This window comes from Adiantum capillus-veneris, chromosome 3, assembly GCF_014529385.1.
Source record: "Adiantum capillus-veneris isolate H3 chromosome 3, ASM1452938v2, whole genome shotgun sequence".
Taxonomy (NCBI): domain Eukaryota; kingdom Viridiplantae; phylum Streptophyta; class Polypodiopsida; order Polypodiales; family Pteridaceae; genus Adiantum; species Adiantum capillus-veneris.
In genome coordinates, this window is record NC_140933.1 from 112,419,212 (window position 1) to 112,563,390 (window position 144,179).

At 40.8% G+C, this 144,179-nt stretch overlaps 1 pseudogene; it reads right to left on the reverse strand.

The window, feature by feature from the left end:
• Positions 1–17,042: 17,042 nt before the first annotated feature.
• LOC147461497 (agamous-like MADS-box protein AGL19) lies at positions 17,043–100,121 on the reverse strand (annotated as a pseudogene).
• Between the last annotated feature and the right edge of the window lie 44,058 nt (positions 100,122–144,179).

A 144,179-nucleotide genomic window follows, 5' to 3' on the forward strand; every position in this document is an offset into this window, starting at 1 on the left:
ACTTGAAAGGGGTTGATCTTGCCATCTGTTAGCATATAATTTCCTAAATCTTGATGCTAAGACAAGTAGACATTGCCCTTACACTTATAACAAAACATTTGCCAAGAAAATAAAAGAGAAAATTGACAAACTCAACGAATTAGAGTTCATTTACAAATTGAGCAAACGGACTAGGTATCCGTTATTGTGGTGGCACCTAAGAAGAATGGTAAAGTAAGAGTGTGCATCAATCTCAAAAAAGTGAATGTAGCTACTATTCCCCGACAACTATCCTCTACCATCACTGATGATGTTTTGGAAAGAGTAGTAGAAAAACGAGCATATAGCTTTTTGGTTGGAATTCTAGGTTATAATGAGTTGTCAATTAAACAAGAAGATCAACACAAAACAACTTTTGTGATTAAATGCGACATTTTTTTCTTACCGAGTAACGGCTTTTGGGTAGACAAATGCACCTGCCACCTTCCAAAGACTTATGGCTCATGCTTTTAAGAGATTACTTGCGTATCTTTTTACAAATCTATATGGACGATTCATGTGTGCACTGAATGTTATACAAGGACCATATAGAGCATCTAAAGAAAGTCTTTGGAAAATGTCGTACCTATCAGATTTGCCTAGATCTAGAAAAATGTGTTTCATGGTTAAACAGGGCAAGATCTTGGGGCATGTTGTGTCCGCAAACAAAATATACACAGACATGAAAAAGATCAAGGTGATTGTTGATATGCCATGCCCAAAAATAGTGAAAGAGATTCAATCATTCATGAGACATTTGTTCTCTCGAGGGGTTCACCTCTTAGACATGTAAGTTACCACGTGAGTTGAAATGAATGGGTTTTTTAATTGCCAAAAATTCAAAACCTTAATAGGATTATATTAACAAAAGGGATTTTCTTAATGATTTTAGAGAAAATTTCGTAAGTTTTTGAAGAAAAAGGTGTCATTCTATTATCTTAAGCATGTAACTAATGAGCTTTTTTAATACCCTTTGAACGCACGTTATATGAATAGTTTCTTCAAGGTGCACCCCTCAAGTGGATAATATAGAACGTTCATCTATATGTACGCTATTATTTCTAAGCCTCTGTATATTTTGATTGTAGCCTTTGACTGGACAGAAGACTGTCAGAAATCATTTTAAAAGTTGAAATAGGCTTTGGTATCAACATCGATCCTCAAGGCAGCAGATTGGAGTAAAATATTTCATGTTAATATAGATGCATTTGTGTTATCCATTGGGTGTATCCTAGCACACCTGGTGAAGGAACTATAGATTTTTTGATCTGCTATATCAACTTAACAATGCCAAATGAAACTACACAAACACAGAATAAGAAGGATTGGGTATGGTGTATGCTGTGAAGAAATTTCCACATTATCTACTAGCAAACCAATCCATTTTCTTTGTTGATCACAAACATTGTTGTATTTGGTCAACAAACCATACAACACCGGCTGAATAGTGAGATGGTTTATCATCTTCTTGGTTTTGACTTTACAGTTATGGTTAAAAAAGGGACAACTCATCAACGAGTTGATCACCTATTGAGATTAGTATACAGAGAGAGCCCAAACAAAGTTGAGGTTGATTTGCCAAATGCATATCTCTTTTAACCTATAAATGATACCAAGATGGAGTGAAATCATGATTCCACTTTTGTCTATAGGACAATTTTTGAGCCAAGTAGCCTTTTCCAGTTGCTTAGCAGTCAATTATACCTTAGGGTTTTGGATAGTGTATTGTTATTGTGCATTGAATCCTCTAGCATTCCCCTGTATGTAAAAGAAGCGCATATCACATGGACTTCATGCATCGTGGAAAAATAAAAACATAGTAAAATTTATTAAGAATGGGAGGTTTTTTGCCTAGTACAAAACTTGATGCACACATGTGTGTTAAGAATGCAGATCATGTGTAAATAGAAAACAACAAGAGTACACAACATTGTACCACATAAATTTTGCACCACATTGGAGTAAGTATATTGTGGACTATTTAAATCAGGTTTTTGCCCCTGAGAACATGTCTAAAACTATAATGAACGCAATTAAAATTGAAGCACATTCATGTGAATTGATTGGCAACCAGGTGTATAAGCATTGCAAAGATAATTAACTCAGACTTTGTGCATCAGAAAGTCCGTGCATACCAATCTTACAAGAGGTACATGTTGCGCAAGCAAGAGCTCATTTTTCAGCAGATAAAACGGCTAAGTCTATAATGTTTGTCGAAATATGGTGGCCTACACTCTTTATGGATGTTGAAGCATTTGTGAAACAGTATGATGAGTGTCAAAGACCAAAGGTTCCAATCAAAAAGGACAAAATGTCAATGAGAACCATGATAGGAGGATGTGTGTTTACCAAGTGGAGTCTATATTTTGTGGGCCCCATAGTACCGTCGGCTTATGGAAATCATGCGGAATATATTAGTGTAGCCATATACTACTTGACTAAGTGGGTCAAAGCTAAAGCTACACAAAGAAATGACGCACGTACCATGACACAATTCTTGTATGAAAATGTAGTTACAAGGTATAGCTTGCCAATAGAAATTGTTAGTGATCGTGGAACCCATTCTGTTAATGAAGTCATTGAATATTTTCTTGATGAGTTCATAATTATACAAAAAAAATTAGTGATGTATCACCCGCAAGCTAATGGTTAGGCTAAAAGCACCAACAAAATTTTGTGCACATTTGTCATTAAAATTGTGAATGACAATAGTTCGCATTGGGATCAAAAGTTACACTCTGATGTTTGGGCCTATAGAGTTGCATACAAGACGATATTGAGCACCACACCTTATAACATGGTGTTTGGTCTTAATGTCATATTACTTATAGAGTTTTTGATCCCCACATTGTGGATCTCCACAAAAATTGAATGAACCATACATGAATGGTTTGATCATCTAGATGAACTAGAAAAGTTGGATGAAATTTGACTAAAGGTTGTAGTTGCAATTTATGCCCAAAAGCGACGCATGAAGGAGTTTCCTGTGACAAACGTGTGAAATCCAAGGAATTTGCACCAGGTGATCATGTGCTTGTCTATGCTCTTAAGCATAAAAATAAATAAAAAAAAGAGGAATGGGACCCTTCGTGATTCATTCAATATCACCAAGTGGGTCCATTAAGGTTGCTACATTGGACGAACAAGAAATGCCAAATTGGATAAGCGGATGGAGATTGAAGAATTATCACTTATTGTTCACACAAGGGATGCTCAAATGAGTGCATGCAGCTAAAAACAGGAACGAGATGCAAAAAATCAAGATTAAACAGGCACAACAAGAAACAAAAGAGCAAGTAGCAAAGAGGAAACACAAGGTTTTTCAGATTACCAACATGGAGGAATATAATGCTAAAATGCTACCTACTCATGTGTTGATTGGCTTCGGTGCTCAGTTGAATACAATCAACTGGAATCTCTACCAGCAAATGCTAGAATTGATCCTACAACCCTTGCAAAGGTCATTTATAGGATTCAATGGAACTATCAGAATTGCTACCAACTTTGTGGAGCTCAAAGTACACATTAATGGATATGAAGGCCCCAATAACATTTTGTACTACCTCCACATGCCTCGTTTACTTAACTGATAATGAGTACACCATGGCAACATAGAAACAACGCTCATATCCAATGGGCCAACAACCAGGTGCATGTCAAAGCAAGAATTCAAGTCATGTATGTTGATTTTGCATCCATGGCAGAGAATAACAAAGACAAGAATGAAGCAATCGAGGTAGCCAAAAACAAGAAACTTCAACCCCAATGCAACCCACTGTAGCTGTGGGAACCAGGAATAAATTTGAAGTTGTGGCTACAAGACATTCACTTCCTTCAAAGCAAGTCGCAAAGACAAAATCACCTATTTTAGTGAGCACCTCAAAACATGTCGAATCATTACCAAACCGCAAAACAAATCAAATATGGGTACCTAAAGGGCTAGCTGAACAAGTAAAGTGTATGTCAAACACAACAAAGACTATACAAAAGGTCTGGATATCTAAAGGAACCCCACGAGATCCTGGGATTTCATTTGGATTCCAAAAGCTCAACTACAAATGCCAAAGAGTGCAAACAATCTACTCAAGAAATAACGATAAATGCGACTGTTAAATGTTTCAAAAAACAAAGACTAACAATACAAACACTTGGATCAAAGGAGTCCAAAGTCATGACCAAAGAACGGCGATCGCTACTTCAATCACAATCTCAAAACTCAAACCAACATTGACCTTTGATAACTCATTAATGAGCTATTGAACTACACGTTTTACTATATGGTATGTTCTTATTGTCAACAACACAGGTGAACCTCACCATTGATTGCTTAAGACCTGCCTCTTGCACAACATCAAATTTTCCATGCGTTGATCGTGTATGCATACATAGGACCCCTTACACAACCATGCATAAGGCATCACTTTATGGCCATGCACATCACAACCTCAATGACACACTGTTGGCCAGGAGGACTTAGAGTAGGAGGGGGGGAGGCATTCTAAAGCATTCAAAGTGCACAATGTGAAACCAGAAAGAAAAAGGGCATTGTTTTATTACTTCTTGTATTCAAATTGGCATTTGATTTCTCATCTTTTGCCACAATTGTAACTATTGGCAAAAAGTGAAGAGACTCAAGAGCAAGGGACAAATAGTAAAAAATGAGTCCTTACGTGTGTGTAAATATGCAAAAAGTAGGGTTTTTGCTAAAAATTAACAATTATAAGAAGTGGAATATTGTATTGAAAATTATCAAATAAGAACTTTTTGTTGGAAGTTGACTTCTTTTGTTAATCTAGCTAGTTTTTGAATTTCTTAAGTCACACTTTCTATTCTTCTTTAATTTTTTTATTTTTATTGGATATTTAAGCAATTAATTTGCAAGAAAAGTAGAAGAATTACCAAAATGCCAAACACAGGTACATGAATTTTAAAAGAGAGAAGTCAATTGGAGCAACAACAAGAAAGATTTGGTGAAAATCAAAGAAGTTGCAAAAAAATCTTTTAAGTTGCAGACGCTTGATTGGATAAAGAGGACGGATGGGGGTCATACTGTGTCTGAATTCATAAATTTTCAACACGGTGGACATCGGACACATAAGGTAGGATTAATTGTGAGGTGGGAAAAAAAATTGACCCCGAGAGCCTGGGGTATGTATAGGTGAGACCCACTTAATTCCTCATTTTTTTATTGTGAGTTTGTGTGTGTGTGTGTGTGTGTGTGTGTGTGTGTGTGTGTGTGTGAGAGAGAGAGAGAGAGAGAGAGAGAGAGAGAGAGAGAGAGAGAGAGAGAGAGAGAGAGAGAGACTTTGGAGAAATTGTTCTCATGAACCCCACGTCCTAAACGCTTTGAGCCTCGACATTAGACAAGAAAGATATGTTCCCTACCTAGTACACTACTGGTTGACAACAATACATGTTGAATTCGACAAGGGAAAAGAACGCTTAGTAGACCTAGGTCAACCCAAACCCAAAAATGACTACTACGTTAGGTTGGGATAACCAATTTCCAATAAAATATAAGGGGGGGTTGATTTTAGATAGACTAACACTTCCCAAGATTCAAAAGTACAATTTGGTATGCTAGAAAAACCCAACAGCAAAAAATTGTGATTTTGCAGGTTGTTAGATTGAACCCAAACTTTGGTAGAGAAACTTGTATAAAAGAAGTGATTTTCAGGGTTTACTAATGGAAAATCTCATTTAACTTGAGAAACTGCCAAAATCAATTCAAGGCAATAATGGAAGGGTAAAATTGGTTGAGAACTCACCAAGAGCTTCAAGTGATTGTTCACAAGCAATGGGGAATGATGCATTGCACTACACAAAGCCGAGGGATCAGTCAAATGGTTTTTTTGGAGGACATATTGGCCCTGAGGTCCACTTGGCAATGAGTTCCATGATAAGTCATCATAGAAATGTTTGAAATAAGCGTATAAGTCTGTATGAATCACTACTTAGTTGAAAAAGTTAAGTCATGAAAAATGTTCCATGATAAGTCATCATAGAAATGTTTGAAATAAGTGTATAAGTGTGTATCAATCACTACTTAGTTGAAAAGTTAATTTTTTTGTAAGGTAGAGAAAAAATCACATTTTTTTCTCGTTGCCGTGACCCACATGGTGTTGAGAGTTTCACACTTGGCCCCATGTCCAAGTAGGGGTAATATCCATTCTTGAAGGAGATCAACTAAATTGGGAGGACTTTAGATGCTTTGTGACACAAATTTCCCATGCACAAGCCCTAACCCTAAGCCCAACTAGTGGAAGTAACGCACCTTAGCACAACTTGGAGAGGACAATATGGATTTTCCAATCTAGTACTCCAATAGACAACTCAATAGTGTGGAACAAAATTACACGACCACGGAAAGAAAAGGATTGGGAATGATCTATTCCATCAAAATTTTTAGACATTACCTTTTCGTAAACAAACTTTTATTTGTTGTGGATCACCAGACACTATTGTACATAGTGAACAAACCATGCTATACTGGCCAAATAGTTTGATGGTTTATTATATTGCTAAATTTTGATTTCACAATAGTAGTAATCAAGAAAGGGACTACTCATTAGTTGTGGGGAGAGTGGCTTGAGATGATGACCCTTACTGCTGAATTGATTATGTTCCTTGGTCTAGCATCTTGCTCTTTTTGCGTGTCATCCTGCTCTCCTTGGTCATCATGGCCGTGCTCATCTGTGTCACGGAAGCTTTTTTGCTTGAAATCTAGCTTTGCCTATGATGCAGTCACTTGTGGTTTTAGATCTTCATTCTCCTTTCTAAGCATAGCATTTTTTTCTTGAAGCACTTCCTCTCTAGCTAGGGTTGCGGTGGTGGCATCTTAATGCATTTTCTCTTGCACTTTAACTGCCCGCGCTAGCTTCAAGATTCTTGATCTTGTGTATGAGGGTATTGTACTTCTCTCTGTCAACCTTGTCAATCAAGTATTGACCTTGATTTTTATTACAATGAGGCATTGAGCCATGAGCTCTTCCTTCGCACTAACTAGCTCTATCTCCACCGTGGCTAGCTAGTTTTCTATTGTATGTGCTTGGTTGTCAATGTCTGTAAACACTGATTGGAGATCACTAATACCTTCTTGGTGGACAATGCGACTCTTTTGGTGGCTACTATTTATTCATGACTTTAACTAACTTTTGTTTTTGTGGGAGCAACTGATTTTTCAATTCTTGTGCTTCTTGCCGAGCTATTTGAGCCTGTATTACCAATTTTTCTTGTTCGTTCTTGAGCGTATGAAGCTCAACATACACTTTGGTTAGCTCACTTTGTAGTGTTTCAGCAACATTTTGATCTTTCTTGTGTTCTTATACAACCACATTGTACAAATCTACAGCCACCCATTTCAAGGTCTGGTAGTAGGGATCGACCATGCTCCATTGTTGTAGTGGTGCACTCGGTGTTGGCATTGGTTGCCATATTTCTTTAGTTACTACAGATGGATCTTGTGTCTTGGGGCAGCTATTTTGATCTTTGGCTCACCTTGTGTGCCTTGCCCTTGTGAGGTTTTGGGTTGAGATTCTTGAGTGTGTGTAGTTTCAAACCCAAAAACCCCCTATGATTTGTTTTCAAAGTTAGAGTGGGAACTTTCGGTGGAGCTCTCCAACTCTAGCCTCTCCTTTTTTCTCTTTGCATCCTCTATGGACCTTTGAGCTTCTTCATCAGCTAACTTTTCATGCTCCATTTGTGCCCACATTTCTTCTAACTGCTTTGTAGTGATAGGGGTTGACGACGGGTTTTTGGTGCGAACGTTGTGTGGCACCACTTTTGAGCAAAGTCACCTTCATCTACTCATTTATTTTTAAACTCTTGTGCTATCCTTTTCTCTTGGCCTTGCCTCTGAGATTTCTCCTCTTTTCCTTGTTTTGGCATTGGCATGGCCCTTTCTTTCCTTTCCTGTCTTCTTGCTCTTCTTAAGAGGAATCTGACTTCAGTCGGTTCTAACAGTGGTATGAGTTGACCCATACTTTTTTATTTCCTCCTCGCTCTCTTCCTCTTGAATTTAAATCCATTCATTCTGTGTAGGAGCTTCTGGGAGGTCTGGAACTGCTCCAATGGCCTGATATGCGATTCTTGTCAAAACTTCTAGGGTTGGTAGGTAGGTGAGCTTGGAATGTTTCTTTTTCTCTATCAACAAATCAAGTAAGTATTGGGAGTGGTCAATGGTCACTGGCGTGTTTTGCTGGTAAGCCCAGGTGTAAGTAGTTGCTATTGTATAGTTTGGTGTAGTATACCTTCCTGGCCATTTGTCATCGACATGGAGATGATTGCATCAACATGCGGGTGGGTAGCTCCACTTTCCCACATGTCATATCTGCAAAGGTAGCTGCAACTCCCTTTTTTGCAAACACTTTTGTCCCAGCTCCTTCTTTCCCTTCATGATTTCTCCTTTGTCTGATAGTTTTAAGGTTTCTTAAATCAGCTCAGATGTGATCTTAACTTGGACTTTGTCATTATTAAAGGTGGAGATTTTTGCTATCCCCTCCTTTGTGATGGTGGTGTAGAGCTCGTGGGCTCTCTGGAAGTCAAGTCTGCATGGGGGCATTTGAAAATATTTGAGCAAGTCTATCTTTTCCAATTGCTTGCCAAGTTGTAGGCCTCTCAATGGATCATGGGGATATTTTCCATGTCCCTATAGGTTGATTCATAAGTCATTGCTCCTTTGATTTTTAGCCTTTTCTTTTCTATGTAAGTGGATGCCTTTTGAGAGAGTCTTTGAGCAAAGTAAATGGTGGAATCTGCTCGATCTTCTTCTTGCCACTCAATCTCTTCTTGTTGCCTTTAGCTTCTGACTTCATGACTCTTGTGGGCACAAGTCGTAGTTCAAAGATTATTCAGATATTGAAGTGGATGCCTTTTCAGCTGATTATTGTCCCATTTGTTGAAAACTCATAGGATACAAAACCTCAACCATTGAAAACCTTCAATTTTCATGAAAGACAGAGAAAAATTCGCTTTTTTTGCTCAAACCTGTGCCTTGGTAAGAGTTTTAAACTGGTGACTACATGGGCTTGATGTTCACTACTTCTTTTGGCCCCAGATTTGATGTCATGTGATTTGGATAAGAGTTTTAGTCATAGACAAGGTTTCAGTCATTTGCCTCCAGTATTTGGCTCCATGGTTGATATAGATGTGATTTTTTTCATTTTGTCTTCATACGGATGTTCCATATGCTTCTTTAATCATATACCTAATATTGCTTCACCTGTGCACTTGTTGACAATACTTTGTTGGAAGACGTCAGTGTGCTATTAGACTTGGTGGGTTTTCTTCTTACACTGCTCAAAGATTATCCCTTCATATGCATGCTGATTTTGATCATATGGCCATGGGTTAGGTCAATTTTAGTCACTTGAGTGAGTCTTTAGTTTGCATAGAGGGCTCTGCACTATCCCACTAGGTGTGATAACCTTGGAATGAATCACAATCATCTAGGATTTGATATGTACAACTTTTGGTTGCAGCTTGCATCTACTAGGAAAAAAATTCAACTTGTTTTCCACTTCTTGAATTTTTCTTCTGAACCAAGTGAAACTGATGCCCTACCTTATACTTAGTGTTTATAAGCTAGCTGTTGACATTGCACTGTATTTGCCGATTGCATATGCCGATGCATCTACGTGGACATGGAAATGTTCCAATTAGGATATTTCAAAGTAGGAGTAGAAATTAATCTCTCCTTCAACAGTTAAAACTCTTTAATGCATTCTTCCGTCCACTCAAATTTTATGATGAGAACTTAGAGAGGTTTTGCAATGACTGCATACATATAGATAAACCTTCAAACTGTATACATGTAGTTAAAACTTTGGTAGTAGCCACAATGTCCCATAAAGGCTTGTATCTCCCTAACTTTGGTGGGTCTTGGTAGAGAAACAATAACTTGTATCTTCTCCAGATCTGTGGAAATGCCATTTTTAGACACAGTATATCCTAAAATCTTCCGTTGTCTCACCATGAAGACACATTTTTAAGGGTTCAAGCAATTATGATAGGTTTTGTACTTGTCAAAGATCTTCTTCAAGTGCTCAACATGTTTGTTCTTAATTGAGAATGCACACACAAGACATCCATATAGATTTCTAAGAATTGTCTTAGAATGTGTGACTCATCAGTTTTTGGAATGTGGCAGGGTCATTGGCTAAACCAAATGGCATCACCCTATAAGCAAATATTTTCCACTCTATTGCAAAGGCCTCTTTGTGTTGATCCAATGATTTTATTGTGAGATGATTATAGCCCAAAAATCCATCAAGAAAGTTGTAACTTTCCTTGCCCGCCGTAACTCTTTCAATCAGATGGTCTGTGATGGGTAAGAGATTATTGTATCTTATTGTGGTAGTATTTACATACTTGAGATTCATACACACATAATTTACGGTTCTTTTTGGGCACTGCTGTGATTGGAAACACCCATTCTGTGTGCTCAATCTCGTAGATAAACTCTGCTTCCTTAAGCTTGTCTATCTCCTCTTCGATTTTCTTTGCAAATGTTTCATTGTAAGTATAGGGACATTGTTTGTGGGGCTTAGCATCACTCTTAAGGGGTATCATATATTGACATATACTCGGGTCTACTCCCTTAAGATCTTTGTACGACCAAGGAAACATATCTTTATAATGTTTGAGAGTAGCTATTAAAATCTTCGATCTCTTCCTCTTCCGTGAGATCCTTGGCTATCTAAGCCACTTCAGGTTCTTTACCTAGTTCAACTATGTCAATTTTCTTGGCATTCTCAATCCCATCATATGATGTTGTGGGTTCTTTAAGTTCCCTCTTTGGTTGTTGAATCACAATTTGTCTGTCTTGGATGCTGGACTTTTTATAGTGAGAGGGGTGCGTCAAATTTATCAATGTTGGATTCCTCTTCGCTTTCCAAACTTTTTTCAATGTATGTTTTAGCTTTTGATATTTTTGTTTTTGTTCAATTTTGGACATTTTTGTTGATGTTTTTGGTGTATCCTTGGGTTTTCTTTTGTTTTGCTTCTTGGGATTTATCGACAGAGAAAATTGTTTCATTGGTTTTCTTGTAATTTTTTATTGAAGACAACCATCTTCTCCCACAAGCTTAAGATACTACATTTTTCTCATTAATTTTGGCATTGTCTTCTCAAGTTGGTTATGTTGTTTTTGCACTCGTTTTGCTTGATATCTCTTTTGTCTCCTCAATTTTGGTTGAGAAACTCGTAGAAGATTGGGTCATCTCGTTTTAGTGCTTCTTTGTTTTTTATGACACTCGAGAATTCATCTTCAACATCGTTTCTTAAGTGGCCATTCCATGAATTATGTAACATGTCCTCATCATCGTCACTAAGATCTCAAACATAAACCTCATCCACTATTCATTTACAATCAACCATTTCACTAGTTTTTGTCATCTCGGTTTCCTCTTTTAGTTCCAAGATAGCATTTACCATTTGGAAGGGCATTATGTCATAACCATCCTTATTGCAAAATGTTGTGGGGATTATCTCATCTACGCAAATATCTAGAGTTGCCAGTATCTATTTCCATACAAAGGGTTCAAATAACTCCTTTGAAAATGGCTCTTTTATAAAGTACTTATCTTCTACCAAGTTCTCTAAGATATAATCTCCCTTTTTCAGGCTTCTACATTCAAATCCAAAGATGCGCTTGTTTCATCAACCAAGCAAGCAATTGTGTTCTGGATTTCGTAGTTACATCAAAGTCTTGTATTGGGATTTGATTTATGTATCTGTAACTATGGTCCTTTGTGTTGACCCTTGTTGTTACACCCTTGTGTCTCAAGTACAGGTGATCATAACCCCACTCTTGAACCATTTTGAGTGGATTCATGAATGGAAATCCCTGAATAACCTCAAAGTTGTTTCTTTTTCCAAAGTCTACTACAACAAAAGTGTGCTCATACTCAATTCCACAAGAGATACAAAAATTTATTCAAACATTCCGTCTTCTAGTTGCAATTTCATTCGTGTTTTCCTGAGAGCTATTCTTACCCACTTCTCCAAGATTTCCTTTGTAGCAATAGTCACCTACCTTATTCACTAGTACATGCTTTGCTTTTGGTCGCTCTAACTGAGTTGTTTCCAAGTTTTTATCTATAAGTTTATCCTGTGGGGGCGGATTTTCAATCCCACCTTTTTGGATAGGTTCTTGCTCATTTGACCCCATACATGTGGTTTGATCTTCGGAAGTTCTATGAGAGTAATGGTGCATCTTATAGGGCACGACATTAATTCATGCAGGCTTTTTTGTCAGTCATCAGTGGAATTGGATTCCATTGAGATGGCACAACCCTCACCTCATATTTCATCTCGTGTTCCCCTATAAAAGAAGGTAAATTCCTTAAAGTTTTTGGTTTACTCTTCGTGGATACTTCTCTCCCTGCATCTTCATACAATGATTGTCAGTGTGCTTCATATAAAAATGAGAAGTTAGCTCGATCTACCAAAGTCAAGTTTTCCAAAAATCCAAAGAAGAAAAAAAAATTATAAGTTTAATGTGTGGGAGCAACAGAGACATTTACTACACATCAAATGTCTAGACTTCAAATGTTATGTAATCCATCCTCTCTAAATTTTCTATAGCATTCTAGAATACAAGACTTTTACCACCATCAGATCATTGTCGAGTAGAGTGCTCAAATATTGCCATAACCCCAAAATCAAATGTGCATCGCTTTGTGTCAGCCCCCGCTCTATGTTGAAGTGGAGACGTTTACACCAACCTGCCATGTACTAGTATTACAACGTCACCCAGAAGTGAGTTTTAACCAATAAAATCATGTCAAACGAGCATAAGAGTCAGAGATTAGAGATTTAATTGAGGTTTACAACCTTGCAAAAACTCCCACTCCTCATTTGTCACTTGTTCACCTTATTGTCTGGTCTATTCCATAACATCTTGCATCCATCTTATTCTCATGAAAGACAATAGGCTCTCAATATCTTCAGGATCATTGATCAATGGTCTTTTTCCCTTTCAAAGAAATGCCACATAATTCGTCGCTCTTGCTTTGCATCCTCAAGTCATGCAAGCCACTTCTACATTGTTGGATTTTTAAAGCATGTAGAATCGCTTGATCTTTGCCTCCATGTCCATGGTCATTCTCTTTTTAACGCCTGGGATTACCAACATAACTTTAGCCAAGTGCTCATCATCAACTATCTGCTAAAACATGTCATTTGCACGATCAACACCAGAGAGCTACTATATAATGTAAACTAGTGACTTTAAAAAATCAGTCTACCCTCAATCATGTTGTAAGACTGAGGCGAGAAAGACCTGTGAATAACCACCCAACCATCCTATATATAGACCCCTGGCCCTCTGGCTCTAAGATATATATAGACCCCTATATTGCAAGTGTGTCAGGTACTTTGTCAGGGACGTGCCCTCCAAGTCCTACCCTTGGCATCAATGTAAGACAGAGGCGAGACATACCTACGAATAACCACCCAGCCGTCCTATATATAGACCTCTGGCCCTCTCACTCTTAGCTATATATAGACCCCTATACTACAAGTGTGTCTGTCACTTTTTCAGGGACGTGCCCTCCTACCCTTGGGATAACACATGCTTCCCTCTAAACGCACCCTTTGACACACATATCCCTTTTAAATTAAGGAGTCTCTGACTGCTAATATCCACACATTCTGATGAATTGTAATTGAATAAGCCATAGCTCAGTACACAAAACACATAATAATTGCATAAGACGTGTCTTAATGCTTCTCTCTAGAGCGCCCTTTGACTCATAAGGCGGGTTGCCCGATATACAAAATGTATAATAACTGAATAAGGTGTATCTTATTGCTGTCGTCCACACATATTGACAAATTGTAAAGTTTGTTTGAAAACCATAAACATAAACTTAAACCTAAACATAAACTCTAAATTTTAACACAATAATGCAAACCATAAATCTTGCATGCGTACTAACCATAACTATATTTTTAATCATAAAATAAGTTCAATTAATGATAAATCATATACCCAAAATTCACTTATAATTTTGGAGTCAGAGATGCTGCATGCGCACAACCGTACATGAAAAACTCTCTATCTATACAATCTGTAACACTATCTTAACCCCTTATCTACAAATGCTAGAGCAATCTACGGTGTTCTTATAATTGATTTAATCTTCTCCCGTGTGTGTGTGTGTGTGTGTGTGTGTGTGTGGATTTTAAATCTTTCTATGACTAGATGTAGATAATGTCATTTTTGAAAAATTCGCCAAAGTTTCCTTTGTATATTGACAAAAATTTCAAAATTTTATCAAGTAAGTATGCCTTCTACTTAGTAGGATTCCCATAGGGGATTTAAAGCTTCCAAAATAAAAAAGCCTTCCCCCACAACCCACCCATACATATGATAAATGTTAAAAAATAACAAGAGGTTATTCATATTGTATACACATGTAAGCCCTATCCAAAATCCACCTTCCTCACACTCACATGGTATCGTACGGACTTACATAGTGAATCCTTCAAATCATGACTTTTTAAAAATCAAAACTAATCTAGCTATAAATAAATACAAACTAATCATAAATCATATACTAACATAAATTATTCATAAACCATATAGTACTCATAAAGTAACTTAAACTAACCATAAAAAAACACAAACTAACTTAAAATGGAGGATCTTAACTAATCATAAATTAAAATTAATCTAACTATAAACAGATACAAACAAACCATGACCTATAAACTCATCAAAATTATTCATAGACCATATAGTACTCATAAACTAATTTAAACTAACCATAAACAAACTCAAACTAACTTCAAACCTAAACCAACTTCAAATCATAAACTATAACTAAACTAATCATAAAATAATTATAATTTAATTAATTTCAAATAGTTAGCATGATAAACTTAAAAAAAACGAGCATAATTGTATATATAAAAATCTTTATTAAACACTTAGATCTACTAATCTTCTCCTGTGTGTGTGCGTGCGTGCGTGCGCGCGCGCATGCGGGCTACCCCTTTCAATGCATTATACATACTAGCTCATGTCTTGTTATGCTAGAGTCGCAATACGTGATGTACTAGCCACACATTCATGTCCCTAACAAATTGTTGTGGCATAGATCCAAGCACTATAGAGACCAGAAATCCAGTAGTCGTGGGTGTAGTTGAACTTGAGAATCAAGAAAGGGAAACTAGGATGAGACATGCCATCCATTGTCCCTAACAAATTGTTGTGGCATAGATCCAAGCACTATAGAGACCAGAAAGCCAGTAGTTGTATGTGTGGTTGCGCTTGAGAATCAAGAAAGCGAGACTAGGATAAGAGATGAATAATCAGAGAAGTCAAAGGAGAGGGTGAAGAAGTTCTAAAAGAGACCACAAGACGTGAGGAGAGATAAGTTGAGAGGGTGTCAAAAATGAGAGCCAGGATAGTCTAAACTCTGAAAAGAAGATAGCCTTCCCAACAAATGTGGTTGTCAAACCATGGAGACACATGGATGTTGAGTCCCTTGGCTATAGCAAAGGCCTAAGCTGATGCTACGACTCAGCTTTTGGAGAGCCCTGGGTTAACAGTCTAGAGAGAGAGAGAGAGAGAGAGAGAGAGAGAGAGATCTCACCTTCCTCATCGACTTGCAGTCGCAATAGAGGTGGTGACTCGCGACAAGAAAGCAGTTTTGAGATTAGCTTTTAATATAGGATAATAGATTTTAATAACAAAGGCACAACTTTTTAATGGTGCGTAAAAATTCACATGTCTAAGCTTTTGGACTAGAAAAGAAACAACATGCATTAGGCTTACCAAACTGAAAAAGTACGCCTTGATGCAAAGGGGGTGCATGTGGCATTTGCTTCTCCATAAGGTGTGTGTGTTCTATGCATTTGCTTGTAGGTGGGGTGTGAGTGTGTGCCTCCTTAATCTGCGTGTGTTTCTTGCATTTTCTCATTATCCTCTTTTTTGTAGGTGCCTTGGGTGCAAAGAGGTGGTGGGTCGGCGATCTTGGGCCTCGTGTTTGGATTTGTCCTATTTTATGCAAATGCTTTTAGTGTCATAGCCCTATTGATTGCTTCCAAGGATGCCTTGAGCCTCTCTCCCCCAAAGTTTTCATGCAAACAAGCTATGCAATGTGATGCCTCTATTGCTCCTTTGAACAATGGAAATCCAAGCGGACTCTTTGGATGAGTTTTCACAAGTTCCGGTGGCCTATTTCTACTGCAACTCTCTTGAACAATCCTCCCATCACTCCTTTGTCCCTAGCCCTAGTTGTTTCATCCATCTTTTGTAACGTTGTATTATTGGTACTTTTTTCTCTATGGTTTGTTATGTCGTGGGTGTAGAGAAACTTGTTTGTGTGTGTGTGTGTGTGTGTATGTGTGTTACCCCTTTCAATGCATTGTACCAGCTTATGTCCTCTTATGCTAGGGTTGCAATACGTGATGTAATAGCTATCCATTGTCCCTAACAAATTGTTGTGGCATAGATCCAAGCACTATAGAGACCAGAAAGCCAGTATTTGTGGGTGTAGTTGAGCTTGAGAATTGAGAAAGGGAGGCTAGGATGAGAGATGAAGAATGAGAGAAGTCGGAGAGTGTGAAGAAGTTCCAAGAGAGTTCACAAGACATGAGAAGAGATAAGTTGAGAGGGTGTAAAAACCAAGAGCCGGGATAGTCTAAACTCTGAAGAGAAGATGGCCTTCCCAACGGATGTGGTTTGTCAAAGCATGGAGACGCATGGATGCTGAGCCCCTTGGCTATAGCAAAGGCCGAAGCTGACGCTACAAGCTATGCAATGTGATGCCTCTTTTTGCTCCTTTGAACAATTGAAATCCAAGCCGAGACTCTTTGGATGAGTTTTCACAAGTTAGGGTGGCCTATTTTTGCACTAAAGCTCTCTTTTACAATCCTCGATCCAGCCCTAGATGATGTTTGATAAATGTGATGGAAAAGATCTATTTTCTTAAACATGCATATATTTTTGAGAGAGAATTCAAAGTGAAAGCAAAACTGGCGTATGCGAAGAGGCACCATCACTTATACTGCGGCTAGTCGCTGCTCCATTCCTCACACCGTGCAGGTGGTGACTTATTAAGGTCTTCAGTCATTCTTGAGCGCTTGTTGGCCACATGCAGCAGACTCTGAGCAACTGAGTCCCTGCACAAATAACATAAGGAAACTAATTAAGATTGCCATCCTTTCAATTAGAAAGCTGTCTGCATGCTTACTCGTGGAGCATATGCAAAACAGATGTCGTTTTGGGTGTGTCCATTTCTAGAAAAGACATGTCGAACACGTGCATATGTGCATAGGACATGCGCTGCATAGGCAAAACCGATGTCATTTTGGGTGTGTCCATGTCTAGAAAAGACCGCAAATAATTATAATCACGTACTAGCGCATGTCTTGCAAAGCAAACCTTGCAACAAACTGATAGTTCTAATTGAAACAAGTTCTGATCTACAACAAGGATCACTGCATTTGAAGGCAACATACCGCTCTGCAAACAGAGAAGCGGGTCCATCGTATGCATGTTTATCATGCCCCCCCAGCACCAGAATTTTGAGAGACAGATACCTCCGAAGACGCAAATTCCACAATCTTTTCCATCACATTTGAATTTCCAATAACTACCCTCTGTGTCATTGCTATCTATTGCACATGCATATTCAAAAATAAGCACCTCTTCTCCAATTCATGATCACGAGTAAAAAGAGCAGAAACTAAAAAGATATACGACAGACAAAGTAAGTTGGAAACAGCTTTCTTCATACATAAACATCTCATCTGCAGCAAGCGAATGTATGGAACTTACCTAACGTGGATGATTCTTACATAGATGAGGCAAAAGGGCGATCCACTTGTCATCCGTGGCACGAAGAATGGAAATGGAAATCTGTTTTCTTCTAATAGGAATGGCTTGTGGACTACTAGTCTAACCTTATCAAGCCATTGGAGGCTAACTTATTGTTGATAAGTTCATTTTTACTGCTTGGCAAGTTTTCATGCTTTCCAGCCTGTCCATGCTGTAAGCTTAGTGCACTGAAGGTGGTGTGCGGCGAGCCGCTGGCCCTTATATCCAATGGCTGGCGTGACTGTCGAATCTCTTTTATAGCAACCTTTGGACACCCTGTAGCAATGTTTAATCTCTGCAACACATGGCCTTAACACTAATTAGGTATATAGATACGTAATACAATATGGAAAGTACGAAAAGAAACGTTGTACGGTACAAAGCAACAACTTGCACCCATGAAATACGTGAAGTACTAAACAAGATTTATGTTTAACTTGTATGTGTGTGCACCTTTCTGTGTATAATGCACATTTCCTGGCATATTTTCATAGCATGCAAACTTTGAATTTAGAAGTCACGAGTTTCGAACAACACTTGAAGTCAAGCAATTGAAGTAAAAACAACAAGTTCGTTAGAATTGGATGACCAGTGCTGTTAAAATAGAATTTAACGTCTTGATCCATAAACTCACGAAATTTATGCAACCTTGAATCAACACAAAGACCCCCACTCTTTCAAGCATATTCCATAAACTAAAGTGGCAAAACCTCAGTGTTCGGGAAAAATTATTTTTCGTAACATACAAAATTCTTTTCCTTGAGTCATGCCAAGAGGAAATTTTAGAAAATTAGGGGTATTTTTTGATTTTTACGCTATTTTTCTCTATTTTGGGGCGGAATTTCTCCTTTTACCTTTGCCCTCAACCGGCATTTTTTAAATTGGAAACGGCATGGTATTAAGCTGAGACATATTTTTCTCGGACACTGCAAAACCTGCACGCTGCGACATCGAGCACATGGCACCAAAATAAGATTTTGAGATGTCTTGACACTTGTTGATTTGAAGTATTCCTGCTTTGGAAAAGTACTACCATGCTGACTAACCCTGGTATGTGCAGCTTAAAAGCTTCACTCCTAAACTTAAATGCAGGCAACTTGTTGCAATCCGCGGTCACCTGAGAGTCCCAAAATACCTCTTAGAATGGCTGTAATATGAAGCACAAGACTTGAGCAGCACAGATGTCAAATACCTTCTCTTTAATCTCCTGAAGTTGCTCAAGAAATAGCTCCTCCTGCCATAGAAAAACAAAGAAAAACTAGTGCGGATCCCGTCGATTAACTATGTATGACATGAGGAAAATAAATAAAAAGTAGTGCTCGTCGACCAAGACAGCCTGCTTACCTTCTTAGCACGAATGCGTCTTAAGCTGTCATGCATTTGCTGCTCCAAACGGATAAGGTCTCGAGACGACAGCCGTTCCAGATCATCACCAATGAAGATACTGAAAGGGAAGAGGTTTGTCAAAACATGCCATAGATAAGCTTTGCCAATAGCTAGTATTACTTCCAATCTTAGACCTACCTCTGCAAACTTTCGAGCTTCTCCGTGAATTGGGTCACCCTGTCTGCATTGCCATTGCCATTGCCGTGCTATATGTGTATGTACATTGATAATTATCACCAAAGTGAACACCATGAACAGGCAGAAAGAATGTCAAGTACTGATGGTAGAGCAGTCGGTGTTGTTAAAAATTGCATTGCAGGACTCATTTCTCTAGCCTTGCAGCTGCCGACCAGCTGAATCAAATGTATAGGCTACAACTTCAAACGTTTTAACCCCTCTCTCTCTCTCTATTTTTTTTGGAAAGACTCTTTCTTATACTACATTTTTATATTATACATCTCTCTCCCTCTCTCTCTCTCTCTCTCTCTCTCTCTCTCACTCACACACACACACACACACACACACACACACACACAAACCTTAACTTGTCTTCTAAGGAAGAACTCATGGAATTTTCTAGATCATCTAACCATAAATCATATGCACTTACTTCTTGAGACATTCAAGAAGAACTGTCGATCTTACTGAGTAATAAAAAGACCTCACATATACACGACTCAATCTTATGACCATGACCAATGATCCCAAGGTAATCACTTTTCGAAGTGTTTATCATATCAAATAGACTAACTAGAAAAGATTATTTATAATCCAAAAACCGTATGGTGGACACCAAGTTGTCTGACTTAACCAAACAAACAAGTTTCTTCATAGTTGTCAAAGAATACATTGTACATTTTATGCATGCATTACAAGGGTTAGGGGTTTAACACACACCCATAGTGTAAATATAGCATATATCTAGGCGTATAGAAGAGATGCTAAACATTTTACACAAACCCAAAATCAAGACCCATAACAAAGCACCAAGAGGTATTGAGCTAAGAGTACTCTGCATGTAGGACGTGTATGTATATATTTGAAAAGATTGTTGCAATTTGATTGCATTGGTAAGATGAATGTTTGCAACCTTGCATCTTCGGTTGTACTAATACACCGTTCTTTATATGCATCTCGATAAAAGTCTGTGTGAAACCTAGAACGACAATGAGACGGCTAGTACTATATCTAGATGAATCCAATGTGAAATGTTGGACAAAGATGTATGGTTCAATGTGTGAGATAGTAAGTCGCATCTTGTGTATGCGCTATGGTGCATACGTCATGTAAGTGTAGTGTCTAATATGTATGGTGTAGAGCATGCCTACACGGGTCAATGTCTACTATCCTTTGTGTAAGTGTAGTGTCTGATGTAGAGCATGCTTGCATGGATCAATGTCTACTATCCTTTGTTTTGTGTGTCTTTCAACAAGTATAATCAAGGATGATTGTTCTTTCTTGTCGCCCCGAGAAAGGAGGGCCGGGGGGAGGAGGGGGGTTCCACAAAGTGTGGGATGTGAATGTGTACGCATTGTCATTTGATGATGCGGAAATATATACGGATGAATGGAAAGAGTTGACAATTGAACCCCTAGGTTCTATATAGGACAAGATAGGGTGCTAGTTGTCGTTAGAAAGAAAGAAAATGTTTATTATCGTCTTCCAAAATGACGAACTTGACATATGAGAAAAATCAGTGCACATGTGAGCATGTCCCCTATTATCCCCAAAAAGGAAAAGTTGAAATCGTAGGCTGGTGCTAGGACTCCGTGCGGGCAGTTGGTCTATGACCATGACGGATGGCTCTATTGATAGGGGATCATAAACAAGACTATATGCATAGGGTATACATGCATCACATGCAACCTAGTTAGCACCATCTTGGGGGTGTAGTATGACGTCCATCAAAGAGGGCGGTAAAACATCTACCTAGAAAATATACCTTAATTTAATCTGAGTTGGCATGTGCTTTGTGGTCTCTCAATGATACTATCCTTTGATCTTTGTTCATGTCTCGCAAGTAGAGATGGGGCATCCAAAAACTACGTGCCCTCCATATTTCATCAGCCTTGAATGTATCGACTCTATGGAGAGTGACCATTTGCTATTTTAGGGCTAGGTAGAGTGTATCTCTAAAACAATACATTGATATGTGGCTAATGCCCCCTACCTAGTGCTCTATGGGCCTAAAGAGAGATTTCTTTGAGTCACTCAATGTCCAATGTGTTCATTGATCTGTTGACTCTAAAATCTGATGGAGTGAGAACTACTCTCAAAACAATGTGGGGTCTCTCTCCCTAAAGGCGTGCAGGCCATATAGCCGCATACATAATGCTCCTCACTCTCCACCTTCCCCCACCCCTCACCATCCACCTTTGTGGATATCCTCTTGACTCTAGAGATCCCAGCAACTATGTTCAGCTTTGTACCAAGGCGATGTGACATAACCCTTAGCTGGTAAATTGTCACCCTAGAACCGTGTGGTAAGAAGCCCTCCCTGTATCTGTGTCTCTCTATGTTGCATCTTATCTTATGTATATGCTATCCACTTTCGTAAAACATGTATCAAGATTGTCTTTGCGCTACAAGACTTCTGACTTATTATCAACCATAGAAAAGGAAATGGACCGTTTTAATAGCACCCAAGAGGATCATGACTCTTTAGCTAGCTTAGACATTTGAAGCTTGCCATATCAACAAGGAGGCCATAGAAGGAGGAATCTTGGTAGGGTAAAGGGGCCATATTAAGGACCTTTATCGAGTTGTGGAGTACCATTTCTCTATGATGCCTCATTTCAAGCATGGAGGGACGCGTTTGATAGCGATAGTCAAGAGCAACATGCAACATCAATCTCAAAGCTATCAGTACTCCACATGCCGAGATTGGCTCTGTTCTTGAGAGTTTCATGTACAAAAACGAGGGTCCAATTTCACAAGTGACCCAGGTGAGTTAAAGAATGTTGCTGCCAACGCGACTTGAGCCTACATCTGACGGCCATGATGTAGCTTCAGCTAAGCTAACCGCAAAAGCGCTCGCTACTGGATGTCCTAATTCTGGTCCCCATTGGTTTTATTTATTGGGGTCTCCTTGTCCACACGGTGGCCCCCATCCCATGACTGGCCCCTTTACCCTACAATTTTAGGGATCATGATCCTAAGTTCTATCTTTGAAGAAGCCAAGATATTCATTTATCCTTTCACTAATGGTGGTTACAAATCTTACCCTTTCTGACATAAAATAGAAGGTTCTATTGTTAGGACATTGCACATATTGGTTCTATTCTTTATCTGGGATCCTGGAGGACACTGGCACTATTGCGGGAGCGACTCTCACCACCCATAAAGTGCATGTAACAAAACCTAGATCAACATAATGTCAATCGAGGACACAGATGACACGATAGGCACACGGAGGAAATCTCTTTAGCTTGTCAGGCTCAGACCATCCTACACATACAACACTCAGGAAGGCCAACTAAACCACAACCTAGAGTTTAACTTCTCTCAACTACACCACCTATCCAGATACACACAAACGGAAGGAAACCCTTCAAATCATACCAGAATCGTACGAAACTTAAGGAACACCATCCCCTCACTAGGATACACCTATCCCTAAGCCTCTAAACTCCAAACCCTAGCTTTAGACCCATCTGCAAAAAACACGTATAAAGACAGAGCAGAATTCTGAAAGTGAAATCTATGAGTATCTATGTGTAGCTTATGTCGCCACGATTCTAATGACTACTTGCAGGCAGAAAACAGACATCATTTGATATACTTATGGCCACAAGTAGCTCGTAGATGCGCGAGCGCGTATGCTCCGTTCCGCGAGGAATGCTTGGCGTTGTCACGTAGCTCTTGTTGGGGCTACTACAATGGTGTAGTCGGATCTCCAATGTGATGAACGAGCGGGGAGTAGCACCAGAATGAAGCTCACACTCTCTCTTCCTCTCTTACACACAGTCGACGGCAGCGCTAAACTTATGATTATGATAAAAGTTTTTTACAAAAGTGACCTAGGTACCTCATATACTAAGGCTACCTTAGGTTAACCAAAAATAGAGCTCAAGGGGTCAAATGGATTGGTATTTACAATCTGGAAGTTCCATTGCACCCCGACTTCTACAACTAGACTAGCTACTTATTACAAATGATGTTTTTAACCATAATCCGTAGCATTTCATAACTCTGAAAGAATAAGGCTTTGTTGAGTTATGTCGTGTTGTTGACCCGCCGTCAACACTGCCCCCCTCCGCGATCATGTCGTCCCTGACATGACCTGGTTGTCGATGCTGGTGCGGTCTTTGTTGTCGTTTTGCTGATGAAGAAAGTATAGGTTGTAGCCTTTGCATGAGCTCATCCTATTCGCCCAAGATGTACATAGTCTTTACAGGATTTAGGAAAATCATAATTGATGACGAACATCTACCAAGTTTGTGTCGTTCTCAATTTGAGAAACAACTTCTACAATCTGTAGAATTGAGTGATTGGCTTTCAGATCTAGTGAGCCAATGACTACTTAGTAAGGATTCTGTAGAAAGTGTCTGGCTAAACCTTCAACTTCTTTAGGCCAAGTTGCACTTCAATGCAAACTCTGTCTATCAGGCCGAATGTGGTAGATAATTTTTCTGATTTGAGGTTCAAAACCGATGTCTAGCATTCGATTCACCTCATTAAGGACAATCTTTTGAGATCCTCTGATTACTTCTGTGGTTGCTCTTTTGAAGTGACTCCTTTGTTCTTGCATCAAGGTGATTAAAGCCGCATTTGCCATTGTTAGCTTTTGTGTGATGTGAAAATCATTATACTGCTTCTACTTGATACATGACTTAATTAAAGCCCGACAAACCCCAATTAATTCCCCAAGTTAGTAACTTGCTTCAAAAGGGCTTTATCTGACATCATTGGTGATCAATGAGCTATCATTGTCCCTTTGTCACCAAAATTCATATACATGATGTACAAGGTATTTAGATGGCTATCATGGCTTCAACTTTGAAAAAATTGCATCTTTGGCTATCTCTCTTTTTTTTAAAAAAAAAACCCTTACCTTGTACTCTCTATGCATAGCCTCCTAATAGGTTTGGCTTGATTTGGACTTGAATTTTACTTTCTAAGCTCACGTTTTGGATTTCAGTCTCAAAAATGATTGATGGGCATCTTTGGAATCTTCTGGCTACCAAACACATGTAGTCCCTTTTGTTTGTTAGGCTTCATTAAGTCACATACAAGATAGAAGATTTATAGTATAAAGATCTACTTCTTGTATACAGCCTTGTGGTCGCATGAAGTGGTTGATAGGCAACTTTACACTTGAAAGGTGCTTTTGTTTAGTCGCATCTCTAACTTCCTTTGTCCTTGTAGTCCATCCCGGATTTTTATGACCATTCTCAATCATTTTTGACCTCATGTTGTTGTCAAAGTTTGATCAACATTCTTCTAACCTTTGACTTCTAGCCTTGTGGATATGGCTTTTGAGACATGCTTCGTGAAGTGTCGTCATTTTCTTGAACTTCCTTTGCTTTGTACTGCTCGACATTCCTTCATTCTTTTCTTCATCTAGATTATGGATTTTTTTTCCTGTTTTTTTCAAGAAAATCTCCCAAAACGACTAAATAAAACAAAAAATCAACTCAACTCAAAAAGCAAAATCATTCTAATAGATTCAAAACATTATGTACACTGCACAATGTCCTTAGGGCTCATATATGGCTTTTGTCCCCGTACTCCTCTTATAACTCTACTATGAGGGCATATTCTCTGAATTTTGTCAAAAAATCATCACAATCAAACACAAAAAATCAATATAACTCACAAAACATTGCCCTAATATTCATATATTAGGTCCGCATTTAGAATGCCTCCCCCCTCCTATTTGGAGTCCTCCTTGACGACAGGGTATCACCAAGGGTATGTGTTGTGCTTGGGCAATAAAAATTTATGCCTATGCAGGCCTTGTAATGTAGCTCTATATGCATACACAGTCAATGCATGGAAAATATTTATGTTGTGCAAGATGTGGGTATAAGAAATTTGCTTATTAACATTTGATGGCGAGGCTTCCTATTCAAAGCAATGTGATTTTTGTTGAAGCTCCTGTGTCGTTTGCTTGATGGAAGGTTGTAAAGCTTTTTTGAAGGCTTACTTATCTGTTTGATGATTCTTTGGAATCGAGCTAGCCTTATTTTTGGTTGTCGTATTTGGCATTGTTCCTTAGAGTGGGTTTTGGCTTGAAGTGATTGAAGTGCTCTCTTCTAACTATATTGTAACTGTAGGAGGAATTGAAAGAATTCAAGCAACGGTGTAGTACTAGCAATGTTTTTGGTTTCCTTTGGGACCCACTTTTTCATGATTACTAGCTGCTTCGTTGATGCTACTCCTTTGGGAACCCATACTTGTCCCTGCTTCGTTTGTGTTCAAAGAGACTTCTTTGGGATCCACCTTGTCTTTGTGTGAGTCCTTAGCGATCTTTGCTTCAACTCTTGTATTCTTGGTTGAGGACGAGATTCAGACTTTGGGAGTTGAGACTTTAGCTATTTTGAAATCCAAATGAACTCCTGACCTCTTTGTGCTTGAATCAACTTCTTTGAAACCCAAAGCTGCATTGCAGAAGCTTTCAACTTTGGGATTTGCTTAGCCGTTCTTGCAGACTTTGGTTGTTTTCCTTTTGGCGTTGGATCTCGTGATTTTTTGTTAGAGATCTTCGTCTTCTTGATCCATACCTGATTTTGGCCAATCTGGCTCTTTGGTTTTGGGTCAGACTTGTTGTTCTTTGCTCTTGGCCTTCCTTGGTTGTTACTGAAGCTGCTAGTGATCGTGATGACCTAAGTTGTTGGTAGGGGATGTCGTAAGAATCATCACAATCGCTGCTATCCTCAGCAAGGTTGCATTCTAGCACTCTTCCTTTGTGGTTTGACTGTTTATGGAAAGTTATTGTCTCTTTGCCCTTGGATTGTTGTTTCTGGGATGACTTTGGTATCCACTTGATTAGAGCGTTAATAGCTTGTTTACATGGCTGTGTTCTTCTAGGTTGAGTCTTTTCTTTTTGTATAGGAGCCACGTATGAGGGTTCTTATTACAGTTGCGTTTCCACTGCGGATTTTTGAATCCACATCTGATGCGCGTTATTCTTGTAGTGATGACATGGTTCTTGGGTTTTTGATCTGGACAATCATAAAACCTCATATTAGTTAAAGTTTTGTGCTTATCACCTGCTGGGTCATTCGAATTTCCATTGTCGGTATCTTCTTGAAGCTCCAAGTGTTCTATAGAGTCGTAGAACTCGTCTTCTTCTTTGTCTTCGTTTTCATGGATTACACTCACTGCAAAGTAAGGAATGACATCAAAGACATTTTCATCACAAAACTTCGTTGTTGGACTTTCTTGAATAGTGCACACATCTAGAGTAGCCAAGATGTGTTCCCATCCATGTTGAGCTCTAATTCTTCCTCAGGAAAGGGTTCTGGGATATAATCCTCATCTTCCATTTCCCTTTCTAGGATGCCTTCCTCTCGTGTTAAGCTTCCACATTGTGAAGCTCCACATATCCAGAGTACTTTAGGCTTTTCCAACCATGCTGGAAGTTCTGATCCTGTTACAGTAGAGGAATCAAACTCTTCCATAGGTGTTCTTGTCACATCCCTGTAGATATGGTCCTTCAAATTTACCCTTGTTGTGGCTTCCATATGTCTCAGGTAGATATGGTCATTGTCAGGCCAAGGGCTAGGCCAAGGGCTATAGGGCAGGGCGGCCCGACCCCTAGGGGAGTCAAGGACTTAGGCCAAGGGCCGAACTGAAGGTGTGGACAGGGGATCCGTTTAGGGAAAAGGGCCATGGGCTCTCCTATATTAGGTGGGCTGGAAGGAGGATCCGGTATTCAGTCTCCCTATGGTCTTTCACTGGTATCAAATCTCAAGGGGGAGGAACGAGAAGGAGGGTGGAGGGCATGGAAGCAAGGTCTCTTGCATAGAAGCAAGGTCTCTCTCTCTTTTTCTCTCTCTCCATTCATGAAAGCTCCGACAGCTCGCTCTTCCTTTTATGAGAAAGGCAAGGTCGTGGATGCATGGCCGTAGGTGCTCTCTCTCTCTCTCTCTCTCTCTCTCTCTCTCTCTCTCAGTCCCATGGCAGGTTTGGACAGAAAACAGGGGACGTGGGAGTGGTCCCTTGCATGGGGGTGGCGGTTTTAACAGAGAAGATGGCCACGGGGAAAACCTCCCTTGCATGAAAAAGACGACACGGTGGACCTGCACGGCGAGGCACCAAAAAGGAGCGCCATGGCATACTCTATACTTCGCGTTTCCTGGCTGAGGCCATTCGGAGTCGGCAGAAGACGGAGCCATGCCTTTTTCCCTGCATGCGCTGTCTGCAGCAACAGCCGCCATGGCCAAGGGTTTGCAGTTCCTACTTTACAAGATTCAATTTTATGTAGGGAGCCCTATTTTTGGGCACCCTCTCTCGTTAAGGGCTCCGGCCCATGGTGGCCTGACCACGCAAGCAAGTAGTGATGGCGACACCAATGATTGCAGCAAAGCGTACTCATGCTTCAAATTCTCCATCGATCCAGTCAATTACAATACACATTTTAAATCTGCAACATTGTGTACTCTTTACGAAGAAGAAAGTTATGGTTATAGCTTAATCGATCTTATATCCAGACGGCTGTGATCCAACATGGATTCATAGTAAGCTTGCATGGAGGGCCATGCAACATGCAAGATGTTGCATTGTGGCTACGACGACATGTTTTTGCTGTTCGACCTGGACTTCTAGGAGTCGGTAAGCAAGTCAACTTTAATGTTTTCAATTATAACTTCTTTGAATCTCGTAGATCTCTCTGCATTATGCGCACAATAAGCAAAGCATGGAGCAATTTGAGCATGTTCGATAAGTCTTGAACATTTTTTTATGCATGGCATGTGATATCTTAAATGGCTACGAGCATAGTCGTTGGCTAAATAAATTATGCTATCAAGGGTCTATAGTTATAGCTGTCAAATTCCCAGTTTTGGCTTGGAAATTTTTGATCCTCGGCAATGTTTGCTCCTCTGGTTCAGGCAAGGCTTGTGCCATACTGGTACAAGCAAGGCCTGTGGCATTTAAGGGGCCATTATTTGGCAAGGCCAACCACTGATTACACTGTCACGAAGTTGTAAACCAAGTTTGCTAGGACATGTCTCCTTGGCCAGTTGTTTGTCATTGTTGCAATCAGGCAACGACAGGATCTACCCATTCTCAACAAGCGTGATCCGACGAGTTTTCTACGATATTACGAGAGCACGGCTCCATCTACAGGATCTTCAGGAATACAATAAGCAAGCCAAGCAGGTACGAGGAACATCTCTTGCAAGTATTTTTTTGTTTTTCAACACATTGCACAATTCGACATGGTCGATTATCTCTTTTTCTATTCCATTGTCAATTGGCAAAAGTGTCTCTTAGCTAGGTGCACCAAAACTCCATGAGTATTTAGGTGACGCAAGGCTTCCCTTTGGTATTTTGCACGGTGATTTCCACAGTTTGGCAATGCTCTTTGCATACGGACTTGGGAAAACTTGCAGTGTGTTTGTCGGTTATTTCATTACGTACCAAATGGGTGTATAGGATACACAAGGGCGTTTATGCATGCGAACACTCTCTCTTTCAACGCAGATATGGCTATGAGCCGGTTTGGAAGGAGTTTTTTCTTCCATGTTTCATGACAACTGGTGGTAGTCGGACGACCAGGTTTGCCAAGGTTCGGGATTGTTTAACATGATTTTTGGTTGCTGCCAACACACACCAAAATTAAAAGGAAACTAAATCTAGGACTTTTTTCACAGGCAAAGTGCCATTTTTAAGTCATTTTTGTAAAGTCACGATCCCATACATGGTAAGTGGGTCACACTGTGGCTTGTGTTTTCTGTTACCTCTCTCGATGAGAGCGTTGTACAAGCAGATTGTTGCATGCTGATAGGATAAGCTGCAAATCGGGAATAAGATGTGTAAGAGCACATAGATTGGGCACACACTCTAGAAATTTAAGGAAAGGTCCTCAGCCCTGCATGTTCTTCTTCTCTCTCGTTCTCTCTCTCTCTCTCTCTCTCTCTCTCTCTCTCTCTCTTTGATACATGTTTTGCTTGTGAGTCATTTTGAGCCAAGGTACTCTAACTCTCAGCTAGAACTTGGCTAAGATGCCATTCACATTAGTCTTCATTGGTTCGTTGATTGAACACTAATTTCCATAAGGGCTATGAGCCACACACAGGCTGGCTAAGAGCCATTGTGAGATTTTGGGTAAGACCCAAGTGTTGGCATTCTTTGGGTGATTGTCCTCTAGTTTGAACAAACCTATCCAATGGATTACCCATCGACGTTCATGGGCAAGCTAGAGTCTTGCCATAACGGACGTCTTGGGTGTCATTTTGGCACTACATGTTTTTAGTGCGACGCTCATGTTGAGTTTTTGATAATCTTAAACTCACATCCACTGATCTATACCACGGCGTCTAGAGGCAACAAACAGTTGAGACAGCATGGCTATCCATAAGAGCTAGGCATTTCACTTGTATTGATATCCTGCTCTCTCTATAGCACTATGAGTGTCTATGGAAGCACAGTTTTGGGGTAAGACCCAGCGAGTGTTTACTCAATCATCCCATAGGCATTGAGGATAACAATTTGATCTATTCCCGTTATACTTTCAGGGAAATAGTTTCACAATCTACCATGCGGTAGCGGACAAATTCAACTTTTCAAGATGATTCCTCTCATTCGGTACACGATTGACTATGTTGGTTATCGTTACCTGCTAGTTGAGCAGTTTCTACAAAGGGTCTTACCAAGGGGTTTGACTATGTAGATTTTAACCAACGGGTTTGGATTGCGAAGGCAACACCCACGATTTCCAGTGCAATGTTGTTTGGTTTTTTCGTAGGTGGGCGACATGCTCCTCTGCATTTGAATCCGGGTAAGTGAACATTAAGTTCACATCTCCAAGTGCGCATCTATTGATTTGGTGTTATTCCATTTTTTAGTATGCTTTTCTTGGTTTTTTCAAGTCGTATAAATACACTTGAATGTTTTAGAGCCATGGCCAAGGGCATGCCAAAACAAAGTATTTTGGGCTGTAGTGTCCACTATACATTATGTTGTTATGAACCCACTTGTCGGGGTCCATTCGGCACATGTTGTCACATGGGATACAACATGGTCTAGCAACTCAAGGAGTTCGGTTTAGCCAGTGTGGAGCAAGCTAATGAGGGTCCCCCTCACTCCCATCGTAGTGTGTTTGCAATTGCCTCCACGCACAAGTACATCTTGTACTTGAAGGATGTTCTTTTTTCAGACATTCTTACATGAGACGTATTCCACATGTGGAGAATATGAGTCTCTGGGACTGGCACTGGTGCCCCTATTTCAAGTATGTGTCACGACAAAGTCCCTAGGTATTGGTTAAATTTGTTTCCTATACCATTTTCAGCACGACGTATCAGGAACAATTTCGGTGGCCAAAAATTTTCGGATACTTATAATGACTTGTTCATGTACAAGTACTACTAAACAACATTATAGATGGTTGTTTATACATATAGCAAGGCTCTGAGTTGTTAATGATAAAGTTTCATTATTTATCCCTAGAAGTGATAAATGTTTCACCTTCTATTATGGTTCAAACGTTTTAGCAAGGCTTGCAAATGATTGTAGCGAACAGTATTTAGTTTCTTTTTTGAACTATTTATATTCCTCTTTAATGTGTGCTACGAGCATCACATTTTCCATATGTATTGGCAAAGATGACCATGGATATACAGGTTTGGATCTATTTTTTGCTAAATGCATGCACACTAGGTGTTATGGGCCCTGGTGTTTAGCAAAGGCTGATTTGGAGCGGCATGCATATTCATCACATCCATTGCTTATGAAGCATTTTTCACTCTATGTGCAATATCTTATGAGATTCTTTTTGGGTCTACCAATCACCAATAGAGGTCATGGCTCAGTTTGGGTGCTTGTGGATCTTCCAAGATAACCAAGATGGTTATTTAGGAAATTGTTGCTTCTTCAACAAGGTTATACAATATGGTGAACCCTGTTTACCAATCATCTGGGAAGACTTTCTGTAAGTGGTTGGGGGAAAGCACCTCCCTCTTATTGCTGCTATTAATCTTGCGTTGGATGGGCAACTAACACATATTCTTTGCTAAAAAATCTGCTTAGCGCATCCGTTAGCACAACGCATTTTGAATGGGGGATTCTCTCCCTATTCTAGAATTTGCTTAGGTTAGGTTTTCAACTTTGAACACCTATTGTGGTGGGGTTGGATACCATTTCAATAGTTTCATAAGTCAAGGACTTAGTAGGTGTGCTGACAAAGTATGTTGGAATATAACCTACATTAGGGGTGAACATGTAGTTCTGTGTGTTCCAAAATGTTCAGAAGTCTGACATGAGGACTCTCCCTATTCTATCTATTAGTATCTTTTCATGATACTCATGTGAGTTGGAAATCTGGCTCACAACTTCAAGGAAAGTTGCGCCAAGGTTTTCTTGCATTATTCCAGCACATTCAGAAAGTCTAAAAACTATGCCTTTAGACACCTCTTCGATGTGGTTACTCCTTTAAAGTAATCCAGTGAGTTATAAATTGAGTTACTATATAGGTACAACTGGTTGCAAAAGAACAACAATGTTGAAAATCAAGATGTTGCTCTTGGTTTCATTGAACCTCCTCACTGCACCAAGTATCAGTTGGTCCGCGTATGGGATGCCAACAAGGAAAACATCATTGTTCTTATGAAGATACTATCACTTGTGTTTTTGAGGATGAAAATGCTTCTCCAAGGGGAGGTAATGTCAGGCCAAGGGCTATAGGGCAGAGCCCGCCCGACCTCGGGGAGTCAAGGACTTAGGCCAAGGGCCGGCTGAAGGTGTGGACAGGGGATCCGTTTAGGGAAAAGGGCCATGGGCTCTCCTATATTAGGTGGACTGGGAGGAGGATCTGGTATTCAGTCTCCCTATGGTCTTTCAGTCATAACCCCAGTCTTGGACCATTTTTAATTGTCGCATGAATGGTCTTTCTAGAATGATATCATAATTATTCTTCTTGCCAAAGTCAACAATAGAAAATGTTTGCTCAAATTCAATGCCACAAGAAGTAACAACCACTTTTTCTAGAAATCCTATGGGCCTTTCCATGTGTCCGTCTGCAAGTTGCAGTTTCATCCTTGTAGCCCTCACTGCTGGTTTTCCTCATTTTTTCCAGCCCTCGTTTGTTGCAATGGAAACACCCGCTCCACTATCAAGGATTGCCATGGTTTTTACACCATTGAATTCCACAGGAAGAGTGGTGTTCCCATTTTCTCCCTCATAATACTCGCCTACCTTGTTTAGAGGCACTGGTCTAGTATTTAGCTGAGGCATTTCCAGCTCTCTGATCCCTTCCTCGATTTGAGTCATTGGTTTTGTAACACCAAATTTCTCTAGGGATTTTCCCATAGTAGCCCACATGTTTGGTCGTATTCTAAGCAAATCGGCTAACGTTATCGTACAAGTGATTGGGGTAGATAGAATATCTATCAGCCCTTTTGAATCTATGACCTTGTTTGGAGACAGTCTATGTGATGGGACTGCAATAACATTTGACTTGGCCTCGTGCTCTCCCGTATAGGATGGTAGTGTTCTTAGCGAATGGGGTTGATTGTCCATAGACTATACAGATCCTTTGTCTCCCCAATACGATTCCACTTCTAGGTTCATTTGAGATCCAATCTCAATTTCCTATATTGGTGGAAGAGACACTCGTCTTCCATCAATCGTTTGGTTTACTCGTCTACTTAGATCACTCGCTTCATTGGTCTCTCTGACTTGTTTCCACAATTCATTGAGACCATCTATGTCTTTACAACTCTCAGGTACGTCTATGTGAAATCGCTTGGAAGAGTTATCCGTGATATTCAACACTATTCTTGGCTCTAATGTGGAGTCCTTGAACTTTGGCCCGTGCTCATGACTGGAATCTAGCAGCTATTTTTGTTCCTGGATTGGTGGGATTATTGGTGTAGGTAGAATAGGGATCACACCCTTGGGTTTTCCAATTGGTGGTTCTAGTAAAGCTTGGGCTTTTTGAATCATTTTCTTGCACATTTCAAGCATGTCCTTTTCTAGTTCCGTGTATGGATATGTCATCCATCTTTGTTCTTGGGTTTGGTTGTTTTTGAGCGGTGTTTCATAGTCTTTTAGGAGGTTATCTAAATGCTCATTAACCTTCTCGACGAACACTGATCCTCCCGAACTAACACTTCTCAATTTCTCATCTGTGGATGGTTCTTCTAGAAGTTGAGACATCTGCGTGAGAGAAGGTGAAACCCTCTCCTGATGTTGTCTTATCTTCTCTTCAGCTTGGGTAAGCTTCTCAACTAGGGATTTCCGCTCTTGTTCCTTACTTTCATCCTACCCTTTCTAGCTTTCTAGCTGTTTCGTTTGCTCTTGGTTTTTTTACTAGTTGCGTCGGTCTTTGGCTCACCCATCTCTAGACTCGCATCAGTTTTTGTTTTCTATGTCTCTCGGTTCTGAGAAACTTCCTTTTGAGCTTGTGCTCTCGTAACTACTTAAACTGGTATAACATTTTCATTTTCCGAGCTACTGGGTAGCTGAACGATTCCAGAGACATTCATTGCAATCTTGATGACTCGGTTTGGGTTTTTTGGACAGTCGGGGATCAAGTGAATGATGCCACAATCAAGACAATAGAAATTTATTTGAGTGATCTCCGTTTGAGGACATTGTTTGACCACGTGATTGTCACGGCTTTTGTGACAATCTGGTTGAGGAGCTTCTTCTTGCAATTCCTCTAGGCTATAAGCAGGCTTTGACCTAGCTAATCCTTGATTCACAATGAACCGCAATGTCCTTTCGTCCATCTCATACCTTTTTTCTTTAGGTTGAAACGCAAGATGTGGAGGTTGTACCGGCCTCACCACTCCATTTGTTTCTCTCATCTTCTGGCGCTTCAAAGGGAAATACCCGTTTTGATTATTATAACACATTGTAGCTGGTACTAGCTCTTGTTTGTTAGATGCTTCCATAATCTGCGTATATCTCATGTCTATAGGAATTCTAGCACCTGGAAGTGGAGTTTGTTGTCCTAAGACATGCTGTGTCCTTGAAACTCCTACTAGTCCTGGTGCATTTCCCATAGCATATCTAGCTGGATTAGGTGCTACTAGAATAGGTTGTACATGCCTCTCCTTAGCATTTTCCATGCCATAGTAATAGTCTTCTCTTGTATGGTTTGTCCATTTTCTCTCAATCTCGCACCATAGAGGTTCTTGAAGGTTAGATTTAACTAAAGGAGCAAGTCTTTGAGCTAATCCTCCTATAAGCTTCATTTGCTCGCTAGATACCTTTGGATTTATAGTGGGTTGGATTTTTGGTGAATCAATCCTTTGAGATGATGTGTCACTCTCACTCTCAGTATCATGTATTCTCAAGGTTTTGCTCTGATTTGGATAGAAGTAAGTTATAGGGGGTGGTGATGGTACACATGGTCCTTGAGAAGGCATATCTGCCCTCTGTGTGATCATTCCGTCTCTCGTTATCACTCTAGAAGGGAATCCATGTAGCTCCTTTGGAATTCTCATAGGAATTCTAATGTTTGGTGGAGATATATGTGGTCCTTCATTGACCAAATATCCATAAAAGTCATATTCTATGGCTGCATTTAGGTACAACCATGGTGGCAATGTAGCTGGGCTTGTGTCAAGATGTGGATAGATTGGCATTTCAGTACTTCTAACTTGGCTTGTCATACCTTGGTTCATATCTACCAAAGGATTGGTGAATTGTCTTTCCATCATGATGATCTTAGATTTCTTAAATTCAAATCCAATCTCTACTTTGATAGTCCTTAACAAGCACTTTGGCTTAGTGCAAGTTATCCCCTTTTGCCCTTGATCAGGTCTCTTAGAAGTCAAGAATTTGTGACTCTTTTGGTCTCTCAAAAGTACCCTAAAAGTTTGGATTTAGGAAACCTATTGCCCACAAGCTTTCTTCCTAGCTATACCTGACTCAATTTGGAGTTGTCTATCAAAAGTTAGAGCAATTTTGGTGAACTACACTTGAAACAGTACTCAGAAGAGTTTCAAGATCAAGGATTTCTGCTTCTATCTTAAGCAAATGTGACCCAAATTTGTTGAAACTTGGTCACTAGGCTTACTTTATAGTGCTTAACACTTCTAGAAGCTCACTATGAGTTTTCACCTCCAAAATAGGGCTAGAGACATCATACGCGTATGATGTCTTTTTGCTCAAAATTTGACAAAATTTGGTATGTGAACTTTCCTTGATGTCCTCTACCCACTGGTATGCTCAATTTGTGAACTTAACCTTTATTTGACACTTGAGACATTATACACGTATAAAGTCTTTTGTGGCAGAATGAGGTGACTTTTGTTCCACTGATATCTTATCACTCAAGCAACTCTCAACAAGTTTCAAAATTCAATTTGGACTTTTTTTGAGTAAGTTAAGACCAATACAAGCCTGAATCTGCAGTTTTCTGTCTTTTTCTCTTTGCTCCAAATTCTATGAAATTTGGGTAGGGACTTCTTTTATGCTCTAGGACACTGAGGTATACTCAAATGTCTGTTTTGACCCAAATCTGGTCTATGAGACTTTATACGCGTATAAAGTCTTTTGCTCAAATTTCACTTAGATTTCTACCCAAGGTACTCCTTGATGCATACACCAAGAATATGTGATTACAACAGATTTTGGATGTCAAAATTGCTCAAAATCACTCCTTTTTCACCTTTACAGTCTTGTATCTGCAAAGTCTCTTTAAATGCAAAATTATGTGTCCAAATGCATTGAAATTTTGCAAGCAAGCTTAAAACATCATTTTCCAACCCCCTATGTGGTCAAAAGTGAAATTTGACTTTCAGATCTGGCCTTGAGACTTCATAAAATATCCTTCTATTGAACCAATATGATAGGTACATATACTAAAGGCGACTTATAGGTGACTCCCCTAAGCTTTTACCATTTTCCTTTGAGTTATATGTAGTAGTGAGAGCCATCTTAATATCCATTCAAGCAAAGAAAGCCCTAACTTAATACCCATTCGAGAAAATAAATCCCTGGCTTCATTATCATCCACTTTACCTCTCAACGATAGTTTTCCTAATGTATCTATATCTGTATACATTATCCTCAACAAAAAATTTACATACTGCACTTGTAGTCTTGATTCTCAAAGCGATTTCTCTAATCTAGTTCAGACAATCTTCCCTTGTAAGCACAATATACTGCATCTAACCTAGACCTACAAGCATAGCAACTAGATCCATAATCCATTTGAAATCCATAGCCAAATGGTATATAGGATGCAAACTATCAAGGTGCTTTATGTTGGAATAAATATGTGGTACAAGTTTCCTCGAACTGAAACATATCTTCATACATCTCCTTCCACCAATCACGATCCTTGATTGTTGCAGAAGTAGTCCAAACTCCTTTATGTCCAACAAGCATTTATGAAACTCGTTGATAAATTGTAATTGAGTCATCTTTTCACATACTAATGTCTAAGGAATCCCTCTCCTCTGCTTCAAGTGATTCCCTAAATTCCATCCTATAGAAAATAACCATAAGCCTTCTTTCGTATCTTGCTACATTCTTGGTTGCTCCATTCTTCCTTATTTGTTAATATGTTCAAATATCGTTGAGTTAACAATAAATGTTCATTATACATTTCTTTAGAAAAAGTCAAAAGGTAATAAACCATTTTTTCACAAATTGTATATAGTTGTGAGGAGGTAAAAAAACTTCAAACCGATGTGAGCGGGATGGAAACACACAGAACGCCTCTATAATGACCCGACACACACTCTTGGGATGATACACACACACATTATGGGGCACCACTCGGCTTACACAACCAGCCTGACCGAGACAGGAAACACACCGACGGAGTGAGAAAAGAGAAATTCCCCACTTGCCCACTCAACACTCACACATACGCACTCACACACACCCAAAAAACTCAGCTCAAAAGAGGAGAATTTCTGATGTTAAGATACAAATGAGCTTGGTCCAACACCAATGGGACAAATAGCTCACACAATATGGGTAAAATAAGCCAGATACAATCACAAACTAGAGCAGAAACTTCGCTCATAGGAGAAACTTACAGAGCCAAAACAGTAGAAAAAGAGGGAGGAATTTGGCAAAATCGACAGCGCCATTGCCTTCGGAACGGTCCAAAACCCCAGTCTACAATGTCAAAGTGCTCAAATCCGACTTCGGATGAGCAGTTTACGGCCAAAACAGGCTCCAAAAACCCCAAAAACAAACCTGCGGATGTTCCTCCTCTCTTCTCCACGTTTTTTCTGCTCTTCTCTCTGTTTTTTCAGTTCCCACACTTAGATATATTAGTTGGGCACCCGTGGCATTTTAGATGACCTCAAACGGACCCCGAAAAGGCCAAAAACTGACCTCGCAGTGCATAGTTGTCACCTTTTTGCATCATCCGCACACCTGGCACTCAGTTTTTCCAAATAATGCATCCCGCAACCATGTGAAGTGGCCCCAAAAATTGGTCCTCATGATGACCTTTCTGCATAAGTATCACAAGAAAACACCCACGTCGTGTCCATACTTCTCCGCGTGCAAGTATTAACCCCGTTTGACCTCCTGACGCCACTCGATGCCATCTGACGCACCTGCTTAACTCATGTTGTCGGCCCGTGGATAGCTTCCTCGAGAAGTTTTACGCGCTACCAACTCCTCCTTATTGTAGAAAAAACACACTGGTACTGGTAATATTGAAAATCGATGCACTATGTACACCCTGTCCTACCTGTACACATGTGGGCCCCACGTAACCACCTGGCTTTGAAAAATGGGCAATTCTTTATTTGATGCACCATGCATGTATATGTACATATGCGCAATCCCTTGCTCCAAAAAACACCTGACATAATTTGCCCATCCCCTATTCTGCTAGATCATTCATGATCAGCAGCAGCAAAGAGAGATATGAGACTCGCCGCATCACAGGTCTCCTCATCCCTCACCAACACTGCTTGATCCACAGACAGCTCATCTTGCTCCACCATCATCAATCTAGCATGATACAATTTAAGACGCAATCCATTTACCCTTGACTTATGTAGAACACCATCCAGGTTAGCCAGCTGATATGTGCCATTTGGAAAACACTCCACTACCTTGAAAGGGCCTTCCCACTTAATTTGAAACTTCTTTTGGAAGGTGTTGTCCAGCTTACTGTTGTAGCGCAAAACCAAGTCATGTTTCTTGATACCCTTACTTTTGACCTTTTCATTTATCTTTGCCAAAGCCTTATCCTGCATCTGCCCATAATGCTCCAATGCGCTCATCCTATCCAACTGGACCTCTTGTAACTGCAAGAGCCTCTCTTTGAATGGATCACTAGGTGGCCCAAGCAACTTCTCTAACATCTTGACCGCAGGCAACTCTACCTCCACAGGCAATAGTGTTTCCTTTCCATACACCAAATGAAATGGAGTAAACCCTGTACCTGTCTTCACCGAAGTACGGTAAGCCCATAATGCACTAGGCAATTCCAAATCCCAATTCTTTCCTTGGTGCTCTGTCACTTTAGAAAGAATTTGTACCAACTCACCATTGAATCTTTCATTTAAGCCATTACACTGCGGGTAATAAGGAGTGGTATGCTGGTGCCTAATCTTCATCTTTGTGCATAAGAAGTCTAGCAGTTTAGCTCTAAATCCTGGCCCCTTATCTGAAAGTAGCTCTAATGGCACCCCAAACTTGCAACATATTTCATCATACACAAATTTTGCCACATCCTTTGCAGTGATCTGTTTTACTGCTATAGCCTCTTCCCATCTAGAGAGATAGTCCAGTGCCGTCAAGATATAGCTTTTGCCCTTGCTTGTGATAGGTAACGGGCCTATTGAATCAATCCCCCACTTTTCAAACACATCAAACGCAATAATGGTTTTTCGTAGCTCTGGCTTCAACACTCTCTTCCCAAATGCTTGACACCTATTGCAAGACCTACACCAATGGTGAACATCCTTGTGCAAACTAGGCCATACATACCCCTCTTGCAAAATCTTATGCAAGGTGATCTTTAGAGCAAAATGGCCACCACATGTGCCTTCGTGATTCTCTTCCAACACTCTGTAAAGCTCCTCCTGCCAAGGTACACGTCTCAACACGAGATCAGCCCCTTTCATGTATAAGACATCACCAATCAATTTGTACCTATATGCTCTACGCACAAAGCCATACTTCTTAGACTTCTGAATCTCCTTTGGAATGATTCCTGTTAGCAAAAACTCCTCTTCTTGAGCCAAACTTTCCCGGCCATGATAAAGGGGTAAAGTGGTCCTCAACACAAATAGCTCCCTAATCATGCCTTGAGCTGCTTCATGTGACTCTCCATTTAGAGCACGTTCAATGTGTCTGATGATTCATGCTTCGAACTTTTTTAACAGGCCTTTAATTTTGAAGCACATTTCCTTCAATGAGGTGTTCTTGCTCTTCCACACACCCAGCACTTGCTTCACCACTAACAAGGCATCACCTTTTATGCTCAACCTTCGAACCCCATGCTTCAAAAAAATGTGTAATCCGGCTTCCAGAGTAGCATATTCAGCCTCGTTGTTACTATGAGCATCCAATTTGAACCCTCTCTTGCATACTAGCTTCCCCTCTAGATCATAAAGTGCTATACACCCTGAAGCTGCATCATGGCTCTTTCTGTATGAACCATCAAAGAACAACACATGTGCATTGCTGATCAACTACCTTTCTCACCACCTCTTCCTTAACAAGAAGGGGATTTTCCTTGTAGGTCAACAAATCAGCTAGGGTAGCTCTTGTACTGTCTTCCACTAAAAAAGAGAACTCAAACTCTTGCAACTCAATTACCCATTTCTTGACCACATTTGACATGTTAGTGCCATTAATTAGCTGTGGCAAAAAGGCATAACTCATCAAGAAAACAAAAGGTCTTGGTAGCAAGTAATGACGAAATCGTCGACAAGCAAATACTACACTGGCCATCACTAGCTCTACTTCCGAGAATTTTCTCTCTGCTACCAACTTCACTTGGCTTGCACAATACACTAGCCTCATATAATGGCTGCCCTTCCCCTTTTGCAATAGCATGGCTCCAATGGCATCATCCCCTACTGATGGATTTACATAAAACAATTTCTCCCAATCAGGAGCCTGCATGGCTGACAACCCCCCTAACACCGCTTTCACCTCTTGAAACACTTCTTCACGCTTGTCATCCCATTGCAATGGATCATGCTTTGCCACTTGCTGTAATGGATAAAGAAGCTGCGAAGACAATGGAATAAACCGTGCCATGTACTTCACTTTGTGTATAAAAGTTGCCAATTGCTTCGTACTCGTAGGTGATGGAAGAAGAATAATAGACTTAACCTTATCTGGATCAGCCTCAATGCCATTTTCTGACACCATATGGCCCAATAACTTCACCCTTGGCTGTGCTAGATGACATTTCTTTGGATTTAGTTGTCCTCCACATTCATCATATCAAGCCAATACCATCTGCAGCTTCTCATGGTGTTTAGTCCTACTGCTATAAACACAGAAGTCATCCATAAAAGCTTTAACACAACTACGAATGAATGGTTCCAACACCCAATTTGCTCTCTCTTGATAGAAGGAAGGTCCATTTGACAACCCAAATGGCAATACTGTGTAGCAATAGCAGCCCCATGACGTAATAAAAGTGGTCTTTGTGCGGTCTTTAAGAGCAATCTTCAATTGAAAATAGCCTGAAAAACCATCACACACACTGTACCTCTCATAACCTGACACTGAATCCAAGATCTGATTAATGAATGGAAGAGGATATGGGTTCTTCTTAGTGGCTGCATTTAAGGGTTTAAAATCTACAAAAAATCTCCACTTCCCATCCTTCTTTGGACTGACTACAACTGGACTCACCCATTCTGTGGTCTCCACAGGGACTATGAACCCTGCCTTCAACAACTTGTCCACCTCTTCTCGCAAGGCTTCCATTTGCTCTTGACCCATCCTTCTTAGCCTTTGCCGCACTGGCTTAGCACCTTCTTTCAGCTCTATATGCATCTCTTTGCCCTTGAACCCTCTGATCTCTTCATATGAAGTAATGAACAAATCAAGAAAACTAGCTAGCATGTGCAAATATATATCCTTCTCCATAGCTGAGAGGTCTCCACTGATCATTTGTGTCATCAATTCCTGCTTCTTTGACAGCTCAACCTTGGTTTGCATCAGCCCTTCAATCACTTCATAAGGCCCTTCACTTTCATCTTCAACCTCATTCGCAAATGCAACTAAACCAAACTCTTGTATTTCTTTGTCCATCAAAAGAAATGCAACATCAGCATCCTCATCACTGCTGGTAGTGCTATCACTGTCCTCATCTGTCACCGTGGAAGAGTCTTCATCACTAGACTCATCCTCATCTTCATAAAGCTCCTCTAATCGTTTCCTTGTGTCCATATTATAAAGCTTCTTGGTACCTGTCTTTCCATAGAGGCTAATCGTACCATGTCGCCAATCTTGAACAGCTCCCACTGCACGTAACCATGGTCTGCCCAATATAATAGGATATGCTCCCAACCCTGCTGGCATCACATGAAAATAAACCACTGTCTTTGCGTCATATGGCTCCACTTCTAAGCTCTTTACAACACCCAAGCATTTTACTTTTTGATGGTTTGCCAATCTGATCCGAAAACCTGACACCCCAGCCACTATGAGACCCATCTTCTCAATGCATGAGTGTGTTATGACGCATATTTGGGCTCCGCCATCCACAAAACCTTGTCCCAAATTTTTCCTTTTATGACACACATCTACTATTGGACAAATGTCTGGTAGCTCATCCATTGCCAACACCTTTATTGAACCTCTCTCTAGCTCTTTCTCCATTGGGTTAACCATCCTCTTCCATTGTCGCTTTAGCTTAGGCACCATCTCTATAAGCTGCCCAAAAGTAACATCTGCCTTCCTGCTCGTCAGATCCTCCTTCAAGTCATAGCTTAATTGCCCATCCCCTAGTGAAAAATCTGAAACATGAAACTTTCGACGAGCTCTCCTTTTCCTCTTGGCCTTGACATCCTTGCCTTCATGGCTCTTTCCTTTCTTCTTACTAGGACCTGGGGCACTTCTTCCTTCCTTATCTTCTATGGTCCTCTTCCCAATAGGCATGCATCACTAATGTATCCTCTAGCTTTGATGCCTTCTCCAAGGTGACTACACTTAGCACTTTTGTCTTTCCCTTTTCCTCCTGGGTCAGTCCACTGGTTCCTTCGTCTCCCTTAATTTTGATGCCATAATCATTTGACCTAGTTAACACCTGTCTTGGCAATGGATACATGTCTCCCCCCATCCTTGGTGGCTTATCACATTGCGGGCTGATGTGACCCAACTCTCCACAATTATAACATGTGGGCGTCTGTCTCCAAAACCTACCATTGCTTTCTCCAACACCATTCCTAGGCCTTTCTTCACCTCCTGGCTGATTTGCAAATCTCCCTCGACCTCGATTATTTCCCACTTGACCTAGCATGTTTAGGCTGAGATTCTTCATCAAATCTACCATTTGCCTCATGTCTTGCCTTAGCCCATCATCTTGCACTGCTGTAGTGACCACTGCTGGCATAACCTGAGTAGTAACATGAACCACTGGTTCATGATGAACCCCTGGCATGCGACCTTGTAAAGACTCTATAGGCTGAAATTCAGACCTCATGGGCAAAGACTCCACCCCTAACTGTCTCATTTTCCTCAACTTCCACTCTTTGTTCCTTGCTACCTCTAGTGCATCTTCATATGTCCTAGGCTTCTCTAGCTCCACTCTCCAACGTATATTCTCCAGGAGACCAGCCAAGAACCTGTCCTTCTTCATCATGTCAGGCGGGGGTACCTGAGGTGCTAAGGCCTTGCACATCCGCTCCCATGCCAATGAAAACTTACGTATGTACACATCTACCGGCTCACCTTCCTTTTGCACCAAAGCCTGTACTTCTTGCCACACTTTGTTAGGATCTTCTACATTCACAAAATCCACTTCCAACCCATGTCGTAGATTGTCCCAACTCAACCTTACAGGTGGATCAGCCACATGCAACTCCTCTTCAAATGTTTTGGACCAGACTCTTTCATCACTCTTCAAACAAATTTGGAGAAGACGTAACATCTGCGCAGGGTCATGAATCTGGTTGCTAATGCAGGCAACCTCCATCTTTTCCAAAAAATCTTCCACATCTTCATCACTTCTTCCATGAAACTCCGGATAAGAGAAAGCCATGGCTACACAAGTTACAATGCTTTGAGAACCCCTTTGAACACACGTGCAAGAACCCAAAACATTTGACTACCCAATCCCCAGAAACTTCAATGGAGCTCAACTTTAGATAAGGACAAACACATGCACATCAAATGAGTTTTCATAGTTGATCATCGGAATTACAACAGGCAAAGGACATTCCAAGATCTCTAGTAATCTTCTTGGCCCGAACATAAAGACTATGCGCTGCTGGAAAAAAATCTTCCTGGACACATGAACATTTATCTGGATTCTTTGAGTTAAATGAAATGGAGTGAATTGAGGGCCATTTTGATCATCCATTAAAGCCAACCATGAAGCTCCCAAGAAGGCACACCTGACTTAACCTCTGATTTTGCCAAAATTTCAGCAGCATAACAGCATAAATGGATCAAAAGACCAAAAAACCAGCCATCATAACTTGGAAAAATTTTGGCAGAGTTTCCCCAGAAATAGAGCAGTAGGAACCCAAAATATAGACTGTATATGTATGCATAAATTATCAACAATAGAACCCGAGCATCAAGTAGGACTCACTAGTACATAGCCTATGGCGAGGTCACGAAAAGGGTGCTCCAGCCACCTGTATCACCGAAAGGATCTCACATTTGAGAATCCCCCAGCTCTCACTCTATCGAACCTCTCATGAAGGCTTATGCAAACCTCGTATAGTCAAGTCTCAGAAATGACTATCTTCCAGACCAAGTCCCAGAAATGGCTGGGACTACCAAATAAAACCAAGTATGGCTCCACAAAGGCATACAATGGAAGTATCCACAAGTAGCGTACAATACAAGACCATGTGCTCAAATAGACGCCCAATGATGCATACACTAAGAAACTGCAAGTGACTTCCACTTGCCAGTATATCACTGTACTCCAGCTACCTCTACCTGTGTGAATCACATGTACCTGTACCTGTACCTGTCCCTGTAACCTGTAACCTGTAACCTGTAACCTGTAGTTGTAGTTTGCAACCTGTAATCCCGAATCTCGAAGCTTGAAGCTCGAAGCAGAAGGTACTCGAAGAAGATCCTCAATGGGGACACAGAACACCTCTATAATGACCCGACACACACTCTTGGGATGATACACATACACATTATGGGGCACCACTCGGCTTACACAACCAGCCTGGCCGAGACAGGAAACACACCGACGGAGTGAGAAGAGAGAGATTCCCCACTTGCCCATTCAACACTCACACATACACACTCACACACACCCAAAAAACTCAGCTCAAAAGAGGAGAATTTCTGATGTTTAGATACAAATGAGCTTGGGCCAACACCAATGGGACAAATAGCTCACACAATATGGGTAAAATAAGCCAGATACAATCACAAACTGGAGAAGAAACTTCGCTCATAGGAGAAACTTACAGAGCCAAAATAGCAGAAAAAGAGGGAGTAATTTGGAAAAATCGACAGTGCCATCGCGTCCGGAACGGCCCAAAACCCCAGTCTACAATGTCAAAGTGCTCAAATCCGACCTCGGATGAGCAGTTTACGGTCAAAACAGACTCCGAAAACCCCAAAAACACACCTGCGGATGTCCCTCCTCTCTTCTCCACGTTTTTTCTGGTCTTCTCTCTATTTTTTCAGTTCCCACACTTAGCTTTATTAGTTGGGCACCCGTGGCCTTTTAGATGACCTCAAACGGACCCCGAACAGGCCACAAAATGACCTCGCAGTGCATAGTTGTCACCTTTTTGCATCATCCGCACAACTGGCACTCAGTTTTTCCAAATAATGCATCCCGCAACCACGTGAAGTGGCCCCAAAAATTGGTCCTCATGATGACCTTTCTTCATAAGTATCACAAGAAAACACCCACGTCCTGTCCATACTTCTCCGCATGCAAGTATTGACCCCGTTCGACCTCCTGACGCCACTCGATGCCATCTGACGCACCTGCTTACCTCATGTTGTCGGCCCGCGGATAGCTTCCTCGAGAAGTTTTACGCGCTACCAAATCCTCCTTATTGTAGAAAAAACACACTGGTACTGGTAATATTGAAAATCGATGCACTATGTACACCCTGTCCTACCTGTACACATGTGGGCCCCACGTAACCACCTGGCTCTGAAAAATGGGCAATTCTTTATTTGATGCACCATGCATGTATATGTACATATGCGCAATCCCTTGCTCCAAAAAACTCCTGACACCGACATCTTAAGATATCAACAATTGGATTATATATTCCTGCAATGTGGTGAAATTCAACAATCCAGCATAACCATGCAATATCTAGTGTTGAAAAACTCATTCTCATTCCAAAAATGTGTAAGCAATCTATCTCTACTACCACTGTAGCACCCATAACATACTCTTTGTCCCATCTTACGATGGTTGCAACACCCTTAAGTTCTTGCTTAACCTATAAATATGCTCTTTATCAAGAAGTAACACTTTAGCACCAAATCTTATAGCATACATATTTTCATTCTTATCGTCTTGTCCAATTGTCTATCCAATTCATATGGGGCTAGTATCGACAGTCACAATAATCAGCCTTCCTCACTTGTAATCAACTTTTCTCAATATCACAGCGCATTGTCACATCTTCTTCAGCTTACTTATAGATTTTGCATGCACTCCTTTTGTATAGACCTTTTCTCTTTGTAAATCCATTCATACATTACTTTTGCAACATAAGAAAAATGAGGTAAACCATATTAAGTAGAAAACACATGTGAAAGGGCGGTGGTAATGCGTGTGCTAGTCTCCACCCAACCGTGCTATCTTATAGCCTCCCCCTAGCGTACACAATGTCCGGTTCTGCCGGTGACCTTGCCCATAGGATCCATGTCCTTACATTACCCCCCCCTTGGAAAATCATTTTCGTCCTCAAAAACGAACGTAGGAAAACGTTTCTTAAGTGCGGAGACAGTCTCCCATGTAGAACCTTCTTCAGATGTATCTAGCCATTTTACCAACATCTGTCGTCTGACATGATGTTTGGTGTGAATCTCATGAGAATCCAAAATCTTTTCAGGCTCATGAGGAATGCTTGGTTTGATAAGGTCAACTAACACACGTGTGTCAATGACATTATCATTCTGTCCTAGCTGTTTTTGTAAACGGCTAACATGAAAAACAGGATGAGCTCGTGAGTGCTTTGGGAGAGTTAACTTCTAGGCCACTTGACCTATACGTTTGAGAATGGTAAACGGTCCACAATAGCATGGTGAAAGTTTAGCAACTTTTCCCGTCTTCAGACTTTCTGAATGCTCCGAAACTTTGAGGAAAACCTTGTCTCCTTCTTCAAAAGTAGCAAGACAATGATTCTCATCTGCGTACTTCTTATATCGATACTACAAGAGGTCACTTGAATTCTGACGCCACATTACCGGCGTCACTGGTGGACGTAGGTATATGTGTGTGTATTTATGGAGGGAGTTAAGGTTTTTTTTTAATTTGATTTTCAAATTTCCGACGCCTCTTCCGGCATGTATTCCAACGACAGCACGAATGCGCATATCGACGCCTCTTTCGATGGCTGTACTGACAGCTGTACCAATGGCTGTACCGACAACACCTGCAAAAATTGAAACCACGGGCTTTCTCTACGTATTTCTCTTAGTTCTTGTGCGTTTTCTCAAGATCTCCTCTACCCCATCTCTTACAGATCTGCTGCGATACACGCTGTCGGAGGTGCTAATCTTGCTTGTGGGTTAGCGCATAACATTACGGTAAGATTGTTTTCATGTTTACTTGTAGATTTAGGATTTAGAGTTTAACTTTGTGTTTGTGTGTGCGTTTTTGCAGGTTCCAGGACTTTTACAACAACTTTCATTGCTCAAATACGATGAATGTGAGTGCTCAAACCTTAAAATGTATATTAAGTTTATTTAAATTACTTTGTATATTAAGAAAAGACAATTTCATGCTTTAAACTTTGAATGCTTCGAACTTTCAATGCTTTAAAAGAAATTAGGATTTATTATGTGAAATTTCATTTTAAATTATGAAAAAAATTTGTTTAAGTTTATGAAAAAATCTTGTTTTGAAGAAATTTTTTATTGAATTATGTCATTTTTCAAATTATGTAGTTGATGGGGTTTATGTTTTAGGTTAAGTATAGGTTATAAGTTAAGTTAGATTAGATTAGGTTACGTTAAGTTAAGCTACGTTGTTATGTTAGGTTATACGTTAGGTTAGATTAAGTTAAGCTACATTAGGTTAAGTTATATTAGGTTAGGTTAAGCTAAGCTACATTAATTTAAGTTACGTTATCTTATATGTTAGGTTAGGTTAAGTTAACCTACGTTAGGTTTAGTTATGCTAGGTTAGGTAAAGCTACATTAGGTTAAGTTCGGCTAAGCTACATTTGACAATACGGCAAGCCATAGAGGTTACCCACATTGCATATTAAAAACAACACAATGGTGATCCGTTCGTCAATATGGAAAGCCATAAAGCTTACCCACAACACATATGCATTGTGGGCAAGCTCTATGGATTTCCGTATTGCCAACGGCTCGCCATTGTGTTGTTAATATGTCCGCGAGCGGTTTTCAAGTCCTAAAATAGCACCATGACGAGCTGTTTGGCAAAACGGCAAGCCATAAAACTTGCTTACAATGCATATGCATTGTGGACAAGATTTATGGCTTGCCGTATTGCCAAACGGCTCTCCATGGCGTTGTATATATGTTTGCGAGCGATTTTCAAGCGCTAAAATTACCTCGTGCCCCTAATAACAACACAATGGCGATTTGTTTGGCAATACGGCAAGCCATAAAGCTTGCCCACAAGGCATATGCAGTGTGGGAAAGATATTTGGCTTCCTATATTGACAACGGCTCGCCATTGTGTTGTCTATATGTCTTCGAGCGATTTTCAGGCCATAAAATCGCTTCACAACTCTAAAAACAACACAATGGTGAGCCATTTTCCAAATTGGCAAGCCATAGAGCTTGCCCACATCGCATATGCATTGTGGGCAAGCTGTATGGCTTGTCGTTTTGCTAAACGCCTCACCATTGTGTTGTTTTTATGTTATGTTAGGTTAGGTTAGGTTTAGGTTATAGATTAGGTGAGATTTTAGGTTAGGTTAGAGCTATTGACGGCATAATAGTCCAAAAAATACAAACGGACTTCGAATATGACTCGTATACTTCTAAAATCGCAAATGGACTTTGGTTAGGTTAGGTTATAGGTTAGGTAGATGTTATAAGTCAGGTTACATTAAGTTAAGTTAGGTATAGGTTTTACGTTAGGTTAGATTATAGGTTAGGCATAACGATTATAGGTTAGGTTAGAGCTAGCGTCAAATTAATAGTAGAAAAAATGCAATCGAACTTAGACGATGACTCGTGTACTTCTAAAAACGCAAATGGACTTCGGTTAGGTTAGGTAGATGTTATAAGTTACGTTACATTAAGTTAGGTTAGGTATAGGTTTTACGTTAGGTTAGATTATAGGTCCTATAGGCATAACGATTATAGGTTAGGTTAGAGCTAGCATCAAATTAATAGTAGAAAAGAGGCAATCGGACTTCGAAGATGACTCATGTACTTCTAAAAATGAAAACGGACTCCGATTAGGTTAGGTTATAAGTTACGTTAGGGTTATGTTATAGGTTAGGTTAAATTATAGGTTAGGTTAGAGCTAGCGTCAAATTAAGAGTAGAAAAAACGCAACCGGACATTCAAAAGTGCACACAGACTTCAAGAACCTTAATATATAGTCATTGACCAATAAAGACAAGATTATTACCCTATGGTCATAATCTCCGTGCACCTCTAGACCGAGGTGTGCGGGGATCATACCTGGCTAGAGAATGTGAGGTTGTTAGAGCTAGCAGAAAATAGTTGAAAAAATGCAATCGGACTTCAAAAGTGCACACAGACATCAAGAAATTTAATATATAGTCATTGACCAAAAAAGACGAGATTATTACCCTGTGGTCCTAATCTCCGTGCACCTCTAGACCGAGGTGTGCAGGGATCGAGCCTGGCTAGAGAATGTGAGGTTGTTAAAGCTTGTCATGTACTTAGTAGTGTGTATTTACAACAACTAGAGTGTTTTAATTATTTGTTGCATCATTGGTAGATAAAGTATGGACGATAGGATGGCGTGTCCTTGTGTGCATTGCAAGCATCAGATCTTTCAAAACCGAAAAATCTGTGACCAACACACCAATCACGGTCTCTTTCTGATAGAGCAAGTACAAGACCTACGTTATCGATCTCATGGTCTAGAGATTGAAGGTCAAAGTACGCAAGTAGATATTGCTCCAACTTCATCCTAGAGAAGACGATTTTCAAACGAGCAGCCATCGATTGAGTCCTCCCAACTAATACCTGAAGCGGCATTTCAAGAAGTAGAGATAGAGTAGATGTTGGACGCGTTCTTTGACATGAATTCCAACATAGAAGGTGACAACATTGAACGCAGTACTGTGGACCAACCTCAGTCATCCCGTTCATATCGACGGCATGATAGCAACGATGAGGAGGGCGAGATGATGCAAAGTCTTGCACGCATGCCGCTCTACACTGGTGCAAAAATCTCAGTTCTCGATACCGCATTGGCAATGCTTAATTTGCAGTCTGTCTACGGTTGTTATGACGCCTCAGTCATAGCTTTTCAGGTAAACATATCTATCCTAAGCATGGTAAAGTGCAAATTACAGCTGATATAAAGTGATCAAAGGGCTGACTTGTTCATGTAACGTCACGTTGTTGAATGAGCAAATCTTGCCAGAAGGGAATCACATGCCCCCTACCCGTCCAGCCGCTAAAAAGCTTCTTACTAATTTGGGCTTGGATTATAAAAAAATACATGCTTGTCCTAATGATTGTATACTTTTTCGCAATGAGTATGCAAACCTGGGACAGTGTCCCAATTGTGGATCAAACAGGTACAGGGAGGACACACAAGGAAAATTTATCCCTGCAAAGGTCCTTCGACACTTTCCTACCATTCCAAGAATAAATATCATGTTTAGGTGCAAGTCCATAGCCTCTTTGATGACGTGGAACTCAAATACTAGATCGATAGATGATGTTATGCGGGTACCTGCTGACTCTCATGCATGAAAGCGCATACAGGAAAGTTGGCCTACATTTAACAACGAGCCTCGATGTATCCGCTTTGGTCTGGCAATGGACGGAGTAAACCCATTCGGATTACGGAGTTTGTCATGGAACAGAATTGGACGCTCCAAGTCAATAATCTACCGCGACACCACAAGAATTCGCTTAAGAAGAGTTCACAGTTCACAATTGATTCGACATTGGCCCGACGGAGTTCCGTGCCTAGAGATATTGGCCCCAAAGACTGGCGCCCCTTTTGGTATTTATTTTTGTATTAATCTGTTGCAAAAATACAAGTGAGTAGGAGGCTCTCACTCTCAGACTCTACATCCAGATGCTCTGAGAAGTTCGAGGCCTATCCACTTATTTAAAGGTGTACAAGGGATGCCAAAAGCAGAGCCCAAAAGCTTCAAAATCAAAAGCTATCTCTCTCTCACAAGCTCTTTCTTGAGAGATTAAAGCAAAAAATGTGTGTGTGTGTGTGTGTGTGTGTGTGTGTGCAATTGCATAGATAAAATCTTTTCCAGGCTTCCGCAAAAAGCGGACATCCATACAACATGCCACATGTTAGCCAATCCCATAGAATGCACCGCTTTTTATGGGCCTTTCGGTACACTACAGCCACATCATTAAGTCTGTCGGGGACTGTCCATGCTTGAAGGAGTGTGTGTGTGTATACTAGACAACCAACAGCCACATTACTAGTTTGTGACATACCCCCCTGTTGAAAGCATTGTAATCGCCCTCGATTACGCGTGCAAAACACACAGAAGCCATAAATTGTCCTAGTAGACACTAACTGTTAGTACTGACGCACTAGGAACACACATCTAGCACATGTACCAATTGACAGTCACATCACACGACATCACAGGACATCACTAGTCATCACACGACATCACATGACAAATCACATTCAACATTCATTCGGATCTCAATGCAATTCTCAACCGCATCTAGATCCACTCAGGACCTCATATATGCTGAATTGACTAATCCCTATTGCAACCATGTCTATCAAGATTATTCAGACCAAAATGATGCAGTCATTTTGTCTATCAGTTCCTACACTTAAGCAAGTCAAGAACAAATCAGTTTCATATTATCTAGAATTCCATTTCATAAAGTCATACAGCAGAATACTGTCAGCTCTTAGTATCCCTGAAGCTCAAAGAGACATCCGTGACTCTAGTATCAAAAATCGAGGCATCTGTTGATAAAGAAGCGGAGTAACTCCCCTCTTGTGCAAACCCACTGCACCAGATATCCGGCCAAGCTGAATTTGGGCCTCCATTTGTAGTAGACTTGCTAAACCAAAAGCTTCAAGGTAAAGTTTTACAATATGAGGAGTATTTTCTAGGTCCTCCTCCTCCATCTACTTTGCATCCAATGTAGGATAGTTCTTGAATTTAACTAAGAATCGCCTTCTTACTTTACCCTTAATCTTTTTGTCCTTATGAGTCAATAATTGTTCTCGAACAAGGATCTTCTCATTTTCTGCTCCCCATCCTCAGGCACATCACCTTTAAAAGGCTTCAGGAGACTCATATGAAAAGCATTGTGAATCCTCCAAGTTCCGGGCAGCTTCACTCGAAAGGAGACATCGTTTATGTTTTCGGAAATCTGTGAAGGTCCGTAGTATCGCATACTAAGATTTGGAAAAAGCCTCTCCTTTTCCTTTTTCTTTCTCAGGCGTGCCTTCTCAAAATGTAAGAGCACCCAATCATTCTCCTTCAATTTCAAATCGCGAAGATGGCAATCTGCTGCCTTTTTTTGTCTTTCCTGAGATTTTTGTAGAGCCTCGCGAACCTTGGCAAAAGCCGTGTCCAAGTCTCGCTGTCGTGCCACTCCGCTCCCATGACAAGAAAATGAGCAAAGGGATGCCAATTAGGTGTATTTGAATCCTACATGATTATTCAGCAGTTATAAGGGCTTGCTAGCAAGCCAATTTTTAAGCTAAAAGTGTGCCAGATGTGGCTCTAAGGGCCAAAATATGTATAGGTACTGCTAAACAGTGAGTACTCTTGAAATGGTCATAGCTGGGATTTTATTAATCAAAGTTGAAGTACTCGAAGTGCTCTACAGCTTTGTCTTTACGGCTCGTCAATAAGAGCTACGGATAAGAAGTTATGACAATTTTAAGTTGAGTCAGTAGCAGATCCGTACCGGATTGGGCAACTGCAGCTAGGGTGACAGACTTGAAATGAATGCACGGGCTTGAAGTGCTCACTTTGTAGAGTGCGTTGGTGTTTTCAGATCAGTGAGATCGAAGAGCCGGTCGCCAAGATATTGGCCGATAAAGATTCACCAGGGGCCGGTTCTATATCAGTCCAGTCCGCTCGATCGGTGTGCCATTTTGGAATTTTGAGCAGCAACCAGGGTTTTGAACGCCGAAGAGGCAACAAATTTCATGATGAAGTTTCTCGACGGGGCTGCTAGGAAAAGGTGTTATGCTTACCAATGCCTTGTCCGATATTGTATCAGAGTGGCGTTTATGGGTATTTTGGAAGCTTGCAGTGTGATTGAAGCCATTGACAAAGGAAAGCACATTCATGATGAGATTGTTCGCAGGGACTTCTTAAGTGAGATGTTATGCTTGGTGATGCTACGACCGGCATGTATGCTCAAATATGATGCAGTTACAATGGCCATGGCCGCCCAATGGAGAAGTGTGGCAAATCCTTGGCCGATATGTATGCCTAATGTGGTGCCCGAAGGCCGACCACCCAATAAGGAGCCATAACCTAAGGCTGCTCAAGGGCCAACTTTATGCCGCCCACTTAAGTTAAATGGACACCCTAATTTGATAAGGGTGTGAAGCCAATTAAAAGAAGAAGAAGGAGATGGCGAGGGCAGCCAGCGAGGGCGCATGGGGAGGAAAAGCAGCTCGTGCTGGGCAATAGCGGGTGCGGATGAAGCTGCCGATGAAACAAAAAATGCTAGTCTTGCCGGCGCGCTCCCTTCGGGGCATTCACTATGTGTAAAACTACCATATCACGTGCGTTCAAGAAATGTTTGTAAAAACCCTTATCTGTGAATTTTGTTAGGAATATAATGTACCGTTTTCTTTTAGAATCTGTAAGTTTTTTTCAAATTTGAAAAAATAATGTCCTCTATATATATTTATGTAAGTTTCAAGAACTTTAAATACCCTTTTATTGAGCTCACGTGATAGGATACATTTTTCTTAGGTGACCTCCCTGGGGCGCTCCCTTCCGGTGCCACTCGCGGCGCTTTCCGTGAAGGTCAAAAATCAAGTTGCCACATCATAGGGTGGCTACCCATTAGCGATGTCGGTAATGGGTAGACCATTTTTAGTAAGAAAGGTGACCATGCAACCTATAAAAAGAAGGAGACGGCTCTCTTTTGGAGGACTCTCTCATTTTTGTTTGGAATTGTGTTCCCTTCTCATTGAGCTCTCTCTCCGGGGAGAAAAAGCCAGAGCTCTTAAGCAAGCCTAAGCCCGGATTATCACAGCTTTAAGCCGAATTTCCTAAGCTCTCTAATATCTTAAGCCTAATCCTAATCTCTCTTAAGCCGAGCCTAATCTCATACTCCTAATCCAAGCCTAATTCTAATCTCATTAGCCAAGCTTAAGCCGAGATTTCCAAAAACTCTAAGCTAAGCTTTCGTACGAGCCCTAAGCCAAAGCCCCAATCTCATTAAACCAAAATTAGCCTTGATAACCATAATCTTAAGCCCTCTAAGCCATAATATCCAAGCCCGTTTAAACCCGGAATTAAGCCGGTAACCTTAAACCGAATCGGACCACCCAAGGCCTTTGGAAGTTGAAGCTCCTAAGCCATGGCGGGAAGAAGCTGAAGGTAGTACAAGGCAGTTCAATTTTTTATTTTCTTGATTAGCACTTGGATTAAACCAGGACAATCCTTGTAAGGAGCATAAACTCCTCCATTAACATTTGATTAAGTAGGGATACTGTTGATTATTTGGTTTAAGTTAAAACTGTCTTTTTTAAGCTATGTTCCCATTAATTCTATCTACTGCAACTCTTTCCCTCGCACCTCTCACAGCCAAGGGCCCCGTGCCTTCCCGGCTCACCTTCTGAATACAAATCCCCCGAAATCGCGTGTACTCATTGGATTCAAAAATCTTATCTTTCGTGCTTAGGAAGGGTGGAACCTTTGCAGCATCTTCAATAATCTCAAATGGTTCCTTCCCCGTCGAATTGTGTACCGCGTTGTTGTAGGAAAATTCAGGTAAGTAATTTTTTCATTCAGTCTTCTGATCTGAGATGTAAGACATCAATAAATCTAGTACCACTGAATTAGCAATCTCAGATTGCCCGTCAATTTGCGGGTGGAAAGATAACGAGAACTGCAACCACGTGCCAATGTTCTCCCAAATTGCCTTTGAAACAAACTTGTGAATCTAGGGTCCTTGTCGGAGACAATCATATCGGGCATTCCATGTAATCTAAATATCTGGGCCACAAAAAGTCTCGCTAAATGATCCGGCTTGTGAGGGCCATGACCGGGGACCACCGACTGTACCATCTCCACAGGGATACACCGTGATCTCCGATATCCCTCCCGCTTGAGACCGACACCAAGACAAGACTCCTCCTGCTCTTTGATGCAATCTCAAGGGGGGTGATAACATTCAGGTTCTCTCATATGGATCCCTTAGCCCTGAAGAAACTTGATTACCGATCAATCTTACCAATCGAAGTCATCAGACTAACGTGGAACTCAACCTTCCAGCGTCAACTGGTGGGAGTTCTCTAATTCACCCTTGGTTCAAGGTCATTGACGTTTTTTTCCCAGTTAGGACCGAGCACAGCCGTCACTGCGTTCCCCTAAGGTGAGTGTATTATAATCTACATGAATCCCTCGATCCCAAGTTGTTCCCCGCTCCATAGATCGGAATCCCTTTTTCCCCCGCTCTGGACTTAATTGCTAAGACAACATTCAATTGGGTTTAACTTTCCGGCCAACAATTAATCCTCCGGAATCCGCCCACCCAACGAACCGTTTGATAAATGCATCTTCACAAGGTAGTACTATGATACTAGAAAACAATATCCAACCAAGAATACATTCCAAGCATTTGAAAGCAGCATGCAAACTGTTGCATATCCTTGCAAATGTGCATTTATCAAGTCGTTCCAACCTTTTCCTTTATAGAATATTTTCACTTCCTTTTTCCTTTAATATTAGTAAGATTATCTAGTTATCTTTCAAGCAATCACATATACTTCTCCAGGCATATCCCGATCCTCGTCCCAGGACTCAGGTATCCTGTCTCCTCCGCCACGTGAGAAGGCGGCGCCTTTACACAGATTCCAATTCTTATTTTTATTTATCTTGTGTGGGAAAGGCTTCAAAAATAATCTACTTTAGGTTCCTTTTAAATCGATAATCCCGAGAAGAAGAGAAAAGGTCCGGCTGATGACGACAATTGCGGAATAGCCCATTTAGGTTCCTAGCCTTTCCAAGGTTCCTTTTTCCCAAACAATTTGAAGAGTTCCTTAATTAAGTCATATCTTCCTCCCTTATCATGATCCCTCCATGGATCCTTTTTCCTTCCTCCTTTTCCTGTCGGCATCAGGCCTACCTGGACTAGGCCGATTTCCAGACGCATCCGCGGGTTACATCCACCCGGCCGGGACACACTCCCATTCAATCCCATTTTTAGGGCAATGAATGAACCCTGAGCTCAAGCATAGACCAACGGTTATCAGTCCTAGCTGAAACGGACCATCCTCCGTTGTATCCCACAGGTAAACACCTGGAACGGCCTTTTTTCAAACATGAGGACAAGTTCACACTTAAATCGCTATGTTCTGCTAGGGCTATCCACGTCAATCTTCTCGGTAAAGTTTTAAATCCTAGTTTCAATTTTTAGGTTAAGCTCCTTGAGTTATAAACCCTTAATTCCTAATTCCTTTTAATTTTCTATTCAAACAAGATCTTAAGAAAACAACGAATCTCATGGAAGTTTAAGGTTTTGTCTCTACGTAAGTTTCAAGTTATCCCCGACTTCGATGAATCCCATTTTGGTCCCTTTTCATCATTTGCAATCCATGAGGCATCTCCATGGACGCGATGGGAGTTTTATGTTCAAGCAACACGGTCACGACATCCGTGAAGCTATCCCCTTACTCCCCCCCTTCGAATTTGGAAAACAAACTTGAAATGGACAATGCATATGATTTCTATAATGAGTTTTTGCTTTGGTGTGATCCATGCATGATACACACAAAACATTCGAGATGCACCAGCTTACAACTTGGACAATTAATCAAAACTTCCTTTGAGTGCTTATGCATGAGTAAAACCCTTCTATGCATGGTAGTGTAAAGATGGCGAAGTTCCTAAGAGTGGACTTGCTAGTGTATCGTTAAATATGCATGTAATAGTGTATGAATGATAAACAAATTATTCTCTAGAAAGGTATTTAGGCGTACCTTTAATACCGTGGAGAGGATTAATCAAGTGGCTTAAAGAGGCTTAAGGTTTCGGAGCCTTAATGTGTAGATAGTAGGGTCTTCTCCTTGCTTTGGAAGAGTAACGGCAAGTGTATTGACATGGCCGGATCTTGCTTTTCTTGAAAACCTCCAATTTGGTTATGGGAATAGAAAGAGATTAAGAAAAATTCAAGCTATGGAAAGCTTGTAGGTTAAGAGAGAGAAGGTGAAGAGAGTAATGTTGATTTGAATTATGGTTATGGCTTCTCTTGAGGAGAGAGGGATGTGTAGGTGTGTGTGTGAGGAGGATTAGCATTGGCTTTTCATGGCTCACTATCAAGCTTGCACTATCAAAATGTGTAGAGAAATGAAGTGAAGTGAAGCGTAGCAAAATGTAGCGAAGTGAAGAGAAGAAGTGTTTAATGAGTAGGGAAGGCCTCCTTTTAAGCTTAATTTGATAAGGCATTTAACTTATCGTGATAATTTACTTTACATATTTTGATAGGCTTTCTTCCTTCTCAAAGCTTCTCAAACAAGCTACTTATGCAAGAAGCTAATTTCCTACAAGTGGCTTATGCATGAAGCTAATTTCCTACAAGTGGCTTATGCATGAAGCTACTTTTCCTACAAGTGGCTTCTTCAACAAGCTACTTTCAACTAGTGGATTTTTTTTTTCAACAAGTTACTTTTTCACTTTACCCTATTCTTTCTTTGTTTTTCTTATGCACATTTATATTTTCTTGAGATAAAATCAATATCCCATGCATTGGTTATATCCACGGTTCCAAGGTGAAAACCGAAAGTGTCTTATGGATAGCTTTGCATTGATTATATTTATGTTCCCATGGTTAAAACCGAAAGCGCCTTGTGGGTAGCTAGGGGGCTTTACTCGATCGTATTCGGAAAGTCGACGGCTTAGATATTTCAGCAAGAGTAAGGCTAAGAGGAGGACCTTACAAACTCCCCAACAAAAATAAAGAGTTGTGCTCAGCTCGAAATAAATAAGGAAGCTCGAAAATCTTCATTCGCACGTTACACATTCAACTTCTGGGTAACGCTAATTTATCCTTCCTTGGCTGGCTTGCCTATATAAGGTGCACTATATTTTCATTTCTTCCAATATTATTCCCTTTGTCTTTCACTTTTCTTTCCATCCCTTGTCAAAATTCCTTAGGTTTGTCTCTTTACTCATTATCTTACGTTATGGATTGGTGGAAAGAGCTTGTTTTATCTGTAGCCATTCCTCATCTACAACAAACAAGTGAAGCCATGAGGAGAGATTTTGTGGAGTGATATGGGCTCCTGCTATTTCCTCACTTGGGAACTTCAGTAGCTCAAACCAAATGGCGGACATTTCAAAGTGTAACAAGGGTTTGGGATCACTTTCGTAATAATGTCTTTTTGGCTATGGTTACTGAAGCTATGGGTTTGGGTTTTCGGTATTGCTGCGTTATTAGGTCAATGCATCGAGGTTTTTCAGAACGGGTCTTTTTTGCTTGCTCAATTCCTTCCTCATCAAAAGATATATCTTTACCCTCATTTTGGTTTACCACTTAGAGGGCCCTTTAACTTCACACCTCATACTAGAGAGATTAGTGTAATAATTCCAGAGTGAATCTTTCCTATTGATGAGAGGCCTAATATGTGCCCTACTTGTGATAGTTGCTTTTGTGATCATGTAATGGATGGGCTTATTGACCTCTAGAAAATGTATCTTTGTTATATCCCTTAACAAGTTCATCATGCTCGAAGATCTTGGTGCTTGTCTTAAGTCCTTCTTTCTCTGATTTTTCTTGATGGATATAATGAAATTGGTCATGAGTTCTTATATCTTGTATTTGATAGAGTCCTTGAGAGAATTTCAAATTTAGCTAAATCTATTTATTGATTTTGTAATTCCATACACAGATCCAAGTCACAAGATGTAAAGGAAAATGCTAATCTCGTTATTATTTAGCAAAAAATCAGTTACAAAAGTTCAGTAAGAGAGAACTTGGATTTTGTAGTTACATGGGTTAACATGGTTTAGTTTGAGTATAGAAAAGAGGAGAATCCTGATAAAAAAGATGAGGAAACTGAGAAGTAAGGCGTTCCCAATCTTCCCAAGAGGCATCTTCAATGGGGTAGGCCTTCCACTGGAGTAAAGCCTCCCGAATTGTTCGATGTCGTAGCTTCCGCTCCTTCATGTCCAAAATTTGTTCTGGCTCCATCTGGAATTCCTGTTGTGTGATAATAATAGTATCTTTGTCATTTAGGATGTGAAGGGGATCTGCAACATATCTTTTTAGCAAGCAGACATGAAAAACATTGTGCACATGCAAGTGAGGGGGTAAAGTAAGTTCGTAACATTGGTCCCCTATCCTTCTCAAAATCTCAAAGGGTCCACAATATCTATATGCTAACTTCTTGTATTTTCCCAATTTAAGTGAACTTCTCTTTGGCTTGACCCTAAGGAAAACTCTATCTCCTACCTTAAAAATCTGGGGGGATCTATGTAAATCAGCATAACTCTTTTGCCTGTCACTTGCTCTCTTAAGGTTCTCCCTTATTATTTTGATTTGACGATCCATTTCTTCAGGTGTATTCTTTGCTGCAGGTACTGGGAGACTTGGGTCGGCCATTCTGAGTGGATTGATACAATCTTGTCCATAAAGAGTTTGAATGGTGACATTCCTAGGCTTCTATGGTAGGAAGAATTATAAGCAAATTCCACTAAGGGTAAAAACTTGATCCAAAGATGAGGTTGATGCTTGCAGTATGATCTCAACATATCTTCTATGACTTGATTAACTCTTTCAGTTTGTCCATCTGTTTCTGGATGATGGGCTGAACTTAAGTTTAATTGAGTGCCTAAGGATTGGAACATGGCCTTCCAAAACTTAGAGGTAAACTTGGCATCACGATCACTGATTATCCTAGCAGGTATTCCATGTAATCTGACAATTTCTTTTACAAAAATTTGAGCAATATCTGCTGCAGAGGCAGAGGTTTTGACTGGGACAAGGTGAGCTACTTTGGTGAGTTTATCCACCACCACAAAAATTGAATCAAAATTTCCAACAGTCTTGGGTAACCCTGTTACAAAATCCATACTGATGCACTCCCACTTCATTGTAGGTATATCCAATGGTTGTAGATTTCTAGGAATCTTAACTCTTTCAGCCTTCACCTTTTGGCATACCAAACACTTCTTAACATACTCAAAGGTATCCTTTTTCATCTTAGGCCAGTAGAAATTATGTTTAAGAGAGGAAAACATTTTGTGATAACCTGGGTGAGCTGCAAGGGGAGTTTCATGAGCTTCCTTTAGAATTTGCATGTAGGTATGCACAATCGATTCTTGAAGAATAAGAGTCCATCTTGAATAGAGTAGCCTTCCAGATATCTTTTCTGAACCTGAGCTTGGATTTCTTGGATCAACGGACCAAATTGCTCATCAGTATGGAGGGCGTTTTGAACTTCTTGGGGTAGAGTTGAATGGACTAGCGTAATGGCAAGGGCCACTACTCATCGGCTTAGAGCATCGGCAGCTTGATTTTCCTTGCTTGGTCTAAATTTGATCTCAAAAGTGAACTCTTGTAGGAATTCAACACATCGCCTTTGTCGCATATTGAGATCTGGCTGGGTGAAAATCCACTTGAGACTTTTGTGGTTAGTAACAAGTTCAAACATCTGACCTAGAAGATAGTGTCTCCACTTTTTGAGCGCATGAACCACAGCCAATAGCTCGAGGTCATGGGTGGGATAATTCTTCTCATGAACTCTGAGCTGTCGTGATTCATAAGCTATGGGACGGCCTTCTTGCTATAGGATTCCACCTATACCTTATATGCAAGCATCCACTATCACCTCAAAGGTTTTTTGAAAATCTGGAAGTTTGAGAACAGTTTCACTGGCCAAAATCTCCTTTATTTTGTTGCAGGCTTTATTCCTCTTGTCAGACCAGATAAAGGGTTCCTCCTTCTTAGTGAGTTCAATGAGAGGGCCTGCGATGAGGGCATAGTTTTTAATAAATACTCTACACCATCCTGTGAGGCCAAGAAATCCCCGTACTTCTGAATCAGTCTTGGGAATGGGTCATTGAACTACAGCTTCCACCTTAGCTGGGTCGAGAGAAAGACCATCCTTTGAAACTATGTATCCCAAATAGGCAACCTTCTCTACAAAGAAAGAGCATTTGCTACGCTTGGCGTAGAGTTGGGCTTGTCTGAGAATCTCCAAGACATGGCGTACATGCCGTTCATGATCTTCTCTAGTCTTTGAATATATATAAGGATGTCATCAAAGAAGACTAGAACAAAATCATCTAACTCTGTCCTGAAGAGGTCGGTCATGAGACAGTTAAATGTGGCAGGGGCATTAGTTAGGCCAAAAGGCATGACAGTGAACTCATAATGCCCAAACCTTGTGTTAAAAGTTGTTTTTGGAATATCCTCCCTTTTTATCCCAACTTGGTAATAGCCTGACCTGAGATCAACTTGGTGAAAAATTTGGAACCACCGAGTCGATCAAGCAGCTCATCTATGCGAGGCAAGGGATACTTGTTCTTGACAGTGCACTAATTAAGGCCTAGAAAATCTATGCAAAGTCTGACGTTCCATCTTTCTTCTTTTGGAAGAGTACAGGAGCACCTGAGGGAGAGACAATGGGTTTGATGAGACCTTGTTCCAAAATCTGAGTCAACTGATTCTTCAGCTCTATGGATTCGGAAGGTGACATCTTGTAGGGAGTCCTTGCTATTGGTTGGGCACCAGGAATGAGCTCGATCTCGTGTACTAATTCCCTAGTGGTGGAAGAGTTGTCAATTCCTCTGGGAAAATATCTTGATATTCATTTAGCCATTCAGGCTCTGATTCTTCTCATTTGGTCTCTGGTTTATTGAGCCTTATAACAAAAATTGACAATCCTTTCTTTAACCCCTTAACCAAATGACTGGCTTTGACCACTTCCAGGGGAGCTTTCCCTATTCTGGCTTGCACTAAGACTTGTTCACCCTTTGAGTTTGAAAAAGAGATGCTTCCTTCACTGCAATGGATGTTGGCTTTATTTTTGCTCAGCCAATCCATCCCTAAGATTCCTTCAAATCGGCCCATCTTCATGATTCTAAATCTTTGTTGGGTTGAGTGACCTTCTAGTTGAAAGGATAGGTCTACCATCTGTTCATCTGTCAGAATGGTGGATCCCATTGCTAGAGAAACGCATAACTTACGGTCTGTGGGTTGGGAGGTGACTTGCAATCTCTTTACAGTGTTAGGTGACAAAAATGAATGTGAGCTACCCGAATCAATGAGAAAGGAAAGTGGTTTACCCTCATACTCTCCCTTAGTCTCAAGAATGGAGAATTGTCGATTTCGTCCACTGGGGTCCAAGGCAGCATAAATGTGGGCTTGCTCCTCCATCTCATCCTTTACTGAAATGAAGTTCACATTTGATGATCTAGGTGGGTTGTTGGTTGGATTTTGTCCTTGAAGATGAGGAATAGGATTAGGTCTTGCTTGTGCTCGATTTCTCCCTCTGGTTTGAAGGTTTCTAAATTGTCCCCCTTGATTGGGTGAATTCAGAAAGTTAGCAGGAGGCACCAAATAATTTGAGTCATTTCCTTTAGGGCATTCGGCTTTTTTATGACCAAACTCTAGGCACTTTTAGCATTGAATTTTTCTTCCACTCTGAGTGACTGGAAGAGCCTTCACACGAACAAAATGTGGTGGTAGTTGGGGTTGGGCAGCTGCCTTTTGGATAAATGGTACTTTATTTGCTTGACAGGGCTGACCCTGGTAAGAAGGAAATTCCCGCTTCTTATTAGTTTTGGTGCTTCCCTTAAAACGGCTCTTATGTTTTGACTTGGCCCGAATTAAAGCGTCTACGAGTGAAACAGGTCGGAGGGACTCTACTTCAGAAGCCAAATCTCCTCCAAGTCCAAGGATGCAGCGACTTAGATTTTGTTCCTCTGTCATGAGAGGAGCATACCATGAAAGCCGGACAAACTCCTCATAGTAATCTTCAACAGACCTATTCCCCATCTTGCATGAAAGAAACTTATTCATCTTAGTGGTGGAGTAGTCTAGGGGAAGATGGCGTTCCTTGAGAAAATGCTTTAACTCATCCCAACTTTGAGTCACTTCTTCTACCTAGCGAGTTTGACAGTTGAGCTTCCACCATGTTTTTACAGGTCCTTCTAGCTTGGCTCTTCCCATTATTCCTTGAGCTACTAAATTGTAACCAGCAAGAGCAAAGTAGTAATCCATCTAAATTATCCACTCTTCTAGTTGGGTAGGCACATCATCACCAGTGCCTAAAAATGGATGCGGTTGCACAGATTTGAGAAGGGCCTTGAGATCTTTGTCACGCCCAAAATCCTCTACAAGGGCTACAATAAGCGACATTTGGTTGGAACGTGGCACAGGTGTAGCTTAGGGTGCTGGTGGCACTTGTGAATCAAGGGGTGCATGATCTGAAACACTAACTAATGGTACATCCCGAGTAGCCTGACTCCTTGTGAGTCTACGTGGCATTTTGCTGAGACAAAAGAAAATATCCTTTCTCTTAGCAATCGAGTTGAAAAACCTTTCAGGTATACAAGACTAGTTAAATTCTTTTTAGAGATAAAAGGTAAACTCTTTGTTATTTTTTTCTCTTTCAAAACTTTTTTTTTTCTATTATGTCAAAAGCTTTTTACATCTCAGGCAAATACTTACTGATATAGGCTTGCACTTCTTTAGTAATTTCTATACATCAAGTTCTTCCATCTCCTGCTTTGTCAATACATACTTTAAAGCCCTAAGGTTACAATTCACTGAAAATACAAGTCTGTGGACTTGAGAAGAAAGTGACTTGCGAGCACATATAGCCTCACCAACTTGTTTCCAAGGGTGATGTGTAAATGGTCCAGTAAGTGACGTTCTTTGTCGTGGGTAGATAAACATCTTATCATGAGGGAGATAGGTTATTAATAGAAGAAGCTTGCTTTCATATTCTATGGAATGAGAACTAATAATACAATAGCGATTGGGACCTAGTCCCAATTTCTCCCTCATCATGGCCAGGAGAATATTATTTAGAAGATGTTCATGGCCCCAAAGAGTTACTTCAATTATGTTGCATTGGGTCTTCCACATTTGTTGAGCTCCGGTTGTCCCTTTGGCAGGAAAAAGAAGGTGAACAAAGTGTTCTAACATGGCCTCCTTTTGTTCCATAGATGCTTCTTCCATTTGTTTTTGGAAAATTTCGAGTACTTCCTCTTCTTGAGAGGTCCACCTCATCTGAAAATTTTCCTGCAATTTGAAAAGTTATTTTTCATTATCTCACTCTTTTCTACAAGAGCCAATTGAGACATTTATCTATCCAAGGATACAAACCGCGCTCTGATACCACTTGTGAGGGCCATGACCGGGGACCACCGACTGTACCATCTCCACAGGGATACACCGTGATCTCTGACATCCCTCCCGCTTGAGACCGACACCAAGACAAGACTCCTCCTGCTCTTCGATGCCAACTCAAGGGGGGTGATAACATTCATGTTCTCTCATATATCCCTTAGCCCCGAAGAACCTTGCTTACCGATCAATCTTTCCAATCGAAGTCATCAGACTAACGTGGAACTCAACCTTCCAGGGTCAACTGGTGAGAGTTCTCTAATTCACCCTTTGTTCAAGGTCATTGACGCTTTTTTCCCGGTTAGGACCGAGCATAGCCGTCAATGCGTTTCCCTAAGGTGAGTGTATTATAATCTACACGAATCCCTCGATCCCAAGTTGTTCCCTGCTCCATAGATCGAAATCCCTTTTTCCCCCGCTCCGGACTTGATTTCTAAGACAACATAAAATTGGGTTCAACTTTCCGGCCAACAATTAACCCTCCAGAATCCGCCTACCCACCGAACCGATTGATAAATTCACCTTCACAAGGTAGTACTATGATACTAGAAAACAATATTCCAAGTATGGCGAACCCAGAATACATTCCAAGCATTTGAAAGCAGCATGCAAACTGTTGTATACCCTTGCAAATGTGCATTTATCAGGTCGTTCCCACCTTTTCCTTTATAGAATATTTTCACTTCCTTTTTCCTTTAATATTAGTAAGATTATCTAGTTATCTTTCAAGAAATCACATATACTTCTCCAGGCATATCCCGATCCTAGTCCCAGGACTCAGGTATCCTGTCTCCTCCTCCACGTGAGAAGGCGGCGCCTTTACACAGATTCCAATTCTTATTTTTTTTAATCTTGTGTGGGAAAGGCTTCAAAAATAATCTACTTTAGGTTCCTTTTAAATCAATAATCCCGAGAAGAAGAGAAAAGGTCCGGCTGATGACGACAATTGCGGAATAGCCCATTTAGGTTCCTAGCCTTTCCAAGGTTCCTTTTTCCCAAACAATTTGAAGAGTTCCTTAATTAAGTCATATCTTCCTCCCTTATCATGATCCCTCCATGGATCCTTTTTCCTTCCTCCTTTTCCCGTTGACATCAGGCCTACCTGGACTATGCCGATTTCCAGACGCATCCCCGGGTCACATCCACCCGACCGGGACACACTCCCATTCAATCCCATTTCTAGGGCAATGAATGAACCCTGAGCTCAAACATAGACCAACGGTTATCATTCCTAGCCAAAAAGGACCATCCCCCGTTGTATCCCACAGGTAAACACCTGCACCGGCCTTTTTCCAAACATGAAGACAAGTTAACACTAAAATCGCTATGTTATGCTAGGGCTATCCACGTCAATCTTCTCGGTAAAGTTTTTAATCCTAGTTTAAATTTTTACATTAAGATCCTTGAGCTATAAACACTTAATTCCTAATTCCTTTTAATTTTCTATTCAAACAAGACCTTAAGAAAACAACGAATCTCATGGAAGTTGAAGGTTTTGTCTCTACATAAATTTCAAGTTATCCCCGACTTCGATGAATCCCATTTTGGTCCCTTTTCATCATTTGCAATCCATGGGGCATCTCCATGGAAGCGATGGGAGTTTTATGTTCAAGAAAAACGGTCACGACATCTCTGAAGCTATCCCCTTACTCCCCCCTTTCTAATTTGCAAAACAAACTTCAAAGCATACAAACTTGAAATGGACAATGCATATGCTTTCTATAATGAGTTTTTGCTTTGGTGTGATCTATGCATGATACACACAAAACATTTGAGATTCACCAACTAACTTGGGCAATTAATCAAAACTTCCTTTGAGTGCTTATGCACGAGTAAAACCCTTCTATGCATGGTAGTGTAAAGATGTCAAAGTTCCTAAGAGTGGAATTGCTAGTATATCGTTAAATATGCAGGTAATAGTGTATGAATGATTAACAAATTATTCTTTAGAAAGGTATTTAGGCGTACCTTTAATACCGTGGAGAGGGTTAATCAAGTGGCTTAAAGAGGCTTAAGGTTTCGGAGCCTTAATGTGTAGATAGTAGGGTCTTCTCCTTGCTTTGGAAGAGTAACAGCAAGTGTATTGACGTGGTCGGATCTTTTCCGCTTCCTTTTGCTTGAAAACCTCCAATTTGGTTATGGGAATAGAAAGAGATTAAGAAAAATTCAAGCTATGGAAAGCTTGTAGGTTAAGAGAGAGAAGGTGAAGAGAGTAATGATGATTTGGATTATGGTTCTGGCTTCTCCTGAGGAGAGAGGGATGTGTAGGTGTGTTTGTGAAGGAGGATTAGCATTGGATTTTCATGGCTCACTATCAAGCTTGCACTATCAAAATGTGTAGAGAAATGAAGTGAAGTGAAGCGTAGCGAAATGTAGCGAAGTGAAGAGAAGAAGTGTTTAATGAGTAGGGAAGGCCTCCTTTTAAGCTTAATTTGATAAAGACTTTAACTTATCGTGATAAGTTACTTTACATATTTTGATAGGCTTTCTTCCTTCTCAAAGCTTCTCCAACAAGCTACTTATGCAAGAAGCTAATTTCCTACAAGTGGCTTATGCATGACGCTACTTTTCCTACAAGTGGCTTCTTCAACAAGCTACTTTCAACTAGTGGATTTGTTTTTCAACAAGTTACTTTTTCACCTTACCCTATTCTTTCTTTGTTTTTCTTATGCTCATTTATATTTTCTTGAGATAAAACCAATATCCCATGCATTGGTTATATCCACGTTCCCATGGTGAAAACTGAAAGTGTCTCATGGATAGCTTTGCATTGATTATATCCATGTTCCCATGGTTAAAACCGAAAGCGTCTTGTGGGTAGCTAGGGTGCTTTACTCGATCGTATTCGGAAAGTTGACGGCTTAGATATTTCAGCAAGAGTAAGGCTAAGAGGAGGACCTTACACGGCTTGATTGTTTTCTTCACTAGAATGAAATGAGCTTGCTTGCTAAATCTGTCAAATAACAATCCAGATACCATCGTGACCACTCTATGTTCTCGGAAGATCAAAAATGAAATCCATTGCAATACTTTTCTAGAGACGGGTGGATATGGACAAAGGTTGTAACAATCCCTGTGATTTATGCGTGTTAAACCTGACCTTCTGGCATACCAAGAAACTGCGCACAAACTCGTCCACATCCTTCTTGAGTCTCGGGCAAAAGAAGTATCTCTCTATTCCTTTCAAGGTGGTAGCAATGCCACGGTGGCCCATAAAAGGGAAAGTGGAATTCAATCATAATATTTTTCCTCAACAATTGTGTAACGCACAACATGGTTTTCCTCATCAAGTAGCCATCCTGAATGGAATATCCCGCTATTGTCTCCCCATACCGTATCTGTTGAGAGAGAAGGAGAGAGCACAAAAATAGAACCCCAAAGTGTGTAGAATACACACATGAGATTATGTATATATAGAGGGGACTTGGGTGCCATATATAGAGAAGCCATATATTGAGTAGCTTCACATATAAGCTCAACACCCCCGCTCTAATAAGGGTCCCTAACTGTCGATGGAAAAACTCTTGGGAGATCAAGGAAAAAACCCACAGCTCTATATACACCCACCGTTATATTATAAAAATCATTGAATGTACAAATGTTCATGAAGAGCTACATCACTCTTTTTACAATGAATATTTTATGAGAAGCTACATCACTCCTTTTACAGTGAATGTTTAATAAGGAGTTACATTACTCCTATCCTATCAAATACAATAATGAATACAAAGGTTCAATAAAGAGGTGTAAAGGCTATCGATTAGCTCGTAATCAAAAGTGTCTTCGTGAATCTGTTGTGTAGCTTGTCATCAATATGGCATCACCAAACATGTCTTCATAAATCTTTATTGTCACCAGTTTGTCTTTATAAAATCAATTCTTTGATCAATCCTACATAGATCATAGACTCAAAAAACATAGTCATGAAAATTATTCGCATCGTTAGTGAAATAATTACATTCACAATGCCATAAGAGATGGTTCAGTACGCCACTCTTTTGACGACATATATACGCACGATAACATATAAGTATGAACGTAAAAGTACAAGATGCGTGATTACGTGATGCAAATGACATGTGTATATACTACATAAAACGACATTATTAACGTAGTGATATCAATGAGTATCATCAAAGTATTAACAAAATATCATCATTGTATCAATAAAAATGAATAAATCATCATGGTATCAACGAAAAGCATCATAGAATAATCATTGTATCAACGAAACAATGTCATGGTATCACCGAGAATAACCATGGTATCAACGAAACAACATCATGATATCACTGAGAATAATCATTGTACCAATGAAACAACATCATGGTATCACTGAGAATAACCATGGTATCAACGAAACAACATCATGATATCACCAAGAATAATCATTGTATCAATGAAACAACATCATGGTATCACCGAGAATAACCATGGTATCAACGAAACAACATCATGGTATCACCGAGAATAACCATGGTATCAACGAAACAACATCATGGTATCACCAAGAATAACCATGGAATCAACGAAATATCATCATGGCATCACCGAGAATAACCATGGTATCAACGAAAATCACCATGACCAAAGTACTAACAAAACATCATCATGGTACCATCAAAATCACTATGGTATCAACGACAGATTATCAATAAAACGGTGTAAACTATATCTCTAGAAGAATAATTATATGAGAATCAATGAACGAGTATATCATATAACAAAAGATCATGTACCAACAGTAGCTCGATAGAATTTGGACGATCATCAACGACTCGACTGAATCGGAACGATATGTAAGTGGCTTTTTGCAGCAAAGTTACGTCAGTAACAAATATATGATTGATGAAGAGAAAATGTAATTGAGAAGTTTTCAATTATGAGAAAAATCAAAAGCAAAAAGTAAAATTTTCTTTTCAAACATATTCGCAGTACGAGACGATAACCCAAAATTGGTGCAAAATTTAGAGAAACTTTCTTCTGCAAAGTTATACACAAATCGATTCCGATGACTCAAGCGAACAGTTTCTGCAAAATCATTTGCAATTAGCAAAAAAATCAAAAATCAAAAAACAAAAGTTGCTTTTCACGCATGTACGCAGTCCGCAAACGATAACTAAAAATCAGTGCAGAATTTGAAAAAACTTCCTTCTGCAAAGTTGTAGACCACATCGATCCCAGTGCATGTGGAGGCTACTTTTGCAAAATCGTTCTCAATTAGGAAAAAAAATCAAAAATCAAAAACGAAAGTTGCTTATCAGGCATGTACGTAGTCCGCCAATGATAACTCAAAATCAGTGAAGAATTTGAAAAAACTTTCATCTCCAAAGTTGTAGATCACATCGATTCCAATGACTCACGCGAGTAGTTTCTGCAAAATCGTTTTCAATTAAGAGAAAAATAAAAAACATAAAGCAAAAGTTTCTTTTCAGGTATGTACGTAGTCCGCGAACGATAACTGAAAATTGGTGCAGAATATGAAAAAACTTCTCTCTGTGAAGTTGTAGACCACATCGATTCCGAGGTCCCGATCAAGTAGTTTCTACAAAATCATTTTCAATTAGCAGAAAAAATAAAAACAAAAAGTGGAAGTTTCTTTTTAGGTATGTACGTAGTCCGCGAATGATAACTCAAAATCGGTGCAGAATTTGAAAAAACTTTCTTCTGCAAAGTTGTAGACCACATTGATTGCGATGTTTAGTGCGGGTAGTTTCTGAAAAATCATTTTGGATTAGGAGAAAAATGGAAAACAAAAACGTACTGCTCTGATACCATGGTGAGAGAGAAAGAGAGAGCACAAAAATAGAACCCCAAAGTGTGTAGAATACACACATGAGATGATGTATATATAGAGGGGACATGGGTGCCATATATAGAGAAGCCATATATTGAGTAGCTTCACATATAAGCTCGACAGTATCCGTGTGAAAATATCTGCAAGATTTGAAATCGTGGCATACTAATCAACCATATCCTCGAAGATTTTATGATGTATCGCAGAAATAGCTAGAACCAACGGCTTCCGAGACAAAGCATCTGCCACCAAGTTCTTCTGTCCCTGCACATGGACAATTTGGAAATGAATCTGTGACAAGATATTCGCCCACCGCATCTGCTTTTCCGATAGCTACCTTTGTGACAAGAAGTAGTGTAAACTCTGATGGTCTGTGAAGACAGTAAAATCCACTCCGAGTAGGTAATGTCACCACTGAGTAAGAGCATGGATAACCACCAAAAGGGGTGAAAGCATGAATAGGTGGATTGATATTTAATCTATTAGATAGAATATCACAAAAACAATATTGTGGAAAAAAGAATACAAACTAAATAAAATTTATAAGTGACTGCACTTCTACATTTTATTCTTTAAGAGCTATCCATTGACATATATCATGATAGAAATTTTATGTGAATTCATGTCTTATTGTAGGCCAAAGTTTTTGATAGTAGGTGTCCATGGACACAGCTATTTGAGCCACCATTCCATGCTTTCACCCAAAGCTCTTTCTCATAAATTTGTGCTGTCAATTCTGGCCTTGAGAACAATTAGCTCTCGTAGGCAATGACAGGGCCTTCTTGCATTGAGACCGCACCCAGACTACGACCACAAGCATCACAATATACTTCAAATGACTTCTACAAGTCCGACAAAGTCAAAACTGGTCCTGTAGTCAGTTTCTCTTTCAATGTCTGAAAGGCACTCACCTCTGTGGGTCCCCACGAGAAAGGGACTCCATTCTGTGTCAAGATATGCAAAGGGGAAGCAACCTCTGCAAACTTTCTAATGAACCGCTTGTAGTACGAACACAAGTCCGAGAAGCTTCTAACTTCATGGATATTCTTGAAAGCAGGCCAATCATGGATAGTCTCTATCTTGGTCGGGTCTATCTGCACTCCCGCTGCTGTGACAATGTGTCCCAAAAAGTGTATCTTGGATAGGAAAAATTCACTTTTCTTCGCATTAATCACCAACTTGTGATCTCGTAATTCCTGAAAGACATGAAGAAGATGTTCTCTATGTTCTGCCTCATCCTTGGAGAAAACAATGATGTCGTCAAAGAAACTGTCAACAAATGGTCTGTACTCTCGAAAAATCATGTTCATCATCCAGTTAAATGTCCCAGGAGCATTGGTTAGGCCAAAAGGCATCACCAAAAACTCAAATAACCCAAAAGTTGTCTGAAAGGCTGTCTTGTAGACATCTCCGACGCGATTCGGATCTAATGATATCCGCTTTTCAAGTTGATCCTGCTAAAGCACGAGGATCCATGCAATCGGTCAAGTATATCATCATTTCTAGGAATCCAAAATCTGTTCTTGATGGTGATTTTGTTGACAGCTATATAATCAATACATATTCTCCAAGATCCATCTTTCTTCAAAACCAAAAACACTGGAAAGCAGTATGGCTAAGTACTAGGTTGGACAAGACCCTTTTCCAAGAGGTCTTTCACTTAGTTCATAATTTCTTTGTTCTGGGCTCGGCTTACATGATAAGGTCGCCGGTTCGGTGGTGTGCTTCCAGGTATCAGATCAATGGTATGATCCTCAGGACGAGCGGGTGGTAACTCGCCTGGCAGGCCCTCTAAGAAGCAATCAGGTTTGAGTGTGGAGAAAATCTTGGCATTCTTAGACATATTTGTCATATTCTCATCATTCATCTCTCTCAAGAAGATTGAGTAAACAAAGAGACTGCATTTCATTAATTTTTAAATGGCCAAAGCTGATACAATAGGGACAAACTCGCCCTTTTACATCTAGTACAATGGTTCTGCCCTTCTCTATAGTCAAAGTCGCTGTTCTCGCCCGATAGTCGACCACGTTGTTGTTCTTGTGGTACTAGGGAATTCCCAAGAGGACAGCACAACCTTCCAAAGGCATTATGTAGAATTCCTCATGCCCCAAATACCCCTGACAATGCAACCAAAGTTTGACAATGACGGGTGTAATGGCTACATCCCTGTCGGGTGCTGCTAGAACTGCCTTTGCTAGTGGTCCCATCCAATTGGGTGTGATCTCGAGCCGCGCCTCCAATTTAGGTGAGATGAAGTTGGCCCTCGCTCCTATATCGAAGAAGATCAGGGCTTCTTGGTCTTTTACTTTGCCCAAAGCTCGGCAAAGTTCTATACTCTCGTCCATCCTGCTAGGGTCAGTGCCCATGCAATGTGGAACCTGTTCTGTTTTCATCTTGCCTTTTCGTCCACGTTCCTCAGCTGCTCTCGAACCTTTAGGTCTGTCTGTAAAGAGCTCTCTCTTGAGGAGTGAGTTTGGACCATGCATCCTTTTTTTCCTTTTCTGGGTTGCTCTTCCTCTTTCTACTTTCATTTATCAAAGTTTGTTCGGTCCTTTGCGTCATGATTTCGTCTGTGGGGAGGTCAAACTGCTTGAGTGAATAGAAAAACCTCATTCTGCATGACTCATCAATTCCTCAATGGAAGCTTCCTTTTGTCCTATGCAGTGATCTCGGATCTCTATAGAAAGACCCAAGGTAAACCGCTCAATCTGCTCTTTGAACAAGATCTTCTTAAATGAAGAGACGGGTAGAAAAGAGCTCCAAAATCTCTCGCAATAAGCGTCCACTGTATCTTTCTTTGTCATCCAAAGATGGTTCCAAGCAGTCCGTATGTCGCGTTCATACTCTTAAGTCAGTTAAGAGGAAATAAAAAGAATTTTGAATTTCAGCCATTTCATTGGTGCTATCTTGTTTAATAGAAGCATGGACCACCAAGTTCGAGCATTTCCCTTGAAGTAAGAGGCAGTCCTTTGAATCTTGGAGTGCTCTGAGTAACGTCCTCCAGAGAAATCTATGTCAAACTGCTGTATGAAAGACAAATCCTTCGAAGCATTTCTATAACCAAAAAACGTGTCAAATTTAATTGAATGTCCACCTTCCTTAAACTCTCGGACTTTCTTGCTTTTATCTTCCAGAAAGTCATACTAGTTGGCTTCATAAAAATTCTTCTTCTTTGCATAAAAGTTGTTGTCGTCAGAGTCTGAACTATCTGAAGACGAGTCCTCTGTAGAACTATCAACCACTCGGTGAGATTTAGGCCTCTTTGCCTTTTTCTTGCCCTTTCCGAAGCTTTGCTTTTTGCCTTTTCTGTCTTCTTTGCTCGAGTCCGAGGAGCTAGAAGAACTCGAAGAAGAAGAAGAACTGGGCACTCCATCAAATCGAACACGCTTCTTCTCCTTTCTTGCCGATGCAAATGTAAGCTAACGACCCAAATAACCCGTGAAGTCAGCTCCTTTCTTCTGCTTTTTGTCGTTCTTTTTTGCTTTGTTTTGTGCATCAAAAAGCTGAGCAATTCGTGCATCAACCACCTCTTCTAATTCTTGCTCTGTGTACCCTTGGATTAGGAGGTTTCTTTAGTGCTGGTTTGAGGGGTGGTTCTGTGGTCTGCCGCCACTATTCATGCACCTCCTCGAAGGAGGTCTGGCTCATAAATTTTACAAATTTTGGATCCTTCGCAAAATTTAGCATCATCTTTGTTGCACCGCCGATCAAATGTCGACGCTCCATCTCTTGGATCTCCTTCTGAGGAGGCCAAGGCAGGCCATAGACCTCGCATGAATATTTGTTGTGATCTCTTCCCGCATCTCCGGATGCAGAGGAAGTCGATTGATCTTTGTCTGAAGCCATAAGTGCCGCGTAAAAAGAATTGGATTTCCCGTAAAAGAGAGATTGGCCGTGATCTGATACCATTGTAACAGACTTGGACATTCCAAGTCGAGAATCTATCACGAGACCACAAGAATTCACTTCAAAACAATTCACAATTCACAATTGATTTGACACTGGCCCGACGGAGTTCCGTGCCTAGAGATATTGGACCCAAAGACTGGCATCCCTTTTGGTATTTCTTTTTGTATTAATGGGTGACAGCATGTTAACCTGTCGCGCTTTTTGTGCTAGTTAGCAGTTTCAAGTTAAACTGCTAACTAGCACAATTCACAATTGATTTGACACTGGCCCGGCGGAGTTCCGTGCCTAGAGATATTGGACCCAAAGACTGGCATCCCTTTTGGTATTTCTTTTTGTATTAATGGGTGAAAGCATGTTAACCTGTCGCGCTTTTTGTGCTAGTTAGCACATCTTCAAAAAGGGGGGCGTCCGGTAAATTTTTTTCAAAAAATATCAAAATTTGTCGGAGGTTGTACATTTGGATTCCTTGTTTCAAGTGATTTCTATTGATATATCATATGTCATAGATCTTGGAGATGGAGCTCAAGTTATTGTACTAGTTAGCATATGTCAAAATTGTGCTAGTTAGCATTGTCCGGGACATGAAAAAGCATGACAGGTTAACATGCTTTCACCCTAATCTGTTGCAAGAGTACAAGTGAGTGGGAGGCTCTCACTCTTAGACTCTACGTCCAGATGCTCTAAGAAGTGGGAGGCCTGCCCACTTATTTAAAGGTTTACAAGGGATGCCAAAAGCAGAGCCCAAAAGCTTCAAAATCAAAAGATGTCTTTCTCTCTCACAAGCTCTCTCTTGAGAGAATAGAGCAAAAACTCTCTCTCTCTCTCAAATTGTGTAGCCAAAAGCTTTTCCAAGCTGCTGTAAAAACTGCCACAAAAGGCGGACGCTCGTATATCATGCCACATGTCAATCAGTCCCGCAAAATGTGTCACTTTTTATGGGCTTGTCTGTACAGTGCAGCCACCTCATCAATTCTATCGGGGACTATCCATGCTTGAAGGAGTGTGTGTGTGTGTGTGTGTGTGTGTGTTTGTGTGTGTGTGTACTGAACAGCCAGCAGCCACGTCAACGGTTTGTGATAGCCTGACTAGGCTTAGTAGGTTGGGTCTGTGGTGCTAGTCGAGGCCTCCTCCGTAAATAGACCCTCGCAAGATGGTCCATCTCTCTACGCACTGATTTGGAAGTCCTGAATACTCTACATTATGATAGAGTCAACCACCACTCACCTGAAGTAGTAAAACAACCTTCGAGAGAATGTGGGTGTCTCATACCTAAACGCATATTGAAGATATGCTTGTTTCCTTAGTAGCAACGGAAGCTGTCATGCGTGGTGTCTACAAGATAGTCCCAATCTCGAGCCTATCTTGGAAAGTAGCAGGAGGTACTCTTTTCCCAGGCCAAGGAAACAGATTGAAACTGGCAGGTCTGCCTCCTTGACAAGAGCATCGATAGCTGGATCGAAGCCATGGCGCCACTATGGAAAATGAGCTTTTTCTTCTTGGATGGCTATGGGGCTCATTGTAATGACCTTGGATGCCATCTCGGAAGTTTCAAACTCTATCTGATAGTACTCACACTCAAGAAGATGAACATCCATGATCTTTTCCACCTCTACTAAAAGGCGGGCCTCGAAGAGATCAAACACCTTCTCTGCTAGGTCCGGTGGTGATGATCTTGCAAATAACAGAGGTAGCCTGAAGGTGCACCGCCTCTTCCTCTAAGGTCGCTTGCTCTGTTGGCGAAACAGCAAGTCTGATGGTGGATTCAATGGAGTTAGGCGAGGGGGCTTCAGTAAAGTCCCTCTCTGACGGAGTAGAATCCTCCATCTGTGTCTATTGTTCCGATGAAGAGCGAGGACAGGAAGCAAACAAGGTAGGAGGGTCGGAAGGCGGATGCGAGAACTTAGGCTCCTCCAATTCAGAAGAGCACGAGCAACACGAGGAGAGTGGTGTCACAAAAGTAGGGAAGCGTAAACTGACTTTTAATTGTACTTCAAATACTCAAGAGAATTAGAGAGAGAGAGAGAGAGAGAGAGAGAGAGAGAGAGAGAGAGAGAGAGAGAGAGAGAGAGAAAGCTTGACACTTCATATGGGACCAGAAGATGGTCTGGTCCCCCCCATAAAGAGATTATCTTTATTACTAAGGGAGAATATTTACAAGCACAGGAACGGGGCAATTGCTTGTCCTCTATTCTTTCTTTTCTGCTTCTGACTGAGAGAGTGTGAAGCTACTCTTTGAACACAGCGAGGATTTTTCCTCTACTATGAGATTTTGGGAAGCTCTAAAAAACGAGAGTCTATCTTCCACCAAAACTCAATGAAAGCTCTCAAAAATGAGAGTCTACCTTCCGCTAACTATGTCCCTATTTGCATAATCATTCCTGCTACAAAAACAAGGGAGAAACATGCAAAATGCACGCACACATGCTTGCTGTAATTTTCTGCACATAACCTGAAAATGTTTCCTGAGTACCTTCTAAAGCCGAAATAGAGACCTTTTTCGCGATGGAATCGCACCAAACTTTGTGTATGCGTAGTGTGGCTAGAGAAGTACTAGATTCTATGTGTATTTTGCTGAAATTCACCCTAAAAGAGATGATTAGGGGCTGAAAACAGAGAATTTACAGCCACCACACTCTACGAAGAGAGTGTCTGTTGCAACTTCTTGCGATAAAACTTTACCAAAAGCTGGCTATGGCTATGAGAACCCTTGTTCTAGACGATGGGAGCACGAAGCCACCACATATGTCGCAAGGGGCTGCTCTTAAGCTTCCATGGAGGGCTCCAATGCGTAGAGCATAGTCAGAATAGGTGGGGTAGGAGCACTGCCAGGCTGAGAAGTGGGGGAGGGGGGCCTCTTATCAAGCCAGCAAGAAGAGGGGGCGCTAGGAAGAGAGAGAGGGTGAGAGTGAGAGTGAGAGGGTTAGTTTGCATTGATAAGTGTGCCACTTGGCACACTTAATAACTTAAAAACCCTTCAACTTTTACTTTTAAAAGTTCACAAACTATTTATGAAATGTGCAAATTGAACCATAACTGCACACGTAGATGCAACCAATGAAATTCTTAGCTACTCCCCATCGCAATGCCGTACTGACACTGCTTTGGCATTACGTGTTCGCACTTGTCCAGCCATTTGGTCCAACATAGACAATTTAAAATAATTTAATTGACTTATCCTAAGGCCGTAAAATAATTCAGGCCTTAGGGTTATTATTCTAAGGACCCCATCGAATTCCTGTGCTTGCACTAGCGTGCATATTTTTATGAGCCTGAAATCCGAAGCTACTATCTACCCCTTTATTGAAGACCCGATTCCCCAATCACTAGAGCTTCAGGGTATTTTCTGCTAGAATCTCCATGAGGTGCACTTATCCAAACATGGGCGCACCTCAGGCCCCAAAACTGCTAGATCTATTCTGATGTGTACACAACTAATTAGATAATTCTTTTCTCGTAAATACATTAATTATTTATAAAGTCTGACATAGTTACATCCCTCTTGGTTCTAAACAGTTAACCTCAACTGTAGAGCGTCAACATAACTGTGCAAGATGTCTGGGTAGTCCTTAAGATCGGACTCAATCATCCACTTTGCATCTAAAGGGGTGTAATTCTTGAACTTGACTAAATACTTTCGATGTAGGCTCTCCGATTTTAGTTGTCTCTCAGAGTAGTGTATTATCTGTTCAGGTTGAAGGATTTCCTCAGTCTCTTCGACTTCTAGAGGATCTTCTTGTACTGGTGCGATTAGAGGAGGTCCAACATATGGTCGAAGGAGAGTGACATGAAAATAATTATGGATGGGCCAGTGAGAAGGCAAATCCAATTTGAAAGTCACATCATTGACTCTATCTGTAATTTTGAAAGGGCCGTAAAATCTATGGGAAAGTTTTACAACTTTCCCTTTTCCGACCCGCTTTTTCAATCTAGCTTTCTTAAACCGAAGCAGGACATATTTTCCTTTTTCAAGATTGAGATTACTTCTGTGCTTGTCTCCTTTTCTCTTCTGTTGCTCTTGAGTACGAAGAATCGCTTGCTTTACTTGTTGATGGGCAATATCAATATTGCGCACAAATTCATCTGCGGCGAAGATGTTTTCTTTGGTAACCATAATAGGAAGTAAGAGTGGCTTCCCATAAATAATTTTGAAGGGAGCTTTACCAGTTGAGGAATGGATGGTATTATTATACGTAAACTCAACTATCGGTAAGTACTGTTCCGATTCGGATTGTCGTTCCGAAACATAGCACTTGAGGAGATCTAAAACAATGGCATTAGCGATTTCACTTTGACCATCTGTTTCAGGATGATAAGCTAATGAAAAATCAAGCTTAGTTCCCAAGTTTTTGAACAATGCCTGCCAAAATAGACTAGTCATGCGGGGATATCTATCGCTGACAATAGTCTTTGGCAATCCATGGTGTTTAAAAATATGAGCTAGGAATATTCTAGCCATGTGATCAGCTTTGATCGTCTTCTTTACGGGAAGGAAATGAGCTTGATTACTGAATATGTCTACTATAGTCCATATTGCATCATTTCCAGTCTTGGATCTAGGAAGATCCGTAATAAAAACCATGGCAATACTTTCCCATGGCGTGTTAGGCATAGGGAGTGGTTGAAGCTTTCCATAAACTTTATGTCTGTCATATTTTACTTTATGGCAAACTAAACACTCACATACATGTTTTTCAATGTCCGCACGGAGTGTTGGCCAAAAGAAATACCTTTCGAGGGCACTAGTGGTAGCATCAATTCCCCGATGCCCGGCATAAGGAGAATTATGTGCTTCATCCATCACCTTCTGTCGTAAGGACTGAGCTATGCATATTGCTTGTTGACAATAGAGCGTATTATCCCTAATGGAATAAGGTGGCCTTGAGTGACCAGCTTGAAGATCTGCCCAAATTGTAGCGAAGTCTGGATCTTGAGGATACATCTCACTAAGAGATTCTATTATGTCATGATAAATTATTGTCAGTGCATTGATCTTTGGACGCTTGGAGAGAGCATCTGCAACTGCATTCTTTGTTCCAGAAATGTGTAAAATCTGAAAATGGAACATTGAAAGAAAGTTGGCCCATCTCATCTGCTTTTCTAATAACTTTCTCTGTGTGAGAAAGTAGCAAAGACTTTGATGATCTGTCTTGATAATAAAATCAGCTCCTAATAGATATTGTTTCCAAATGGAAAGAGCATGAATTACTGCCATTACCTCTTTCTCGTATATGGAAACATGCAACTCTGCATCTTTAAGGCGTCGACTTTCGTAGGCTATGGTGTGACCCTCTTGGTTCAAAATTGCTCCTACACAATCTCCAGATGCATTGTAGTATACCTCAAAAGGTTTGCAAAGAGCAGGGACGGTGAGAACAGGTTTGTGTCTGAGTAGATACTTAAGCTTTTCAAAAGCTTGTTTTTGTCCAGACCCCCAATGGAATGGAATCCGCTTCTTTGTCAGGTCATGGACGGGACCTGCTATAGCGGCAAAGGCTCGAATGAAACACCGATAATAAGAACAAAGGCCAAGGAAATTTCGTCCATCATGTACTGTAGTTGGCGGAGGACATTCTACAACTGCTTGAATCTTATCAGGGTCCATTCTCACCTGGTTATGAGATACTATATGGCCCAAATAGTGGATTTCTTTTGAAAAGCACTCATTCTTCTTAGCATTCACAAATAATTTGTGTTTGCGTAATTCTTCAAATACTAATGCGAGATGCCTATAGTGTTCGTCTTTGGTCTCTGAGAAGATTAGAGAGAGAGAGAGAGAGAGAGCTTAACACTTCATTGGGGACCAGAAGATGGGCTGGTCCCCCCTCATAAAGAGATTATCTTTATTACTAAGGGAGAATCTTTACAAGCATAGGAATGGGGCTATTGCCCATCCTCTATTCTTTCTTTTCTGCTTCTGACTGAGAGAGTGCGAAGCTACTCTCTGAATACTGCGAGGATTTTCCCTCTACTATGAGATTTTGGGAAGATCTGGAAAACGAGAGTCTATCTTCCACCAAAACTCAACGAAAACTCTCGAAAATGATAGTCTACCTTCCGGTAACTGTGTCCCAATTTGCATAATCATTCCTGCAACAAAAACAAGGGAGAAACATGCAAAATGCACGCACACATGCTTGCTGTAATTTTCTGCACATAACCTGAAAATGTTACCTCAACACCTTCCAAAGCTGAAATAGAGACCTTTTTTGCGATGGAATCACACCAAACTTTGTGTATGCGTAGTGTAGGTAGAGAAGTACTAGATTCTATGTGTATTTTGCTGAAATTCACCCTAAAAAAGATGATTAGGGACTGCAAATAGAGAATTTAGAGCCACCACACTCTACGAAGAGAGTGTCCGCTGCAACTTCTCGCGATGAAACTTTACCGAAAGCTGGCTATGGCTATGAGAACCCTTGTTCTATACAATGGGAGCACGAGGCCACCACATATGTCGCAAGGGGCTGCTCTCAAGCTTCCATGGAGGGCACCAATGCATAAAGCATACTCACAATAGGGGGGGTAGGAGCACTGCCAGCCTGAGAAGTGGGGGAGGAAGGCCTCTTATCAAGCCATCAAGAAGAGGGGGCACTAGGAAGAGAGAGAGGGTAAGAGTGAGAGTGAGAGGGTTAGTTTGCATTGGTAAGTGTGTCACTTGGCACACTTACTTAATAACTTAAAAACCCTTCAACTTTCACTTTTAAAAGTTCACAAACTGTTAATGAATTGTGCAAATTGAACCTCAACTGGACGTATAGATGCAACCAATAAAATTGTTAGCTGCTCCCCCAACGCCATGCCGTATCGACACATGCCTGACATTACCTGTTCGCACTTATCTGGCCATTTGGTCCAGCATAGACAATTTAAAATAATTTAATTGACTTATCCTAAGGCCGTAAAATAATTCAGGCGTTAGGGTTATTATTCTAAGGACCCCATCTCAGTCCTGTGCTTGCACTAGCGGGCGTATTTTTCTGAGCCTGAAATCTGAGGCTACTATCTACCCCTTTATTGAAGACCTGATTTTCCAATCACTAGGGCTTCAAGGTATTTTCTGCTAGAGTCTCCCTGAGGTGCATGGCCCAAACTTGGGTGCACCATAGGTCCCAAAATTGCTAGATCTATTCTGATGTGTACACAACTAATTAGATAATTCTTTTCTCGTAAATACATTAATTATGTACAAAGTCTGACATAGTTACAAGTGGAAACAGAACAGCAAGCAGTGCGCAGCGGTGGGGTGTGGTGGGCTAGAAAGCAAAGCAAAGAGGTGGGATAGGCTAAATTGTGGCGAACTGGAGGTTGCACGGAAGGCTGATGGTAGTGCAAAAAAAAGGGTTGAGAGCCGCAAAATTTTATCAGGGGGGAGAGGAGGCTATGCGAAGGGAATGGAGCAGGCAATGGTGAGAAGGTTGCGGGAAACAACAACAATCATGTCATGACACATCGTGAAGATTTGAATCTTGCTTTAAACATAGGGTTCGAAAGGTAATACAAGGCAACCCCAAGTCCGAAGCATAAGAAGCCAAGAGAAAAAAAAGATCTGAGGAGAAACAAAAGAAAATGAAGCTGAGAGAGAAGAACAGAGGAAGCAGGAGAGAGAGAAGGCAAAGGCAGCAAGAGGAGTGGGAAAGAGCAGAGGCTAAGAGAGCCCACCTTGCAAAGTTTTTTTGTTGACACACGAGAGGACCCATAGAGGGAGGTGTTTGCCATGTTACATGGTCGGGCAAGGGCCCTACCATCAAGCAAGAGCCATGCGTAGGCACCACCATGGCCACCTAATTGATGCAGCATGTGCTAGGAATGACGGGAGGGATCTTTTAGCAACCAGCTAGGAACCTCCTCCTCGGGTGACCCACCCCACGATGAGGGTGCACTCGAATGTCCAAGGGCAAGAGCCCTAGCAACATGAACATCAGGTGAGCATAAGGTGTCCCTCTAGAGTGTAACCCAACGGGCGATTTGAATCCACAACCCATAGTTTGAGAGGCCAAAGCCTTACCGTTAGACCAACTCTTTGGGGACTCCACCTTGAAAATTTACGCGCAAGGGTAGAGCCAAAGAAGAAGGCGGTAGAGGACAGGGCTCAATCTGTCCAACAAGCTGGTGCTGGGAGCTCAAGCCTTCCAAGATTCCACAAAGAGAAAAGAAGAAGAAGGACACACTTACATCCAAAGAACAACATGCCCAAGAGGAGTAGAGAACAAAGTATATTAAAAATGACCCTCAAAGAGAAACTCGAAGAATGGATAGCCCAAGGTGGCTCATGTAGTATTGCAAACTTATCCAATGCAACTTATCAACATAGTATGCGGTCCGCCAAACACTTTGAAAGACATTACCATTGTTGTAAGAAAGACATAGACAATCATTTAGGTTTAAAAATGTTTACCTCACTTCCCTCGTCCATTTCTTCAAGAGACTTCCTCATAAGGTCGATGCTGGAGCGATCATCTCCACCAATAGGAATCAATGTTTTATGTTGGTGGAAAGCGCTTTTGGTCACGCTTTCATAGAAAAAAGTCCTTGATTTAATGTCCACTAGGATACTTACAATTGTTTACTCAAAATTCTATTCTTTTTTATTGGGGAGGTAGGAGAGGCTTGCCAGGAGACTTTGGTCTTGTCACGTGACACATCCAACCCTATGTATCCGTGGACAAGGTACAGCATGACAAGCGTTCAGTGAGTCCAGTCAGTCTAGATTAGAAGTGATCTGGCAATTTTGTGAGTTTATTCGTAGACCGTGCATGCCCAATCACTTGGTGTAGATGCATATCCTCTAGTTGCACACAGCATGATCATAAGCATTTCCATCAGAATCCATCAAAATCCTTCAAGGGAATTTTCCAGTGCATTTAGCCTATTTTACAACAGCTTGGCTAGCATTTTTGGACAAGACCACCGCAGATCAGCCAGCGTTTTGCTCTTGCAGATCCCTGGCGACAAGACCACAGCAGATCAGCCTATCTTTTTTTCATTTGCAAGACCACGGCGACAGAAACACTAATTTCAGCCCCTAGCGTTTTTTATTTGCAGCTGCAGCACCACCTCAGTGTTTTTGCAGATCATCGCGACGGAAAGTCAAGTACCATTAGCGTTTTCAGTTTTTAGCAGTTAGACATCACAGATCAAGTCCCCAACCTCGCAGACCTCACCTTCCCGCAGCAGTTCCTCGCCGCATGGTCAGTTTCCACAAGGTTTACAGTTTCAGCCCAAAAAAAGAAGATTTCAGCATCTACGTTTTCAGCGCATCATCGTTTCATCGTCGCCATCAACATAGAGTCAGAATTCAGCACATACAAGATGTGCAGATTTTAGCCCTTAGCGTTTTCAGATTTCAGCCCGTCTCGTCGTCGTCCTCATCGTCGTCGACATCGTCGGCAAGTCTAAGCATTGTAGAGATTTGTGCAATCATAAGTAGACCGTTCTCGCCATAGAGAGTGGGGACTTTGGAGGAGGGTTTTACAACGTCTTTGGTGTCGTATTCTCTTCTCTATCTCTCACTCTCATATACTTGCATGCACAGTGTCCATTCACTTTGTTTGTGTCCATTGCACTCTCTCATTAAGTACGGAAGTCTCTCCCTTCCATAAGAACAAAAGGATTGTTGAGCACAGTTCGGAGCACTCATCTTGAGCAAAGCGCAAACATTCATTCGGCTGCACCTAACATTGGTATCAGATCTTTGGCAGTGTTCTGTATCACTCAAGGAAAGAACCACAACAATCAAAAGAATTTTTTGCTTGTTGCGGTCCCATGAACCCAAGTTCACTTGGGCGTGTCGATTCCTAATCGTGTTTTTGAAGAGTTACAAGAATCCCAGGAAAGAAGGGCTTGTTGAGCCTCCCCTTGTGCCTCTTTTCACTCATTGAGAGCGGACCATGCACTTAGCGGCCGGCCAATTGACGTGAGGTGGGAAAAAGCAACCTTGGTGTGAGCGCAAGGCCGCAAAGGGGTGCGCCCGCGAAAAGGAGTAGTCCTTGGGTGAAGAGAAGATCCTTCTTGAACACAGATTGCAAGCGAAAGAAGAACCTCAAGAACTCAAGAACCCGAAGAACCAAGACCCCAAGAACCCAAGTTCCTCGTGAACTTAAGAACCCAAGACCCCCAAGAACCCAAGTTCTTGGTGCACTTAAGAACCCAAGACCACAAGAACCCACGACTTCAGAATGGTCATCACCCGAAGCGGAATGGATACTTCACATACAGGTGATGAGCATGAGAGAGGCGAAGAAGAATTTTCCCCACCAAGAGGTTTTTCCGACCCTCCCCCTTCCCCATCTACGCCAAGGATTGCACTAACTCCTATGGAGGAGTTAAAGCAGTTGTTTATGGAAAGGAAGTGAGAACGCGAAGAAAGAGAAGCAGAAAGAAAGGCCTACGAAGAAGAAATGGCAACCATAGAGCGTCAGTACGACTTGGAAGAAAAAGAAAGTCAATCAAGATTTGATTGCGAGAACAAAGCAAGAATGCAAGAGATATTGTGACTCTTTTCTCAAGTGCAGGCACAGATGTAAGAGAATCAGGAAAAGGAGACTCTCTCAGTCTCTTCTTCTCCAAAGTATGACACACATGATTTGCATGATGATTTGAATGATAATGATGAGCATGATGTTTTGGATGATGATGATTTGCATGATCAAGATGTGATTTCTCACAAGCATGATGATTTGCATGATCAAAATGTGATTTCTCACAAGCATGATGAGTTGCATGAAGATGATGTGATTGTTCACAAGGATGATGTGTTAGTGGATGCTTTTTCTAGCAAAGCTAACCTCATTTTAGATTCGATCAATCACAAAGAACCGATCTTGGCTTTCTAGTCGAGGTCCAAAGAACCCCCAAAGGACGATTCGATCATTTAAGAAGAAGCGATCTTGGCTCTTGAGCCTAGGACCAAAGAACCCCCACAGGAAGTATTGTGTGTTCACATGATTGATACGCACGCATTGTACGAGTGTTTCATTCGTGACCATTTCCTGTATTTTAGTCAACGTCTTTATGTGGTCCCTTTTCTTAGGCATGACATATTGTACGTTGCGCACGTTTCACTTATGAATGAGCACGAATGTATGCAGATTTTTCATGAAAAGCTAAAAAGTATGCATTCAAGGAAGTCACATTCCCTGTCTCTTCCTTGGCATGACACATTCCTAGAATGAGCACATGAAAGTATGAGCACCAAGCATGGGCATTTCCATTGCAAATTGCCACAGTTGATTGCTTTAGATCATAAAAGAAAGATTCGGTCTCATTGTTTGCGTGTGTGTGGTGAACGGGTTGGCACTTCGCCTATTTGTTCATCTACATTGCATGCACAGTCTTTTAGGGAGACAATATTTTTTCGAGTCACTTTACATGGAATAGGTATGTTCATGGTTTTGTGTTGGATATGGTTTCAGAAATTTTCAGCCATAGAGATTCTTGAAGAAGAAAGAAGCATGACTCTAGAAGAAGTTGAAGCATTGAAGGAGCCACAAAAAACTTTGTGTCGCTTTCGGAGCGGCCCAAAGAAGCAAGCGTTCCTTTATGAAGTTCAAGTACCACACGACCCACACATCAGAGTGGGCTGGCGAAGAGTCCCTTCCAGGATTCCAGATGCTATTGGCAATCTCCCTCGACGCCATACAGCTCGCTACCAGTACCTCACTTTGAAAAGGAGGGGATGTCACGTGACACATCCAACCCTATGTGTTCGTGGACAAGCTACAGCACGACAAGGGTTCAGTCAGTCCACTCACTCTAGATTAGAAGTGATCTGGCACTTTTGTGAGTCTATCTGTAGACCGTGCATGCCCAGTCACTTGGCGTAGATGCACACAACAGATCATAAGCATTCCCATCAGAATCCTTCAGGGAAATTTTCCAATGCATTTAGCCTATTTTACCTATTTTTGCCATTTTTCACTTATTAATTTAAGTGAATTTCCAACAAAAGTAGGTAGGGCAATTTTGCTAAGGAAATATATAAGAAAAACAAAGTTAGCACTAAATGGCAGCAGAGGCAGTAGGAGCACCTTGCTCAACAGACAACTTCTCAACAGAACCCAAGGACTTCTAGCGTTTTTGCTTCACAACAGCTTGGCTAGCATTTTTGGACAAGACCACCGCAGATCAGTGAGTGTTTTACTCTTGCAGATCCCTGGCGACAGGACCACAACAGATCAGCCTAGCGTTTTTGCATTTGCAAGACCACAGCGACAGAAACACCAATTTTAGCCCCTAGCATTTTTTATCTGCAGCACCACCTCAGCATTTTTGCAGATTACCGCGATGGAAAGTCAAGTACCACTAGCGTTTTTCGTTTTCAGCAGTTAGACATCGCAGATCAAGTCCCGAACATCGTAGATCTCACCTTCCAGCAGCGGTTCCTCGCCGCACGGTGAATTTCCGCAAGGTTTACAGTTTCAACCCGGAAAAAGCAGATTTCAACATTGTCGTCATCGACATAGAGTCAGAATTCAGCAGATACAAGATGTGTAGATTTTAGCCCTTAGCGTTTTCAAATTCCAGCCCGTCTCGTCGTCGTCCTCATCGTTGTCGGCATCGTCAGCAAGTCCAAGCATTGTAGAGATTTGTGCAATCATAAGTAGACCGTTGTCGCCATAGAGAGTGGGGCCTTCGGAGGATGGTTTTTACAACGTCTCTAGTGTCGTATTCTCTTCTCTATCTCTCAGTCTCATACACTTGCACGCACAGTGTCCATTCACTTTGTTTGTGTCCATTTCACTCTCTCATTAAGTACGGAAGGCTCTCCCTTCCATAAGAACAAAAGGAACCTTGAGCACAGTGCGGAGCACTCATCTTGAGAAAAGTGCAAACATTCATTCCGCTGCACCTAACAGGTCTTCAATGTCAATTTCCAATTTAGCCGACTCTCCCTTTCCACTTGGATCCTTCATGCCCGCATAAATAGAGAGCACTGAGAGCGACTTGCTTATCCCAAGTCCAAGTGTTTTAACAATGTTAAAATGAGGAAAAAAATTTGATGACCCTCCACCACAATTGCATGCAAAGTGAATATTTGAAGGTTAGGACTTCCTCCAATACCTCATCTCTCTCTATTATCTAACCTTCCTCCTCAGTGGAGTTGGGCTCTTGTAAGAGGACGAGCACCATATATGCACCTTCCATCTGGTCATTAACCTCTTTGACAAGTTACAACCTCATTTGACTCCTCCACAATGCTCACAAGAGGTTTGTTGCTCGCCTTTTCCTTTGATTTTCCCTTCTCCATGTCTTCAAGCACAAATAAAACCGGAACCATATCCCAAGCTATGAATTGGGTACCTATATACCCTATGTCGTCCAACAACCGCCGTCACCGGCTGTTGCAGGGCGCCAGTGCCTCGTCCAAAACTATTGCCAATGTTCAGCCACGGTGCCGCGTGCAACGCTCATAGGGTGGCCGCTGTGGTTACGAGCTCCAAGGAGCACTAGCTCCCTTTGAGATACCCAAGAGTTGCGCACAGTATAGCATATATACCCCGTTCCCCAAGCCTTTGAGTCCCCATGTGGGTTCGCTCCCACCGCCACACGGCACCCACTCTTGAACAACCCTCAAGGACGTGCTTAAACTTTTGAAAACTTCACCTAAAAACCTTCTCACAGTGCCATGTTTGACCCGCAACATCTCTTTGGTCCCGTGCTCAATGCTCAAGCCGTAAAGGCACGACCTTGTAACTTTGGATAGCTCTATCTTTCACACTGTGGCTCCGTTTAATGAGTCGTTTGGACGGGATTCTAGAGAAACTTGAGCACTACATTCTAGGTCACTATCCCTGCACTTCAAAGACCTAGACCTACCATCCCAAGTGACCCACTTTGGAGCCTTTTTGGCCTAAAAAGCCACATATACCATACATTTCCACATCTCTTGTCATGCCCAGGTCCTTCATACCTACCTAAACCCTTTGTCTAGCACCTGTATGCACCCATAGCATGGCTTCGCACCACTTCTAGCTTCAACTAACTTTGCATGTACCAACATCCTAAAAGCCTTTTGAGTAGAAACCATAGCCACATGTGTAGACATGTAGTAGTGTTAGTGTGTATACGCGCTTCACCAGGGGCACTTTTCTCCCACTGAGTTTTTCCACCTGGACATCCGATGTGAAAGGACACCTTATCTCTTAGGGTTTCATATAAGCTTTGTAGCTCTGAGTTTGTATATACTCTATTATTCTAATACAGAGAGATAGACTACAGAGATCTCGTACGCAAGCTCTGTGTCTTCTCCTTCTCCATCTTCTTCCTACTCTGAGTTGTTGTCTTCCTTCTGTTTCCTGTTTCATCATCTTCAACAATTGGTATCAGAGCAAGGTGATTTCCAGAGCCTCTACTTGCGTTTTCACGTCCGCGCGCGCAATCGCAATTTTCAGGCAGTTTTTGAAAAATTTGCTCGTGGGAGAATCCTCGACGTTCTGGGAGTATTCTGAGCAGGAGACTTGCGGTTTTACCCCCCTTTTGAAGTCGTTCGAGCACTCGGAATTTTGTTCTAAGAAGCGTAGCAGAAGTTACTTTTCGGAGGCGTTTAGATCAAGAGGGTGTGCTTTTTGACAGATTTTCTTCAGGTAAACAATCCTTTTGGGAAGCAACTTGTCTTAGCTTTGTGCTGAGATTTTGTGTAGAGTTTTGCTTGCATTGGAGAGGAGATTTGTGAATCTCTTGGAGGTTCTTTTGCTCTCTAGTGTGCATCCACAGTATGGCTCAATCTAGTGCATCCACAGTATGGCTCAATCTACGGAGAAAGAAATTTTTGGTGCGTTTACATCCGACGACAAATTGGATGGTACCAACTATTCTCTTTGGTCTTTTATGGCCAAAAATGTTTTGGTTGGTAAAGGATTGTGGGATTATGTATCTGGAGATGAAGTTCGTCTAGGTAGCATTGCACCTACCATGCCTGGTCGTGGTGCAGCTGTTGGTGCAGGACCCTCACAAGTCACTCCAGAGCAAAAGAGATGGGATACTAAAGATGCACAAGCTATGGCTGTGATTGCCTTAACCATAAAGAGGACAATCACACCACATATCAGATCTTGTAGAACTTCTGAGGATGCTTGGAACACTCTGCAAGCTATGTTTGGAGGAAGAAACGCTGCCAGAATAGAGTTTTTGAAGAAACAACTTGACAAAATACAGATGGACGAAGGTGACGATATCGTCGAGCATCTTACAAAAATCAAGGATCTTAAAGAGCAATTGCTTAGCATTGATGAAGTGATTCCAGACAAGGACTTGGTTTCCAAAACACTCAATTCACTACCACCATCTTATTTGACTTTTCAGACTTCTTTGACTCTGTCTTTGCGAGCTAATCATGAGCCTCTTCATTTTGAAGAGTTAGTGGCTTTGCTATTGCAGGAGGATCAATCACATAAGAACAAGTCTTTACAGGTGGATGGTATGGATCATGCTCTTGTTGTACATAACAAAAACAAGGGTAAAGAGAGTGCTCATTACTCCAAGTCTGGTGCACGACAGTCTTCAGAGAAGTCTAAAGGTGATTCCGACAAGTCCAAGAAGGAAGGTAAATGTCACTATTGCAAGAAACCTGGTCACTACATTAGTGAGTGTAAAAAGCGAATTGCTAAAGAAAAGAAGAAAGAGTTAAGTTTGGTTGTTTCAGCTTCTGGTGATTCTTCTACAGCTAAAGAAGAGTCTGCAAACTTTGTGCAGGATTCTTATGATTTCGTAGTATGTTCAGATTTTTCTGCTTACAGTGTTAACAAGACACAAATGATTTGGTACTTTGATAGTGGTGCATCCAGGCATATTACTTCAAGGAAGGATTTGTTTTGTTCATTGGATGCAGCTCCAGCAGGAAAGAAGGTGACATGTGCAAATAATGCTTCTTATCCAATCAAAGGTGTTGGTAAGATTTTGATAACCATTTCAGATGGTTTAGATTTATGCTTGCCAGATGTCTTATATGTTCCAGGGATCAAGAAGAATTTGTTGTCTGTATCCTCTCTTGCAAAAAATGGTCTTCGGGTCATTTTTGAGGATGACAGATGTGTTGTACGAGATCGAGAGAATGGCTATTCTCTTATCACTACAAGTACGCTGGAAAATGGACTATTTGTGCTAGATCCTTATGAAAAGCAGATTCAGGTATGTATTGCAGAAACAAAGACTCGGGCTATGCAGGATGCTGAGTTGTGGCATGCTAGATTTGGGCATGTTAGTTATGGCAGTTTGATGACTTTACAACGTCATAATATGGTGCATGATTTGTCTTTATTGGAGATGCCACCAAGACATGTATGTGAAGGTTGCGTTTTTGGAAAGACGCACAGATTTGCATTTTCGCAGGATGGTTTAGTTAGAGGGACACGAAAGTTGCAGCTTGTACACACTGATGTATATGGTCATATGAGGACGCCATCTATAGGAAACAACCTTTATTTTGTGACGTTCATTGATGACTTTTCCAGGTTTTGTTGGGTGTATCCACTCAAAGCAAAGTCAGATGTGTTTGCAGTTTTTCAACATTATGTCGCCATGGTTGAAAATGAAACAGGTTGCAAAGTACAGACTCTTCGTACCGATCGAGGAGGTGAATACATGTCAGGTGCATTTAAGGATTTTTTGGGAAAGAAGGCATTAAACACCAATGCACTATGCCATACACACCACAACAGAATGGTGTTGCAGAAAGGAAGAACAGGTCTTTAATGGAGAGGGCTAGATGTATGCTCAAGGCTAAGAGTTTGCCTCATAAGCTATGGATGGAGGCAGTTGCTTGTGCAGCACATGTTTTGAACAGGTGTCCTACTCATGCCTTGAAAACCATTACCCCATTTGAAGCTTGGTATGACAGAAAACCTTTAGCCAGTTATCTTCGTGTTTTTGGTTGTCTTGCTTATGCTCACATCCCTCAGCAGCTACATGGGAAGCTTGATGATAAGGCAATCAAATGTATATTTGTGGGGTATAGTAGTGGAAGTAAAGGTTATAGACTTTACAATCCTGCTACAAACAAGATTTTTGAAAGTCGTGATGTAATTTTTGCAGAAACTACTACTCAACCTATAGTTGCTTTTGATGTACCTCATATGCAGACACATGATGTATTTGAAGGTTTGCTTCCTTCTTTTGTGGAGAATCAAGAATCACAACAGGTTGATAATCTTGATCAATCTTTTGATCAGCATGTGACACCTCATGATGTAGAGGAAATTGTGCGTGAAGAGCAAAAAGTTATCAGGGAAGAAAGAACCTTGCCTAAATGGGTTCAAAAAACTTTGCAGGATAGCAAGTTGGATGCACCGTTGCCACGAAAAACACGTGCTGGTACTACTTTTGGCAGAGAGCAAGTAGATTTGGCTTGCTTTAGCACTCTTTGTGATGCAGATGAGCCTGATTCATTTGAACAAGCTTTAGAGTGTGTTCAGTGGAAAGATGCTATGCAGCAAGAAATTGATTCTATTCATAAGAATCATACATGGGATCTAGTGGACTTGCCTACAGGTAAAAAACCTATTGGTACAAAGTGGGGTTTTAAGGTAAAAAGGAAACAAGATGGTACTGTTGACAGGTACAAAGCAAGGCTTGTGGCAAAAGGCTATGCGCAACAGAAAGGCATAGATTATGATGAAACCTTTGCTCCTACTTCTCGTGCGGATCACTAGTTGCAATTGCTACTCATCATGGTTGGAAAGTGCATCAGTTGGATATCAAAACTGCTTTTTTGAATGGTGATTTGTAGGAAGAAGTTTATGTAAGTCAACCAAGTGGTTTTGTTGTAAAAGGTCAAGAGCAAAAGGTATGTAGATTGCGTAAAGCTTTGTATGGTCTCAAACAGGCTCCAAGAGCATGGTATGAGAAGATACATACTTATTTGATTGGCCAGGGATTTCAGAATAGTCCAACAGAAAGTACTTTGTATGTCAAAAAGAGAGATGGAGTTCTCATTATGCTAACACTTTATGTGGATGATATGCTTCTTACAGGCAATACTGCAGATGAAATTGAAGTGTTTAAAGATGCTTTGAGAAAAACCTTTGAGATGTCTGATCTTGGTTTGCTACATTATTACTTGGGTATTCAGTTTGTGCAATCAGAGGATGGCATATACATGCTGGAGGCAAAATATTTGCATAAAATTTTGGACAAGTTTGGTATGCAAAATTGTAAACCAATCTCTACACCCGTAGAAACTGGATCAAAGTTGAGCATGCACGATGCTGGGGAACCTTTTGATGTACATACTTATGCAGAAGCGGTTGGTTGCTTGATATATTTGGCAGGCAACACTCGTCCAGACATTCAATCTGGGGTTTCACAAGCAAGCAGATTTATGCACAACCCAGGTATGCATCATTGGCAGGCTGTGAAGCGCATACTTCGTTACCTTTAAGGTACCCCTAATCTTGCCATGTTCTTTCCAAGGGGGGATATGTATGGAAAGCACAGTTCTATGCAGCTTCTTGGTTACAGCGATTCAGATTGGGCTGGTGATTTTGACACACGACATTCCACAAGTGGGAATTGTTTTTTCTTGGGAAATGCATGTATATCTTGGCTAAGCAAGAAGCAACCCACAGGGGCTACATCAACTTGTGAAGCTGAGTACAGGGTAGCTTTCATGGCAATAGTTGATTGTGTATGGATACACAGGTTATTGGCAAATCTTTGTGAGTGTCAACAGACACCCACTACCATTTTCACTGACAGTCAGAGTGCTATGGCAGTTGCAAGGAATCCAGTATTTCATGCAAGAACAAAGCACATAGAGGTTCACTACCACTATGTCAGGGAAAGGCTACATGTAGGGGAGATCACACTAACTTACTGTCCTAAACAGGATAACATTGCAGATCTATTTACGAAGGCCTTATCATGAGAAAAGTTTGAAGCTTTCCGAAAAGCTTTGGGCTTACTCTCATACACATGATGATCTGCTACCTTGTACGGATTCACACTATCATTACAGGGGGGATTTCTAGACATGTAATAGTGTTAGTGTGTATACACGCTTCAATAGGGACACTTTTCTCCCAGTGGATTTTTCCCCCTGGATATCCGGTGTGAAAGGACACCTTATCTCTTAGGGTTTCATATAAGCTTTGTAGCTCTGAGTTTGTATATACTCTATTATTCTAATACAAAGAGATAGACTATAGAGATCTCGTACGCAAGCTCTGTGTCTTCTCCTTCTCCATCTTCTTCCTACTTTGAGTTGTTGTCTTCCTTCTGTTTCCTGTTTCATCATCTTCAACAACATGAACAATTTCTAATGATCATAGTTTTCTTCGGTAAGATTATCGCTGGCATTCAAACACGAGGGAGACATCTTTAGTTCAAGGTCAACAAGAAAAACTTTCAAGATCAAGAAAAAATTGAAATGTTGATCCGGTTGAAAATAACCCCTTTTAAGTTCTCTCCATGTGATCGCACTAGAGTTGGGCAAGGATTTTTAAAGGAACCGAGAGTGAAGATGTAGCATGCCTATATTTAAAGTTCGCTAAGGGTTTTAAAGACACCCAAAGTGTAGATATACCATGTATCTAAGGCAATTTTCATATCTTTCTAATCGCACATAATATAAGAAACTTTGCTAGTAACCACACCGGAATGTATTGTTTCAAATGTGTTCCCTAAAAAAGAATCCATCATGTATCTCCTTCTATGAGTATTTCTTGATAGAAGTTGGCTAATGATAATATATGTGCAAACTTCACCTTGATGTCTGAGTAGTTTTGTTGAGATAGAGATTGATATTGGAAATTTATGTGAACGCTTATTTTCTCTTGAGTTCAAAGTGTCGGTACGCAAAGGCATTCGAAAGCATTAGCTCCTTGGGACTTGCTCTAATGTACTCCAAATTTGAAAATCCACTCCAATTACCTTAAAAAAATGTAAAAATGATACCTTATGGGGCACAATATTTATCAAAATGAATAAACACCACCTTTAATTGGTTCATATCCCAAGTATAAGCTCTAAAAAAGTATTTCTTTAATCACATTACGGTGACACAAATGCTCACTCAAATAGCTATTTAAACCTTGCATATGCCTTTTAACCATGTAGTCGCTTCAAGTTCAATCATATGGGTTACTTCTCATCATTCTTTTTAGCGACTATCCTTGAGTTTTGCTCCCACCTCACTATAAAAGTGGGCCTCATGTCTCCTTCCATAGACAAACTGGCATTTCTCCCACATTTATAGAGAATGGCCATTTTCTAGCTTTTGTTTCTGGTTTTTGTACCAACGTTTCCTTCCAAATCCCCATTCCGTATTTTAGACGTGGGTATCCATAGTGGGGAATGGCAATTCATGCCCATTTTCATTCCACGTTACAATTTAATGGCCTTTCTATCACACCATCAATTCCTCTCGTATCTTGTGTTAATTTCACAATTGTATGTGCTTCTACTCTCTCCATTATCCTGGAATTTAGAATGGCAAGACCTCAAATGATATTTGTTCTCGTAAATAATCCTCGCTGGTTAATATTAAATGAGAAACCTATCTAGAAAACAAACACAAAAAGATAGCTTTAAAAATGACAAATTAATTAACCATAGAAGTCCTCAATCTATGCAATACACACAGCCATTGAAGGAGGTGCATGTGGCACTAGGAACTTTTTGGCCATTGACACTATATATGTATACATCTCACATCTATGTGAGTAAGTCTCATACTAAAGATTGAGTATTATATTCAAGCTTTAAGCCTCAAAGTAATATTATATTTGCAAAACGTTTTCAACGCTTATATTCAATACTTTTCTTAGAAGATACTATGCAATCCTTAGGCAATGGTTAAATACCGAGAAAGTGTGTGCCTCGTGTAGGTGCAAGTGATCGGTACAATAAGTCACACAGATTACGAGGGGGGGGGGGGGGGGGCAACACATTGATTTGAGTTATATATAGCTGCTCGCAGCACGTAGGCATGAGCGTCCACATAGCACAGTGGTAGAGAAACCGCCTCTCAACACGCAGGAGATGGGTTTGATACCGTGTGGATCGCGCGTTGACTAAAATTTTGGTCAATCGGTTTTTGCATGTTAAGTGTGGCTAGGAACCGGTTGGGGGTTGCTTGCCACAATGGCAAGCGCCCCGATATCTAACCAACACCCAATCCTTACTAGGCTTTATACAAGAGAACTTTGCCCATGGACCTAGAAGAATATATGAGTTTCTACGATAATTGTGAGTGCATTTTGCTTAATCTTTTGGCACACTTAGTGGCTACTTTTAACAAGGATAATCACCCATGCACTAATATACCTATATGGATTCAGGATAAGCCCAAATTCACCCATGCACTAAACATGAAGAAGAATGTTTTTTGAAGAGACTTATGTAGAAAGACTCACCTTTATGACTCATGAGTGATGAGCTTGAAGAAAGAATCCATCAATGCCTCTATACGTTTGTAGTATGTACGCTCTAAAAAAGTTGGCATAAGGAATATACGCAAATTAAGATGTTTATTAGCAAGGTCTATACGTAAGTAAAATCTTAAGTCCAAGTGTACCTATGATGAGCACAAATCTTTAAGATAAAAATTTGAAAAACCGTGTGGTTTTAGCAAAACAATGATATTGTAAAAGCCACAATTTCGAGATAGACCTATCGTGTAATTACCCTTCACTCTAAATATTAGATCCTTTTTTGTAAAGAGTTAAGACTAGTACCATAATTTTTCCATATGGCTATCATGCACCAATGGCAAGAGACCATGAAAGTGTGGTTTACTTATGCTATATAGATGTTAATCCAAACATGCATGATCTTAATTTTCAACTAATAACTTAAAAGAGATACATGGTATGGTATGACAATGAGCTTTTAAAAATTGACAAATATAATCATGAGAAGTGTCATATCATGAGAGTTTTCCAAACCTGAATGTGACTACTTTACAAACAATGAATAAGAATCCAACGTTTTGATTTAGTGTAACTTCGTCCCCAAAATACATACTTGTATACAAGTATGAAAAGTTTCTTTTGTCAATACATTTGGTTATGCAAACAATAGTGACTAGTAAAATATACAAGTTTATCAAGAGCACATCATTCTCCGTATTCAAGTACTTTTCTTCTATAGATAGTACCTAATAAATGACTATGGTTTGTTCTATCCATATGTCAAAAGCTTTGAAAAAAAAGAAATTTTGCCGTTTGATGCCTTTCATGTCTCAATAATAGTGGGCTCACTTCGAATACCTAGACCTACCATCCCGAGTGGACCACTTTGGAACCTTTTTGGCCTAAAAAGCTGCATATACCATACTTTTCCACTTCTCTTGTCAGACCTAGGTCCTCCATACCTGCTTAAACCCATTGTCCAGCACTTGTATGTATCCATAGCACGGCTTAGCACCACATCTAGCTTCGACTAACTTTGCATGTACCAACGTCCTAAAAGCCTTTTGAGTAGAAACTACGACCACATGAACAATTTTTAATGATCATAATTGTTTTCAGTAAGATTATTGTTGACATTCAAACACGAGGGAGCCATCTGGAGTTCAAAGTCAACGAAAAAAACTTTCAAGATCAAGAAAAAATCAAAGCGTCGATCCAGTTGGAAATAACCTCTTTCAAGTTCTCTCCACGTGATCACGCTAGAGTTGGGGTAGGATTTTCAAAGGAACCCAGAGTGAAGATGTAGCATGTCTACCATTAAAGTTCGCTATTAAAGGGTTTTAAAGACACCCACAGTGTTGATATAGCATGTATCTAAGGAAATTTTCATACCTTTTAAATCGCAGACAATATAAGAAACTTTCCTATTAACCACCCTGGAATGTATATGTTTCAAATGTGATCCTTGAAAAAAAATCCATCATGTAACTTCCTTCTGTGAGTACATCTTGATAGAAGTTGGATAGTGATAATGTATGTGCAAACTTCACCTTGATGTCTGACTCATTTTGTTGAGATAGAGATTGATATTGGAAATTTATGTGAAGGCTTATTTTCTGTTAAGTTCAAAGTGTTGCTACGCAAAGGCATTCGAAAGCATTAGCTCCCTTGTTCTAATGTACTCCAAATTTGAAAATCCACTCCAATTACCTGGAAAATGTAAAAATGACACCTCGAGGGACACAATATTTATCAAAATGCACAAACACCACCTTTAATTGATTCGTATCCCGAGTATAAGCTCTAAAAATGTGTTTCTTTAATCAGATTATGATGACACAAATGCTCACTCAAATAGCTATTTAAACCTTGCATATGTCTTTTAACCATGTAGTCGCTTCAAGTTCAATCATGTGGGTTACTTGTTATCATACTTTCTAGAGACTATCCTTGAGTTTCGCTCCTACCTCACTATGAAAGTGGACCTCATGTCTCCTTCCATAGACAAACTGGCATTTCTCCCACATTTGTAGTATGTACGCTCTAAAAAGTTTGACAGAAGGAATCTACACAACAACTTAAGATGTTTATTATGGAAAGTTAGCAAAGCCTAGAGATAAGTAAAATCTTAAGTCCAAGAGTAGCTAAGATAAGCATAAATCTTTAAGATGAAAATTTGAAAAACCGTACGGTTTTAGCGAAACAATGATATTGTAAAACCTACAATTTCGGGATAGACCTACTATGTAATTATCCTTCACTCTGAATATTCAATCCCTTTGTGTAGAGAGTTAAGACTAGTACCATAGTTTTTCCATATGCTTCTCATGCGGCAATGGCAAGAGACCGTGAAAGTATGGTTTAGGTATGCTATAAGATGTTAATCCAAACATGCATGATCTTAATTTCCAACTAATATCTTAAAAGAGATACATGGTATCTCAATGAGCTTAAAAAATGTGACAAATATAATCATGAGAAGTGTCATGTCATGAGAGTTTTCTAAACCCAGGTATGTGACTACTTTATAAACAATGAACAAGAATCCAACGTTTTGATGTAGTGTAACTTCATCCCAAACATACTACCACTACCCTACTGGCCTGTTCTTTGTTTTATTCATTACTTAGGAAGATTCTTCACACTTGACGACTACGTCTGACAGCTTGCTATTCCAATTTTCTGCCCTTCAAAACTTGGATGCAGGATTCGTACTCAACCCAACAGGCGTCTTAACTCACATGAAGATGCGCTAACCAGTCGAGCAAGCTTGCGGTGCTGTAAACATCAACGCAATCATTCAATGAGACAAAACTGACCCAGCCTCGCGCTATGTAACAAGACTTGATTTCGAGGTGTTTTAGTAATAAATTTTGTTTTCTAAGAAGTTTTTGTCATTTTAAAGTTAGTCCACTGTGTAGAAGGATGTGTGGATTGTTTTCGTCCGATAAATTTTTTTGATCCGGAAGGCACTTTCTGGGGCATTTTTGAAGGCGTTAACGTGGGATTTTGAAAAAGTGATGTATGAAGCGATTGAAGTCTGCGTTATAAGGAACAACTTTGGTTCTTTGAGTCTTTAGAGATTTTGATGTTTTGATGCTCGTTGAAGCTCAAAGATTAAGAAAAAAGTCCGATTTGCTGTTTTTGCATCGTTTTTGTAGAAAATGCTGTTTTGCAGGTTGATTTTCAGCAAATCGGAGCAGGCTATGGAAATTTTCCATCACATAGCCGTCGAAGAGCGCAGCGAGGGCAACAAGATTGTATGAAACGGACTTGGGCTGTTTTGGCTCCGTTTGGGAGTTATGCTAGTTGAAGACAGCTAACCTCTACGGATCGCTTCGCGATCACGTTTTTTTACCTTGTTCTCGCAGGTATATTGGCGCGCAAGTCGAGTCGACCGAACGCCAAAAATAGAAAAGCGGCTATTTTAAGAGGTCGCAGGCTTTTGGAGGAGAATAGAAGGACGGGTGGTGCGTTTTGGGAGGATTCACCATTCTCTTTTCTGCGAGTGCGAGTGCGAGTGCGAGTGAGACGCTGCATGCAAGCGAATTGAAGCTCGGGGGTGGTCGGGAGGTTCGAGCTCCGTACAACAGAGTGCGTCCATATATATTCAATTGCTCCTCTGTTGTATCAAACACTATCAATACAAAGATTTCTTTCTCTGTTTTGTTGTCTATCTCTATTATTCGGTTCCCGTGACACGCTACAACCCGGCGCTCTCAGGCATTCGATCATCGGCTCGGCCTTGCTGCCAATATTGCCTCACATCCCTCGCCTTACCTCCCCCATTGGTCGCCAACTGCACCCCTACCTTTTGCCACAAGGGATCTTTCACGATTCTCACTAATAAACCATTAAACAAGATTGGGCCGCGCCTACTTGTATACGAGTATAAAAAGTTTCTTTTGTCAAAACATTTGGTTATGCGAACAATAGTGACTAGTAAAATATAGAAGTTTATGGAGAGCACATCATTTTCCATATGTCCAAAGCTTTGCCAAAAAAAACAAAATGCCGTTTCATGCCGTTTATGTCTCAATAAAAGTGGGCTAGTCGTAAGATGTCTACAGACCTTGACTTAATTGCTATCTCATGTTAGTGATGTGAAGCTGCTATCCAACTTGATGTTGGACCAAGGCCCTAATATTCATAAACTTGATGTTGTACCCGCCCAGCCTTGTTCTAGGGCTTTCCAAAATTGGAAGGCCCTTCCAGCTTCAAAAAAGCTGGCACAACATGAAAAATGCCAAATAGACGGCATTTAATTGATTTATGCACTGGGCATACCTATCCTGCAATTTGAGGGCGTTTCAAGTTTGCGAAGCATTTCAACTTTGGAGGGACTTGGAAAGCAAAGCACAATAGTTTAATGGAGGCGAAGGACCTTCTTCAATTCTGCTCATACAGACTCCAGCTTCTTCACATTAAGCACAGGAGAGGGACTTGGAAAGGCCAACCTTGGGTTGCCGAACTGGAAGAGCTTGCCCTTGCTGGAGAAGACGATGACGCCCACCTCCGCATTGCACAGCACCGACAGATCGTGTGCCTTCTTCAGCAGCCTGCCCCTCCGCTTCGAGAAGGTCACCTACCGCGTCCTTGCATTCTCGATCCGCTTGATCTTAATCTTCCGCCTCGCCATCGGGTACCTGCACAGCACCAGCACCACTGACGCACCCGTTAGTCATGAGCAACACCAAGCTACCTCCCAATAGCTTCCACAACGAAAAGCTCAGAAGATGAAGATTAAACCCTGCTGCAAAGCTCACAATGCTCAAAAGATGAAGGGAAATGTGTAGCTCCCTCTGTAGCTCCAACTCTTGCCACCACAAGATTTTTTTGCTTATTCGATGGTCAAAGTGGGATCGTATGTCAAAGTGATGACTCCCAGTCATTAATAGGAGAGCTGCCCAGTTACCAGGTTGTAAGGGTACCCCCACATGAGAGGGGGTTATCCGTTTTGCTTTACCCTCGTCCCCCTCCAGACTGCACATGCGAAAAATTACCCCCCTTCCGGTGTTCGGGAAAATTCATTTTTCCAAACATACGAAATTCCTTTCCTTGATTTTGTTAAGAGGAAATTTCAAAAAATTAGGTTATTTTTTTGGATTTTTACACTATTTTTCTCTATTTTGGGGCGGAAGTTCCCCTTTTCCCCTTGCCCTCAACCGACATTTTTTAAATTGAAAACGATAGGATATTACGCTGAGACACATTTTTCCCAAACACTGTCCCATTCCCTTTTTGGCTTTCCAAAAGAAGCCTTATAGATGTATTGGAGTAGGCATATTTCAATGTTTTTACTGATGATTGAGATTTACCTTAAATATAATTCTCGTATTAAATCAATATTTTTATTTCACCTTTCACTTACTCACATGGCTTGACTCGTCTTGCATTATATTCTTTTAGAATGATAAAGTGAAGCTTCACTTTACATAATCCTAGTAAGTTTTATGCATATACACATACATATATATATATATATAGACACACACATACACACACAATATAAGTAAATAAATATATAATATATGTTAATGAGTTTTTTTTATTATATAAGTAAATTTATTTATTTATTTATCTATTTACAAACACACATATATTTATTTATTTATATTTATATTTATATATGAGCAAACCATGGTAAGAGAAGAAAAATCGGTGCAATGATGTCAAAACTTAGTTCAAAAGTCCTACAAATTTCAAAACAATTGTTAGTTTTTTGGGTTTGCTTCTTTGTGAGGAGGACACTTGATTGCTTAATAAAAGAGACATTCTTGAACAATGCTTCACCTTATATAATTCTAGTTAAACTCAACCTAATGATTTTATCACTTTCTTATTGTTTTAGAAAGCCATCGTGACCCTTTCCCTTGTTACTCTCACAATCACACGTCAAGAAAGAAACATAAAGTGGAAGAGAGTGAAAGGAAATGCTTCTCAAAAGATGTGCAAATAAGGATGTGACTAGTAAAAAATGGTTTTTTAAATGCAAGAAACGTGTAGAACGATTTCAAACTTAGAATAAACAATCTTTTTTATTCTGTCGATGTGGGAAGAAATCTATTTGAAGAATCCAAAGCATATAATTGCTTGGTATCCCTTGTTACAAAGCTAGCTCCACGTCTTTGGGCTGCAGTTGCTCTACCCCCCACCCAAATAACAATTTACCCCTCACCTCACGTGTGAATGTAAAATGAGGGGTTTAAAAATCTTTGAATAACCAATTACTCCCCTCCGTGTGGGGGGCCTCTAACTCAATCAGTTGGGCCTCGTAATACTTGACACCTCCTAAGCCTAGTGTTAGGTGGAAATCCCCCATTCCCAATGCCTCAAAGGCAACGCTCCAAGAGGCCTTCTTGGCCCTGAGCATAGACGATGATATTTGGCCTTCCATAGGAGAAGTTCTGGTGCCATCAAAGGCCTATGTAAAACATTATCTATCATATCTAAGAACCTTGCAGAAGAGACACAAGATAAGCCTGACTATTAAGTTTGCACAAAAAAATGTGCTTTTTTTTTCTTTTTCTTTTTTCTATGGGGTTCTTTTCCATATGCTGACGAAGTGGAGCTCATCCGATTGAGTACAAATTGGTCGAGTTCAAGGATTGTCAGTTAGATTTTTGAGGTCTCTTGTACCATTTGGCTGATTGTAAATCTTTCCTCTTGTCTTCTTTTTATTCCTCTATGAGTGTATTCTTCCAAAGTAAGTTAAATGCTCAGGTAGCTTATATCGGGACGCTCCTCTCAGTTACTCCAATAGAGTGCAAACTCTGCTTCTTATTTTTTTGCTTAATAAGCTGCACTTGGAGTTTTATAACTTTAAAATTGTTCATTAATTAGAATAAGGAAATGTTTATTAAAGGCAAAGTGTAGAAATTATATACACTTCTTTGTCAAACATGGTAAGAGAATTGCATCATGTTGCTCCTTCTAGTACTACAATCTCTCTACTTATAGACACTCGATCTAATTAAGTATTATTATTATTATTCTCTTATCACATATGACATTTTTTTTTTATAAGCAGACCCTAACCAAACTGGTGTTCAAAAAATCTAGTTAAGCGGTTGATCAAGGTGATCTTGTTTAAGTAAACTACATAACGATCAAAATATGAAGAAGAAGAAGAAGAAAAAACAAACAAACAAATAAACAATCAATTTAACGAACAAAATTGTTATCAACAAAAATATAAAAATATATAAACTTATCTCTAGGATATGATTTTCATGATTTCCCTTGTGGATGTGATGACCGTACCACCAAGAGCATTTTACTGGCTCTGATACCACTACTACAAACAGAAGCACGACGTTCTTGCAAAATACATCAAATAGCATGATAGAAACGATAGAACACCGCAAATATGCATACCTGACAAATCCTGTGAGCATATAATCAAATCTTACATGAACAGAGAGAGAGAGAGAGAGAGAGAGAGAGAGAGAGAGAGAGAGAGAGAGAGAGAGAGAGAGGGCACGTGCAGGCGCACCTCCTAGAGTGAAGTGCTATGCCCGCACGGTGAGAGGAGAAGTGAGGAATAACACAGACACTGGGTGCAACTTCCCCCGGTGCAAGAGTGACCATTTCCCTCTTGCACGTATTTACTTTATAGATTTCTTGAATGGTCAAAGTAAGTACAAACTGGTCGGTCGGTCATAAATGGCCAAAGCCCATAAAAGAGCACTTGTACATAAAAAATATATATCCGTTCGCATGGGCCTAGGCTGATCAAGCCTTTTCCACCTGTCAACTGCAATAAATAGTAAAATATAAATTCCATTAGAAACATACTTTCCAAACTAGACAAATACAAGCAAGGCAAAATGTCGGTCAGAAGCTATGTGAAAAAGATTAAGGAATTGACCAGAAAATTACAAGATCCTCCATAAGAAAAAAATATGCGATCTTGGTTCCTTTATGGTTTCAGAATCAAGAAGTTGAGGGAATAGGAGGTTCCAACACCCACAAAGAAATTTAATGATCTTGTTAAAAAAGCATTGATATTAGAGTTGCAAGCCAAAAAAAGAGAAGGGCTACTAGAAAAGACAATCCGGTGATAGTGAGTCATCAATTGAAGGGTCAAAGTCCAGGACTACTTTCAGCTCATCTGAGAGTGACTTAAATGGAAAAGGTAAAGACAAGAAGAAGGGATCATGGATTATAAAGTTGGAAGAAATGTCAAAGAAAATTGTTGAAATAGCTAAGACAAGACCTTCAATTAAAAAGATGGAGATTTGGAGTTCAGAATGAAAATCGAGAGACCACACATTTGATAAATGCTCATTCAAAATGCAGATTGAGAGACCACAGATCTGATGAATGCTCAAAGTGTACATATTGCAAGGCCTATAGGCATGTATGGAATAATTGTGGCATTAGAGTTCATCATTTGAATAAGGGAAAAGATTTATCAATGATTTCACTTACAACTGGAGCAATGAAAGCAGATGGAGCAAGTGGCTCCAAGGAGAACAAGACCATCACAAGTATTGGTGGTGGCAGGGATAGATACCAAGGAGGTACAAGCCGAGGCAGAGACAGAGGTGACTTTGGAAAAAGAAGCTTAAATTGTTATACGTGTGAGAAATATGGTTACTTTACAGCTCAATGTCCGAAAGCTTCCAAACCAAAGGGACGTGAACTGAAGGCACCTAAACGAGTGTCAGTAAGGGTGGTGACTAGAAGTAAATAGGTTGTAATTGAAGAAATTCCATATGAACCTACTAAAACTAAGAAGTGGGAGTAGTAGAGATATGTATGGAAGGCAAAAGGCAAAGAGAAAGTAGTGTATGAATGGCAAGAGCAACGAGACATGGAAACTAAGATTACATAGAATCTAACAAAGAAGATGCTAGAATAGCCAAAGTGTTCAAAAGCTTGTACGATTCAAAAAATATAGCCTCAATCTTCAGAGGCTTAGGAAGAGAACTTACAACAACTAGGGGAGAAGGCACTACCTAGATTGAATAATCCATGGTAGCTGCAGTTTAGAGTCTGGTTGAAGAATTACTGTAAAAGAAGACTTGACCGAAGCTAGAGGAACTGAATTGGTGAAGGATTAGTTAAAGAGTCCATCACAGTGTCAGTTAGCTACCAGACCATGGAAATCAACCCACTAAAAGAAACTCAAACAGCGTAGAAATCTTCCAGTTCAAATTGTAGCACTGGTAATGAACATGATGAAATATATGTGAAGGTCTGTGCAAGATTCTAAAAGTTGATAGAAGAGTTGGATGATATCAGACACACATTACCAAAAGCTACAAATTTCATCAAATAGAAGAGGAAGACAGAAGCTGAAGCAAGAGCAATGGACCTGGCAACCATAAGGGATGATGTAGTTCCATCCATTTAGGCTAGGGACAAGCTAAGGAAGCAGTGGAAACCGTTATAAGGAGTAATATTGGATGGGGGAGTTGGTGTCAACATCCTAGGTGAACATTTGAGGCAAAAACTGGAGATCACTAATTTGAAACCAACACCATTCAAAATCAGAATGGCTGATCACAGGATGGTACATGCCATAGGATTGATTGAGAACATGCAAATCAGGGTAGGGGAGGAAAAATTCAAAACCAGCTTCTTAGTCCTAGATGTACAGGGAGTGTATGGAATGATTCTTGGTAGACTATGGCTAGTGAAATTAATTATTATGCTAATCAAACACTAAAAATTTACGACTCCAACAAATCTGCATAAAGATAGATAACACAAGAAGTTGAAAGAAAGCCTTAATACCAAAAGAGTTGTGCAAGAAATATGGAACAAAGAAAATTGAAAGCATATTAGCCTTAAGGAACATTTTTCCTTCGATAAAAATAAACTTGAATGTTGTTTGGATGAATAAAGAGCAGAGTGTGAGATAGAAGAAACAGTACCTAGATCAGTTCATAGAGTCGAACACTCGGGAGAGAACTGTTCAGTTGGATGGACGGACACCAAAGTAGCCAAACCAGTCTAAGCATGACAAGTTCGATCGATTTCAAACCAGCGGCTAAATCGGGTCAAAATAATGCAAAAAGTACAGGTCAATCTACTAAAAGAATGGAGATGGATATTGGACTAGTAGAACTAGTCAAACCATTCAGCAAATATGCAGTAGCAATTTGCACAAAAAAAGAGGCAAAATCAATGGCCAAGATAAAGGGAGGAGGCCCAAATTGGTTGCTTCCAGATGATCAAGAAGTGGAGGAAGTGGAATCTCAGCACAAATGAGAATCCTAAGATGGTCAAGATTAACAAGCATCTAAAGACAAAGATTAAGAGAAAAGCTAGAGCTCTATTTGAGAAGTAAAAGACAGGCCATTTCCAAGATTTCCAATCAAGCAGTGTCGAGCAGGGAGGAAGCGCAAGGTTTGAGATCTTTTCTAGTAGTTTTCCAATGAGGATTTTCCCTTGGAGAGAGAGATTGTTGCATATCTTCAGATGCTCCAAGGATTTCCAATCCCCTTTTTGATAATTCCAAAGAGATTCCAAGGTGTCAAATCCTTTGTTGTTAAGATTCCTGGCTATTTCAATCTAATGGTTATATATTAAGGCCCAATCCTTCCACTATGGGACCCCATGGAGACCAGTGTGTATAGCCATATCTTTGGAGTACCTAATCTATTCCTTTCACTATGGGACCCCATGGAGACCAGTGCATAGTTGTACCTTTGCAGTACCTAATCTATTCCTTCCACTTGAGTGCATCTGCCACTTTAGAACATTTTTCAATAAACTTCCTAGTAAATCCAGCTAATTGAGCCTTTACACCGGAAGGGGGGAGAATTATGTTTTGTATGTTGAGGTTGGACCATAAACCACCTTCAGATTTCATGCATGCTTCCATAACCATTGCCTTTTCCATGACAACCCATCTCTCATTTGAAACGGCAAGGATGCAAAAAAATTTAGCACATAAATTCAGGCCATGAGTGACAGGGTCAACGATGCCACGCCCACCTTGTGATTTTGGTTTAGTGATAGCCACCCATTTACCACATTGCCACGGTCTATCAGCGATCAATTTATTTCTCCACAAGAACGTATCAAGAAGTAATTACAATTTTTCATGATAATTTTAGGAAGGGTGACCTGAAGCTTATATATGGTATGAATAAGGTATTTACTATCATAGCTCTATAGTGGAAGGGATTTAGGAGGAACTCCCAACCCTTTTTAATTTTTCCTTGAACCCAGTCAAAGGCAGTCTTGTGAGTAATTCCGAGTACCCCTAGGTTTCAAAAGATGTTATCTGTGTTTACAACCTCTCCAGCCAGCCTGCAGAATCAAACTTTATAATCTACCATCAAAGAGATAAGTCTTGATTTCTCTATGTTGCATTGAGACCCTAATGCTATGGAAAACATCTGGAAAATCTCCAAGGCTTGCCTAGCATTGTTCCCATCCGCTTGGAGAAAGATTAGTGAGTCATCTGCAAACATCTTGATAAGCATTTGTTTTCCATTCTGGATGTGCATCCCTTGAATATCTCCTCTTGCCACCGCTTGTTCCAACATTGCAATAAGAGGGTGGTGCAAGTGGAAAACCAAAGAAACTCTAAGGGACATCCTTGACAAATGGATCTCTTGACATCAAAGCAACCAACTATTCTTGAATTGAATAGAAATCCTGAGGAGCGCCTCCCTTCCCCAAGAGTACTTATCGCTTGACAGATTTGTGGACCAAACCCCAAAGTCTACAGTGTTTCTTGCACAAATGACCATGTTATCCTATCTTATGCCTTGCCAAGGTCTAGTTGTAGTAGTACACATTCTTGTTTCTTGAACTTATCATATTCTATACCTATCAGGGTGGCCAAGATGTTGTCATAGATTGATCTACCTTTAATAAATCCATGTTGGTGGGGAGAGATAACATCAGCTAACAGAGGGGTCATTCTTTTAACAATGAGTTTAGCCAGCACCTTGTGCACTACTGTCATCATTGTGATTGGTCTCTAGTGTTTGAGTTAAGAGCAAGATAATTTCTTGAGGACTATCTTATTTATTTCTTTCTTCACCCTTGATTCAAGTATACCTTTAATAAAGTCTTTGTTAACCATATGCAAGAAAGACGGACCTAGAAGTTCCCAAAACTCTTGACAAAACTCGGCCATGGTCCCATCCCATCCTAGCGACTTTTCTTTGCCTAGATTTTTGAGTGTCATCCCCAACATTCATCCAGGATGAAAGGCCTTTCCAAGTAGCTCACACGGTCATAGTCCACTTATGTTGGGGTGGCGGTGAAAATATTCATTTTGGATTCTTTGATTATGGGAGAGGGGAATCTTCCATTCCAATGGTTTGGCTAAGATGATCTAACAACACTTTGCCCATCTAATCACGGTTTTTGATATAGAATCCTTGGTTATTGATCAAGGAAGAGATGGTAGCCTGTTGTTTTTTTAACTTGATTGTTTTGAGTCTCCTCAATCTTAATTCACCTCACCTTGACTTGCTCAAGCCTAAGGAGATTAGTCTCCTTGATTTCCCTTTCGTGCAAGGTCTATTTGAACTTCGGTCATTCAATGTGTTCTTGGTCCGAGATCTTGCCTTGAATTTTCTTATGGCCTAGCTCTTCAAATCTAGATCTTCATATTGAGATTGCATGGGTTTTAGCCTTTTAGAGCACTACACCCACTCTCTTGATTGAAATTTGGATTCTTTTTTAAAATCTTTTCCATGAGTTAGTCCTTTAATTGACAATGTCTTGGTTCAGTTCTTTTGTAGCCTGGACACTAGAGCCTTGAAGTGAGCATTTTTAAACAGATTCACTGCAACACGCCATGCAAAACTCAACGCGGATACCGACAACTCAAAGCTTGTTTTCAAAGTAAAATACACTGGAATAATCATCGAAATAGACGTCGGTATAGTATCATCGATATATATACCAATGTTTTTGCCGTCGGAATAATATATGAAAAGGGTACCAAAATAAGCACTGAAATAACTGCATGTATGATATTTTATAATACCGACGTCTGTTTCAAGGTCTATACCAGTGTCTCTACCAAATTCTGTATCAATGGCAGAACCTGAAAAAAAAGGCAAAGAGGGCCGGGAATTGATGTTGCATGTACTGCAACAATAGAAAACATCCCTATCTGCCCAAAGGTAGAGTGCACAAGCAACCACACTCCACCTACAACTTGACGCTAAAGAGAGAGTGTATACAGATTAGCAAAATTGTAAGAATAACAAAACCACAAAATCAAAAGCTTAATCATGGCAAGTTCTCAAAAGCATAACCATAAAGTCCACTCCCAAACCATAGGCACAACAGCATAAAGATTTTATAGCCATAATTCAAAACATAATTTGAAAATTGCAAAACCATAAACATAACCCACTTGCCATACCATAACCATAACCATAACTTGTTTTTCATACCATAACCATAAGAGCCATACCATCATTGTAAAACCATAACCATAACCATAATTTGATTGGCAAACCATAACCATCACATGATTCCCATATACCATCATTGCAAAACCATAACCATAACTTGATTGCCAAACCATGATCATGACCTCTGTGCCATACCATAACCTCTGTGCCATACCACAATTGCAAAACCATAACCATAACCTAATTTTCATACCACAATCATAATCGAAAATGGAATGCAAAACCATAAACATAAGTGTGAAACTGTACATATATACAATGACTGAGTAAGACTGTATGAAGGAGACCACAACTACAAAAGAAGATTTTGTCTAGATGATTGAGTAAGAATGTATCAAGAAGAGCCTCATGGTAATGCCTCCCAGTTGACGGCCTCTCCCTCCTCCTGCAAATTGGGTCAAAAGGGCCAAGAGTCCATGCTTGTACCTATACTTCTCCTCTCGGTGTGTCGGAGGGGCGCTTCACGACAACTTCCTGTAAAATTATGGTTTAATCATTAGATAAATCTTCAAATAACATATATACATTTTTAACAATTTAAAGCATACATATAATACTTAGAAACTCATGTCAAAATGTGTCGTAGCCTTCAATCCCAAGATGTGACGCTCCAACAGACTCCAAACGTGCTCTGGTTGCATCTCTCTGCTGTTGAAATCTATCAGGATTGTCTTGTGTCTCTTGTGCAATCCGCGCCCACTCCTGTGTGTCCAACCATTCCGGCTTCGAACTGCCCGGCATTGTACCTGTCTCTCATCTCTGATCGACGGTGTGACATTGTGTCCTTAGCCACTCCCAAAATCCAGTCATTCAAGACTGGATCGTACCCTTCTGCCAACTTGCACTCTCTGTGAATGGCCTTGACGATGTAACTCTTTCTTTCATCATCTTGATTATCCCAAATCTCCATCACAGAGTGGCCAAAGTGAACTGTTTAGATCTACCAAATCCTCTGTTGCATGGCCTTTTCGACCCTATCTGCCACAACAGCCCCATCCCTACTCTTGTACACCTTGCTAGGATCATGCTCGTGTGATCCCCAAGGTGTACGTGGTGTGCCAATTGGTGAACTATCTTCTAAAGAGAGTGGCGGATGCTCTCTCGGTGGTGTGGACGCATCGATAGAACCACTATCACAACAACCACCACCTCCAGAATGACGCCTACCTTGTCTTGAGGATGAACCAGTCGTCGATGTAGGGGGCACACTCGACTGAGGTGTGGGGCCGGTCGTTGTAGGGGGCACATTAGTCCTAGCCGTAGGGGAGGTCATATTAGGTCTAGAGGAACTATTTGGGCCAAAGGTTCTATGCGTATCTAATCTTCTCTGGTGAGAACTGTGTCAAAAAGGAGCCCATCTACTCGGGTGACATGTCGGTCGGAGTGATAGGAAAACTAAAACTAGGAGAGTATGTATCATCGTCATCGGCCATGGCTATAGATACACAAATAACATAGATAAAATATGTTTGTTTAGAAAAGAAATGCTTAATCAATACAAAAAAAAAAACGAAGCTACAACATAACTCAATGAATCTATCTAGTATTGTAGACTAATAAATAGAGTTTTACAAAAGAGTTCCTAGCCAAAATCAGTAGTTAATCTTTCATCTTCTATGAGATTTGATGCACCAAAGATGTCTATCTCAATCTGTACTTCTGTATCTTCATCATCAAACTCCACTTCTTCGTCGCTCTCCGCATCAGCTTCAGTATTTGAAAGCTCATCTCTAGGTTCAGGCATATTCTCACCACTGACTCCAGCTCAAAATCCAAATTTATATCATCGGTGGACCCTACACTTTGTTCATGAATTAGCTCTTCCACCTCAACTTCCAATCCTTTACACACTTGCTTGCTCCATGGAGCAACTTGAACAACATAGATCCAACGTGGTTTAGACAGATCATTTTCATCATTTTCTCTCCAAAGTGGATCTAGTGTGAACACAACTTGTTCACAATGCTACGGAAGTACAAATATATCACATGCCTCTATCCACACCCGCCTAGAGTTCACTTGAATCAATCCACTCTTGTATTTGCGCACATTTGCATTAGGGCTACTCATAATAACTTTGAACCACTTGACATCAAAGATAAAAATATCAAACTATATAGCCAAAGTATTCAAGCTAGCTAGTCTCTGTGTTCTCATCCTTGGCACTACTTGTTAGGTTTAATGGCCATGTGGCCGACCGCCCATCACTAACTGCTACTAACCCTAAGTGTACAACTATACACTTGTGTGAGCCACTAACACTAAGTACAATGTGTATTGTGCCTTATTGCATAAGATAGAGTAGAAAGAAAGGGGCACACAGTGTGCGTGCGTATTCCTCTTCCTCTTTTATTGTGCTCCTGACTCCTCTCCTTTATCTAGTATCAAAGCAGTTTCATCTCGCAATAGCTTTTGCGCACGCGCACTTTCAAGAGTGCAAACAGGGTTTTGATTTTGGCATCGAAAAATTCAGCATTCCGAGAGCGTTTCCACCAGGCATCCCTTCAGGCGTCAGTCGTCCTGAGGTTTTACCCCCCTCTCGGAGCCATTCATTTCATCAAAAACCTCATTCGAGCTAAGATTCGGAAGCTGCATTTTCAGCTCTCTTTTGGTAGTTTGTGTTGCACAGCTTCCATAGCCATTAGAGGTATCATTGTTGCAGTCTCTTCCATCTAGGAGGGCCCAACACTTATTCAGGAGTGTGTAGCCTCTTTCAGAGTGGCCTCATACACACACATAGAGTGGAAGTTTGACGACATTGTCTTCTTCGAGTACAGATACAGATACAGGTACATGTACAGGTACATAGAGCGGCTTGGTTATCTTTCTCAGCCTTGATTTCGGCTTTGGCTATACGGCATCGGCATCGACTCACAGGCTACAGGTTTTAATGCTTGCGATATTGTGGTTCTAGTGGGAGTAGTTTTTTATGTGTACATGCATATGTTAGCACTTTTGACAGTGTTTGAGAGCAGTTTGCTTCCATCTCTTTTCATGCACATGCTTTTGGCGCTTGTTTAAGCGTCATGACAGACTTGTACGTCTTTGTGGATACTACCATTGTACGCTTTTGTTGAGCCATCTTTTGGCATTGTACGGCAGTCCCGGCCATTTCTAAGACTTGGTCCGGATGTTATCCATTTCTGAGACTTGGCTATAATACGTTTTGCTGCATAACCGACATTGTTGTAGGTTGATAGTGTGAGGTTTTCATTGAGCTAGGTTATTCTCAAATGTGGAGATACCTTCGTTGATACAGGTAGCTAGAGCATTTCTTACGAGGCCTCGCCATAGGACATGTATAGAGTGTTATAGGTGCTTTTGACACTGAGTTGGTTTGACAGTTTATGCGCCTCAATTGGTCTCTATACAGTATGCTTTTGAGAGGCATTACCCCTCTTTTATGCTTTGTGAGTGACATACTTGATCATTTTGTCTCATATTTTGGTTGACATAGTCCCAAATACAAAGAAGACTTTGTCGAAATTTTCCCATAATCTTTTGGTAGTTTTGCCACCATGTCTACTAGTAAGGACCATGACATTTATGACATAAAGAAGTTTGATGGCACTAATTTTTAACTTTGTAAGAACCAAATGTATGATGTGCTTGTCCAAAAGAAGCAAAAGTTGCCTATTGCCTATGTGGCTAGAAATGAAGATATGCATATGACTCAGTTTCAGTGGGAGGAGCTTGATGAGCTATGCAAGTCTACAATTAGATCGCACCTTGGTGAGTCGGTGTACTTTTTAATGTTAGAATGCGAGACTACTCATGCTTCATGGAAAAAATTATGCGACAATTACGAAGAGGATACGGCTAACAATAAGCTTTTCCTAATGCAAAAACTTTTCAACCTTTGTATGAAGGAGTCAGTTAGCTTTGCTAGCCATATCAATGATTTTGATTCTCTTTTTTCCCAGATTCATGCACAACGCATAACCATTGATGATGAGATGAAAGAAATGTTTTAATGGTACGCTAAAATATGACGATGTTACTAGTGCACTTTTGTGAGAGGAGATGTGTCGGAAGACCATGACTAGCTCGCATTATGGCAAAGCTCATTATGTGCAAAGGGATGATAAGCAACGTAAGGGGAGTTCTTCGCAAAGTGAGTCCAAGAAAGAGGGCAATCAAGATGCATCAAAGGGTAGATCAAAGTCTTGTGGTCACCGCACTGTTCAATGCCATTATTGTGATAAGTTTGATCACATAAATAAGGATTGTTCAGCTTAGAAGCGTGACAAAGAGAAGGGAAAAGGTAAAAGAAAATATCATGATGATAAAGAGGCGAAACCCAAGAGTTCGGTTAAGATTGAAGAACTGAACATAGTTCATGACGACAGTGATGCACAAGACATTAGTATGTTGACTGAAAATAATGATGTCTTTATGATGCACATGAAACTCTATCTTTGCAGAGTTCTATGCCAGCTAAACTCCTTGTTAGTGGTGAAGTATCCCATACATGGATTCTTGATTTGGGTGCTTCGCTGCATGTCACGCCTCATAGGCATCGGTTTACTACATGCAAGGAAACCATCGGCTCTGTTACACCTAATGACATTGTTGGTGTAGCTGATATTGCCATGGTTATGGAAAATGGGGTGCAGTTTATCATCCATAATGTGTGTCATATTCCAGCCTTCACATGCAATTTGGTTTCAGTTGGACTTAATGACTTGGGTTACAAAGTCACTTTTCATCAACAGTCTTGGCGTGTTGCAAAGGGTCATCTTATTATAGTCCATGGTTCTAAAGTTGGTTCACTTTATCCTCTTTATGTATCTAATAAAAATAGTGTTCTTTCTGTAACCGAGTTGCCAACCGTTGCTTTGTGGCATAGCCGGTTAGGACATATGTCAAAGAAGGGAATGGAGACACTTTCTCGTTTGGGCTACTTACCCTCTTTGTCATTTTTTGATTTTCCCTTTTGTGAGCACTGTCAATATGGAAAGCAAACACGGACACGTCAAAGAAGGGAATAGAGACACTTTCTCGTTTGGGCTACTTACTGTCTTTGTCATTTTTTTATTTTCCCTTTTGTTAGCACTGTCAATATGGAAAGTCCCTTTTCATCAACAATCTTGGCGTGTTACAAAGGGTCATCTTATTATAGCTCATGGTTCTAAAGTTGGTTCACTTTACCGTCTTTATGTATCTGTAAAAATAGTGTTCTTTCTGTAATCGATTTGCCAACCGTTTCTTTGTGGCATAGCCGGTTAGGATATATGTCAAAGAAGGGAATGGAGACACTTTCTCGTTTGGGCTACTTACTGTCTTTGTCATTTTTTTATTTTCCCTTTTATACACATTCTTTTGACAAATTAAAAAAACCCTTAGAGCTTGTGAACAGTGATTTATGTGGGCCTATGCCTTCTAAACCCAATGGTGGTGCCTCCTATTATGTTACATTCATTGACGATGCAACACGGCATGTTTGGGTTTATGCCCTGAACTCTAAAGATGAGAGCTTTTCTTGCTTCAAGAAATTATTATCTAGTATTGGAACTCAGTTTGAACATAAGTCGAAAGCTTTGCGCTCAGACAATGGTGGAAAGTATGTCTCCAAAGAGTTTACAGACTTCTGTTCAAGTAGGGGAATTAAACGTGAGTTTACAGCTCCTTATACCCCTGCTGAAAATGGTATTGCGGAATGGGTGAATAGGACCATCCAAGAGCGGATTATGTCTATGCTATCACAAGCTAATTTACAGCAAGAGTTTTGGGCGGAAGCATTATACACAGTCATGTACTCGATCAATAGATCACCACATGCTCCATTACAGTTTTGTGTACCTTTGGAGTTATGGTCAGGACATAAATTGTCTTATGAAAAACTCTGCACATTTGGTTGTGAAGCTTATGCACATGTACCCAAGGAGTTGTGTGCTAAGCTAGATCCTAAGTCCAAGAAATGCATCTTCATTGGCTATGGTGTAGATGGTCAATTTGGCTATCGTTTATGGAATCTGAAAAGTCAATCAGTGATTCGTAGCAGTGATGTTTTCTTTAATGAGACTAAGATGGACAGTCAGTGAAAGAGGTTGAATTTTGAAAAGTGAAATTTTTCGATGTATCACCTCCTATCCAGACAGCTCCCAAGCCACTTACTACACACGCTAGTACAAGTTCTCGTCAGCCATGGAGATCTCAAAGAGTCTCACATCCGAGAGAACGTTTTGTTCCAAGCGTGGATTTTGTTTTGCTGACAGGTAGTGGTGATCCTTCTTGCTACAAAGAGGCTATGCTAGCCAATGATAAGGTTCAGTGGGAACATGCTATGAAGAGGGAGCTGTCCAATATTGCAAAGAACAAAACATGGGAACTTGTTGCATTGCCAAAAGGTAGGAAAGAATTGCCTTGTAAATGGGTTTACAAGAAGAAGATTGACAATTACAAAGCTCGTTTAGTGGCCAAAGGTTTCAAGCAAGATATGGTGTTGATTTCCAAGAAATATTTTCTCCAGTGGTCAAGATGACCACACTGAGAATGTTACTTGCTTTGGTTGCCATTGAATATAGGGAGCTTGATCAAATGGATGTCATTATAGCTTTCTTACATGTTGATCTTGAGAAAGATATTTGTATGCAGCAACCTGAAGGGTTTGTGCTAAAGGGCAAGGAACTTCTAGTCTGTAAGCTTCTAAAAAGTCTCTATGGCTTGAAGCAATCATCCAGACAATGGTATCAAAAGTTTGATGCATTTATGCGTTCCCTAGGCTATAAGCACAGTAATGAGGATCCATGTCTTTATGTGAAAATACAACCCAATGGATAACTTATTATGCTTATCCTTTATGTAGATGGAATGCTTATTGTTGCTAGTCATTCCAAGAAGGACATTGCTGACTCGAAAACTAAGCTGAAAAGTTAATTTGACATGAAAGATTTGGGTGAAGCCAATCACATTTTGGGTATGTGCATTACTCGTGACCATAATAAGAGGTTGTTGTACCTTTCTAAAAAAGAGTATGTGCACAAGTTTCTTGATCGTTTCAACATGTAGAAGGGGGAGGATTTGAGTACTCTATTGCCTGCATATTTGAAACTTAGCAAGAACGACTGTCCCAAATCTGCTGAGGAAAAAGATGCGATGGCTAAGGTTCCTTATGCTTCAACTTTTGGTAGTCTCATGTATGCCATGGTGGCTAGAAGACCTGACATTGCACATGCAGTGGGAGTTGTCAATAGATTTATGTCTAACCCTTGTAAAAAGAATTGGGATGTTGTCAAGTTGATTCTCAGATACTTGAGTGGCACTGTAGATATAGTTATGCTATGGTCGTGGAGAGTCATCCATTCAGGGATTTGTAGACAGTGATTATGCAGGCTCTGTTGACAGTTACCCTTTCCTTCACTACTCCTACTTTCTTGGACAAAGCTTTCCCTAACACCATTGTCGAAGGTGACCCTTTGTTCGTCTATCCATTGCACTCTAAATTGTTTCCCATGTGACTACAAAGCTCCATATTTGTGATATTGCAGCCACAAAATTGAAAGAGACTTAAAGTTATTAAAGTAATGTCATCATGTGCAGCTAAAAAAGAAAGTTGTGAAAATTTACATGCCAATTGCAACCGCTTGACATCTCCTCTTCATCGTCAGTAATCAACACTCCATTCCACTTTGCTTCTGAGATTGTCGCATCTACTAACCTCCGCCCAGTTGGAAAGTCAAGCAGTTTTTTAAGATGATATGAAAAAGGAAGGTTTCTAGTGGCACGGCTGCGCTTGAATTGAAGGCGATCTGTCAAGCGTCATTGATTTTCATGATGTCTGAGTTGAGAAGGAAAAATCTCATAAACTTTTCTCGAATTTTGATGTCCATCTTCCTAATGATGCCTTGTCCCTGTGGCTCGTCCCCTGCCACCTTGACGTTGACCTCAATGGTCCACATCTGGGGCATCTATGGATTGATTGAGCACAAAAATTCATTAATGAGAACAAGAGACTCTTGTATAAGCCATCCTTCAGCCATGCTATCCTCGAGGCGAGGCCTTTGACGAACGAACCCCTTAAAAGTCTTCATAAAGCTCTCCAAGAAGAACATCCACCTACTATGGACTACCTCAGCAACTACAACTTCATCGACCACATGCACAAGTACATGCATTTGGATGGTAAGAATGTTTGTTGGAAAGTACTTCTCCACCATACACAATGCTTCAATAGCATTTAAGCGTGCTGCATCGATGTTGTCTTCTCTTATCTCTTTTGAACTGATCCAACGTACCAACTCACTGATTTTGTATTTTGTTCTTCTAATGTCATTTGTCAAACAATCCTTCATGGAAATTGGTAAGATAAACTGCAAAAATTTGTGCCAATCGTGGGACTTAAAACCACTAAGATTGTCATCTCTTGTAAAAGCCATTTTTCAAACATTCCATGCACCCAGTGGGAGTCTTGAATGAATATATAGTCTTCTTCACTTGTTGCTCTACTGCACGATGTCGTGCGATGGCATGTTCATAATGTGAAATTAAAGTATCTACCTCACTCATAATGTTTATGATGTGTGGGACCAAATGCTACAATGTACATAGTGTGATATATGTGAAAATAGATGCCACGATTGCAGCTCTGTATATACCTTGCAGGGACAGCGAGGCCCTCAACGTGGCACTATAGCATGCTTTTTTCACATAAATATATGCCTAAGTTGATTTGGGAATGTACAAATGTCAAGTGTTTCGAAGTGGCACGCTCGTTTGGCCTAGAAAGTTCAATGCGGGCAATCTCGGCCAAAAATAGCAGGTTTCGTGCGCCGACGTGAAAGACGTGTCCAAAGTGTTTACCAAGTGGGAAAATGAGGTTCAACATGAAATTTGAGACCAATGGGATTTTTCCACAATTTTAGGGATTTTTCCCAGCTCTTTTGGGCTTTTTACGAACAAAAAGTGACATTTTTGGGCTAAAAATGGCCTAAAAATGCTCAAAATAGCTCAAAATGCCACATCAACGACATTGGCATTGTTGCTCAAGTTGTGTGGGAATTTTTAGAGCCAATAATGAGCTCATTTGGGCACATGAGCAAGGAGATACAACCATTCCTCTACAGGGCGCTAGTGCAGTCCCGTGGTGCTTCCACTACATGGTTGAGGCTCTGAGGCCTCCAATTAGGGTTTCCCCTCCTCAAATAACTACTTGGGCTTCTCCAATGAAGTACTGAAGCTTCCATGAAATGGTCACGACGAAGAATCTAAGTGTAAATTTAGGGTTTTTAACAGGTCGAATGAGCACAGCATCTGTGCAATTGGGAGCGAGGCTACACCTAATCTTCACACACACAAGAGTTTTGAGTTAGTATTGGTTCTTTTTCAAAGTGGAGCTTTCATGGCTGGAGTTTTTTTCTTTTTTAGTGTGTTTTTGGCTTCAAATCGTCTACGCCTTGCTTGATTTTGCTACAAATCCTCACAGTCAGAGGCTCGACGCTTTCCTAGTCGCACTTCGCACTTCCTGACACGTTTTTGGTGAACCCGACATGAAGTAGGCTAGGGTGAGGGTTCAAAATATTCATTGAAGGTCTCCAAAGAAATGTTTAAAGCTATGGAGCAACAAGAGAAACAGGGGGTTCGGTTTGATTCAGTCTCACAATGCAAATGTTTCAAGCTTTTGCAGTGTTTATGCAGCAGCAACAAGTTGCAGAAAGGAGGGAGATCTCCTCAACCAAAGCGATTCAATCTGTGGTGAAGAAATTGTACCAATTTAAAGGTAAAGATGTAACAAAGTATCTTTGTGGATATGTAAAGGAGATGGAGCTTCATCGAGTGCCCGAAGCAGAGATGGTGCAAAGTTTTGAACTTGCTGTGGTTCCCGAGATCAGAGAGCATGTAAGGGGAATTAGAAATGAGCATGAGGCAACTTGGGAAGCATTCAAATTAGCCTTGAAGGAAGATTACTTCATGGAGGACTCCGAAAGGGTAACAAAGAGGACTTTCTTAGAGTGGGTATTTCGGCCAAAAGAGGGGCTCTCGCCTACCGAACTGCTAAGGGAATTTGAATGCCGTTATGATCAACTTTCAAGAACTAAAAAGGCTACTCTAAACTCGGAGAAGACAGAGCTCTTTTTGCAAGCCGCAGGTAAAGAGATTCAAAAGAAGTTAGAGTTACTACTTGAGGATAAGGATGCAGAACAGGGTTTGAAGACTAATTGGAATGAGGTCGAAGACGCCATTTCACTGCTAGCTAAGCGACAACGATGAAGAGACAAGATGATAGTCAACCCTACTCAATCTCCAAGTGTTTTTGAGAGTCCTATAAAGCCTTTGATTGTGGTTCCAAAGAGTGACAAATCCATCCTAGATGATATTGTCAAAGGACTGCAAGAGCTCAAGTTAAAGCTTACAAGGCTAGAAGAAAAGGGGCAACCATCAGGACAATCTACAGGGCAAAGACCTCAAAACAGAGAAGTCTTTGTAAATAGATGCATATGGTGCGATAGTACTGACCGTGGAAGGAGCGATTGTAAAAGTTTTAAAGACGCTTTGACAAAGGAGCTTGTTTTCTTTAAAGATGGAAAAATTCACTTAAGTGAAACAGGTAAGCTCTTGGGAACAAACTTTGGCAAAGGCGGGATGAAGAAAATAGTTGAGGACATGGCTACTAGCCATGCCATCTCAATGGTTGAGGCAGCCGCCTATGGGTTGAAGGTGGATCCTATTAGAATAAAAGGATCAATCAAGTTTGGAGAAGAGGAATCTAATGGTATTATAGAGCTATGGCCATGCGTTGTAGAGTCTGCTATGAAGGGTAAAATGACTACAGAGGTTTTACATGAAGCTGGAGATTGCATTCGGCTTGAAATAGGTTGGAATGACCCTGTGGACTCTTTGTCAGTGCATGCATATATTGCCAAATGCCAAGCAAATGAGGCCATTGTCGAAGAGAAACGTAGGCGTGATAATGGGGATGAAGGGCCTTCAAAGCAGGCAACAAGGAGTGGAGGTAGAAATGACACAGTGCCTCCTAGATCACCTTCCCCGCAACAAATGCTTGTCCCCGAAGTGCCTATGCAAGAAGCCTCTAAAGACAAGAAGAAGGATGCAACAAAATCAAACGCGAAGGGTCCGGCCTACAAACTCCAATCCGATAAAGAGGCAGCAACGGATCTCAAAAAGGTTTTGGAAGAGAGTATTCTAAACAGTAAGGTGGAATTTACCTTGGGTGAGGTCCTTGGTATAGCAAAGCGGGAATTCCACGAAGAAATAATTGATATCATAAAGAGGAAGCGGCAGTCTCTTACTGAATCTATCCATGTACAAGGTGAAGAGGAGACTTTAAATGCACAAGGTGTACAGGTCTACGGCGAGCAAGGTGAAGAAACTATTGTTGGATGCTACAAGTCTAGGGGAGGAGTAAAACACGTTCGCTTCTTGGACGATGAAGATGAAGTGGAAACCACTCACAAGAGCTACTACTTGAATAGTCACTGGGCAAGAGCAACTACTGAGACGTCGGTAAAAGTGGGAGACTTAGAAGAGCCATACGTTGCGTTGATAGACCATGGGTCAGAAATTAACCTCATGTCAAAAAGTCTTTATCAAAAAGGAAAATGGCCAATTGATATAAATCATGGATGGATGATTCGTGCAGAAAACAACTCATCAGGGGAGCTGTACGGAGCTTGTCCAAATGTTAAGGTGACTATAGGGGATGTGAAAGATGACCAAAATTTCTTTGTACAGGAGATGTCTACATATCCTCTTATCCTTGGGCAGCCATACATCACTGCTACTCGCATGGAAACCAAGGTGATGGATGATGGGTCAGCTTATGCAGGAATAAGAAGCAGGGATGGGAAGCGTGCAGTACAATTCCTTACTGTTTGTGTGGACCATGAAAGGAATCGTGAAAGTCTTAGAGAGCAACCCTTGCCAAAGATGAACAAAGAATTCAAGGACTACAGGGATATGAGGGGTTTTGGTCATGTACCATTGTAGAGCGAGATTGCAGTGGTACAAGAAGAGAAAGGTTCTCGCATGATGTATATGCAAAGGATACATTTTCTATAGCTTTTGTAGGATTATCAGACTATGGATCTGTTGCTTTTACAGAGTGTGAGGACTTAAATCGGGGTGAACGACAACATGTAAATAGTGTACAAAGAGGTTTGAAGATGAATGGTTTGCTAGAAGATGATGAATGCATTGCAGGTGTGTTTGATGAGTGTTCTTTTGTGGATACTATGCAAGATTTGGAGTCTTTAGTGGATTGCAATTTTCATATGGGAAGTGAGGTCGTGAAAGTATGCTCAATAGAAATGTACAAAGTCATTGAGGATTTCAAAAACTCTCAAAGTGTTGATGTATGAGTGGAGACTAAGTATAAGTCCGTGTCAAAGAAAGTGAAACCAGTGGAATTACCTCTACCAAAAGACTGCACAAATAAGATGGAACAAGCTGCTTTGCAACCTAGCCTTCGTGACCCAAGCAAGATTGGACACAAGTTCACAAAGGATTCTTTGAAAGAGTTAAAAGTTGGTTGCGAGGTCAGTTTGACAAAAGCTGAAAAGATAAGCTTTGAAGACATGCTTGCCAAACATGGAAAAGCTTTTGCATTTGAGCCTTATGAGATAGGGTGTGTTGATCCATCCATTGTTGCTCCTATGGTGATCTTCACTATCCCTCATGTACCTTGGAACTTGAGATCGATTCCTGTTCCAAAGGCTCATTTGCCAAAACTCATTGAGTTGCTTAATGAAAAGATCAAGATGGGTATCTTGGAGCCTTCTTGTGCTCCGTATTCAAACAAGTGGTTCACAGTTCCTAAGAAAAATGGTTCTTTACGCTTTATTCAGGATATGCAACCTGTAAATAAGGTGACAATCAGAAATGTGGGTATAGGGCCAATTATCGATGAGTTTTCACAGGCATTTGCAGGAAGGGCAATATATTCTATGGGAGATTTGTACTCAGGGTATGATCAGTTCCAACTAGCAATGGAAAGCAGGCACCTGACTACCATGAGGACACGCTTGGGTTTAGTAAGGATGTGCACCTTACCTCAGGGGGCAACAAATTCAGTTGCACAAAGGATGTGATGTAAGTGATAAAGATGTGGCTCTAGACTCGAGGGGGTGCCGAAAGTATGTGGCAAACCATATCAACGATTGTGATAATATCTTGTCAAGGTTGGAAGAGGTGAACCTTACCTTGTCTGGACAAAAGTTAGTGTTTGGTGTGAATGAAGTTCTTATTGTGGGACATATGTGCGGTCCATATTGTAGAAGGCCTTGTCCTGCAAAGATTGATGTAGTTCAGAGAATGAAAGATAAATGTATAAATGTCACTGAGGTTCGAAGGTTCTCGAGTGCATGCGTGTTTTATGTTATTTGGATTCCGCATTATGCACATGTAGCAGATCCTTTGTATAAACTTTTGAGAAAGAATCAAAAGTTTAAATGGGAAGAACTGCATACACATGCCATGAGGAAATTAAAGAAGTTACTTCTTATGTCTCCAACTTTGAGGAAAGCAAACTATGAATGTGGAAGATATGTAATTGTGACAGTGGATACTAGCCCCACAGGAATTGGATGGGCGATTGGGCAAGATGATAATGATGGCAAGCGATATGTGGTGAGGTTTGGAGCAAAAGTCCTAAGTGCTCGTCAACGCAACTATCCACAGGTAAAAAGAGAGTTATGGGGAGTAGTCACAGCTTTGAAATGTGACAAAGAGTACTTGATAGGAGCAAATGTAATAGTGGAGACTGATTGTCGACCCCTTCTTGGAATGATCACAAGTTGCTCAACTCCTGACATTGCTATGTTGAGATGGATTGCCTACATAAAGTCCTTGAACCCAAAATTTAAGCATATTGCAGGGAAAGATAATCTGATTGCAGATATGCTTTCAAGAGCAAGGTATGAACAAGAAGAAGACATGGTTGTCGAGGGCGATGATGTAGGCACACAGTTCTATAGTATCTCTCATGCCAAGGGTGATCATGTTTGCCTGTCAAATGCACTTGAGTCGTTTACAGAGGACCTGTATCAAGGTGACTAGTTTCTCATTGGATGCTATCTGAGCACTTTGACAAGGCAAGAAGGGTGGACTGATCAAGAGTTCAAAAGAATACGTAGAAAGGCCTATGGATACTTTTTGAAAGATGGGTACTTGTGGAAGCGTCCAAAACAAAGAAATGGAATGCCAATGAGAGTCGTGAATGATAAGGACGCTCAAAATGAGCTTATGAAAAAGTTTCATGAGAGTCTTTATGCTGGACATAGAAGTGTATGGGCCACCTTTACTAAAATGAAAGAGAGGTATTGGTGGAAAGGTATGTATAAAGATGTATCTCACTTTGTGGAGTCCTGTGAAACCTGTCAAATGTATTCAAATGTATGTCATCGTGAAGGGTTGCACCCTATTTACCCATTGGCCATGCATTACAAGTGGGTAGTAGATCTGGTTACGATGCCATTGGGCTTATGGCAAATGAGATACATAGTGCTTGCACGAGAAGACTTAACCAATCAAGTTGAAGGTCGTTCTCTAAGAACAAAAAGCATAGAAGGGGTATGTGAGTTCCTCTTGGATGATATAATTAGCCGTTATGGTTGTGTTGGGAAAATAACAACGGACAGGGGTGAGTTGGATGCTGACAAAGCAAGGGATTTTTTCTCTGGGTTGGGCATTAAATTTGCTCTCACTACTGCATATAATCCTGAGGGAAATGGTAAATCGGAGCGTGGGCATCCTCCTATCATTAAATCTTTAGCTAAGGCCTGCAAAGGTAAAATGGGAGAGTGGCCTAGGGTGTTCCCTTATGCTTTATGGGCTGATCGTACAACTCATAGCTCGGTTACTGGTTATATGCCTTTTGAGTTGATGTATGGTCAGAAACCTATAATTCCAATTGAGGATGTAATTCCCACATGGAATGTATTACATTGGGAAGATGGAATGAGTAGGGAAGACCTTCTTGCTTTGCGCATACAACAGTTAGAAAGAAGTCCCCAAGATATTGAGATTGCAATAGCACGATTGAAAGATGCAAGGTTAAAGAATAAGGACAGATTCGACAAGAGGCATAGGCTCAGACCTAAAGCTATTGAGGAAGGTGATTGGGTGTTGGTGTATGAAAGTAGTCTTGAAAACCAGCATTCAACAATAAGAAAGCTTTCAAAGAGATGGTTTGGTCCTTATGTGGTTCAGCATGTACATGGGAATGCAACTTATACCTTGCATGAATTAGATGGGACAAAAATGAAGATTCCCATTGCACGGAAAAGAATGAAGTTATTCAAAAGAAGAGGTGATACAGATCCCTTTGATTCACAGGAAGGTCAAAATGAAGGCTCTGATGAAAATGGTATGGATGTGGATGAAGAACAATAGGATAATGCGTTAGATTTTGTTGCAGGTGATGATGAAATCGACATGTATGTTGACTTAAATGAAGACTGAACCTACAAAAGATATATGTGGCACATGCCGGAGGATGTGTAGGTTTAGAGGGGGTGGATGTCGTGCGATGGCATGTTCATAATGTGAAATTAAAGTATCTACCTCACTCTTAATGTTTATGATGTGTGGGACCAAATGCTACAATGTACATAGTGTGATATATGCGAAAATAGATGCCACGGTTGCAGCTCTGTATATACCTTGCGGGGACAGCGAGGCCCTCGACGTGGCACTATATCAGGCTTTTTTCACATAAATATATGCCTAATTTGATTTGGTAATGTACAAATGTCAAGTGTTTCGAAGTGGCACGCTCGTTTTGCCTAGAAAGTTCAATGCGGGCAATCTTGGCCAAAAATAGCAGGTTTCGTGCGCCGGAGTGAAAGACATGTCCAAAGTGCTTACCAAGTGGGAAAATGAGGTTCAACATGAAATTTGAGACCAATGGGATTTTTCCACAATTTTAGGGATTTTTCCCAGCTCGTTTGGGCTTTTTACGGACAAAGAGTGACATTTTTGGGCTAAAAATGGCCTAAAAATGCTCAAAAATAGCCTTAAAAATGCTCAAAATAGCTCAAAATTCCACATCAAAGACGCTGGAGTTGTTTCTCATGTTGTGTGGGAATTTTTAGAGCCAATAATGAGCTCATTGGGGCACATGAGCAAGGAGATACAGCCATTCCTCTACAGGGCGCTAGTGCAATCCAGTGCTGCTTCCACTACATGGTTGAGGCTCTGAGCCCTCCAATTAGGGTTTTCCCTCCTCAAATAACTACTTGGTCTTCTCCAATGAAGTACTGAAGCTTCCATGAAATGGTCACGACGAAGAATCGAAGTGTAAATTTAGGGTTTTTAACAGGTCGAATGAGCACTGCATCTGTGCAATTGGGAGCGAGGCTACACCTAATCTTCACACACACAAGAGTTTTGAGTTAGTATTGGTTCTTTTTCAAAGTGGAGCTTTCATGGCTGGAGTTTTGTTCTTTTTTAGTGTGTTTTTGGCTTCAAATCGTCTACGCCTTGCTTGATTTTGCTACGAATCCTCACAGTCATCAGAGGCCCAGCGCTTTCCTAGTCGCATTGTGCACTTCCTGACAACGACTCAAAACCCATGGACCTTTTGGTATAGAAAAATTTCCATCGGGTTAAGTCGAGGCAATCAAAGCAGCGAAAGCCAAGTCGAGGACCACATTTCGGACATGCATGATTGATCGAGTAACTCAAGCCTGAAAAATCACAAAATTAAAAATAAAAGCGTTGGTATAGCCAAAAATAACATGTATGCGAGGGTTTCAAAATCCCTTACCTAAACACTCACCAAAGCCTGGCCAATCGTGCATGGTCCACATGAGAATGCCCTGCATATGTACATTTTGTCATCCGATTGGTTGGGACATATCAACCACACCGATTCCTATCCACAAGATTTGGAGCTCTTCTATAAGTGGTGCCAAATAGACGTCCATGTTCTTTGCTTTGTACTTTCCTGGGACGATCAGTGACAACAACAGATGGCCCTTCTTGATATCTAGCCATGGTGGAAGATTATAATTAATCAAAAAAATAGGTCATGTGCTCCATGACGAACTTCGTAATCCAAATGGGTGTACTCCATCCATTGCGAGACCAAAGCGGATACATCGAGGCTCATTCTTAAATCTAGGCCAACTTTCTTCTATGTGATTCAATGTACGAAAGTCAACAGGTACCCGCATCACGTCATATATCGATCTGTGTTTGAGTGCTATGTCATCAAAGCGGCTATAGACTTGCACCTCAACATGCTCTTTATTCTTGGAATGATAGGAAAGTGTCGAAGGACCATTGCAAGGATAAATTTTCCTTGTGTGTCCTCTCTATACCTGTTTGATCCACAATTTGGACATTGTTTCAAATTTGCATACTCATTGCAAACACTACAAGAGGCTCTTCATATTAGCGACGCTCACACAGCGACGCTCAAAAAAAAAATTCCCGGCGTCGCTATGAGCGTCGCTATAAGCGTCGCTATGAGCGTCGCAAATTTACAAATAAATTTGCGACGCTCATAGCGACGCCAGCTGGGGTAAAAAAAAAAACCGAGCGCGCCCAAAAACTCAGATCTCAGATCTGAGTTTTTCGGCGCCCTCAAGCAAAGAGCAGGTAACGCTAGCCCTCACTCTCTCTCTCTCTCTCTCTCTCTCTCTCTTTTTCTTCTACACACACACACACACACACACACACACACACACACACACACACACACACGAGGAGAGGAAGGAGAGCCAGGTATGCTCCTTCCCTCTCCTCATTCTCATGTTCCCTTCCCCTCTTTCTCTCTCCCTCTCTCTCTCTCTCACACACACACATACACACACACACATAGTGTTTTTGAGAGAGAGAGAGAGAGAGAGAGAGAGAGAGAGAGAGAGAGAGAGAGAGAGAGAGAGAGAGAGTACAAACAAAAACAAAAACGCACACACATACATAAACAAAGAATGCACACACACATTGAGAGAGAAAAAGAGAGAGAGAGCATGCATAAACAAAAAATGCACGCATTGAGAGAGGAAAAGAGAGAGAGAACATGCATAAACAAAAAACGCACACATTGAGAGAGGAAAAGAAAAATAAAACATGCATACGATCCAAAAAAACGCACACACATTGAGAGAGAAAGAAAGAGAAACTAAGGGAGCGTCGTAGGAAACTAATTAAAATTAAAAGACCTAAAGATCTAGCCGACGAGGAGTTGAACTGAAGACCTATTATTCAAGAGGGAAATGGCATAATCAATCTATCATACTTGGCATGGGTGATAGAAAGGTTATACCATTTATCTCTTTTTATTGGCACACACATCCACACACGCGCACACACACAGGAAGAAGAGAGTTATAACGTCGTAGGAAACTATCTTAAAAGACGTTAAAGATTAGGTTATATGTAGACTTACATTAAATTAGATTTAGGTTTATTTTTAACTAGATTTACGTTTATTTAAGCTAGATTTAGATTTACGTTATATTAGATTAGATGCGGGTCTCCATAGACTGCGATGCCTGCATGAAGCGGGTGAAGAAAGCCCTCAATGGAATATAGGGTATTGCTGCCTTCACTCATGGTGGGCTCCGTCGATCCAAAAGTACTGGTGAAATGTCTTCAGAAGATAGGGAAGAAGGTGGATCTTCAGGGCGGCAAGAGTCACTACATTCCCGACACAATGACCATCTAGACAACCTCTAGTCATTAGACTTACGTTAAATTAGATTTAGCTTTATTTTTAGTTAGATTTACGTTTATTTAGATTTACGCTTATTTACGTTAGATCGAGTCCACGCAAGAATTACTTACGGTTTAGGGTTTAGAGTTAGACGAACAATGAAAAGATCTACTGTGAAAAGATGTTAAGATGAAGTGAAGTGCTACAGCTAGAGAAGAGGCAAAGGGATTTTGTCCACTACATGCAGTATCATGTAGACGTGGGTGTGTAGATTTCTTGTACCCACAAATATAGGTATTGACCAATAAAGACGAGATTATAACCCGGTGGTTCTGATCTCCGTGCACCTCTAGACCGAGGTGTGCGGGGATTGGACATGACTAGAGAATGTGAGGTAAAGAGAGAGAGAGAGAGAGAGAGAGAGAGAGAGAGAGAGAGAGAGAGAGAGATAAGACGAAGAATGCCAATAGAATATTAAATTTGTTGTCCAGGTTATAAGTTTTTTATCCTCATTATGAGTAGCGACGAGGATGTGGGACCGTCCAACCGAAACACCTATCTCTCAACGAGGGTCTTATGTCCTTGTAATCAATGCAAGCATGCTGTGCGACGGACAAGACGTGTTTCTTTGCAGCACGTTCGCGAATTTGGCGAGTTCAATCCATCTATTATAGATCGAGTTGTTGCCAATTATAACTCGTCGGACTCTGACGCTGGCCAACAAGCAGCAATCTTGCAACCCAATAGACGTATTCGCAGGCGCTTTGGTCAAGCAGCATATGTGAGGCCACAAGATGTAGCCTCTGACAGCTCGGGGGATGATTATGCAGAGCACATTCCCAACGAGGCAATGTTTGAGCCCAAGATTGATGAAATGATCGAGACGATCATGGATTCAGAAAGGCTTATCTATGATGATATGAAAAGTGAAGCCGATACGTCATTGTATAATGGAGCACGTATGTCTAGATTGAAAGCACTCCTGGTTCTTCTCAACATGCAGGCAAAGTTTGGATGGAGTGACACTAGCGTCACAGCGCTTTTCAGGTGATCTATTACAATTACTTTACTTTAATAGAACTCTAAATGTATAATGATCTGATAGATTTTTACACGACTGTATCATATTTTTATGTTGTGTAGATTGCTGAAAGAGCACATTCTACCAGCTGACAATGTGATGCCAGATTCCTGAGATGAAGCAAGAAAGATTTTGCGAAACTTGGGGATGGATTACAATTCTATCCACGCTTGTCCTAATGACTGCATTCTTTTCAGAGGGGAATACACAGACATGGAGAAGTGTTCGAAATGTGATTCCGAAAGATATCGAGTAGATCTCCACGGGACAAAAATTCCACAAAAGGTTTTGCGACATTTTCCTTTGCTTCCTCGCATCAAGCATTTCTTCGAATGTAAGTCCATGGCCGCCCTAGCATCATGGCATGAGGAGAATAAATCTTCGAATGGTCTGCTACGAATTCCTGCAGATTGCGCAGCCTGGAAACATATAGATGGAACATGGTCGGATTTTGCCAGGGAAGCTCGAAATTTGCGCTTAGGCCTGGCTATGGATGGCGTAAATCCATTTGGTCAAAGATCAACATCTTACAGTGTATGGCCCGTTGTCATCGTCAACTACAACATTCCCCCGTGGTTGACTACGAAGAAGGGGCACCTATGGCTAAGCTTGATTGTGCCAGGGCGATATAAAGTGGGGAATATGGATGTGTATCTTCGTCCACTATTGGAAGAGCTACAACAATTGTGGATTGGCATAGAGGTGGTGGATATGAGCCGACACACAGGACGACGGAATGCTTTGATCAGAGGTATTCTAATGTGGACCATGCATGACTATCCCGGGCTAACAGAATGCTCAGGTGATCTATTGACACTCCTCACTCAGACACTGTAAATCTTGTTTTTCCCCATAGTTGATCTATTATCATGTGTATACATGCAGGGCTTCAAACAAGCGGATACAGAGCATGTGTCACATGTGGACCTAGACTGAATGCACGTAGGGCACCCTCACTGAAGAAGCAAATCTACGAAGGTCATCAAGCGTTTCTTCCAGAGAATCATGTGTTACGCGACGGCTTTTTGGGAAGAGAGCCACCAAGGATGTCTGCACAAGCATGGTTAGAGCAGAAGGAGATGTGCGATGACGGATTGCCTCCAGGGATGAAGAGACTATCTCTATGGTACGAGTTACCATACTGGCCCCGACTCGTGATCAATCACTTGCTCGATCCAATGCACATATTCAAGAATGTGGGTAATCTACTATGGGACCATTTGACCGGCAAGAAAGATACTTTGGGAGCCAGAGTTGACCTTAGAAATGTGGATCGTATGGAGCAATATTGGCCGCAAACAGCGTCTGATGGATCGATAAAACTTCCTAAAGCACCATGGATTTTCACAGGAGCCCAAGAACGCAAAGTAAAAGAGGCCATTTGATCTTTGCGGACCCCCACTGGCGTAATGCACTCGCTCCGAACATGTTTTACTAAAGAAGGAAAGCTTACCGGTTTGAAGTCACATGATTGGCATAAAATGTGTCAGGTACGTTCATAGTGGACTTTAATATCATTGCATAAAATGTGGACTTTAATATCATTGCTGCACATACTTTACAGTTTATTTTACCGGTTGCCGCTGCGGTGGTGCCAGACGAGCATCAAGATGCTCAATCAGAAGCCGCTGCGGTGGTGCCAGACGAGCATCAAGATGCTACTACTCTATATGGGGTGCATGCAGAGGAGCTACAAAATGAAACAGAGGATATGTGTTTAAACGGAGAGCTCTATATAGATATAGGAAGTTATGCTGAGTTATGCGAGGATGAGAGAGAGATCTCTTAAAGCCACAAATATTGTATTTGAACAATTTTGCTCCGTGCTGTAAAAGCTCTGGCTCTCTAAGTAGCTTCCATGGTGTATAACGCTCTTTTCTACTCGCGCTCACATCTTTTGATTGAAAATTCTGAGTTTTCGACTTGCCTCTTCTATCACTCGATTCATTGCGTCATTGTATTTATATGCGTCATTACGTCATTGTATTTAATGGTCTTTGCATCATTGTCTACTCTATTCATTCAATATTAAGTTTAAATATTCGTGTGTTTAATGCAGGTATGGATGATGAGGAGTTTCTTTCTTCTTTGTCACCGCAGCAGAGACAGTGGTACGTGGAGCGTCATCGCTCTGGCGCATCATCGCGCATTCCTACACCATCCGCATCTCCCTCTCTTTCGGAGCATTCGGCGCGCTCTGAAGCTTCGGCGTCGACGAGACGAGCATCACACTCGTCTAGACACCGGCGCTCTAGTGGTGGCGGTGGCGGTTGTTGTGGGGATTCCGCCACCGATGCCTCCACACCGCCTCGTGTTCGACGAGGCTCTTTACCCTCCCCTTCTTTGCCCGCCCCCACACCAGCCACAGCATCGCCATCTACGCCAGGTTTTGCACGGCTGACTGTTCCTAGAAGCTACACACCTCTACCTACTCCGCCAGGAGCCACCCCACTCGACACTCCTCGCTTCGGCGCCCAGACGCCGGTGGAGACACCTGACGTCCGTACCCCCATCGACACGCCGCTAGAGACCCCTGCCGGGACACCCAGGTTCACGCGTCACCGGCCAGAGGGCTTGCCTTACTCCGTCGACATCAGCGGCGGCATCACCATGGATGATGACGGCAAGAAGGTGATCTCGCGCATGCGTGGTCTTTGCTCTCAGCTATTTAGACACTATATACTAAACAAATGGAGTGAAGTACCAAGTGATTTAAAAAACAGAGTCATCAGCATACTTCATGATGAGTTTCCCGTTCCAACACGGGATCAGCACTTCAATGAAGACCTGATGAAGATTCGAATGCGCGAATACTGCAAACACAAGCGTTCCGAAGTGCAAAAAGCAATCAAGAATGGGTGGAATAGGCCAGATTGGCTGGCCAAAGAAGATTGGAAGAATGCGAAGAAAGCAGTGCGCGAGAATCCCGACAAGTGGAAGCAACAAAAGGATGCAGCCAGAGCGCGAGTAGAGGCAGGGAGCTCGCACCACTTGGGGAGCGGTGGATGGGCATCATTTGAGGCCGATTTTTTAAGTCTTTTCACATTGCTCTTTATGCATGTTCGATAGTTTAGGGTTTATGAGTTTTTTAGTTCTAACATAATGAAATCTTTGTATGTTTTGACAGTGGTCGATGACAGGATGTGATCCCACACCGTACGAGCGCGAGTACGCAGGCAGGAAGGGCTTAAACGCCCTGATGGACATTCTCAGTTCTCGCGGCGGCATGGTTAGTATTAGGGTTTACTCTTTTTTATTTTTTGTATTGTTTTATAAATGTCGTTATATGTTTATATTTACTGAAAACTGTCTTATTGTCTTTTTTTGCAGAATCCGACAGATACGCCGCTTGGACGCGATGAGACGTCTGATTAGACGACGTCAGTTTAGCCGTAGCTAGATAGCATTAGTTTAGGGTTTCTCATAGCTTATGTATCATGAGACGGATTTTATACGTCTTTTTGAACCATGTATATTATTACATTTGTCACCGCAATTCCTTTTGCCAATCAATTCTTTATGCCTATGATGTTGTACAATTGTCATTATTACATTTGCCAATCAATTCAGTTTGCCTATGATGTGTACAATTGTCAATTTTGCAAATAATGCGTCTTGTGGGTGACTATTTTGGGTCTATTATCTACCTTTGCACTTTTTTTAAAAAGTGAATCAAGTACAATATGGTTGATGGGTGGCAGGGCATTCAATGCCCTGCCACCAAAAAAATATTCTCTCAGGCGTCGCTTTAAGCGTCGCTATTTATGGCTCTGTAGCGTCGCTATATGCGTCGCTATACTCTTCTGTGAGAGCGTCGCTATAGGCGTCGCTATATAGCGACGCCTATAGCGACGCTCTCGTAGCGACGCTGTTAGCGACGGTTTTAGCGACGCCGGGGGTTATAAAAACCCAGTGTATTTCCGTCGCTAATAGTGTCACAAGAGCACACAACCTCTTGTAGTGAAAAAAGTAAACAATCATTAGGACATGCATGTATTTTGTGATAATCCAAGCCCAAATTAGCAAGAAGCCTTTTAGTGGCTGGACGGATAGGGGGCATGTGATTCCCTTCCGGCAAGATCTATTTGTTGAGCAACCTGTCGTTACATGAACAAGTCAACCCCTTGATCACATTATTCAACTATAATTTGCACTTTGTCATGCTTAGGATACAATTTATTTACCTGAAAAGCTCTGTGACGGAGGCATCAGACCACCCGTAGACAAATTGAAAATTAAGCATTGTCAAAGCGGTACAAAGAACTGAAATTTTCACACCATTGTAAAGCGGCATACATGCAAGAGTTTGCATCATCTCGCCCTCTTTATCATTGCTATCATGTCGTCGATATGGACGGGATGACTGAGGTTGGTCCACAGTATTGCGTTCAATGTTGTCATCTTCTATGTTTTCAATGATGGGATCCATGTCAAAGAACGCGTCCAATGTCTTCTCCATCTCTACTTCTTGAAATGCCACATCAGGTATTGGTTGGGAGGACTCAATTGATGGTTGGTTGTTTGAAAATCGTCGTCTTTGGGATGAAGTTGGAGCAATATCTACTTGCGAAGGTTGATCTATTGTCTTTGGACCATGAAATCGATAACATAGGTCTTGTAGTTGCTCTATGGAAAAGAGACCGTTATTGCGTATAGGCTGGTTGCAGATTTTTCATTTTCGAAAGACCTGATGCTTGCAATATGCACAAGGACACGTCATCCTATCGTCCATACTTTATCTACCAATGATGCAACAAATAATTAAATCACTCTTGTTATAACTACACACTACTAAGTACATGACAATACATAACAACCTCACATTCTCTAGCCATGGTCGATCTCCACACATTTCGGTCTAGAAGTGCACGAAGATTAGGACCATAGGGTAATAATCTCGTCTTTATTGGTCAATGACTATATATTAGGGTTTTTGAAGTCTTTGTGCGCTTTTGAAGTCCGATTGTGTTATTTTACTTTGTTTATTAAAGTTCGTTTGCGTTTTGAAGTACACAAGTCATTTTTTAAGTTTGTTTGCATTTTTTCAACTATTTGCTGCTAGCTCTAACCTATCCTAAACCAAAAGCTTCGAGGTAAAGTTTCACAATCCTAAACCAAAAGCTTCGAGGTAAAGTTTCACAAGCTTTGATTAGACTATCCTAAACCAAAAGCTTCGAGGTAAAGTTTCACAATCTGAGGAGTATCTACTACGTCCTCCTCCTCCATCCACTTCGCATCCAATGCAGGATAGTTCTTGAATTTAACCAAGAACCGCCTTCTGAATTTACCCTTAGTCTTTATGTCCTTATGTGCCAAAATATGTTCAAGAAAAAGGATCTCCTCGTTTTCTTCCACTTCGTGTTGCTCATCATGCTCCCCATCTTCAGGCACATCACCTTTAAAAGGTTTCAAGTGACTCACATGAAATGCATTGTGAATCCTCCAAGTGTCAGGCAGTTTCGGTCGGAAGGAGACATCATTGATCTTTTTGGAGATTTGGAAAGGTCCATAGTATCTCATACTAAGCTTTGGAAAAAGGCTCTCCTTTTCCTTCTTCTTTCTTAGGCATGCCTTTTCAAAAAGTAAGAGCACCCAATCATCCTCCTTCAATTTCAAATCGCGACGATCTGCTGCCTTTTTTTGTCTTTCCTGATATTTCTGCAAAGCCTCACGGACCTTGGCAAAGGACGTGTCTAGGTCGCACATGTACTCATCAACTTCATAAATCTTATCTTTCATGCTTAGGAAGGGTGGAACCTTCATAGCACCTTCAATAATCTCAAATGGCGCCTTCCCTGTCGAAGAGTGTATCGTGTTGTTGTAGGCAAATTTCATTAAAGATAGATCCTTTTCCTATTGATTCTTCTGATCCGAGATATAAGACTTCAATAAATCTAAAACCACTAAATTGGCAAACTCAGATTGCCCGTCAGTCTACGGGTGGAAAGATGACAAGAACAGCAACTGCGTGCCAATGTTCTCCCAAATTGCCTTCCAAAACAAACTCGTGAATCTTGGGTCCCTGTCGGAGACAATCGTCTCAGGCATGCCACGTAATCTAAAAATCTGGGCCACAAACAGTCTCGCTAAGTGATCCCTCTTGAGACTGTTTTCTTCATTGGAATGAAATGAGCTTGCTTGCTAAATCTGTCAATAACAGTCCAGATACCATCGTGACCACTCTGTGTTCTCGAGAGGTCAAAAATAAAATCCATTGCAATACTTTCCTAGCGGCAGGTGGGTATGGGCAAAGGCTGTAATAATCCCTGTGCTTTATGCCTGCCAAACTTGACCTTCTGACATACCAAGAAACTGCGCACAAACTTGTCCACATCCTTGAGTCTCGCGCAAAAGAAGTATCTCTCTACCCCGATCATGGTGGTAGCAATGCCGCGGTGATAAAAGGCGGACAGTGGAATTCGGTCATAACCTTTTCTCTCAACGGCTGTGTAATGAACAACATGGTTTTCCTCATCAAGTAGCCATCCCAAATGGAATATCCCGCTATTGTCTACCCATCACATATCCGTGTGAAAATGTCTGCAAAATCCGTATCTGTGGTATACTGGTCGACCGTATCCTCGAAGCTCCTATGATGTATCACAAAAATATCCAAAACTAACGACTTCCAAGACAAAGCATCTGCCACCAAATTCTTTTGTCACTGCACGTGGACAATCTGGAAGTGAAAATATGACAAGATGTTCGCCCACCACATCTGCTTTTATGACAGCTTCTTCTGTGACAAGAAGTAGCGTAAACTATGATGGTCTGTAAAGACAGTAAAATCTTCTCTGAGTAGGTAGTGCCGCCACTGAGTAAGAGCATGGATAACCGCCAAAAGCTATTTCCATAAATCTGTGTTGTCAATTCTGGCCTTGAGAACAATCGGCTCTTGTAGTAAGCAATGACATGGCCTTCTTGCATTAAGACCACACCCAGACTACGACCACAAGCATCACAATATACTTCAAATGACTTTTGCAAGTCTGTCAAAGTCAAAATTGGTCCTGTAGTCAATTTCTCTTTCAAAGTCTGAAAGAGGCAGTCACCTCTATGGGTCCCCACAAGAAAGGGACTCCTTTTTGTGTCAAAACATGCAAAGGGGAAGCAACCTCTGCAAAATTTCTAATGAACCGCCTGTAGTACGAACACAATCCCAAGAAGCTTCTGACTTCATGGACATTCTTCAAATTGGGCCAATCACAGATAGTCTCGATCTTGGCCGGATCCATCTACACCCCTGTTGTGCTTACACAATGTGTCCCAAAAAGTGTATCTTTGGTAGGAAAATTTCACTTTTCTTTACATTAATCACCAACTTGTGATCTCGTAATGCCTAAAAGACTTGTAGCAGATGTTCTTTATGTTCTGCCTCATCCTTGGAGAAAACAATGATGTTGTCAAAGAAAGTGCTAATAAATAGTCTATACTCTCAAAAAATCATGTCCATCATCCGGTTAAATGTCAAAGGAGCATTGGTTAGGCAAAAAGGCATCACCAAAGACTCAAATAATCCAAAGTTCGAATGAAAGGTTGTCTTGTAGATGTCTCCTGATGCGATTCGGATCTGATGATATCCACTTTTCAAGTCAATCCTACTAAAGCACGAGGATCCCTGAAGTCGGTCAAGTATATCATTGATTCTAGGAATTAGAAATCTGTTCTTGATGGTGATTTTATTGAGGGCTCTATAATCAATGCACATTCTCCAAGATTTGTTTTTCTTCAAAACCAACAACACAAGAGAGTACTACGGTGAACTAGGATAGACAAGACCCTTTTCCAAGAGGTCTTTCACTTGGTTCATAATCTCTTTGTTCTGGGCTCGCGGCTCACACGATAAGGTGGCCGGTTCGGTGGTCTGCTTCCAAGTATCAGATCAATGGTATGAGCTTTAGGACGAGCAGGTGGTAACTCGCCTGGTAGGCCCTCTGAGAAGCAATCGGCATGAGAGTGGAGAAAATCTTGGTGTTCTTTATCAAGTTTAGACATATTTGTCCTATCCTCATCACTCAACTCTTTCAAAAAGATCGAGTAAATAAACAGACTAGATAGAAATGGCCGAAGCCGATACAATAGGGACAGACTCGTCCTTAAGTTTTATATCGAGTACAATGTTTTTGCCATTCTCTGTTGTCAATGTTGCTTTCCTCGCCTGATAGTCGACCACGGAATTGTTCTTGTGGTACCAGGGAATTCTCAAGAGGACATCACAACCTTCCAAAGTCATAATGTAAAAGTCCTGATGCCCCAAATACCCTTGACAATGCAACCGAAGTTTTTTAATGGCAGGTGTAATGGCTATTATAGAATTGATATTTTATGATTTATTGCAGCTGATAGGTGGAAAAGGCTTGGGCAAGCTAGGCCTACACATTCGAAAATATATTTCATCTTCATTTTATTATTCAAGTGCTCATTATGAGCTTCGGCCATTTATGTCCGACCGGCGAGTTTGTACTCACATTTGACCATTCAAGAAATCTATAAAACAAATACGTGCAAGAGGAAAATGGTCACTCTTGCACGGGGGGAGATTGCACCCAGTGCTTGTGTCTTCTTCTCTTCTCTCCTCCTTTCTCTCTCACCGTGCTCGCGTAGCACTCCGCTCTAGGAGGTGCGCCTGCACGTGTTCTTTCGCTCTCTGTCTCTCTCTGTTCGTACTGTGCTCGATTATGGATTTTTGAGAGTCGACAGGTACGTAGATTTATTCGTTTATGTCTTGCTATGCGCTATTTTGAGTATTTTTTAGGGCTCTCTACGCTCCCGTCTGTAGTAGTGGTATTAGAGCATAGAAAACGCTCTTGGCAATATGGACTTCACATCGACAAAGAGAATCATAATGGCGATTGTATCCCAGAGCTATGTTTTTTTTAATTTTGTAATTCTGTTAACGATTACTTTGTGTTGGTCAAATGCACTGTTCGTTTCATTCTACTTAGTTCGATCATTATGTAGTTTAGTTCACCAAGATTATCTTAATCTACGGATTAATGAAGTTTTATGAAGGACAATTTAATTAGGATCGTTCTTCGCCTTTCTCTGATAGTGGGAAGAAACACCTAAGAGAGCGCCTATAGTGTAAGAGGAGATTTGAAATATTTAGAAAGACTCCCCTAAGAACTCAAAAGACCTAACCCACCCAATCTTGAGCTGAAAAGCTGTCTTTATTCATGAGGCCTCGTGAGAACCAACCCTCATTTTTTTTGTTATTAAACAAAAAGGACAATAATGATGGCTTGCTACACCATCTGAGAATGAACTCAAGCGCACGATGACAAAGTTGTCACATGCCGACGGTCGTCCAAGTAGATATGTCGAAACCAACATCAGAAGCGTGCCGTGTTACTGCCTCAGAGGGACACGCATGCGCCAGTCCTCGTTAGCAAACACAGCAGCAAGCTATTGTGAGGGTCTTTGAGCAAACACAACAGCAAGCAATAGATCATCTATAGCAATGACAACACCTTCCTCAAGCTCCAAACCTCTATGGCTTGCCGGGATGCACTATTGACAACCATGGGGCTGCACTGCCGACTACTTCATGGAGGTCAAATTAGCCTCATCACCACTTTAACAAAGCAGTGGGCAGATATATTAGCAGCAAAGAAAGTGGTAATAATTCATGATGCACACCAGCTTACGCCAACAAAGCCGGCATGCAACCAACTGTGTTGTTTTTTTTTTCTGTCTCTATCTCTCTATGCAACCACACCCTGCCAACCAACTTTTGCTATCTCTCTCTCTCTCTCTCTCTCTCTCTCTCTCTCTCTCTCTCTCTCTCTCTCTCTCTCTCTCTCTCTCTCTCTCTCTCTCTATATATATATATATATATATATATATATATATATATATATATATATATATATATATATATATATATATATATATATATATATATATATATATATCATGCCAACCACTATTCTCTTTCTTTGGCCAAACGACTGCATGCACGCATAGACGATTTTTAGCCTCTAGTTCCCTCAAAACCTCACTTACTACTGTAGCCGTCATCTCACTCTCTACCTCTCCCTCTTGCATGGCAGCGCCAAGAGATCCTGTGGCTTTCCTTGCTTTGCCATGCATGAGGCGCACTCTTTTACTACCCATAGCACTAAGCGACTGGCAACCACCCCCTCCACCTAGTCATGTCGTACAAAAACTGCAGTTCCCTTTTGTTCTCACCCACCTTTGTCTCTCTTTGTTTCTCTATCGTCCCTTCTTTCTCACGTAGTTTTCAACCTTCAGAATTTACGTATGTCATTAGAGGCCTCTCATGGTTGATGCCCACCAGCCATCATGGTTACCTCCTACTCAGTCTCTCGCACACATTAACCAGAGATCTCCAACCTTGTGCTCTCACTCAGTTGGCCGCAACCATCACAAACAGTCCGCCATGTGCAGGTTCTTTCCGATCACGTGATGGCTCTGAGGTGGCCGTTTTGGATGCCACCAAGCATTTGCAATGACACAAGTGCGTGCAACAACATTCAAAAGCAGCAGTAGGCTCGCAACGGCCAGCAAAGAGCATGCGAGCCTTGTAGAACGTGGGAGGCAGCAAGGGATAAAGTTGGTTGACCTACAGATAACGTCCCTGCTCACTAATGAGGTTGGTGGTTGAGTGCTCGATAAGGAGCGTTTCTCACTAAAAGAGCTACACTTTAGATCAAATGGACTTGCCACACAGGAAGAACAAAACCTACATGCAATCCGCAAATCCAATATGGCAAGCATATGATGACCGTACTGCAATATGTAACCAGTTGGTGTGTCTGCCGTCGTCCAACTTTGACAGTGTACTCAAAGAAGGTAACTGGTGCACCTCCAAGCTCGTGATGGGGCCACTTCCCCTCTCTTGGATCGCAATAAAGCTGCAAGATCAGCCTGCCCTCCCAAATCCACAATCTCCAAGCGTGTGTTTCCTGAGAGGGGATGAGAGGATCCACACATAGCGACACTTGCCATGAGTGCTCACAACACAATCTGACTCCCACACAACAGTGGTCGACCCTCGACTACTTGCAACAACGGACATTGATGAAGATCCTTAGCAACGTGTGCAATATTGTCTCCAACGCCTACTACCGAGCATCCTCAGCACGACAATGATGATGATTATTTTACTCTGACAGTTCTACCTTTTTAGTTTTAGTTTTTTTGTTTTCTTTTTAGTGCTTCACTATACTTCATTTTAATTTTACACCCAGACATTGTATAAGATTCACAAAGATTGTATCAATTTGGTCCCATAACCCTTTGGAAGATGGGTAATATAACATTTCATTTCATTTCGCTCTCTCTCTTCGGCAACCACCGCAATACTTTCTCAGATGCCGGGCATCCACGGGAATTGATGACAACGATGATTGTCATCTGACATTCTTAGTCTTTTAATTTCAATCTTTCACCTTCCTTCATTTTATTTTAATACCTAGGCATTAGACTAGATCATCAAGGATTGTGTCAGTCTGGTAATTTCCAGTCCTAGCAGTGTCTTATGCTGCTATCGATGCTCTGTCCACTTGTGTCGTTTCCTATGGGCTCACAAGGCTAGATGCGATTGCTGCTTGGAACACTACAGAATGCTTGATTACAAATATATATATATATATATATATATATAGATAATAAATAAATAATTATTGATCTTATAGATCTCTTGCGTTAGTTTTTTTCGTCGATATTAATTTATTGAGTTCCCTACATCTGCATCTTATTATTACCCTTAAGTTTTCATACATATGTGATTGATCCTTATAAACTTCACCATATTCAAGGTTTCGTTATTTTTTGGTAATCCTCCACAAACCACAAACTCTCCATGTGTCATGCATAAGTAGTATTGCAAGCTAAACTCTAGTAATGGCCATCCATATTACCATGCATACGATTAGAAATTCACTATTTCGTCAGTAATATTGAGAGTTAGAATCATATCAAATACCTCATGCACATTAGTGCATCCCTTGCACAACTAATGCACATTAGTCAATTTATTCCAGTTGAACTTTCATACTAAAGAAGCATGGCAAACATGCCCAAACTACACTATCCACAACCGGATAACCAGAACACACACTACCAATCTTAACTTAGGGCCATCTTCTACCTCATTAATTCTCGGTTGTAGGAAATTTAAGTTTCTATTCGTAAGGATTATTTTACTTATTTTTTTCTCTTAATTGCTGTTTAATTTCGACATAACCAATGCACATTGACTGATAACATATTGCCATTGATTCTTTTCATTGAGTAGTTGTAGTACTATCGTGGACAATACATAAACAAACCACCTGTTTTTGTTTTTAAGTGAGGTGGCGCTATCTATTTATAAATTATCTTTCAATACTTCAAATTTCGTATCATTCTGGTGCTGTGAAAATAAAACCAGTTGTTTGAAATTCGCCCTTTTAGTGTATTGTGTCTACATTTAAAGCACATGGATATCCAAGGAAATCATTCATGGACGCACTTATAAGCACGATCTTGCATAACAATATAAGAACTTACTATTGAGAAATATTACTTTGTGTAATGACTAACTTTCACAACTCCCATTATCATGTGCTTTTTATATTAGCAAGATGCATATTTTCATTCTAGTGATTTGCAACTCATCCATACCTTCAAAAAGATATGTTTGTAGGTGTCTACGACCATCTCTAATTTTGATATAGACACTCTCCCGTGTGTAATAGTTTTGAGTTTTCTATATACATTTGTACCACTTTAGATGTTAAGTCACTGTTTAATTACCCAACCTTAAATATTAGGATGGCACCCTCTTTTATTTCATGGCCAATTCTTAACACAAAATTGACACATTTTGAATTTATTGACTATACTTTAGTTAAGTTTGACAATTGCAGTTTTTCCTTACTTGTGCCTGTCCCTCCCCCACACACAATGGTAGATACATTTTAAAAAAAAACAAAAAAACCAAAAAAAACAACAAAAGTATATCCTCCTGGTATATCCATCAAATACGTCATTCCTCTTTGCTAATTTCATTTCTCTGCATTGTGTTCTAAGCTGAATACTCAAACTATCAAGGTCATGGCTTCTGATTGTATTGAAAGGAAATTTTATTGAGATGGTTTGTCAATAAGCTATGCAGCTACTCATGTGAGCTAAGGTGCTTCGGAATAGTGAACAACAATTTGTAAGTACCCTCCTACTCAAACATGCTCCAAATTGGTCTCACACATGTGATAAACATTATATTTTATCCCTAGCCTAGTCCATTGGTCACAAACACACAGATTCGCCGATTTAGGCAGTGTGTAGATACTCATCTTGGTGCAGATCCGCCGATTTAGGCAGCACAACCACAAATTGCAAACTCTTGCTTTTTTTAACACTATCAAATGCAGATTCGCCGGTTTAGGTAGCATTAGTGCAGATTCGCTGATTTAGGCAGCACGTCTTATTGGTGTAGATTCGCTGATTTAGGCAACACCATTCACGAAATCATGCTGCAGTGGCTGGCCACCACTCCAACTGGTATGATTTTATTACCTGGGTACATAATGAAAGTGATTTGGATTTGGACTTATATTGTGGAATTGATATTGGATTGGGATTTGGTATCTGATGAATATTTTATCATGACAGTGTGTATGTGATGAGACTTGACATTATGAGATTGATGATGAGTGTGACCAATGATATCCTCATTCACCAGGGTATGACATATACTGCTTATTCTAGTGGTATGGGACACTAGAATAGGTAGTATGTGGATGACACAGCAAACATAAGCTAATGTTGTTTAGTTTCATATATTATGTGATGTTTTTGACACAACATACTAATCACTGTTTTTGGACAAGTATTGTTTGCAGATTTTTATCTTCGTAACTGAGGACAATTGCTTTTCAACGGAGAGGTATGTTATAGAAATGATATTTTATGATTTATTGCAGCTGACAGGTGGAAAAGGCTTGCGCAAGCTAGGCCTACGCATTCGAAAATATATTTCATGTACATTTTATTATTCAAGTGCTCATTATGAGCTTCGGCCATTTATGTCCGGCCGGTCAGTTTGTACTCACATTTGACCATTCAAGAAATCTATAAAACAAATACGTGCAAGAGGGAAATGGTCACTCTTGCACAGGGGGAGATTGCACCCAGTGCTTGTGTCTTCTTCTCTTCTCTCCTAATTTCTCTTTCACCGTGCTCGCGTAGCACTCCGCTCTAGGAGGTGCGCCTGCACGTGTTCTTTCGCTCTCTGTCTCTCTCTGTTCGTACTGTGCTCGATTATGGATTTGTGCGAGTCGACAGGTACGTAGATTTATTGGTTTATGTCTTGCTATGCGCTATTTTGAGTATTTTGCAGGGCTCTCTACGCTCCCGTCTGTAGTTGTTGGAGCTATATATGGCTCACTCTACTGAACTTGGTTTCACCTATATATTTGTATCTTGTCCTCGATATGAATCAGTCTTTGGGAGCGTATATGGTGTGTCTCTTGTCTCGTCTCTCTCCCTTTCTCTCTACATCTCAACATGGTATCAGAGCGGTAACAATCACGCGCCGATTCAATTCATGGTGACAACAGTATGTGTATGCGATTCGCATGTATGATTCAAAATTGTTACAAATTTTATTTTTGAGCGTTGATTCTTGTTAACTGTGATTGTTTTGTGTTAAGAAGAATATGATTAGTGTTTTATGTGGAGTTTATTTCTAATCAATCTAATCGTTGATTACGTTTTCTTGTTAATGACACCCTGAACTTCATCTCAATTTTTCTTGCTGTTCTGCTCAAAATTTGGAGAAACTTGTTTGTCTCCTCGAGCTCTTCAATTTGAGTTCTAGGTTTGCATCAATCGGAGTTCGCAGCAAAAAGTTATGCTGTTTTTACTGCAATTGAGCTTGACGCAGCTTTCTTCGTCCTACTTCTTCGTGAAACGTCCGCGATCGTTTTTCTTATTTTGGCGTTAAATTTTTCGAGAAGATTTAGCTTTTTGCTATTCTTATTGTGGCCGTCAATCTTGCGTCTCACGCCACTCTATTTTGAGGACTCGTTTACTATTAACGTCTCCTTTACCCTGCCTTTTTTGGGTGACATCTCTCACATATTTGGACGTTCCTTGAGCATCCTTCTTACGTTTATCGTTGACAGAACGTAGTACTCATATATCTCTCATTCTCAATTGCGACCTTCACCATATATGGTGTGCAAATTCTGCGATCTTATCTTGTACGTCTTCTCGCAACACGATATGGCTATGAATATTCTCGTCAACGGCTTTCCTTCTGGCCAGCGTTCTGTTCCTCCTTTCCAAGGTCAAGGATTTCCAGGCTAGAAAGCAAAGATGTTGTTAATTCTTGAAGGCGATGAACTCTCCGATGTTGTTCTTGGAAATCGTGTTTGTCCGCCTCAGCCTGTTGATACGGATAATGATAACGTGCTTATCACTGAAGGACCTATATTTGAAGATTGGAATGTTGCCTATACAGATTGGCAACGACGTGATAAAGCAGCTCGTCGGTATATTCTTTCTGCTCTTACTGATTGCCTTTTGCTTGATATGTATGAACTGCCTACTTCTTACGACGTATGGAAGTACCTTATTGCAAAC